General features: G+C 31.6%; 3 protein-coding genes across 4 annotated transcripts; 2 read left to right on the top strand and 1 right to left on the bottom strand.

The window, feature by feature from the left end:
• Positions 1 to 5,609: 5,609 nt before the first annotated feature.
• LOC143046087 (IQ domain-containing protein K-like) lies at positions 5,610 to 17,282 on the bottom strand. Its single transcript, XM_076219069.1, has 7 exons — positions 17,194 to 17,282; positions 15,135 to 15,389; positions 14,075 to 14,172; positions 10,543 to 10,595; positions 8,329 to 8,406; positions 7,699 to 7,783; positions 5,610 to 5,884 (listed from the first exon to the last, which is right to left on the bottom strand). Exons 1-7 carry the CDS (start codon positions 17,246 to 17,248, stop codon positions 5,675 to 5,677), a joined length of 834 nt encoding a protein of 277 aa, XP_076075184.1. The 5' UTR covers positions 17,249 to 17,282; the 3' UTR covers positions 5,610 to 5,674.
• A 274-nt stretch (positions 17,283 to 17,556) lies between these two features.
• Positions 17,557 to 53,555, top strand: LOC143046085 (85/88 kDa calcium-independent phospholipase A2-like). Its single transcript, XM_076219068.1, has 17 exons — positions 17,557 to 17,668; positions 23,668 to 23,828; positions 24,196 to 24,297; positions 24,971 to 25,186; positions 25,737 to 25,914; positions 27,585 to 27,775; positions 28,014 to 28,110; positions 28,487 to 28,669; positions 33,906 to 34,021; positions 39,037 to 39,185; positions 40,813 to 40,892; positions 41,935 to 42,088; positions 45,817 to 45,967; positions 46,396 to 46,529; positions 47,809 to 47,963; positions 49,286 to 49,453; positions 50,080 to 53,555. Exons 2-17 carry the CDS (start codon positions 23,725 to 23,727, stop codon positions 50,323 to 50,325), a joined length of 2,424 nt encoding a protein of 807 aa, XP_076075183.1. The 5' UTR covers positions 17,557 to 17,668; positions 23,668 to 23,724; the 3' UTR covers positions 50,326 to 53,555.
• Positions 53,556 to 55,037: 1,482 nt separating this feature from the next.
• On the top strand, positions 55,038 to 112,278 carry LOC143046084 (p53 and DNA damage-regulated protein 1-like). 2 transcript variants are annotated; one of them, XM_076219066.1, is made up of 4 exons: positions 55,038 to 55,174; positions 59,404 to 59,545; positions 61,921 to 62,021; positions 111,658 to 112,278. In XM_076219066.1, exons 2-4 carry the CDS (start codon positions 59,415 to 59,417, stop codon positions 111,813 to 111,815), a joined length of 390 nt encoding a protein of 129 aa, XP_076075181.1. In that variant the 5' UTR covers positions 55,038 to 55,174; positions 59,404 to 59,414; the 3' UTR covers positions 111,816 to 112,278. The 2 variants fall into 2 exon arrangements, with proteins under 2 accessions (XP_076075181.1, XP_076075182.1); XM_076219067.1 differs by having other exon boundaries at positions 55,042 to 55,132.
• Positions 112,279 to 124,392: the final 12,114 nt, after the last annotated feature.

Genomic DNA, 124,392 nt, shown 5'->3' with positions numbered 1-124,392 from the left:
TTTGAATAGTTTATATCAGCGATAAATGGTTATCTTATTTGGGAATCTACTATATAAATATTGTCACCAAGGTGACACTTTTTATTTTTTTTTATTTTACTTGGATACTTCCACGAAGGGCTTCAATGATGGTACATAAAAATATTCTGAACCCCAATTTGGTGGGAAAACAATCTGTGCAAGCAGAGGACAAAACAAATATCTGAATCCCGATTTTCCCCATACCGTATAGTGTTAAATTTTGAACCAAATAATTTGATCAATAGCGATAAAAAAAACTTAATAAATTAAATTTTAAGCGCTTAGTGCGATTTTTTTTTCTCACTTAAAAAAACAACCTTTGAAGTTAAATGGTTGCTCCCTTAGACAACGTTTGGACTGAGTGATGCTTGTAAAAAGTAATATATGCATTTATCATATACGTAGCTCCGGATGATTTGGGCTCTAAATCAACCTCTGTTTTTAAATAGCAAATAAAAGGAAAAGGTTTTTATTTTTTGTATCAAGGGATATCATTTTTCCGTATTTGTTATTTATGCATTTTTAAGTTATCGTACGATAATCAACTTTGATCAAAGTAAAAGAACACAGGTACGTCAAATCAGAATGGGACGTGTAAAGAGTGTGCCACGCTGTCAGTTGCATGATGGATATTTCCATTTTTGGCCATACACCAATGTTGCTCTCGAAAAACCAGTATATTGTAAAATGCTGAATTTCAAGTAAAGCATTCACCTACAGAACGCTGAAAACTACATATTTGAAAGTGAAGTATATATAAGAACCGAATCAATTGAAGAGGTGTTTCGCCAAAATGAAGTTGATCTGCATGATGTACAGTGGTTGTCGTCTGTTGATGTAGTTCATACGTGTTTCTCTTTTATCGTTTCGATATATATAAGACCGTTGGTTTTTCCTTTTGAATGGTTTAAACTAGTTATTTTTGGGGCCCTTTATAGCTTGCTGTTCGGTGTGAGCCAACGCTCCGTGTTGAAGGCCTTACCTTAACCTATAATGGTTTACTTATATAAATTGTTATTTGGATGTCGGGTGTCTCATTGGCACTCATACCACATCTTCCTATATCTATTAACATATCAAAATTCATCTATAAGGGCGACTTTGCCCGAGCAAGCTGAATCCTAAGTTTCTTTAAAATTTGTATGTGAAGAACCTATTTTGAATTATCGATGTTTGGTTGCCAGTAACAAATATTTCATGAATCATAGCAATAAATACAACAGGGAGGATTTGTGCTTGTTATTCATATGATGAAGACATTATCTTTCAATTAGTTTAATTGAGGTCTAGAGCTGACTTTATATATATATACCAGAACACACCCGTGATATCGCGGGTCCGTGACTGAATTAAAGTATATAACTATGCGCAAGCCTTATTTTAGTATGATTTTTTATCTGATAAAGTCATGCCCATTATAAGATACACAGTTTTCTCTGCTTTCAAATCTTTCTGTTTGAACCTGTCGAACTGGAACTTATCAATTATTGGTAATTTGAACCCGTCGAACTGGAACTTATCAATTATTGGTAATATAAATTATTTGGATAAAAAAGGTCCTGGAATGGAGTATTTTTTAATCAACAGCATTGTCCTATGTTAGTCATAAATAAATTTGAATTCTATGATTCACTGTTTTATGTCATGCCCGCTAACAAATTGAAAACGGTTCCTATATACACCTTATTTTTAGTTCAGATTTTTAGTATTCGTATTATTATCTTAGAAAGTCTTACTGATTAAAATACTACAATAGGTAACAATTTGACAATGATTGCATTTAGTAGTGTCAACCCTGTGATTATGATTCGTGTATATAACATAATCATAAATACACCGTTTGGTGGTGCACCTGTTAGATGCGGAACGTACAGAATCAGATAAGGTAATAGGTAACAGGTGAATATACTATTGGTATCGGTATCGGACTCGACCCGGAACTTCTTAATTATTGGCAATATTAATTACGTGGAAAACAAAAGGTCCTGGAGTGGTGTAATTTTTAATCTACACTTTTGTACTATATTAGTTATATATAAAGCTGAATTCTTTGATTCGTCATTTTTACGTGATGACGGCTGACAAATTGGACCTCGTAATTTTAGTATTATAGATATGGTAGTCCTTTGTTAAGTTATTATCGTTGTCATGTTGATTAGTTTCTTTTGTTTCCTATTCTGAGTTAGGACTTGTATTTCTTTTAAAGTGAGTTTAACTGTGAGAATGTTGGTTCATTCTACATTTGCTAGAGGTAGAGGGGGAGGGTTGTGATCTCACGAAACATGTTTAACCCTGTCACATTTGTGGGCCAGCATCTGTCCCAATTCAGGAGCCTCTGGCCTTTTTGATGCCGGTTTAAATAGGTTTGAATATTTTTTTTAATAGATGCACAATCTTATAATTCCAATACTGTTATTCCATGTGATGTTTAAAATGTTAAATTAAAAAAAAACGACTTCTTCTTTTAATTTGTATTTAAAAATGATTTGATATATTTCGTGCTATTTATTCCTAACTAAGAATGATTATAATCAGTGCCGTGTTTATATGTTTCCCTCTTTTCGCCCCTGTTCTATTTTTGATATTTTAATCAAAAATTCAAAATATCAAACTTTCAAAAAGTGAAATAATCAAAATTGCACGTTCATTTCAGTATTTTAAAAGTTTGATCAAATTTCTAAACTATCAAATTTAAGAACAATATTTAGAATTTTAATATTTTAATTATTTGGTTGAAATTTAAAAATTTCAAAACTTTTACACAATATGGAATTTTGATATTTTAAAACTTTGATCAAAATTCCAAAAATCTAAAATTTCAAAACTTTTTAAAACTTTGAATTGACAAGTATAACACGGACCTATAAGACTTTAACTCCACTTTAATGATGTTGTGACAAAATGAGTCTATCAGTTTGTATAGGTATATTATAGTCATTTCCATGGTGAAGGAACTGTCATTATTTTGAATTGCTATAAAAATGTCCAAACTAAGCTTTCATATAGTTTTTTTTCTAAAAGTATTCTATATTCATAAGAATCAGATATCAGTTTAAATAAAACATCATATATTCAGTAAAATATGTGTGAAATAACAATATACTCTTGATAAGTTTCCATGGGGAGATAACCTAAAATATTATTCTTTTGAATAAAGACTTTTTGAAAGAAAAAAATGATTATCTCCCCATGGACCCTTCCTACAAACATATTGCAATTTTACACATATTTTACTGAATATGAAATGTTTTAATTCACATAATGTCTGATTCTTATGAATATAGAATACTTTTAGAAAGAAAAACTATATGAAAGCTTAGTTTGGACATTTTTATAGCAATTCAAAATAATAACAGTTCCTTCAGCATGGAAATGACTATAATATACCTATACAAACTGATAAATTAATTTTGTCAAAACATCATTAAAGTGAAGTTAAAGTCTTATAGGATTGTAGAATAAAGATAAAAAAAAATAAAGTCTTATAGGATTGTAAGTATGTTTTATGTTATCACCTTGCACTTTCACTACTTGACTGTGGTTTTCTACTGCAAACAAATTGCAATTTGGTCAGAATTTTGGATAAGTTGCAATTGGTGGATAGCAACACTTACAGTCAAGTCACTGTAACAATAATCAATGAACTTGTAGTCAAGGTCATATTAATGCTGCCTGAAAGTAAACCTAACAATCATTCAATTTACCAAAATATAATCGACCTATTGCTTATAGTATCCAATAAACTGATTATACCACCAAAACTTAGCATTGGCCAATGAATCCTGCAAACGAGGACAAGGTCGTATGCAACCTGCCAGGCAGGAATATTTACCTTAAAATCATGCCATACATTAAATATAGCTGAGATGTTTATAGTATATGAGACAAGGACTTGAACATGAAAAAACCTTGATCACTGATCACGAGACAAGGACTTGAACATGAAAACTTAACCTCGATCACTGATCACGAGACAAGGTCTTGCACATGAAAACTTAACCTTGATCACTGATCACGAGACAAGGACTTGAACATGAAAACTTAACCTTGATCACTGATCATGAGACAAGGTCTTGAACATGAAAACTTAACCTTGATCACTGATCAAGAGACAAGGACTTGAACATGAAAACTTAACCTTGATCACTGATCATGAGACAAGCACTTGGACCTGAAAACTAAACCTTGATCACTGACCACGAGACAAAGGACTTGATCATGAAAACTTAACCTCGATCACTGATCATGAGACAAGGACTTGGACATGAAAGCTTAACCTTGATCACTGATCACGAGACAAGGACTTGAACATGAAAACTTAACCTTGATCACGAGACATTAGGACTTGAACATGAAAACTTAACCTTGATCACTGATCAATGAAATGAGTCATGGTCAGAGTACCCCTGTCTGACAGACATATGTAGACCATGCAAAAACCCTATATACCAAACATGGTTATATTATTACTCATGATAAGAGAGTATTTCACAGGACAAAAAAATGTTTTCAGTAGTCACTGAACCAGGAAAATGAGGTCAAGGACAATGGATCAGATAACTGCTCTAGTCATACCTCCACTTTTCTCATAATGGAATATTTTTTGCAAAGTACAAAATTCTATTTTTTGAAATAATAAACAGATTAAGCAAATATGAATCTAAAAAAAATAAAGTATGTGGGATTATACTGGGATATCCATCCATGACACAAAATAAGTTCATGCACAGCAGATTACACAAAACCAAAAGAGCAGTGCTTTTATTGCTGTTCTTGGGAGCACTATAGCTGGCCATCTCAAAGTCACAGTGAGGACAAACACTTAACCTCTTAGAAATTATTGTCCTTAAAGATAATTTTTTACTATTGAAAAATTCATTATCATTTATTGGATACTAAATTTCTGTGGATTTTGGTGAGTATATAGTAAATGTGATACTCTATTGGAATGTATGCAGACTTGGGCCACAAAATCAAATATCCACCAAAGTCCAAGTTTTCCTCAATCCGCAAAAAATAGGAATCAACAAAAATAAATTAAAGAAATTTTCCTTTTAATACTGCACTAATTTCAATCAAACTTTAGGGGAATCATTTTTAGGATATATAGAACAAAACAAGTTTTTATTCTATTCAGTCAAAAAATATGGCTGTTATAGCTAAATATAGAAGAAATGAATAAATTACATTGATTAATATCTTGAAAACTGTAATAGATTAAAAAACTTGAACAAAAATGCTCAGTAAGAGCTACTTTTTATTTTCCCTTGAATTATCAAATGACTCCTCAAAGACTACTGTTTTAAGTCTTTCATCTCAAGAACAATAGTTTAATTTTGACAAATCTTGCTTATTGTCATCTCCAAAAACTGTAATAGATCCTTAGAAATTGTTAACTGCAAAAATGATAAGCAAGCGAAGATCTACAGAAAAACCAATATGACAGGTAAACCAGTAAAAGAATCTTGATAGGAGTTATTGCCCAGTAATTATATCAAGTTATTTCATTAAGACAACTAACAGCTATCATTGCTTTGTCCTGTTTTTGACTATACTGATTAAATGGTTTTGAAAAAGAAAGTAACATGAACATTGATAATAAATATATTATATACAAAGATCACAGTCATTTATAACAACATCTAACAATAAATTATGTCTGTTGTGAAGGAGATTTAACAGTTATCGGAGCATTGCCTTCTTCTTTATTTAATTGGTCTTCAGATGCATTAGGTGTTGGTGTGTCCCATCCTGGCATTTTCTTATCCCAGAATTGGCTAACTTTATCCTGTATACCACCAGTTTCCTCCCGCCATTCTCTCTGCCACTGTCGTAATTCCTGAACTTCAGGATCTTTTCGTACCTGTAATTATAAAATATTAACCTGTAGACATAACCTATACTAGCTACCAAAAATAAATATTAAAAGATGATGCTCCAAAGTTTGCATCAATATAGTTCGGTAATCTTCAGATTAAGTAAACAGTTTTGTTGAAGTACAACTTGAAATGGTTGTGTTTTTAGACCCCCACTATAGTTATGACTTAATCCATTTTGATGGACAATTTATTGATGTCTTTTCATTTAAACTTAAAAAAATTAAGCATTAATTAAACAAACTGCACATAGTTAAGTATAATATCCCAATGACAGCTGTTCTAGGTTAATGTGGGGCAGATGAAAAATTCTATTACTAAAAAATTGTTCAATGTATTCAGATGAAAATACAGATCATGAACACATTTTACACCATTGTTTAATAATGACAAAGGAAAGACTACTCCACTTTTGATCATGAGGTAAGGGTAGTAAAAATGAATATGTTGGTTTTACATGAATTACTCCATTTTCAGTACACAACTGAAGACAACTGCCATTGTCTTTTCAATACAGAATAAAACAATTTTAACATAATCTGGATTTAAACTTTATATTATACAACTACAAAGTACTAAAAACAATTTTAAACTAATTTATTTTTCATTGAATTCCGATATTTATAAATAATCCTTATGCAACTACATTCCAAATGTTGACCAGCTAACAAGCTTTTAAAAAAAATATATATCTGTTTTTGGAAGACTTGAGAATTGTGAGTGAACTCACAAAAGCATTATACATAGGCATGCCACCACAGAACAATTTTGATTATCTCCCCTTAAACATATTCTTCCAGAATAAAAGTATACACATTCTACAACTTTGTAAAGCTTCATCATTTTAAATCAAGAATGACAGAAGTAGTGTAAATAAGACACATTCAGGGTGATTCTATATACAACCAAACATTTGTCGGAGGAAGTAAAAATAATAAAACAAGTGAAACTGCGAGCTACTGCTCACTGATGATAATTTTAATAGTGTAACAATATGCAAATGTTTGGTAAACAGGAAGTTGGTGAGTGATGAATCTGAAAACGCATTACACGGTATAGCTGACTTGTATAAATCCTGAAACCAAATTTCAGAAATCCTTGTATAGTAATTCCTGAGAAAAATGTGACGAAAATTTTCAACTTGGCTATCATATGTAAAATCATACAAATGTTCAGTAAACAGGAAGTTGTCGAGTGATGAATCTGAAAACGCATCACACAGTATTGCAGACTTATATAAACCCTGAAACCAAATTTCAGAAATCCTTGTATTGTAGTTCTTGAGAAAAATGTAACAAAAATTTTTAACTTGGTTATCAAGTGTAAAATAATACAAGTGTTCGATAAACAGGAAGTTGTCGAGTGATGAATCTGAAAACGCATCACACAGTATAGCTGACTTATATCAAGTCTGAAACCAAATATCAGAAATCCTGGTAGTGCAGTTCCTGAGAAAAATGTGACGAAAAATTTTCAACTTGGCAATCAGGTGTAAAAATGATACAAGTGTTCAGTAAACAGGAAGTTGTCGAGTGATGAATCTGAAAACGCATCACACAGTATAGCTGACTTATATCAAGCCTGAAACCAAATTTCAGAAATCCTGGTAGTGTAGTTCCTGAGAAAAATGTGACAAAAAATATTCATGGGACGGACGGACGGACTGACTGACAGACAGAGGAAAAAACAGTATACCCCCTTTTTTTCAAAATGGGGGTATAATGAGTAACAAAGATGGTTGAAGCCTTCTTTCTTACTATTTACATGTATTCTATTAAATATAAAGAAAAAAACTACATACCAGGAAACCTCTCCAGTAATTCTGTATTATTTGTGTTGCCTCATCCTCTGTCCAGATCAGGGACAATGGTAATGGTGGTCTAGGACTGAAAATACAAACATTTTACATTTTATTTCTGCCAGTGTGATAATATAATTATCTATAAATGTTTTTTTAGAATAAAAAAATTAAGCTAGAAAAAAAACCTAAAAAAACACAGCCTATCCATGAATCACCTGTCATAAATACCCAAAACATATGTGTGCTTGGTTCCTTATTCAAAAATTTAACTTTTGTTGGCATGGAATTTGCTTTTTATCAATAGATATTTATATTTAGTGGGTGTGATACCATTTTCACTAAATAACTATATAAAAAAGGCTTATTAGAAAAAAAAATGACTTTTCTATGTAATAACTAATAAAAGCATTTTATTACAAGCTTTTGGTAAAGTCACAGAAAAAAATAAATATTATTGAAAATAGCAGCCAAACATTAAAAGATCACCAACAGATAATATTGACATCGGATGATTTGGAATGGTATATTATAATCTTAAATATCAATATACTAAAAATGTAGTTTTAATCACAGTAATTCTCCAATTTTTGTTATTAAGCATGGCAAAATTTATACAAACTAAGAACTTACTGATCCTTCAACCATTCCTTGACAAATGGGATTTCTTCTAATGTTACATTTTCTCTGTCTTTGTGTAAAGGATTTTTTCTACAAAATAAAATAAACAAACTAAATTACAAGAAAAGAGATATAAAAATTTACAGGGCCGTAACTAGCCCCTTTTAATACTGAGGCAAAATATATTCGCCGAGCGTAGCAAGGCGAAAATATTTTTGCGAGGGGTCTGGGGGCCGCTTTAAGCCCCCAGAAGCTCTGAGCAAAATTGTGCATTCTGAGCGTTTCCCGGACTCTTTCTTACATAGAAATGCAAATCATTTTTAGCTATTTTTTCGACAATATTCTGGTCTCGAAGCAAAAACATAGATTCATTGTTATTTAAGACTTTAAAGTTTTAGGGAAATTCAAAACATTAAAAGACCGATATGTAGGATAAAGCAAAAATCGTAATTCTCATAATCATTAATACCGGACCTGTCTGTCTGTGCTTGTCTTGTATTGTGCTGACTTGAGATTTTTTATGACTAGATTTAAATATAGTGACAGTCATTAGTGCAGTTATATACGTTAAATACTATTACTGCTCAAGTCGACACTAGGGACCATATTGACCTTGTTTTACAGTATCTATGATTCTTTCATTATTGAAGACCCTCCAGCAACTATCAAGATGAAGAACAGGATTAAAAACTTTGACCATTGATCATTTGTATTTTTTCTATACATTGACATTGTGTGCGATTAGGTCCCTTGCACGTGTACTTTATATTCCTTTATTTTCTGTTAAAGGGTCTGAACACGACTTAATGCAAATTTAACCCTTGAATGTAAAAGGACATATGGCAATACATTGATGTTTTTTTCAACAAATGATTTGATACCGGGAAATTGGTGGTCTTACTTCAATTTAAACCATGTCAGCTATCTAGTTTTATCCACAGTCGCTTGGATATATGATAGTTATTTTTTTTAATTTATTTTTTGTTGATTAAGATATTCAATTTTCTATATTTATAAAACATATCTATCACTTCTGTGCAAATCTCACCTACAGAAAATACCTAATTTTGCAATCCATACTAAGAAAAATTGGGTATGGTTTTATTTACAAGAAAGGCAGTTTCGTATTCTTTGATATCAAGTTCAATTCTCCATGCAGAAACGACCACTTTTTTCTGTGTCCAGTAGCATCGTATATTCTTAAAATATTTTCTCGCATAATGCCTGGACATTGGTGGACATGCAACATTACACAGTGTGACACGTTTACAAATGAAAATCAACAATCAGACTAGTCATTAAGTAGGACAATAAATGAACAAAAGACAAACCCGGGACACAGAAGTACAAACAATAGACCATCAACTCTGAAAACCAAAAGTAAAATAGAAACATGGATTACGAAAAATTGCAGGGGCGACATCAGAGAGTGAAGAGAACCAATGCTTCATGCAAGACACTTTCAGTGAAAACAATTTGATATGAAGACAATCATATGAAGACAATCTTTTGTTTTAGTTTTTTTTTTTGAAATTTAAAACATGAGGCATTTGCCTCATTTGCCTCAATGTAGTTACGGCCCTGATTTACAACAAACTTAATTTTTAGTATTTTAAAAGGTGCTTTCTGGCTTTTTTGACCCGTTACATTCTATGTCTAATCCAATCTCTCCAGGACCAAAATAATATAATTGAAAACCATTGGTAGCAGGGTGTGTTTTCAAACAGAAATAACATAAAATGCCTTTTTCAAATGTATCATGGGCCATAACTCTTGAACACTAAATTAAAAATCGTCAAAATCTTACTAACTTCAATTTAGTCAATGGTATCAATATATTCAAATTTGAAATGCATTGGTTGAATGGTTAATAGTAAGTGTTCAGAAACTGTTGGCAACTTCCGACTGTTCTTTATAAATTTAATAACTGAGTTTTCAGAAAAATCAGATAATATGTGATTTTTCACCATTCCAATGATGGGTTTAAACCCAAACTAAATCATTTCAACTGTTACAGAGTACATTTTTAAAGTTAACTTGCATCATTGCTAACCAGTAATGTTTATGACTGCATGAAGGTCACTTGGTATCTTACAACTAAACTTCTGCATATCAAGGGAGGAATTTCCCAACAAGCTTATTAAATGCAATGTAACATTATAAAACAGAGTTGTGTGTGTGTGAAAATATCTATTTATCTATAATATAATACTATATAATACCTACTTATACAGTGTTTCTGTGAGATAATCTAATGCATTGAATTTTGTTCTTTTTCTCTGAAATAATAAAAAAATGCATTGAAAATATTGTAGTAAGCAACAGTTTTATTTTTTCTACAAATTTAAATGGGACACATAGTAATGTCTTTCAAAAGTTATTATCTGGAAACAATCTGTTTTCAGACGACGCTGAGGACGACATGATACCAATATACGACCATTTTTATGCCCCACCTACGATAGTAGAGGGGCATTATGTTTTCTGGTCTGTGCGTCCGTTCGTTCGTTCGTCCGTCCGTCTGTTCGTTCGTTCGTTCGTCCGTCTGTCCCGCTTCAGGTTAAAGTTTTTGGTCAAGGTAGTTTTTGATGAAGTTGAAGTCCAATCAACTTGAAACTTAGTACACATGTTCCTTATGATATGATCTTTCTAATTTTAAAGCCAAATTAAACTTTTGACCCCAATTTCACGGTCCACTGAACATAGAAAATGAAAGTGCATGTTTCAGGTTAAAGTTTTCAGGTTAAAGTTTTTGGTCAAGGTAGTTTTTGATGAAGTTGAAGTCCAATCAACTTGAAACTTAGTACACATGTTCCTTATGATATGATCTTTCTAATTTTAAAGCCAAATTAAACTTTTGACCCCAATTTCACGGTCCACTGAACATAGAAAATGAAAGTGCATGTTTCAGGTTAAAGTTTTTCAGGTTAAAGTTTTTGGTCAAGGTAGTTTTTGATGAAGTTGAAGTCCAATCAACTTGAAACTTAGTACACATGTTCCTTATGATATGATCTTTCTAATTTTAAAGCCAAATTAAACTTTTGACCCCAATTTCACGGTCCACTGAACATAGAAAATGAAAGTGCATGTTTCAGGTTAAAGTTTTTGGTCAAGGTAGTTTTTGATGAAGTTGAAGTCCAATCAACTTGAAACTTAGTACACATGTTCCCTATGATATTATCTTTCTAATTTTAATGCCTAATTATATTTTTTATCCAATTTCATGGTCCATTGAACATGGAAAATGATAGTGTGAGTGGGGCATCCGTGTACTTTGGACACATTCTTGTTTTTTAATTTTTGCCGTCGTATAAAAACTGAATCCATAAAATTGAGTAATGTCAATAGGAACACACTCACAGACTGAGATGCAAATGCATGTTATTTGGAATGGATGATGCAGTAGCTGTCACCCAATGAACTATACAAGAGGGGTAGGACAGGGGTAAGGGAGACAGGGAGAAAGGGGGTAGGAGAAAGGAGAGGAAGGCTGGGAGAAAGGAGAAAAAGTTGGAGAAAGGAGAAAAAATAAAATATCTCTCCTTTTAAAAAATTTTCTAATATTTCAAGAAACAAGAATGTGTCCACAGTACACGGATGCCCCACTCACACTATCATTTTCTATGTTTAAAGGACTGTGAAATTGGAATAAATTCTCTAATTTGGCATTAAAATTAGAATGATCTTATCAAAGGGAACATGTATACTAAGTTTCAAGTTGATTGGACTTCTACTTTATCAAAAACTACCTTGACCAAAAACTTTAACCTGAAATTTGCACTATCATTTTCTATGTTCAGTGAACCGTAAAATTGGGGTCAAAACTCTAATTTGGCATTTAAATTAGAAAGATCATATCATAGGGCACATGTATACTAAGTTTCAAGTTGATTGGACTTCAACTTCATCAAAAACTACCTTGACCAAAAACTTTAACCTGAAGCCAAAAACTTTAACCTGAAATTTGCACTATCATTTTCTATGTTCAGTGAACCGTAAAATTGGGGTCAAAACTCTAATTTGGCATTTAAATTAGAAAGATCATATCATAGGGCACATGTATACTAAGTTTCAAGTTGATTGGACTTCAACTTCATCAAAAACTACCTTGACCAAAAACTTTAACCTGAAATTTGCACTATCATTTTCTATGTTCAGTGAACCGTAAAATTGGGGTCAAAACTCTAATTTGGCATTTAAATTAGAAAGATCATATCATAGGGCACATGTATACTAAGTTTCAAGTTGATTGGACTTCAACTTCATCAAAAACTACCTTGACCAAAAACTTTAACCTGAAGCCAAAAACTTTAACCTGAAATTTGCACTATCATTTTCTATGTTCAGTGAACCGTAAAATTGGGGTCAAAACTCTAATTTGGCATTTAAATTAGAAAGATCATATCATAGGGCACATGTATACTAAGTTTCAAGTTGATTGGACTTCAACTTCATCAAAAACTACCTTGACCAAAAACTTTAACCTGAAGCCAAAAACTTTAACCTGAAATTTGCACTATCATTTTCTATCAGTGAACCGTAAAATTGGGGTCAAAACTCTAATTTGGCATTTAAATTAGATGGATCATATCATAAGGAACATGTGTACTAAGTTTCAAGTTGATTGGACTTCAACTTCATCAAAAACTACCTTGACCAAAAACTTTAACCTGAAGCGGGACAGACGGACGAACGAACAGACGAACGAACGAACGAACAGACGGACGAACGGACGCACAGACCAGAAAACATAATGCCCCTCTACTATCGTAGGTGGGGCATAAAAATATCTCAAAAGGAGATGTTTTATTCTAATGGGAGAAAGGAGAACGGGAGTGGGAGAAAGGAGAAGAGGGGTGGGAGAAGGGAGAAGGGTACCCCCCTGTCCTCCCCCTCATACAAACATGTTTGTATATCTGACCACAAGCAAGACAAAAATTGAAATTATACAAATCTTAACTATTCAAATGCTAATCTTTACTCCTCTGTTAATCTGGGTATTTTTAAATGTATATACTATATCAAGTAATGAATGATACTGTATCCATAATATTAATGTGTAGGCCAATAGAAGTATTACACACATGTGAATGCACTTTTATTGTTTTTAACTGACTGATACATAAAAAATATGTATAATAAAACTAGACGTGTCAAAGCAACACGAATGGCCCCGTCCCAAAAAGTTGAAAAATCTGTAATTTCAATATAATCACATGTGGACACAAACATGATGGTAGTCTCAAATATCAAAAATCAACTCAAAATCTGGAGGTGTATAGAAAAAAAATCTGTATAACTGTGATTTTCAATAATTTATCAGAGTCCAAAGCCTGTAATTTCAGCAAAAATTAGCAGAGCAGAACTAAACTTTAACTTGACCTGTAACTCATTATAGTTAACTCACATACCAAAAATCAGCGCAATATCTGAAGGTGTTTAGAAAAAAAGACCTTATAACTGTGATTTTAATCAATTTTTCAAAGTCCAAAGCCTGTAATTTCCGCAAAAATTAGTGGAGCGGAACTAAACTTAAACTTGATCTGTAACTCATCATGGTTAACTCGCATATCAAAAAGTAGCCCAATATCTGAAGTTTAGAAAAAAACTCTGTATAATGGTTTGTTGCGGAATGACGGAATTACGGAATATCGGAATTTCAGACAAGGGTAAAACTATATGGCACCGACAACTTCATGGCGGGGCCATAAAAAACATACCTACTGTTAATCCATTCATTTTGTATAAAAATACAAACCTCAAGACATTTTTCTTTTTTGGCTTGTCTTAGCATATCTTCTATGGCAGGTAATAACCATGGAAATATATAATGTTCTAAATATTCACGAGGACTACCTGTAATTCAACAAAAATATATCAGGTCTAGGAGTAGTAAATTCACTCTACTTTACTTACACCACAAATATTTTACAAGTTACAGAGTTTATTTGTCTGTTTCAAACATTCTAGTTTGATTAGAAAATTAACAGACAGCATTATTCCAACTTCAGCATGTTTTTCCTGTAATGTTTTATGATTTGGTATAATAACTGATTTTCATTAATCTGCAAAGTGTTCTCTCCATAATTTTAATTTTCAAATAGCACCATGGAAATTAACAAAGCCCTTATTTTCCAAAAACTATAGCACCATGGCCCCATACACTCTATAATTAAGTCATCCAAGATAACACCATGTCAGAAATAATAGCAACAGGATACCCTGGTGCATTTATGCCCTGGAGAGAAACTGAAACAATAAACATAAACAACTTAATATATCCACAACAGAAAATCTATAACACTCTCCAAAATTGACTGAGAGACATATTCATATACTTCATAATCTTTATTTTGTGTCAAACTTGTGTTGACAGACCTCCAGATTTCTCTTGGTTATTTGTGTCAATCCACATAGTGCACATACATACATGGCTAGTACATATTTAGCATTTTGTTAGTCATAAAGCATACATGGATCCCGCTAACATGTATAACCCCTCCACATTCTGTCACAAGTCAGGAGCCTGTATTTCAGTGGTTGCCGTTTGTTGATGTGTTACATATTTGTTTTTCATTTATTTTTTGTACAATAGTTAGGCAGTTAGTTTTCTAGTTTGAATTGTTTTACATTTGTGATTCCTTTTATAGCTGACTATGTGGTGTGGGATTTGCTCATTGTTGAAGGCTGTACAGTGACCTATAGTTGTTTATTTCTGTGTCGTTTGGTCTCTTGCGGAGAGAATCATACTTCATTTTCTTTTTTTATGTATAAATAAATAATACTTACACAGACACACCATATCATTAAGTACTTACATTTATCCTTATTTGGTGCATCTGGAGGAGGAGGGGGAGGGGAAGCTGGAGGTTTTTCTGTAAAGGCAAATCCTGCACAAGCTGGATGAGAAGTAGCTGGATCTATGTCCAGAACAGGGTCAGCATCAGCCAAAACTTTTTCATGCATTTTCCCATAGAATACAGGATTGTGTTTGGATGGATCAAAATCAACATATTCTGTTCTTACGGACTGTTCATCATCATCTCGAAATGGTGGACGTCTTGAATCAAAATCTAAATATTTCCATAAGTTAAGATTATGAATTAAGTTATAACAATATAGCCAATTGAAAATTAAAAGGACATACATTTACGATATCAAAAATGAAAGTTGGTAAGTCTTAAGACAGAGGGTATAACAGAGGATGAAGCCCTAATAACTGTAAGTGAATCAATAAACATTTACTAGTCAGTAGTGAATCCAAAGTTGTTTCATTTTTTTTAACAACTGACTCTGTTAACAAGTCATTCCATCCCAAGTAGATTCTGCCCCATTTAAAAAAATCTTTACAATGATAAAAATTATATGTAACTATCAATGAGTTTTGTGAACACATGCATATGTAAATGCATATATAGTTGGCTGATAATAAATTGTGCATTGGCTTTGCACATTCAAATAATATATTATTTTCGTTCTGGAGACTAATTTCTTAGATTATTCCAGTTACATACCATGAAAATCATGGAACATTTATTATAACGTTATGTCTGTACATTTATGAATTACAATAAATATATACAGAGGGTGGCCAAAAGTATTCGTCAAATATGGCGGATGAAATTCCACAATTATAATGACTTGACATTCAAAGTCAATTTTATCGATCTTTTGTCAACAACAAGGGAAAGTCCGGAATTTTAATTTTAAAATGGGTATTTTGTCACGTGACAGTATACGTCAGATGTACGTTTGTTATTGTTTTCGTGTGTAGAAGCCATGCAGGCAGGAAAGGGAAAGAATTATCACCGGACCTTAAACGAATTGCTGTAGATTTGTTTAGAAATGGAGATAAAATATCTGACATTGCAACAATATAACAAAAGCCCAGGTCTACAATATCTGGCATTATTAGAAGATTTCAAGACGCTGGAACAACAGAGAATCATCCGAGATCAGGGAGGCCAGACTTAGTGCAAAGTAAAACTGACCGAAAATTTAGCACTATGGTGTGGGGATGTATCTGCTATCAAGGTGTAGGGACACTTACGAAAGTTGAGGGATATTTAAATGCTGACAAGTATATCAGCATTCTGGACGATAATATTTGGCCCGTTATTGCAAGACATTTTCCTACAAATGACTATCTTTTCCAGGATGACAATGCTCCGGTGCATACGGCTCGTTCAACTCAAGCTTACATAGCGAGGACACATCTGAAAAATATGTGTTGGCCAGCACAATCACACGATTTGAACATTATTGAAAATGTATGGTTGTATATCAAAAGAAAACTTCAGGTTCGGGTGTATCACATAAATTCAAAAGATGAACTGTACAGGGAGATTTTTCGGATCTGGCAAAGTATTCCTTTCAATTACATTAGAAGTTTGTATGACTCAATTCCTATGAGAATTATTCATGTTATTAGATTAAAGGGACACCTTACTAAATATTAAAGGTACAGTTTTGTTTTATTTTTCTTTATTGACTTGAGTAAAATATGATTCACTTTATGAAGCAGTTGATTGTCAGTTCACATGGCAGCCATATTTGACGAATACATTTTGCCACCCTCTGTATATTATATCTTTATTTTTATTCCTTATAAATGTGTTTTTTTATTTGGGCCAGATCAACTTTAGATATGGGCCGGATTGATGTGGGCCGGAACGACTTGGGCCGGATTGACGTGGGGCCGGATGGACATGAAAGTGAAAAAAAGCTGAACAGAGAACAGGAGAGTCCGAAAGATTAATTAATCAGAGAACATACATTTCAATCTACAACCTGTCAAAATTTTTTAGTCAGTGAAAAATAATAAAAACACATTTGAGCATGCTTTGTACTCTATTTTTGACGTAATTTGCGTATCACCTTTGCATATTTCTGACCACAAATTTTTTTCTGGGACTTTCACGATGACAGCCATGTTGTTTACATTAATTTTCTACTTAAATATATAATGTAACGCCACTAAATAGTTCATAAAAAATATTGATAGATTTAAAAAAAAAATTGTCTTAGTTCCATAGGATTCCTATAAATGTTTTTAATATAATACTTGTGTTTAGAATAAGTTTTCCTTTAGTTTTTTAATGGTCAAATCTTTATTTTCAATGTAAACGCGCAGTGATTTCGTTGCTAGACATTAAATTTGGTTTCTCTTGATTTATCCACCTAAATGGGTAAAAATCAGAAACTAATTTCAAATTCCACTCTATGTGGTTCAAACGTTTATAATAACCTAGTTTTAACCTCTGTTTATATTCATTTATGGTACTTGAACAAAATAAAAGGTTAAAATTAAGCACGTTCCAGTGTCTATTTCCGCAGTGTAACTTATGATATAGTAAGTTATTTAAGAAATAATTCATGGGGGCTTGAATATATCGTTATTTTACCACGGGTTGGCCTTTTATGACAAATATTTTACCCTGAGCGATAGCGAGGGGTAAAATATCGGCATAAAGGGACAACCCGTGGTAAAATTTAGATATATTCAAGCCCCCATGAATTATTTCGATTCTGATAAGACAAATATAACAATTGTTTTGGTTCAAAGCGCACTAGATGGAGGCAAATATTTGCCGTTCCCATAAATTAACCCACTTTAAGATTGGCGGTAAAGAACGGAGCAAACAGATTTAGTGACATGCTCAAACTATTTACAATAATATATTTAGATAGATTTGGATGAATTTTAATGATAATTTACTTATATATCTTCTATGTATATAAAAAAGGGCTTATACCACATTTTAGTATTGTTTGTTTACGTTTCATTCTGGTGATGATTTTCGGTATCAGAAGCGTGTATTTTCCCGAAAAATGCTTAAACTATTACGTTATCATTCTATGACGTCGTGTACTCCATCCATAAACAATCATATGACGTGGGAGTACAATCAGAACAGCCCAACCAATATATTCATATTTTACCACGGGTGTGTACTCAAAGCGTTTGAAGGACGTCATGTTAGAATAAAATGTTATTTCCAGAAATCTTTTGCCATTTTAAACAAACAAACAAATATTTTATTTGCCAATCACGGCGCCTTTTAAACATATGTCTTGTATTGTCGAATTCTTTTCTATATCCTGATTCCAAAAGAACACATCTCATTTCTGATAATTACAGAAATACACCTTATCGCCATTTGTCTGCCATTACTGTATATCACAGAGGTTCCAGTAAAATTTAGATCATATAAAACAAAATATCTGATGCCACAATGGAAAAGTGATTGTTGTATGCGTCTAAAGTTCAAGCTGCCAGGTCAGCCGGGATTAGCGATAAGGTGTATTAAAAAAAGCAACATAGCAAGTCATGACACATCTTATCTGAACATAGAAAAAAAATACAATGACCATAAGAGCTATTGTTCAGCAAGGGTGGTAAAGGATTATTTTAATGCAACATGTTTTGTCACTTTTATTTCACATACAGTCGTGAAAAGGATTTGTTATTCACCGTGTTTAATGAAATCGTAAAAAGATCAACTTATAAGCAAATTTTGATAGTTCGTTCATTGTGAAATGGCAATTATATTTCACGTTTTTCTGTACAGCTGCACCCCCTTTACGCCCCTCTTCAGCATCTAATTCCATTAGAGGAAAGCAACCAAGACACGAGAGTAGAACTAGTTGCTATACACTTAATCATTATTCCCGGCTGACCTGAGAATCTCTTCCACTTGAACTATTGACGCCATACAACAATTACTATTCCATTTTGGGGGTCAGATATTTTGTATTATGACGTCAAAATTTTACGAGAACCTGTGTGATATCCAGTAATGGCAGACAAATAGTGATAAGGTGCATTTGACTACCCTAACAACCTCCCTGTACATTATATATGTAACACTCAGAAACGTGTCCTTCCCCCCAAACGTGTCCGATTCCCCCAAACATGTCTAGTTGAAAACTGCGCCAAAACGTGTCATTTGTATAAACGCCCAAACGTGTCCATTTCTCAACTAGCCCCCAAACGTGTCCAATCCCCAAAACGTGTCCATATCAAGCGTTATTTGGTTATTGCTATTTCATTAACGTATACTAATTTTACCATTTCATTAAAAATATACATAAGCACGTTAGTCCTTTTTCAAAACGGAAGAATTAAACTGTCTAAGAATGGGGGCGTCATTTCGGCTATTTCGTTTGTAAATTGTAAGCAAACATGTTGAGTTAAACAGTACAGTTAACAGGTCAAAGTGTCCCGTTCTCTGCGCGTTAAAACTTTAATGTTCTCTCTAATTATGCATGAAATACTGACAACTGGACAATTCGCAATCAACAGCCTAAAGTTAATTTATTCAGTAGAACTGAAAAAAACATTAAAACTTGTATGTTTTCTCTAATTTGCATGAAATACTTGCAACTGGACAATATGCAACCAGCAGTCTAGAGTTTATCTTAACAAAAGAACAGTAAAAACATTAAAACATGTATGTTAAAATGTAAAAAAAAAACAAAAAAAAAAACAGGTAGCCTATGTTCTCTCTAAATAGAACTGCAAAAACATTAAAACTTGTATGTTCTCTCTAAATATGCATGACATACTTGCAACTGGACAATACGCGATCATCAGTTTAAAGTTTAGTTTAAAGTAAATGTGTACAGTACAACTGTAAAAACATTAAAACTTGCAAAACTATTGTGCGCTCTAAATATGCATAACGTACTTGCAACTGGACAATACGTAATCAACATTCTAAAGTTTATTTATACACTACAACATAAATTTGCATTTAAAACCGGCGTTGATCACATAACAGTAATATTCATAAAAAAAAAGAATCTATAAAACTTATACATGAAATATTTGGCACTGGACGTTATGTTTCTTATTGTGTGTCTTTAGTGATGGTGGAAACCTAAAATTTATTAAAAACCCGGATAACAAGTTTATAATTTGATGGGCTTTTGAAATACACACAAACTATTGACAAAAGTAAAAAAAATACTGTTAAAACCCCGCCATGAAATATTCGGATAAATATAAAAGGCATCATCGGAGTTTATAAGTACAAAATAATTAACAAAGTTAACGATTAATTTAACTTCAGAACTATGTGTATGTTCGCTCTTGACGAATATGAAACACTTGCAACTGGACAATAAACAACTGCAGTTACTTAATAATAACAGATTAATTTTGCAATTATTATAATCATTAAAAACCTACATCGAACTAACTTAATCTGATAAATGACATCTTCATCACGTGTGTCTCCCATCATAAAATTGCTGTAAACGTTATCAGCGATTTTATTTAAGAGATACATGTAAAAGCGCTAAAAGACGTGTAACGTTTTGGCGTTAAATATTGGACACGTTTTGGCGAATAACAAATATCGGACACTTTTGGGGGTTATAAAATCGGACACGTTTGGGAAATATTGTACATTCCTGACACGTTTAGGGAGAAAAGACACGTTTGGGAGAATCGGACACGTTTGGGGGGAAGGACACGTTTGGGAGTGTTACATATACATTATTTGTAAAAGGTTGTTGTCATATGAAAAAATGCCATGATACTAGAAAGGAAAAATGAGTGTTGTAAAACGTCAATAGATCAAGTGTCACAGATTCCTATTTATAACCTTATCACGTTTTTTAGAAAATACCACACTGGAACTATTGATGTCATATACATGTAGCATCACTTTTGCATTATTGCATTTGGTACTTTCTCTTATTAAATTGTACATGAAAAATTTAAAGGAAATACTGTGAAGGCCAGAAATGGCTGACAAAATATAACAATAAGATGTATTGAGAAACTACCCTATTGATAATTTGATTTTTTTAAGGAAATTGATATTAATTTTGCAATGAATCAAAGATCTGTTTAGCATAAGTATCAACAACATGAAGAAATATAAGTTATGAACAATATTTTTTCTCCTGCAAATGTAACAAAAAATTTATTCTGCGGTGAACATGGCGAAAGCCAGAATTTGGCTGACAAATTATAACATAAGGTGTATTGTGAAACTACCCTTCAAACTTTTTTTTGTAATGTTCTGTAGTGCAAGATTTTTTTTTAAGGAAATGTATATTAAGGATTAATCAAAGATCTTTCTGTTTCTTACAATGTATCACAAAAATGGGGAAATTTAAGTTTATATGAGCAATATTTTTATTCCTGGCAAAAGTAACAAAAAAAAAATTGTTCTGCCGTGACATTTTTTTTTGTGCCAGAACTCATTTCATAGGAAATATGTAACATAATGCTCCAACAGAATTTAACTTTATATCACAGAAAATTTATAGTCGGAATATAAATTTATAAGGAAATATGTTTTTTAGGACTAAAATCTGTTCAAGAACTAATTTTTTGACCAAATGTGAAATAAGGTCTAGATCACAAATCACAGCTCCATGAATTTTTTCCAATATTAAAATTTAGAACAAAGTGAAATAAGTACCTGTGGTATAAGTTATGGGAGCATATTTCATAGAAATAATAAAAAAAAAAATACCACAGGAACCTATTTCCTGGGACTATTATACTAACAGTACTAACAGTATAATAGTCCCAGCTATTTTAGAGAAAATATATGTACCTTTGCATAACATATTCTCAGGTGACAATTTTCATGTAACACTGTTATTAAATAATAATGCCAGATGGATGCTGTACTGTGCATGGGGTACATTTGGAATTGAACTCTAGGAAGTAGAATAAAAATAAAAGCAAATCAGCGACTTTAATGTATCACAATCTTATTAAAAATAAGTTCACATCACTTGCTCCTTGATTTTTTATATTTTGCACACACGAAATATAAAAAATCGAGGAGCAAGTGATGTGAACTTATTTTGATAAGATTGAATGTATCATAGTTTGTATTTGTTTATGCTTTATGTGGTATTCCTCCTTGTTTCCTGTTAACTCATAACATTTTAGTCATACTACAATGTAAGGTAGACAACTTTCAAGTCAGTTGCAATAACCATATTATTCCAGCTCGATATTGTGTAGGGTTGGCAAAAACCCGGGTTTTATGAGTATTGCCCAGCCCAGTGGGAAATACTGGGAAAACCCGGGTTTTACTGGGTTTTACAGGGTCATACTGGGCAATACTGGGTAATATAAGATTCTGGCCTGAATTTCAAAGAGGATTCAGTAATCAAACACAAATGCAATATATTTAAGATATATATGTAAACCTATTTTTATTTATAGATAAGTTTACTTGTTTGAGAGTCTTATGATACATACATTTGTACATGTACAAAAGTACAAGTGTATACATCTGAGAAAAAATTATTCTAACAACTCTGATAAAAAAAAAATTTTCAAATATATAACTAGTATAAAGAATTTAAGGATTACATGTACATGCAAGAAAAAATACTTTGAAATAATTTATATATGTACAAATGTACAAAACTAATTAATAAGTAATTATTCAGATTAGAACACAGATACATTTATATAACAATAATCAGTCTTTTCATTTCTATAAGAGTTCATGACAAGACCCTGTAGGGTGTTTATTTAGCAATCATGATTGCGTATATAGCAATTTAATTTACAATTCACTTAAACACTGCAATAAAGTGTTAAGATTATTGAAACAATGCTTGGAAATTAACGAGGAATCCTAAATTGTGCAAATATTGTATTTTGCCTACATAGAATTTATGTGGAGAAGAGAATGAAATTGAATTTTTCATCTTCTAGAAATGACTCTCAATGGTTATCCGTATAAAATGTATATATTTAGCTATAATACTATGAAACTACAACAAGTCTTTACTATTTTGTGTTGAAATAAGCTTAAAAAATCATATTGCCCAGTATTGCCCTGTATTCCCCGTTTCAGGGAGTATTGCCCAGCCCGGGAAAACCCCGCCCAGTAAAACCCGGGCGGGTAATACTTTGCCAACCCTGATATTGTGTTAAATACTTGGGACTAAACATAGAAAAACTGATACAAAGTAAGATTATCAAAATCAGGTGTTTGCTAAGGCTATTCCGTACAATTTAATTCAAATCATCACAACACTTTATGAAACTAACAGTACATATCAAAAACATACATAATGATACAAAAATAGAATAACTTAAAGTGTGGAGGAAAATCATACAACAAAAATTGATCCAAAGTTCTCAAGATCGAAAGCATGTGTTGTGTTGATAAAGGGAGATAATCACATATAAAGTATCTTTGAAAAGCATGTAAAAATGTGCCCGAACACTGCATTATAATTGGTGTCTGAAACTTTTTATTCAAACCAATTTAACAAAATAATTGATTGAACAAACAATAATACATAATATAATAATCAGAATCAAATGTACCATTATTATGCATTTTTGTTTTCTTTCAGAAAGAATCATGATTTAAAAGCTACATAAAACCAAAATAAAAGCTGTGTGTGATCAAAATGTTAAAAAACCTAGTTGATGGATTCAAAGGTCTGGTTGAAGTAGCAGGAGCCAGCATCAATCCCTATACTGTTAACAGTGTTAAGCTTGAGAACTACAAAGAGTAAGCAATTAGTTGATTCATATAAAAGATAGAGTTGTCTTTTTTCACAACATAATGAGGTATTTGTTAACTCTTTCACACATGTGACATTTGTGGCTTTACTTTCAATATTTAATTTCTAATTTAGTACTTGACTAAGTACATATTCCTAAGTTTTTCATTTTTTTGTAAACATCAAGATATAGCAATTTTGTTCAGTATTGTAACATACATTTCTATAAGAGAAGCCAGAAGCTCTACAAGGAATTAAATCTTGAGATAAAAATACATATTTTGTATGATATCAATTAAAATTATATGTAAAATAAGTCTTCTGTTGATAGTTTTATTGTATTACTCTAACCAAATACTGTACAATATGTTTCAGTTATACTAAGCGTGCTGAAGAAGGCCACCTGATACTGTATAAAAAATATAGTTCCTACGATTGTATTGTTGTCAGTACAACTACTCCAAAATCAGTATGGAGGTATTTATAGTTTTTACCTGCCCTTATAAGTCAGTCCCAGTCCTTAACAGAAATATAGCTTCTACGATTGTATTGTTGTCAGTACTACTACTCCTAGATCAGTATGGAGGTATTTATAGTTTTTACCTGCCCTTATAAGTCAGTACCACTAATTTATCCTTTGAACAGGAAGCTGTATGTTTCATCAAGATGTGCTTTGGGTCTATTATACTCAATTATATGAGCACTTTTAAAGTCAAGCTTATCCTCATCACTTATTGTTATTTTACAGTTTTTCAGCCTTTGGACTCAAATTATATTGCATTGACCATAAAACTGACAGTTTTTATGAAATTTATAATTTGAAACATACATCCCAGACATACAAATGTTAATATTGATTTTATCCAGGAAAGTGCAATAGTAAATTTAAGTTTGATATCGTTTATTTTGCTTAAAAATATCATTTATATCCTTAAAGATCATTTTGGACAGATGTAAAAGGTATCTAAAAAAAGAAAGTAATTAAAATTGAAATCGACTAGGTAAATTATATGAGCACCTAAGATTTACACAAGGTTCATACCTGGACATGTGATTGCTTTGCTAAATAATGTAAGAGTTTGAAATAATCAAAATTTAATAAAGATAATTTAATAGAGCTCAGCTTATGATAACATTTCTTTTTTGGCAGCATATTTAGGTTAACCAATGACGGTGAAGCTTTTGCCCAGTTTGGTTTATTTGCATCTAAACTCAATGTTTTGATTGGTCAGAGCAGCTCCGTGTTTGTAGGTGACAATCTTCAGAAAATCACTGATGTGATTAAAGACCATTCATCATGGACTCCTATACATATAGCAGCATACCTAGGATTCTACGAATTCATTAGGCAGCCGGATATAATAAGGTATAAATAAATGTGGTAAATACAAATATTTCAGATTATGAATTTATTGGGCAGCCTGGATTTATTTAAGGTATAAATAAATGTGGTGAATACATGTATTCCAGATTATAAATTCATTAGGCAGCCGGATTATTATAATAAGGTATCAATAAATGTGGTAAATACATATATTTCAGATTATAAATTCATTGTGACTATTATTTTGAATACTGTTGTATTATTAGCATTAACAACAACCTAATATCACTTTGATTTGTTTGTCACACAGCATTTATGGTATTTTGATCATTTAGTGAAAAACATTTAAGTTATGCAATCTGTCTTTATATTTGTAATATCTGGAAGACCTTACAGTTTAAATTTTGCACATGCTAGTACATGTACATGAATTCACTGATTTTATGCAAAATAAAAACCACATGGTTTTGCAACACTCAATTTGTTTGTTGTCAAACAAGGTTGTAAACACACTTTATGCTTAAATCAATATACAATTATTGCAAAAATTAAATTAATTTGTGGAAAATTTATTTCTTACTCAAAATTTCAGAAAAATAAATGATAAGACGTCAACTTCCGAGGCCACACCTTTAATGACAGCAGTAATGGGTAAACAGTTCCAGTGCATAGAACAGTTATTACAATCTGGGGCAACTCTACATAGACAGGACAACAGTGGTGACAGTGCCTACCACTATGCTGTTAGATTTGAACCTAAGTGTATACCTGTAAGTCTAAATGGGAGGAGTTAAAAAACACTTATATAACTGTGGATTCTTTATTTGTGGGTTACTGCTTTGAAATTATTTGTATAATTACAAAATTAACAGTATATTCCACAATATCTGGACTATTGAATCACACATGCATAGAAATAATGCAGGACACAATTATAATCCAAAAAGATTTTACATGAGAAATATAATTGGTTATTATCATCATCGCTATTTTACCAAAGGATTAGGTCCAGTAAGGACCGATTTTGGCCTCAAATTTCAGGTTCATCTGACGAAAGATTTTGACCACTTTTTAAACACTTAAGTGTCTATTTTATTTGAATTAATTAGTTTATGTGAAAGATTTTAACAGATTTAGTCATTAAAAACGATCCGATTCAAGCTCAAATATGAAAAATCTACCTAATGTGCTGAAAAATGTCACTTTTCCGATGGTTTTTGGTAAAAATGAAAGTGGCCGCATCCGTGTTCATCCTCAACCTTTATATATGTTATGTATTATCATAAAATACAACTTACATTTCAATATTAAGGATGAACACGAATGGGGCCACTTTCGTTTTACACGAAAATTGTCTAAAATTTAACTAAAATGCTAGACTTATGAGGATTTCAGTAATTTAGCATGACTTAATGGTGCTAGTACCGGATATATGTGCATTGTATTGTCAAAAACAGCCCATATTTATGTAGCAGAAGCATTCTACTGTCCAATAAATAACTAAAGGTTTACATTTTAACAATTTTGTAAAACTGCTATATTTTGGAGCCAAAAAGGGGTCTTACTGAACCTACTCCTTTTCCTTTCTTCTCTCAGCATAGTAGAGTGATATGAAAAAATATCGCTAGAAACTAAGCGCACATGTGCTGTTGTCAATGAAATTAAGGGCATCTGATACAGTATTGATCCCATATTAACAGTTTGTTGACAATTTGCATATAGGCTAATTTTTGCCTGATTAAATCAAATACAATGTATGTAATAAAAAATATACCTTCATGTGCTACTTTTTGAGTAAAATGAGGTCGAAAATTTACATATTTGCTAAAAATTTGGATTTGTGGACGTATTTTTTCCTTTTGAGAGAAATACATAACTTTTTTGTTTTAAAAGATAAACACAAGCTGCTTTTTGTTAAATTATTTGTATATTCTGTTTTATAAAAATGTGGTTTAAATTTGTGCAATTTTGTTTTTTCAAATAACTCTCATTTATCAAATGTTCACAAATGTAAATAAAACATAATTATTAGCTGTATATTTATCTAATTTAAAAAATTTGCACACATTATCGTCTTACGTAATCAAACCAAATGATATTTTAAAAAAGAGGGGTCCATGAACTCGTTTTCAAGTTAAATAAGTTTGAATGATAAAAATCAGTCGAAAACTACATGTTTTCCCAATAAATCGTAGTTTGACGTCGCGAAAATAACAATTTACATTAGCAACGTCATTACTTCCCCTGTGACTGTATCGTATGCCCTTAACCACGTCGTCATAGGTAAAACAGCAAAAAACAGATTATCGTTGGTCATCTAAACTTCATTTTCGCAGTACCAGCTCAAGTGAGAAAATTAATCTGGTTGAGATGACCAACGATAATCTATAAATATTTGTAAACCATTTTATATAATATTTTTATTTGATTTTTATTATAGATCCTTTCCCAGTTTGATAAAGATGGTGTTAAAGACTTCTACAATAACAAGGGACAAACAGCACTATACTTGGCATGTGAAAAGGGCTTGCCTGATGCTGTCGAGGAACTTCTCAAGGCAGGGGTTAGGCCAGATATATCAGCTTGTGACATGTTGCCTATACATGTAGCTATGAAAACAAATAACATTAGGTAGTTAATTTGAATATGGTCGTTACGTGTAATTTTCGCTTATAAATGAATCCTTTTGATTGGTTTTAATCTTGCATATGAATGAAATATCAAGGTACAATGTACATACATATTACTTTTCTTGCAAATTGTTCATAACTATTTGAACATAATCTCCATATTTTGACTTTCAACTAGAACATGTATAACCAAATTTTGTATGGATGTCGTTTATGATGAGACTTTTCTTTTTGTATAGAAATTTAGAGCTTATATGTGAGAAGCATGTGGACCAATTATTTGCTAAAGATCATAAATATGGAGGGACACCTGCTCATTGGGTGAGAAAGAGAGAGGTAAGTAACATATATCTACCTTAATTCATGCAATTGGTACATGATGACTGATCATAGACTTGATTTACTTAAGCAGTTCAATGTTCAAGAGTTAGGCCACTGAAATGGTACAAAATAATAAAGCTAATTTCAAAACTAATATCTTTTGATGGAATTCAATGTATTTTATATATGCTATCAAAAATTTTGTAGTTCATAAAGTACTACATATGCATCATGTGTCTTGTCACTCTTTTAGCAGATTGAATACGAGGGGTGAATTGTAATTTGCACTTAATTTTTTCTTACATTGTGAAGTGGTCTCATACTTTTCAAAACCATAGATAATCTATAACCATGCCTGAATCTGAATCTTAAGGAAATATATAATTTGCAGGTTGCAGAAAGGTTGCTTAAACTAGGATGTGATGTGAACTTCATTAGTGACACAGGACATACTCCTTTACATGTAATGTTGAAAAAAGATAGGAGAGATTGTATTATGGAACTATTGGTCCATGGGGCTGACACAAGAGCTGGGGATGTGTACGGGAATACACCATTACATGTAGCTATTCAGGTAATGAATCATAGATACAGGTGAGTAGACAAAAAACTGGATATATGTATGGGATTACATCATTACACTTGAGTGTTGAACTGATTCAAATCCTTGGTTAATGAATATGTATACAAATGTTTAGGCATTAATTATTCCTATCTACATAAAAACAGGTTGATCATGTAATGCTTGTACATATAGCAGTTAAGAAAATGATCCAAGGGGAGAACATAGTTTATAACTTTAATGTAATTGATCTTTTAACTAGCATTCATTAATCGTGAGTACTCCTAGCTAGATTAGCATGTTGTGGCTTTTTGTAATTATTTATTTTGTCAAGTCAGGCCCTTTCCAACTGATTTTCTTATTTGGTGTTGCTACACCACTGTTCCAAATGTAGGTGGATGTTCAAGTGAAGGATTAAACCCTCACAAATATGTATAATATTCTTTACCTGCCTGTCCCAAGCCAGGCTAATGCTGTGATCTATTGGTTGTCCTATGTGCTGCCTGTCTAATTTGCTTTTCATGCATTGTTGTATTATATATCAGGTTGTTAGTTTTATCTTTTTAGCTCACCTGGCCCTAAGGGCCAAGTGAGCTTTTCCCACCACTTGGCGTCTGGCGTCCGGCGTCGTTGTCCGTCGTCGTCCTGCGTTAACTTTTACAAAAATCTTCTCCTCTGAAACTACTGGGCCAAATTAAACCAAACTTGGCCACAATCATCATTGGGATATCTAGTTTAAAAAATATGTCCGGTGACCCGGCCAACCAACCAAAATGGCTGCCATGGCTAAAAATAGAACATAGGGGTAAAATGCAGTTTTTGGCTTATAACTCAAAAACCAAAGCATTTAGAGCAAATCTGACGTGGGGTAAAATTGTTTATCAGGTCAAGATCTATCTGCCCTGAAATTTTCAGATGAATCGGATAACTCGTTGTTGGGTTCCTGCCCCTGAATTGGTAATTTTAAGGAAATTTTACTGTTTTTGGTTATTATCTTGAAAATTATTATAGATAGAAATAAACTGTAAACAGCAATAATGTTCAGCAAAGTAAGATTTACAAATAAGTCGGATAACCGAAATGGTCAGTTGACCCATATAGGAGTTATTGCCCTTTAGTCATTTTTTAACCTTTTTTGTAAATCTTAGTAATCTTTTACAAAAATCTTGTCCTCTGAAACTACTGGGCCAAATTTATCCAAACTTGGTCGCAATTATCTTTGGGGTATCTAGTTTAAAAAATCAACCAAGATGGCCGCCACGGCTAAAAATAGAACATAGGGGTAAAATGCAGTTTTTGGCTTATAACTTAAAAACCAAAGCATTTAGAGCAAATCTGACATTTGGTACAATTGTTTATCAGGTCAAGATCTATCTACCCTGAAATTTTCAGATGAATCTGACAACCAGTTGTTGGGTTGCTGCCCCTGAATTGGTAATATTAAGGAAATTTTGCTGTTTTTGCTGTTTTTGGTTATTATCTTGTATATTACTATAGATAGAGATAAACTGTAAACAGCCATTATGTTCAGCAAAGTAAGATTTACAAATAAGTCAACATCACCGAAATGGTCAGTTGACCCATATAGGAGTTATTGCCCTTTATAGTCAATTTTTAACCATTTTTCGTAAACTAAGTAATCTTTTACAAAAATCTTCTCCTCTGAAACTACTGGGCCAAATTAATCCAAACTTATCCACAATCATCTTTGGGGTATCTAGTTTAAAAAATGTGTCCGATTGAGCCGACCATTTAACCAAGATGGCCACCATGGCTAAAAATAGAACATAGGGGTAAAATGCAGTTTTTGGCTTATAACTCAAAAACCAAAGCGTTTAGAGCAAATCTGACAGGAGTTAATTTGTTTATCAGGTCAAGATCTATCTGCTCCGAAATTTTCAGATGAATCGGACAACCCCGTTGTTGGGTTGCTGCCCCTGAATTGGTAATTTTAAGGAAATTTTGCTGTTTTTGGTTATTGTCTTGAATATTATTATAGATAGAGATAAACTGTAAACAGCAATAATGTTCAGGAAAGTAAGATTTACAAATAAGTCAACATGACCGAAATGGTCAATTGACCTCCTAAGGAGTTATTTTCCTTTATAGTCAATTTTCTACAATTTTTATAAATTTTGTAAATTTTTACTAACATTTTCCACTGAAACTACTTGGCCAAGTTCATTATAGATAGAGATAATTGTAAGCAGCAAGGATGTTCAGTAAAGTAAGATGTACAAACACATCACCATCACCAAAATACAATTTTGTCATGAATCCATCTGCTTCCTTTGTTTAATAGTCACATAGACCAAGGTGAGCGACACAGGCTCTTTAGAGCCTCTAGTTTTTTTATTCTCATTTTTAATACCTTTTACAGCTAATATTAACCATATGGTATGGGTTTTGTTTATGATTGAAGACTGAACAGTGATCTGTAACAGTTCACATCTTTGTTCATTGGTATATATGGATTTTTATTATATACTTAGTAGTAAATACAGATAAATTGTATGTGTAATACAATCAATGGCAAGCGTGCTGTATCAGCCACCCATGATGATATCGATATCAGCACAGGTGCAAAAGCTTTATCACACCTTTAATCTGTATGACGTCACGTCATCGATTGCAGTCACTGTTGCAAAGTCTTTTTCAAAACCCTAATCTGTATGACATCATGTCAAACCTATAATCTGTATGACGTCATTTCAATCCTCCTTATCTGTATGATGTCATGTCACATAAAAAACATCTACTTGAGATATATGTATATAATAAAGTGTATATGATATGGCTTTTTATACGCCCGTCGTCTTTTAGACGGGACGTATTATGGTATACCGTTGTCCGTCCGTCCGTCTGTCCGTCCGTCCGTCCGTCCGTCCGTCCGTCCGTCGTCCACACTTCGGACAATAACTCAAAAACACTTTCACCAATTTCCATGAAACTTAAGTGAATTGTTTATATCTATTGACGTAAGCTCCCTTTTGTTTTTTTTTTAATTTCAGATTTTAAGTTTTGGATTTATGGGGCTTTATTCATAAAAAAGGGGGGATTTTCAACACTTCGGACAATAACTCAAAAAGGCTTTCACCAATGTCCATGAAAACTTTGGTGAATTGTTTATATCTTTTGATGTAAGCTCCCTTTCAATTTTTATAAATTTAAGATTTTAAGTTTTGGATTTAAGGGGCTTTATTCATAAAAAAAGGGGGATTTTCAACACTTCGGACAATAACTCAAAAAAGCTTTCACCAATGTCCATGAAACTTTGGTGAATTGTTTATATCTATTGATGTAAGCTCCCTTTCAATTTTTATAAATTTCAGATTTTAAGTTTTGGATTTATGGGGCTTTATTCATAAAAAAAGGGGGATTTTCAACACTTTGGACAATAACTCAAAAAGGCTTTCACCAATGTCCATAAAACTTTGGTGAATTGTTTATATCTATTGATGTAAGCTCCCTTTCAATTCTTATAAATTTCAGATTTTAAGTTTTGGATTTATGGGGCTTTATTCATAAAAAAAAGGGGGATTTTCAACACTTCGGACAATAACTCAAAAAGGCTTTCACCAATGTCCATGAAACTTTGGTGAATTGTTTATATCTATTGATGTAAGCTCCCTTTCAATTTTTATAAATTTCAGATTTTACATTTCCGTGTTATGAATTTTTATGCTTAAAAAAAGGGGGATTTTCCAATTTTGGGACAATAACTAACACTTTCACAAAATTTTATGCAACTTTGATAAATTGTTTATATCTATTGACATAAGCTCACTTTCCATTTTTATAAATTTTAGATTTTACGTTTTCTTAATTAATGAATTTTTATACTTAAGTTAAAAAAGGGGGATTTTATGAAACTTTGGTGAATATATTAATGTAACATCCCTTTTGATTTGTATATATATTTCTAGTTGATCATATAAATTCATTTAAAGCATAAAAGACAAGTTAAAAGAGCAACGGGCGTATCATGCGCTAAAGCGCAGCCCTTTATTCAATATCACACACTGTATCAACCCTCAACCAATATAATCCCTGGAGCAGAGCTCTTGGGATTATATTGGTGTCTCGGGTTGATACGGATGCGATATTGAAAAAGCCATATGATATTCTCTATTTATCTCATTGGCAAGCATACCACATATACTTATATTTATATGGGTTTACTAATGCATGACTTTGATACACAACAAATGCTATTGTGCATTGTGTGAAATAATGTTTTAGTATTTTTAAACTGTAAGAGGTAGATTTCTTAGAAAACATGCCTTAATTAGATAAATTTTAATTAGCGCTTAAACCAGTGTTCATAAAAGTTCATTTAGACATATTAGATGTGTAGCATTTGATGTAAACTGCTAAAATACTATGATTGCATTTAATGGTCATATTTACATTCAACCATTCAGATTTAGTCAATCTTTTATCACTAAATAATTCAAAATTTGGTGACTATGTCGAATGCATCTATCCCATTGAACTAGAGATAAAGGATACAACAGATACAGTTAAGTCGACCTCATATCTTGAATTATATCTAGAAATTGACAATGAGGGTCGATTCAAAAACAAAACTTATCGACAAAAGAGATGATTTCAGCTTTCCAATTGTGAACTTTCCATTTCTAAGTAGCAACATTCCACCAGCACCTGCATACGGTGTATATATCTCCCAATTGATACAATATTCTCGTGCTTGCATTTCCTATCATGATTTTCTTGATAGAGGGTTGTTGCTCACAAGGAAGCTATTAAATCAAGAGTTCCAAATGGTTAAGTTGAAATCATCTCTTCGTAAATTTTACGGATGCCATCACAAGTTGGTTGACTTTTATGTAATAACCGTTTCACAAATAATTTCGGATATGTTCCTTACGTCGTAACTACAGTCCCATTCCCTTTCATAAATGTAACCTACCGAATTAGACTATTTACCGTATTTGTTATCTCATAAGCAATACGACGGGTGCCACATGTGGAGCAGGATCTTTACCCTTCCGGAGCACCTGAGATCACCCCTAGTTTTTGGTGGGGTTCATGTTGTTTATTCTTTAGTTTTCTATGATGTATCACATGTACTATTGTTTGTCTGTTTGTCCTTTTCATTTTTAGCCATAGCGTTGTCAGTTTATTGCCGATTTATGAGTTTGACTGTCCCTCTGGTATCTTTCGTCCCTCTTTTATCAACTTCTGTGGGTGATAGCTAATTTATTGGTATATTTTTATCTTGCAGAATGATGATGTAGAATTTGTTCGGCTGTTTATAGTGTTTGGAGCTGATGTCAACATGAAAAACAAGGCAGGCCATACACCAAGACATTTAGCTTCTACTTCAAAAGAAAAGAATAAGTAAGATATCAGTAATACAGAAACAAATGATATGGTGCATTCCCTTATAGTCTAGGTTTTAAAAATATATATCTTATTGACATCAAGCAGATAAATGGTTGGTCAAGGATTCAAAGTTGCATCCAAATGATGAATGGGTCTTTTTCAGGAGCCCCCTTTTTGTCGAGTCTGCGACTTTTGTCGTAGAAAGCTCGATATAGGGATAGTGATCAGGCGGCGGCTACGACGGAGGCGGCGTAAGCTAACTGCTTAAAAGCTTTATATTTTAGAAGGTGGAAGACCTGGAGGCTTCATACTTTGTATATAGATGCCTCATGTTACGAAGTTTCGGTCAGTCACATGTCCAATGTCCTTGACCTCATTTTCATGGTTCAGTGACTACTTGAAAAAAAAGTTAAGATTTTTTTTAATTTTAAATTCTCTCTTATTATAAGAAAAAGGATAACTATATTTGGTATGTGTGTACCTTGCAAGGTCCTCATACCCGTCAGACAGTTTTCACTTGACCTTGAACTCATTTCATGGATCAGTGAACAAGGTTAAGTTTTGGTGGTCAAGTCCATATCTCAGATACTATAAGCAAAAGGTCTATTATATTGGGTGTATGGAAGGACTGTAAGGTGTACATGACCAACTGGCAGGTGTCATCTGACCTTGACCTCATTTTCATGTTCAGTGGTTATAGTTAAGTTTTTGTGTTTTGGTCTGTTTTTTCTTATTCTCTATGCAATAGGTCTACTGTATTTGGTGTATGGAATGATTGTAAGGTGTAGATGTCTAGCTGGTAGGTGACCTCATTTCATGGTTCAGTGGTCAAAGTTAATTTTTTAAGTTTTGGTCTCTTTTTCTAATACTTAATGCAATAGGTCAACTATATTTTATGTATGGAAATATTTTATGATCTATATGTCAGTCATGCAGGTTTTATTTGACCTTGACCTCATTTTCACGGTTTATTGCTCAGTGTTAAGTTTTTGTGTTTTGGTTTGTTTTTCTGTAAGCAAACTATAAGCAAAAGGTCAACTGTATTTGTTGTATGGAAGAATTGCTAGCTGTACATGTCTGCCTGGCATGGTTTATCTGACCTTGATCTCAATTTCATGGTTCATTAGTCAATGTTTAGTTTTCTTGGTTAATGTTAAGTTTATGTGACAGTTGTAATAACGTTTTATATTTAGGACTATCAACATAATATCAATGATTAGTAAAGAAGGCGAGACATTTCAGCGTGTGCACTCTTGTTAATTTAAGTATGTTTTATTTTTTTACTGAAAACCAGTGATTTAAAAAATCTTATTGATTCTTTGAAATTACAAATATGGACAGAATTGATATTGTTAAGTATTATTTAATACGCATGGGCTATGGACAAAGAATGAGTTGAAAGATTAAGCTGACTGTATTAAAGATCAGGTTCACCATCCAGTTGTTTGATATAATCTGTATGGAATAAGATAAAACATTATCTAAACATAAACTAAGTATCTAACAAATGAAGGGCCTGGATGGCCAAGGGGACTAAGTAGTTACTACTGTAATCACTAGCCAGTCAACACTGAGGTAGTGAGTCCGAACCACGTTCGTGCAGGTGCACTCGACTCCAATCTTAATTGACAAGGATTGTCAGTTTTCTTATCGAAGGTCGGTGGTTTTTATCAGGGCACTCCGACTTCCTCCACTAATAAAAACTGGCCGCCACTAAATAGCCTTAATGCGGTGCTTAAAAGTGGCGTTAAAACCCCAAAAAACATGAAATAAAATAAAATCTAACTAAACTTTTCCTTCTGAAAACATACAGTAAATCCTTCCATATTTTAGGACAATGTTGATTGAGATTTTTAAATTAATGAATTGTTTTATTGTCTTGCCTTCGAAGTAGTCCCAGAATGCAAAACAAAGGGAAGCTAATCCAGTGGCATTGTCATAAACAATTTGTATAAAACTTTATATTTCAGGAGTAGAAGACGGTAATGTGTAATGGGCAATCAATGGATCTGTACCTGAATAAATCAGGATTTCAAGTGTTAAATTCAATTTTTTCCACAGCCAGTTGTCCTATTTAAATCAATTAACACACTATTAAATACATACACAATGCAAAGTGTTCACCCAACACAATGCACATAAATCAAAATGCAAGGTGAAGTACCTCAGTCGCAATGCATAAACACAATGTTTCATAAAAGAATATATATACACTATGTCACTATGCAATCGCTATGCAACATATACTAGGCCTGATTGTTCACAATGTCACTAATAGATCACTATGCAACATGTACTAGGCCTGATTGTTCACAATGTCACTAATATATCACTATGCAACATGTATCAGGCACTTTATTACACAATGCCAACAAAGGATTACTTTTCAACATGCATCAGATAAATATCACACAAAACCTATGAACACATTAGCACATAAAATTATATACAACATCTATAGTTTAGTAATTGCTGGAAAAAATAGTATTATTAGTTTTTTACCTAATAATTTTCTCACTTAGGTAGCACACCACAGTTAGGTGTGGAGTTTCACATTTTGGCCCCTGTTGATTTTTCAAATATGAGAGCTAATGTGCAATAAAATTCATTTCTGGATAGCTGAAGATTGAAATAGCCTTCAAAGTGGGTTTATAGGAACACCAAGATTATGTAATGTATGAAATATGGGCGTTTTTCTGTATGACAGTCTGTATTTTCATATCCATATATACCAAAAATTGGTCCGTCAATTATTGTAATTTTTTTTTCCAATTATTTGCCGCACATACTTTGGCAAAAGACACTCATTTTTATGGCCCCTTAAGAAGTTGTCGGTGCCATATAGTTTTACCCTTGTCCGTCATTCCGTCATTCCGAAATTCTATCATTCCGAAATTCCTTAATTCTGTCATTCCGTCATTCCGCAACAAACCATTATACAGAGTTTTTTTCTAAATGCCTTCAGATATTGGACTGATTTTTGGTATGTTAACCATGATGAGTTATAGATAAAGTTTAAGTTTCGTTCCGCTCCACTAATTTTTGCCGACATTACAGGGTTTGGACTTTGAGAAATTGTTGAAAATCACAGTTATACAGACTTTTTTTCTAAACGCTTTCAGATATTGGGCTGATTTTTGGTATGTGAGTTAACCATGATGAGTTACAGATCAAGTGTAAGTTTCGTTCTGCTCCCCATATTTTTTGCCGAAATTACTGGCTTTGGACTTTGAGAAATTGTTGAAAATCACAGTTATACAGACTTTTTTTTCTAAATGCCTTCAAATATTTGGCTGATTTTTGGTATGTGAGTTATAGGTCAAGCTTAAGTTTCGTTCCACTCCCCTAATTTTCGCTGAAATTACGGGCTTTGGACTTTGATAAATTATTGAAAATCAGTTATACGGATTTTTTCTCTTTTCCCCTCCAGATTTTTAGCTGATTTTTGATATGTGAGACTACCATCATGTTTGTGTCCACATGTGTTTATATTGAAATTGCAGATTTTTTTTTTTTTTTTGGGACGGGGCCATTTGTGTCGCTTTGACACATCTAGTTTAGATGTTAGTAATAGGTCAATTTGTTTGGTGTCAAAGAAAGGATTTGTTTGGTGTATGAAAGGATTATGAGGTGTACATGTCTGTAAGGGTTCATTTGACCTTGATTAGGTCATTTTCTCAGAAACTATATGCAGTAGGTCAACTATATTGGGCTAATGTAATATTTGTAAATTGTACTTGGTTTTTCCCAAAAGGTTCATTTGACCTCACGGTTCATTGGTCAATGTTAGATTTCTTAGTTGATATGTCGATTTTTCATATACTATATAAGCAAAACGTCAACTATAGTTGGCATATGTATTGATTGCAAGGTGTACATTGGTATCTGGTAGGCAGAGGCGGATTTAGGGGGGGGGCCAGGGGGCCCGGGCCCCCCCTTTTTGGGAAAAAATTTGGTTGCTTATATAGGGAATCACTGTAGCGTGACTGGAGCGGGCCCCCTCTTGGGTCAGTCAGTGGGCCCCAACCTATGAAAATTTCTGGATCCGCCACTGTCCTACGTTCATTGCGAAATATCATTTATGTGATGCCCTTAGAAAATCTGTTTTCTTTTAGATTTTCTATTGTTGTGTAAAAGCAGTTACAGAATGATTTATCTAACATTTAGAAGGGGCGTTAAGTGAAAACCCACCTTTTAACCATATATTTCTTTTTTGACATATAAATATGAATTAAATGATATACAGGGGGGTCTAAAGGGGTCATCTCCCACCCCTGCCATTTCAGAGTTTCCAAAATTTTGTATTTTAGATTTCCACCTCTAAGCCATACATTTTATTATTCCTTATATCAAGATGGAGTCCCCAGAGGTCATCCATAACCCCCTGCCATTTAGCACTGGTCAAAATCTTGAAAATGGTTGAGACTTTAACCTCTGAACTATAACTATGTTTGTTCTTGTTCATCATATTAAATAAGAGTTCCCAGGGGTCATCCACATCCCTATCATTTGAGAATGTTCAAATGAGTAGCAATTTGTGAAGATTCCCATCCCTAAATTATATTTAAACATAAACAAATATTTTTCTTGTTGGACATGTACATGTGAAAATGAATTGAATGATGTAAAGGTGTCCCTGATTGGTATATATACAGTGTAACCTGCCTAATCCAACACATTGGGGACAAGAAAAAATGTCAGATTAAGCAGGGTGTTGGAATATGCAGGTTTAGTGTAACCTGCCTAATCCAACACATGGGGGGGACCAGAAAAAATGTCAGATTAAGCAGGGTGTTAGAATACACAGGTTTATTCTGCAAGGATAGGCATATTTTGGCCACGAGCATCACTGAAGAGACATGTATTGTCGAAATGCGCATCTGGTGCAAGAAAATTGATACCGTAAATTTTATTAGGACCATAAAAACTTGGTAACAGCATCCTTATACATTCTTTTCTTGCTGTTACATAATATATTAGCATGTTTTTGAGGTACTGTTTTGAGATAAGAACTATATACTTTATTTCAGGGACACAATACTATACATGTTACACATATGTGGTGCCAGACGATGTGGATACACAACTAAAGGCTGTTGTAAAGGCTGTGTAATGGAAGGCACACATGACGGCACTGTTGATGACGCAATGAAAACTGTGTTGGCAATTGACAGGGAAGGTAAGTACACAAACTCATCTGTGAAACCAATTGCATAATGCTATTCTCTTCCTTAATGAGGCCCAAAATAAAATATTATTGGTTTCCCCCTATCCCGACCGACCCTGCAAAAACGATGCTACTCATAAAATTTTATTGTCAAGACTTTAGTCAAATAATATTTTATTAATTTTAGATTTTTAGGCTTGCCAGATTGTCTGATATTTTTCAAGCTTTTTGAAAAAATAAAATTATTTCCTTACCTACCTACCCACAACTGTCTTGGCAGGGTCAGGATTGGGGAAACAAACAATATATTAATTTGGGCCTGATGTGTATATCTAACAATAGTTTAATTTTGGATGTACATGTAACACCTCTTTTGATTGGCTGACGTTGTTTTGTTTATCAGCTCATAGACATAATTTAGTCATGTGACCATGACGTCATCAATGTTTTTTCATGGTTTACTCCTGTGTAAAATGGAATTTAGAATTAAATCATAAGAAATAACTAACATTTTTTTTTGTCTGTTCGAAATAACATAAAAAATGGTGCACACTTAAAAAAAACCTGTGTGTGCACCACATTTTTGATATTATTTCTTCATAGATAGAAAAAATGTTACAGTCATTCCTTAATTATGTTTTCTTCAAACCTTCTCTATAAGGTACATTTTCAACAAATGTTGAGTAAACATTTATGATTTTTCACCTATTAGGACATTTGTTAGCTCACCTGGCTCGAAGGGCCAAGTGAGCTTTTCTCATCACTTGGCGTCTGTCGTCAGTCGTCGTCCGTCGTCCATCGTCGTTAACTTTTACAAAAATCTTCTCCTCTAAAACTACTGGGCTAAATTTAACCAAACTTGGCCACAATCATCATTGGGGTATCTAGTTTAAAAGTTTAAAAAGTGTATCCAGCCTGGCCAACCAACCAAGATGGCCACCATGGCTAAAAATAGAACATAGGGGTAAAATGCAGTTTTTGGTTTATAACTCAAAAACCAAAGCATTTAGACAAATCTGACAGGAAGTGAAATTGTTTATCAGGTAAAGATCTATCTGTCCTGGAATTTTCAGGTGAAACAGATAATCAATTGTTAGTTTGCTACCCCTGAATTGGTAATTTTAAGGAATTTTTTGCTGTTTTTGGTTATTACCTTGAATACTATAATAGATAGAGATAAACTGTAAACAGCAATAATGTACAGCAAAGTAAGGCCTAAAAATAAGTCACACGACCAAAATGGTCAATTGACCCCCTAAGGAGTTATTGCCCTTCATAGTCAATTTTTAACAATTTTCACTAACATTTTCCACCGAAACTACTGGGCCAAGTTCATTATAGATAGAGATAATTGTAAGCAGCAAGAATGTTAAGTAAAGTAAGATCTAAAAACACATCACCATCACCAAAACACAATTTTGTCATGAATCCATCTGTGTCCTTTGTTGACCAAGGTGAGCGACACAGGCTCTTTAGAGCCTCTAGTTAGAAATATTGCAATATAAAGTAAGTTTCATAGATATCTAATACATTTAATAACATTTTTAAACAAAGGAAATGAAATTTATATGGACAATGTTTTCTACCAATGTTTTGTAGCTATTGTAGACTGTTAATGTTTTATACACTTATTTTGTAGCTATTTTAGATGAAATGATGTCATCCTTTAAAGACCCTGACCAAGATGATGACACCACAAGTAGTTTAGTTAAACACAGGGTAGGTTTAAGACACCACAAGTAGTTTAAAAAAACACAGGGTAGGTTTAGATAAACACAAGGTAGGTTTAAGACATCACAAAAAGTTAAGATAATCAAGAAGTTTAGATAAACACAGGTTAGGTTTAAGACATCACAAGAAGTTAAGATAAACACAGGGTAGGTTTAAGACATCACAAAAAGTTTAGATAAGTTCATAAACAGAGGGTAAGTTTAACATCTTACAAAAAGATTAAGATAAACACAGGGTAGGTTCAAGACGTCACATGAAATTATAGATAAACACAGGGGTTCAAGACATCACACAAAAGTGTAGATAAACACAGGGTAGGTTTAAGACATCCCAAAAAGTTTAGATAAACACAGGGTAGGTTTAAGACATCACAAAAAGTTAAGATAAACACAGGGTAAATTTAAGACATCACAAAAAGTTAAGATAAACATAGGGTAGGTTTAAGACATCACAAAAAGTTAAGATAAACACAGGGTAAATTCAAGACATCACAAAAAGTTAAGATAAACATAGGGTAGGTTTAAGACATCACAAAAAGTTAAGATAAACACAGGGTAAATTTAAGACATCACAAAAAGTTAAGATAAACACAGGGTAAATTTAAGACATCACAAAAAGTTAAGATAAACACAGGGTAGGTTAAGACATCACAAAAAGTTTAGATAAACACATGTAAGTTTTATTTCTTACAAAAGTTGGCTCACAAACAGGTTAGCTTAATGAGTGTTCTCTATGGATTTAATTCATGTTTTGTTAATGGGCGTTCTTTTCTTGACGTGTCAATGAGTACATGGTGGTATGTTATATTTTATATTATGAGTGTTAGTTGGTTTGCTGTATGAAATATTATTTCATCTGCAAATGGGTGTACTATATTTATTTTTATTTTATGGTCATTGATTTTACACACCTTTAAAATTTCATTTTAAATTCAGGATTATTTTTGAAGAGAATTTTCTGTAAATCATGAATAAGTACATCATAGGCCTGTTTCTCCATTTAAGATTAATTGCATCTATTTCATTTGTAGGTATTGTGTCTAGATGGAGGAGGAATAAGGGGTATAATATTAATACAGCTATTAATAGCTATTGAGGATGCCGCAGGGATTCCCATAAAGGAGTGTTTTGATTGGATATCAGGAACAAGTACTGGTGCTTTACTGGCTTTAGGGATAGCAACAGGTTTGTGTTGTAATTTATATATCAACCAATATAATATGTATTTCTAAAATGTTTGCCCTCTAACGACAAAATTAGTAGGAATAAAAATGATATTTGTCTTTACATGAAACCTTACAGGTACTTGCTATATTCTTATTTGTATCTTTTATTATACCCCAATTCAATTTTTTTTCTAGGAGTTACGCCCCTTTGAACTTATTTACTTTAATGTACTACTGCAACAGTTTGTCATCGCAACTCCTCTCAAACCACACAATAGAATTTCACGAAACCTTTTCAGATAATAAGGACATACTATGAAGTTGTGCATATCGACAGGAAATTACGATTCAATTTTTTTTCTAGGAGTTACGCCCCTTTGAACTTATTTACTTTAATGTACTACTGCAACAGTTTGTCATCGCAACTCCTTTGAAACCACACAACAGAATTTCATGAAACTTTGTAGTTAATAAGGACATACTACGTAGATGTGCATATCGACAGGATATTATGATTCAATTTTTTTTCCAGGAGTTACACTCCTTTGAACTTATTTTCTTTAATGTACTACTGCAACAGTTCGTCATCGCAATTTCTCTAAAACCATACAATAGAATTTCATGAAACTTTGTAGATAATAAGGACATGCTATGTAGATGTGAATATTGATAGGAAATTACGATTTTTTTTTTCTTTCTAGGAGTGATGCTCCTTTGAACTTATTTGCTTCAATGTACTTCTGCAACAGTTTGTAATTGCAACTCCTCTGAAACCACACAACAGAATTTCATGAAACTTTGTAGATAATAAGGACATACTATGTAGATGTGCATATTAACAGAAAATTATGATTCATTTTTTTTTCTTATACAATTTTCTTTTCTTACACTTATTTCATTTCTCCAATGACAATGTGGGGACGGTGGGGTATGTGAGCGCGCTCACTAAGGTTCTTTAATGAAATCAGTAGTTGTAGATGAAATGACAGCTTGATGTTTTCTTTTTCAATTGTTTAAAAGGAATTTTTGTTTTACTGTTAATTTATTTGTTATTGAGGACTTGTGATTGCCATATTTCCATATTCATCCAGCTCATGGTCATGTTTTTGGGACCTACTGTGTCTTGCTATATATATTTTCATATTCACACAAACCATGGTAATTTTTTCAAACCAATTGTAAAGCTTGCCCTATTTCCATATTCTTACAGCCAATGGTCATGTGTTCGGACCTTTGGTGTCAAGCTTGTAATATCTCCATATTCATACAGCCCATAGTCATGTTTTTGGACCTTTTGTGTCCAGCTTACCTTATTTCCATATTCTTACAGCCAATGGTCATGTGTTCGAACCTTTTGTGTCAAGCTTGCAATATTTCCATATTCATACAGCCCATAGTCATGTTTTTGGACGTTTTGTGTCCAGCTTACCTTATTTCCATATTCTTACAGCCAATGGTCATGTGTTCAGACCTTTTGTGTCAAGCTTGCAATATTTCCATATTCTTACAGCCTATGGTCATGTGTTCGGACCTTTTGTGTCAAGCTTGCAATATTTCCATATTCTTACAGCCTATGGTCATGTGTTTGGACCTTTGGTGTCAAGCTTGCAATATTTCCATATTCACACAGCCTATGGTCATGTGTTTGGACCTTTGGTGTCAAGCTTGCAATATTTCCATATTCACACAGCCAATGGTCATGTTTTTTTACCTTTGGTTTCAAGCTCTTCATATCTCCAAATTCACACAGCCCATGGTCATGTTTTTGGACCTTTGGTGTCAAGCTTGTAATATCTCCATATTTATACAGCCCATGGTCATGTTTTTGGACCTTTGGTGTCAAGCTCGTCATATCTCCATATTTAAGTTATAAAAATATCAATAGACATTTTTAGCTCACCTGGCCCATAGGGCCAAGTGAGCTTTTCTCATCACTTTGCGTCCGGTGTCCGTCGTCCGTCGTCGTCCGGCGTTAGCTTTTACAAAAATCTTCTCCTCTGAAACTACTGGGCCAAATCAAACCAAACTTGGCCACAATCATCATTGGGGTATCTAATTTAAAAAATGTGTGGCGTGACCCGGTCAACCAACCAAGATGGCCGCCACGGCTAAAAATAGAACAAAGGGGTAAAATGCAGTTTTTGGCTTATAACTCAAAAACCAAAGCATTTTGAGGAAATCTGACGAGATAAAAATGTTTATCAGGTCAAGATCTATATGCCCTGAAATTTTCAGATGAATCGGTCAATCGGTTGTTGGGTTGCTGCCCCTGAATTGGTAATTTTGAGGAAATTTTGCTGTTTTTGGTTATTATCTTGAATATTATTATAGATAGAGATAAACTGTAAACAGCAATAATGTTCAGCAAAGTAAGATCTACAAATAAGTCAACATGACCAAAATGGTCAGTTGACCCGTTTAGGAGTTATTGCCCTTTATAGTCAATTTTTAACCATTTTTCGTAAATTAAAGTAATCTTTTACAAAAATCTTCTCCTCTGAAACTGCTGGGCCAAATTAATCCAAACTTGGCCACAATCATCTTTGGGGTATATAAGTTAAAAAATGTGTGGCGTGACCTGGTCAACCAACCAAGATGGCCGCCACCGCTAAAAAAAGAACATAGGGGTAAAATGCAGTTTTTGGCTTATAACTCAAAAACCAAAGCATTTTGAGGAAATCTGACTGGAATAAAAATGTTTATCAGGTCAAGATCTATCTGCCCTGAAATTTTCAGATGAATCGGTCAATCCGTTGTTGGGTTGCTGCCCCTGAATTGGTAATTTTGAGGAAATTTTGCTGTTTTTGGTTATTATCTTGAATATTATTATAGATAGAGATAAATTGTAAACAGCAATAATGTTCAGCAAAGTAAGATCTACAAATAAGTCAAATGACCAAAATGGTCAGTTGACCCCTTTAGGAGTTATTGCCCTTTATAGTCAATCTTTAACCATTTTTCATAAATCTAAGTAATCTTTTACAAAATCTCCACTGAAACTACTAGGCCACAATCATCTTTGGGGTATGTAGTTTGAAAAATGTGTCCGATGACCTGGCCATTCAACCAAGATGGCCGCCACGGCTAAAAATAGAACATAGGGGTAAAATGCAGTTTTTGGCTTATAACTATGAAACCAAAGCATCTAGAGCAAATCTGACAAGAAGTTAAATTGTTAATCAAGTCAATATCTATCTGCCCTGAATTTTTCAGATGAATTGGACAACTGGTTGTTGGGTTGCTGCCCTCCAATTGGTAATTTTTAAAGAAATTTTGCCGTTTTTGGTTATCTTGAATACTATTATAGATAGCGATAAACTGTAAACAGCAATAATGTTCAGCAAAGTAAGATCTACAAATAAGTCAACATGACCTAAATGGTCAATTGACCCCTTAAGGAGTTATTGCCCTTTATAGTCAATTTTTAACAATTTTCATTAATTTGGTAAATTTATGTAAATTTTTACCAAATATAGTTCTCTGTTACTAATGGGCAAAGTTCATTATAGATATAATTGTAAGAAGCAAAATCGTTCAGTAAAGTAAGAACTTCAAACACATCACCATCACCAAAATACAATTTTGTCATGAATCCATTTGTGTCCTTTGTTTAATATGCACATAGACCAAGGTGAGCGACACAGGCTCTTTAGAGCCTCTAGTTATACAAAGCTGCACTACACATTATTGTTTTTTCTTTTTTCCTTTTCAACCTATAAGAAATGCATATACTTGATTTACATTCAGGTAAACCACTGCCTTACATGAAAGGTTTATATGTCAGACTAAAGGATGAAGTATTTCAAGGTTCCAGACCGTATCCTGCTGACGCCTTTGAGAAAATGTTGAAAGAAGAACTAGGAGAAACTAAAGTTATGACAGATATTAAAGGACCAAAGTAAATTTATAATATGCTAAGCCACGTTACCCCATGAATTCTGTAGGAGTTCTACATCTATTTTTATTCGTTTTCTTAAGCATAATGTATTCTCTGTTCAAATGGATCAGCATCTTTCTTTTTATTTGAACAGAATATGCATTTATTTTTTTTTTCAGACTAAATATATGTGGATAAACCAACCAATTAAACAGCCTATCTCATATATTTCTGGCATTGGACAGGTCTGAGCACTCACACGAAACTTATCACTTTATTCAAATCATGGTCAGTTGCAGGAAACACATGTTTAAATTTGTAGTAAAGGTAAAAAGCAGTTTTGATATGTTAAAACAGGAAAAGCAGAAAGGCTAAAGTTTGCTTTCTTGTATCCAATGAAAGTTTTATAATCAAAAATCAAAACATTTTCCAACATTATATTCTTACAGGGTGCTAGTGACTGGAGTTTTAGCAGACAGACATCCTTCACAGTTTCATTTCTTCAGATCGTACCATCCTACTCTTCAGACATATGAAGATGACACACATCCTAAAGGAGTACTGAGACCACCACCTCCTCATGGTAAGAACAACTACTTACCCAGATAAGGTAAGACCACACATCCCCTCATGGTAAGAACAACTACTTACCCAGATAAGGTAAGACCACACACCCCTCATGGTAAGAACTAATACTTACCCAGATAAGGTAAGACCACACCCCCTCATGTTAAGAACAAATACTTACCCAGATAAGGTAAGACCACACCCCCCTCATGTTAAGAACAAATACTTACCCAGATAAGGTAAGACCACACCCCCCTCATGGTAAGAACTAATACTTACATACACAATCATGCCATCCTACTCTTCAGACGTATGAAGATGATACACATCCTAAAGGAGTACTGAGACCACCACCTCCTCATGGTAAGAACAAATACTTACCCAGATAAGGTAAGACCACACCCCCCTCATGTTAAGAACAAATACTTACCCAGATAAGGTAAGACCACACCCCCCTCATGTTAAGAACAAATACTTAGCCAGATAAGGTAAGACCACACCCCCCTAATGTTAAGAACTAATACTTACATACACAGATAAGGTAAGACTACCACTTCCTCATGGTATGAACAAATACTTACACAGATAAGTTTGAATATAAATGTTTTCATTGTTTAAATTATCATATTGTCTTGGGGTGTGAATTATTTGAATTTCCACTTAGATTTATGTTTTATGATGTAATAAACTATGCTATGTTTTAGTATTCAGACTCTTTCTGCATTGTTTCAAATTGCATTCATGAATTGCATGCTAACTATTGATATACTTTTTTTTTGTACTGGTAATGCCAATTTTAATGCAATTGTTTTGTATCTATGGTGATATCTGATTAGATGACAGTAAGCGTAAAACTCTCCATCTCCTTGTCTGTCACTAAAGAAGACGACATTTTGAATAGCAGAATGTATAGACATGTATTTTCTACAATAATAAGCAAAAAATTCACTTGTTGCAATTAAAAATCTTTTTTAAATTTTATTACATTCTGAAGCGGCCAAGAGGCCAAAAAATGCCGGTTTTTAGGTTTGATTCCGGAAGCATACTTATGCATCACCAAGTTTAGGGCCAAAGAATATAACATCTTTTCTCAGAATTTTGGTTAATGAGAATTTTACACTGAAATAATGATTGAAATTAAATAATGTACTTGTTTTGCATTAGAATAATTGTTTTATTGTCGCAAATCCCCTACACGTCAACAGGTAAACTAGATTTGCTACAGTTATCTCTTAAATACGTATAAACTGAATCACATGAAGTTAACATCACATGATGATAAAATGGTTTTTCAGAGCAGTTAGTATGGGAGGCAGCCAGATCTAGTGGTGCAGCTCCAACCTACTTCAAGAGTGCAAGAGCATTTGTAGATGGTGGTATGATATCAAATAATCCAACACTGGACACACTTACAGAGATCCATGAGTATAACTTTGGTCTCAAACTAAGAGTAAGTTATCAAATAATCCAACACTTGACACACTTACAGGGATCCATGAGTATAACTTTGGTCTCAAACTAAGAGTAAGTTATCAAATAATCCAACACTTGACACACTTACAGAGATCCATGAGTATAACTTTGGTCTCAAACTAAGTGTAAGTTATCAAATAATCCAACACTTGACACACTTACAGAGATCCATGAGTATAACTTTGGTCTCAAACTAAGTGTAAGTTATCAAATAATCCAACACTGGACACACCTACAGGGATCCATGAGTATAACTTTGGTCTCAAACTAAGAGTAAGTTATCAAATAATCCAACACTTGACACACTTACAGGGATCCATGAGTATAACTTTGGTCTTAAACTAAGAGTAAGTTATCAAATAATCCAACACTTGACACACTTACAGGGATCCATGAGTATAACTTTGGTCTCAAACTAAGAGTAAGTTCTTTATTCAAAAATATCCTGATTCAAGAAGGTTTTAATTTAAAAATATGAGTTAGTAGTTTTTTGGCTAGTAGAATTTTATCAGTACTAGTCCCTTTTCTTCTTTGGTAGCGGTCATGAAAATGCTTTATAGAAGGAATAATTTTCTTGACAATGGGATGATGATTTTATAAGTTCTAGGGGCAACTGTAAAACATTAATAGAAAAGGGGAGAAGTGGGCAATAGAAACCCTGATCAATGGTATATTTTGACATTGCAATACATCTAAAAATACTCATGGTCTTCAGCTGACCTGATTTCTTTTATCTTTAAAGTAGTAAGCATGCAAATATGATATATGAAAAAAACTTTGTGTTATAAATTTTTTTTGCATTTGAGCACAATTTTTTAATCCTCAGCATAAACTATCAGTTTGTTTCAATTTTGTTCAGTACTACTTAAGAAGAATTAGGACTTAACTTCAAAATTTCTTGAGTGGAATAAGAGTTGATTTAAGGTTAAATCATCAGATCCAATCTGTTTCAACTTAGCATTATATTGTTTTTAATACTGTAGATTCAGAAATTATTGTGTGCATTTATTATTGCGATTTTGTCATTTTAGACTGAAATGCGATTTTAATTTTTACGATTTTGAGAAAAGTCCTGTTTAATTCATATAAAATATTTAAAAATGCAAGTTTAAATTATTGCGTTCACAAGTTTCTCGCATTTTTAGCAATAATAAAAAACTTGCAATAATTTCTGAATTTACAGTACTTAATAATATCTTAAAAATCTAGTGAAACTGACCAGCTGTAGTTGAAAGTTGTTGGATACCATACTGCTGTGAAATCAGAATCTTACAAACAGATATTGTTTGTGTATTATAGAATGAAGGCCATCGTATCAAACCAATTGGATGTGTTGTATCCTTAGGCACAGGCAGGATACCAGTTATACCAGTAGAAAGTGTAGATGTTTTTAGACCTGAAGGGATATTTGATGTAAAACGGGTTGTTACTGGATTTACTGGTCTGGTTAATATGATGGTTGATCAGGTATAGTACAAATCTTTTAGTTAATTTTAAAAAAATGCTTTTTAATTGAAAGATTTATTCTGTCTCTGATATAAAAATTTATTAAAGCTTTCTAGTTGTAATTGTGTATTGTAGATGTTGGAAAATTAATTATAGATTATCAATGGTATTTCAAACATGAAGGTACAATCTCATTGAAGGGAAACCACCTTGAAGTTAGATGTAGCCGAGAAACATTCTCAACTTTGTTATTTGACTAAGCAAAATCAATGTCAAAGGCTCATGACGTTGACATTTGCTATCTATAGGACTGAGAGAAAAAAACATCACTCAAGTAGCATGATATGAAGTTATGAGCAATTATCACAAAAAAAGATGAAAGCAAAATCTGAGATAGAAATCTGCAATTTACAGAACAAATATTTCAATTTAACCTGATCAGAAATCATATTCATCCCCTACTTTTAAACTGGTAGGCTAGTGATACTTATATATAACACATATGACAAGAACACTGTATTTTAAAAGTGACTTGGTGACAATATTATTTAAAAAGAATTGATTTTCTGAGCTGTAACAAATATGTAACAGTATTTTGATATATATGTATTACTTAATTATTCATTTGATGAAAACTTATTTTTCAGGCGACATTATCAGAGGGACCACCTGTCAATAGATCTCGAGCCTGGTGTAGCACGTTAAACATTCCATTTTACCGATTTAGTCCCAGAATAAGTGAGGACTTTCCGTTAGACTGCCATGACAACAAGTCTATTATAACAATGATGTGGGAGACACAATGTTATATTGTAGCAAATAGGGAAAAGATTCAAAAGTTGGGAATCTTACTAAAAAACATACATGATGCCAAACAAAAATCTGGAAAGTAATTTGTAATTCTTGCACAATATTAAACAAACAGGAATAACTTTTCCTTCTTTTCTACCTCTTTTTCATTAACCCCTATATATACATCAACCTGATCACATAAATCATATAGGAAGTAAATATTGGCCCTTCTTACGAAATCACCTCAAGTTTTGTAGCTACATTTGTACATCAAAACTGTGAAAAAAAATTCCATTGGATACAGATTTCTACAGAAGGTAACATTCATCTCCTATAAAATAAAACCTTCATAAAACCAAGTTTATGAACAAAACCTTTCAAAAGGAAACAAACTTTTCTATTCCACTTTATATATTTTGATCATGACAACTTATGGTCTCACATTGGCCAACCTCAATCAGGTGTATCAAAGTTAGCTGTTCATGCTTTACTTAATTTGCAAGCTCTAAAAGTGTTTCACTGTATTGGGAATCAATGATTGAATTCTTATTTCTTATCTGCCACATTTGTAATCAAAGAACATTTTTATAATCAAAATTCCATGTGGATAAATGTTAAAAACTACTAAAGAGCAAAGAAAATCACATGCAATATTTTTCACAGTTATCGTTAATTTTTTTATAATTATTTTTAAGATTCCCAAACAGCATAGGGATCATTTCAGTTACTGGAATTTAAATTCTATGTTGTATGAAAACTGTTTTTAAGATGTTCAGATGCCACTGGCGTCTTTTATTTCATCTTATTTTTTTTTATAATTACACAGTAAATAATTCCCCTTTTGCATCTAAATGCTTTGTAAAAGAAGCCTGATCTGCCATGTAGTCAAGATAGAAAACAGAAGAACTGAAGAATGCCATGCACTGAAACTTTTTAGAAACTATTTTTGATTAGTACAGCATTATTAATTCTCACTGAAGTTGTGGTTAAGAAGTCGAATACAGAATAAAGATCCAGAAATCTACTAAAGGATTTGTATAATTATAACTGTATTACTGTATTACTGTATTACTGTATTCTTTCACAACTAATATTAAGTAGCTGCTGTGAAGTAAGGTAACTGCTGCAGAAAAAAATGAGTTACAAAAAGGATAAATGGCTGCAGTTAAAACAAAGATTTGATCAAACATTATTTTTTTTAGGAAAACATTTTGAAATTCATATACATTAAAATAAATTGCAAGCAAATGTGGTATATAGTTTGTGATTTGATGCTTTTTGTACCCATAGCTTTAATTTATCCTTCCGTCCTTATGAGTTATAGATCAAGTTAGTGTTTTGTTCTAGGGGACATTATTGCCCTTGAACAATTCAACATAGAAAGTTTCATTAGTATTGTTAGTGCTTCACTTTATTGTAATATTTCCAGATTTTTGGTATGTTATTGTTTATTTACAGATTAATTGTGTTTTGTTTTGGTTGGATGAAGTTTAATGGGCATTTGTGTTTGAGTTTTACATCTGTTGACTGATATTTTTACATTGGTTGACTAACCAGTGGGTCTCATTAATGTCTAATTGTGATGAGGGATTGCCGATTTTTTGTAAGCGTGACAAGTGAAAGTCAAATAATTATGCAGGGAAAACAGGAAATGACGTCTAGCGGGACACAGGAAATTACAAAAAAATGAGAATTGCTTTTGTACATAGTGTAAGCGGGATACAGGAATCTGACAAGTGGGATCAGGGATCAGAACCCCCAGTGAGACCCCCTAACTATTAACTGTAAAAAAAAATTTGTTGAATTTCTCAGTTTTGCCTAAAAATCAACTATAAACCAATCTTTTTAATGCACAAAAATGTATTCAATTTTTGGTACCAGATATTTAGATACAGGGTAAAAAATTGCACACTTAAGAATTGAGGAAAAAACCCTAAAAACAGACAACACAATATATATATATATATATTTTTAATTTAAGTACCGTTATTAGTTTAAGTGGTTTATTTCATTCTTATTATTTGCAATTAATTAATATTTTTATTCAATTGTACTGAATTGTTTTATTTTGTTAAAAGATTAATAGTTTTCAGTTAGTTTTCTTTTATGCACCTTATATTGATATTTTGTTGGACAAACATATATAGAATAGAATCATGGATTTAAGAAATTGAAACTATTCTTATGTACATGCGGGAATTTCTCGCTACATTGAAGACCTGTTGGTGACCTTCTGCTGTTGTTTTTTTTCTATGGTCGGGTTGTTGTCTCTTTGGCACATTCCCCATTTCCATTCTCAATTTTATGCATAATATTTATCCTCTCAGTGCAATATTATGTAGTTATTTGGTACAGGTTGTTCTTTCACAATTATAAGATTAACTTGCAATATTAAGTATGTTTATTAAATGGATTTTAATTGGTGCATCCATGAACTTAAAATAGAAAGTAAATAATCTTTGATTTTTTCTTATGAATTTTATGTAAATGGATAAATTTTCAAAACATAATTTGAGGTTCTTTCTTTTCTGTTTTTCATGAATTTTAACTAATTTTCTCAAAAAATTTTGTACTTTTGTATGGCTACTGTCATTTTTTGTTTTTTTTTCAAGATTTCATTATTTAATTGAAAACTACTGTTTTGATGTCACAATATTGTCCCAAAAAGAGTTCTTGTTGAAATTAGGAATTATGGAAAATGAAAACAAACCTATGAACATTCATAAGTTTGATGATAAAAATTTCATAAAAGATGGTTGAGAGACGAGTCAAAAGTATTTCTTTTAAAAAATTTACAAATTTGTATAGAATGATAAAGGGAAATATTGACAAGGGAATGAATTTGTTTAAATACTGTATATATGCTTGTACAAGACAATATTTAAGAGTCTGACACAAAGGATTGGTCTGATTTTTAGTTTTATCCTAATAATCCATAATTTGGCAATTTTTTTGACTTAACAACTAAATTATGATTTCCCAATAGCAAAGTTACCAAGTTTTTGTTTTTTAAATGTTAGACCGCCCAAGACAGACATAGAGATGAAAACAGTTGTTTTAAGAAAAGTCATTAAATGGTTGCAATCATTCAATAGGCTATTATAAAAACTTTTTGCAATATATTCTACCATTAAAATTTACTTCATATTAAAAATACTAATGTTGCATATAGTTTAAACACTATAATCAAATGTATTTTGTAATCTTGCTTCTTTAATTATTATGTATTGCCAAAATATATTAACACTACTTATGTATTTTTTTTGTTTCTAATGACTTGTTACATATATTTAAATTGTTGAATAGTGAATAAAATTAGTTTTTTACAGAAGTTGATTTTATCTTGCTATCCTCCCAGTTCTCATTCAGAAGATTCTATGAGTCCTTTGGACTAACAATTTCAAAACAGATTCAATGAGTTAATTTATATATAAATGTAAGGAGCTTTATTATGATTGCCAATAAGACAACTATCCACCAAAGTTCAAATGAAGTGGATGTAAGCATTTATAGGTATCTCTATGGCCTTCAATAATTAGAAAAACCCATACCGTATAGTCACCTATAAAAGGCATTGTCATAAAAAAAAAAAAAAAAATGGAACCTTTCAATTAAGAAAACAAACGGCCTAATTTATTACAAAACAATTTACAAAAATAAAAAAATATGACAGAAAATGAACCATAGACCTCCGCTGAACAAACATCATTATAGTACAAAACAAGAACATGTGTCAATAGAACACTATTCCCTTCATACTTTATCACTCTAAAGTTCTAAAGCCATTAGAAACACATACTTCCACAAATAATTTCTATTCAACTGTAGCTGAGCAGAAAAAGAAGTATCATAGACTGTTATAACCCCCTCAGTGGTCTCATATGTGTTCTCGAATGAGGAGGTTGTGGGTTAGAATCTATGACAGGTCAAAATAAAGACTTCACAATGGGTATTTACAGCTTGTCTGCTAAGCAAATAGCATTTTAAATAAGTAAAGAGCAAAGACTGGTCATCATGGAGTCAGAATAATGTGCAAAGTAGGGTGTCATGTCTTTATGCAACCATAACAACCATTGTGTTAGTCTAATACAAAGCAGGGTTAAAATTCATATTACATTACTACGTTTTACGTCCAGATTATGCATTTAATTTGCCACTCATCATTAGCATTAAGTTTGTTAGCCAGAAAAGAGCAACTCTTAACTGACCAAGTCAAAAAAGATCTCCAATTGAGTTTGATATCCTTTAAACTACTATTTATACAACAACTTCCCCTTTTTTCTTCTTTCTGTGCATCCTATACAATTCCAGACCTTTGTTGGCTGTTTCAGAAGTAGTTGCTTGCCCATTATAAGAATTCATGACGAGGACTGGCCTGATTAAAAATTCAACATTGAGACCTAAGGGATTGCTCTAATGGACTAAAAAGAAAATCACAATAACACTGGACACCGAGGAAAATTCAAAACGGAAAGTCCCTAATCAAATGGCAAAATCAAAATCTCAAACAAATAACAACATTCATATTCCTAACTTGGAACAGGCATTTTCTTTTGTAAAGAAGATTCTACTTATAATTCAACAAAAACATGTTAGGCACCCTTTATACCTTCACAAGTATACAACACTTGACTTGGAAACATTTAAGGTTTATTTAAATCAACAGTTGAACTACATAAATATGCAAAGAACTGGTAACTGGTATACATAAAACAATTCATTAAATATTTCTTATTGATGCAAAATCACTTAAAAAAAATTTCAACTACACTGATTGTAACATCAAGAGGGAATAACTCTAACTGTTTCTACTTAGAGTTATCTCCCATAGAAAATGGTAGCCTCCATGAACAGAATTTGTTCAGAGTAAAAATATGGTTCTTAGCAGTTTATAGACGTTTTTCAGAAGTAATACACACTAAACTTTGAGGAAACGACGACTGTTTTGCTGTAAATTGAATTGTTCATGTTACTATCTTATGACAATGTTTAGAATTAGTGTAAATTGACGATTTTCGGTTTTCTTTTACTGTTATATTTATGTACTTGTACTACATGTCTCTATGTGAATCTAAAATGATCTAAAATCCTTTTATTTATCAAATATTCTTTTTTGGCACTTTCAAAGGTTTCAAAATTTGTCTAATCTAAATCCCCAAAATTTATACATTTGGATGATAATTACTAATCATTGCTAATCATGCTAATGAAGATTTAGATTTCAATATATCCTGTTGGTCATTTATTTTAGTACAAAAAGTATTGTTTACTATTTAAAAGAAACAATGTTTTCATTAGGCATAAATTTTATATAGACAATAGACAATAGACATGTTTTCATTAGGCATAAATTTTATATAGACAATAGACAACAGACATGTTTTCATTAGGCATAAATTTTATATAGAAAATAGACAATATTTATTAGCACAAACACATTTACATTAAATGGTTATGGCATACAAAGTTAAGACAATAAATTGACAATAGTTAAATTGATTATAAATATAATATGAGGCAGGCATTACCTGTAAATGGGGACGAAGTCTGTATGAATTATTTTTTTGTAACTTAAAAATATTTGTTAAAAAAAAGAAACGGTAATACGGTAACGTTTCCGATTTTGGTTCTGTTGTTAGGGATTTTAGTTGTGACGTTATTTAAGTTATGACGTCATATGCAATGTAAACAAAGAAACGCTATCATCAGGTAACGTTTTTTTTTCATATCAAAGAATTATTAAAAATGAAATTGGAATTGTGTTCCTTCCTATTTTAAACTTTACTGATAAAATATATATTTTACTCGAAGTTTCATACAAACGACACCGGAAAAAGGAAGTACATTGTAGATATCTGCACAAATCCGGAAATTCAAAAACGTGACAAAAAAAAAATTGAACGATTTTGAGTTCATTAGTACAATGAAAATATCGGGAAAATTTTCCCGATTTGTTTTTTTTTTTTTTTTTTTATTGAATTTTCTACTGTTATTGGGGACTTCGTCCCCATATTAGAGTAACATTGGTATTCACAGTGAAGAAGAAAAAGACTGTAATATGTTGAATCCGTATTTTCTGGAACTGTATTGTCTTAACCATGATTGTTGTGATGATTACATGTATCAGCCTCTTTTGGCGTTTGAATCCAAAGTAAAAGGATCATAAATTGAAAGCTCTTCATTTTATTTACAATATATATATACTTGTCTTTAGTCCCCCAAACCTAAGTCAGGTATATGACATGGTGGAGAACCCTAAAGTCGAACAATTGATACCTGATATATACAAAATGAACATATGAAACATTAAAATGAAGATTTATAGTCAACAGTGCAAAACACGTGGTTTGACGTTACATGAGGGCAGAAATGGCTGTCGATGTGTACTTAGGAGAAAAGACCCCAGAGAGACATGACAGAAGTTTAAACAAGCAGGGCCGTATATTATTCACTGATTAGACAGTCGTCATCTTTATTTAATGCACCAGAAAACAAACAAAATTATTCCAGAACCAGTTCTCATTAATTGTTTACAGCCACAAAACACAATCTGGATCCAAGGAAATCAGTTAACACCACTGATATTTGCGTGCATTATTGAAGTCCAGACCACCTCCGTTTATACCGTAGGTTCATGTCTGTGAGATTTATCTCATGACAACGCAACATAAGAAGGATGTGTATAAAAAAATATTGCTCTGGGATTTATCTCATGCATGCCAGAAGGATCCAGAGGTTACAACATATTATTTATTATCATTGACCATCCAAAGTAAAAGGATCATAAATTGAAAGCTCTTCGTTTTATTTACAATATATATATACTTGTCTTTAGTCCCCCAAACCTAAGTCAGGTATATCACACAAAGGACAAACAGTATTAGAGATTAAGAGATTTATTTCTCTGGCTTGATACCCTGACAAGGGCTAACTGAACAAGTTTTTTAGTGAGATTTGAGGATAAGACAGGGTATGTTCGGACATCTCAGTATCTTCAGACAGTTGGTTTTCCATTATCTTTTAATGTTAATGATCATCCTATAAAAGATGTCAAACGTTTTTTTATAGCTTATTAAAAGAGGAATATTTTCCTGAAAACAATTGTTTATAAAATGACTGTTAAATTATTGTGTTGAAATAGTACATGTGATCCGTCATGTGACATAAACACCATTTTTCAAAATCTTAGAACATAAAACTTCCGATAGAGATCTTCAAATTTATCCAAAATACTAACTGTACCCAAGAAGCCATTACATGTATTATCATGATTATAAACAGTATCCTTTCCTAGCATTAAAGTCATGAAAGTAAAAAAAATGACTTTTTCAGTTTCCAAATATATCCTGCTTTAGATACATAAAGGGTTGGGTAAATTCAGTCACTTTGTTTTTTGGTATTAAAACACAGCGTTTGTACTCTAGAAAAGAGTGAAAATAAAAACTATGGCTTATTTGTATTTCAATGTATCACTGATATAAATAAATATATTTTGTTCTTGGGCATACTTTTCCTGAAAAAACCCCAACATAATATCTGAATGACAATTTATTTATTTTATTGAAAAGGAAAAGCAAAACATTAAACAATTATTGACTTTCGATGAGGTTGATACAAGAACTTATCAACCCAAGAGATATGACATTCACTGAGGCCAACGGCCCAGGTTGAATTTCATATCTCTGGGGTTGATAAAACATAGTTTCAACTGAAATAAAAATTTAACAATTGTTTTATTATATGACTTTTTATCCTTCACCAGTTTTCTAGTATTTGCTCAGATAATCACTACATTTAAAACTGATCCTTGATTTTTTATTAAATAATTATAGTAAATATATCATCTGCTTTAGCCAATTTTCTTAAGTTGAATATTTAATAAAATTACTTAAAAAATACACGAAATGATTATAATGTCGTAATCTAATTTCCTGCAGTAATAAAAAAAAATTAAAGGTATTTATATAAATACAAAACACTAAACTCTACAAAAGAGAGATAGGAATGTCAAATTTTACGCAGTTAAGAATTCTCAAAGTTGAAATTAATGAACTTTTTCTGAGGGAATGGTACTTTGAACAAGATCTTGATTATCTGTGATTGTTAATTATACAGCTAATTAACATAAATTCATATGCATTCCACCAGTTATATGGCAATATCTTGATGAGAAAAGTAAAGAAACATGTATCAAAAGTTTGGTGTTTCTTTCAAAAAGAATCAGCTGTTTAGTGTCAGACTCAGACAGAGAATACATAATAAAATTGAATGACCAAATAGTCCAATAAAACAAGTTAATAAGAATTTACAATTTATTTAAATACTTATACAATCAACCATTCATATAGAGGACTCATATAGACACAACATCGAATTATCTAACCTATATACTATATATAAGTTACAAATGGCTGAACTGGGTCCCTGTCAGAATCTTTAAATCCTTTGTCCCGTGCAGAAATTTTGTATCCCATGAAAGCAATAACTCTGTTTGCAATGACATTGTACATTAAATAACCCTCCATCATGTCCATCATCATGATCATATATTTATACTGACTGTTTTGATGCTAACATGGACAATATGTCACTAAATTGGGTAAGAATAACACTGTCCATGAATTAATGTTAAACTGTTTTAACACATTCTCAGAACTATAATATTGATGCATCATACTCATGACAAGAAATCAATTTTAGCCATAGTATAAATGTCTCAATTTTAAAACCATGATGAAAAAAACCCCAATACATTCAGGAATATTGGAGTGAAAAACCCGATTCAATCTTTGCCTGAGGGGAGAACTTGTACTGATGATGCAATAATATAAAAATTGAGGAGCAAAATTAAGTTGATGAGTCCTCGAATTAATATAAAATTCAAAAATAATGCCAATGAGACAACTCTCCACCAGATATCACATCAAATCTTTAGCAACTGTAGGTCATGGTACGGTCTTCAACAATGAACAAAACCTATACAGTTATAAAAAGCCCTGAATTGGCAAATGTAAAACAATTCAAACGAGAAACCAAAACCATGAATTTTTTAACAAAACGATAATGAAAAACAAACAGGAAAACCAATGGTCCATTCTACATTAAAACAAGAAACAAGAAACACTTCATTGGCCCCATTGTACCTCTGATTTCTACATATATATGATTTATTCTTGCAGATTAAGTTACAATGGATATTGCCTCAGACAAAGTTTTGCCATATTTAACACAAGTAGAACAGGTTGCAGAAGAAATTATAGCTGACAAACATCAGATGGTTGATTTGGATAGGAGACGACAAAAAACAAGGGAGGCTATTAGGTATTTTATACAAAAACTTTTATGACATTTTCAGGAGTTATAACTAGTGTCACGGTATGAAAATTCATCATTTTAATAACTTTTCCTTTTAACTTATTAGTGATTTTTCAAACATTTTTAGCGCACAAAAACTTTGTATAGTTTTTATATCCAGCCTACAATAGTATGAGGGAATAAGCTTTCTTGTCAGGGGACACATCTGTCTGTTCCTCCATCTGCTGGTCCATCCTGTATCAAGTTCAAGTTTTGTAAAGGTAGTTTACCCAGAAGCTGTGGTGACATCAAATTGTGAGTAACTGCACATGTTCATTATAAATTTATATAATATAGGCCAAATTAGGGTATTGACCTATACTGAAGGGTTCACTGATCATAGAAATGTCATGGCACAAGTGGGCATGTTTTCCTAAATTTCATTGCTGAAAAAAGAATAAAGTCTTGTTTAAATGAAAATTTGAGTAAGAATTGACTGAATTTATTTTTTTTGTATAAAGGTTACAATTATGAATATCTTTCATGATTACTTTGATAGATCAATTTACACTGACTAATTTTGGAATTTTTTTATAAGAAATGTTATTTTGAGATTTAAATCATGATTGATATAGTGATAAGTCTGATAATTAATTACCTCAAGGTCATTTTGTCTCTGATGGATAGTTGTCTCATTTGCAATCATACCATTTCTTGTTTTTTTATACGACTACAAATGTAGTTTCATGTAATTTGGAGAATGTGATGTTGATATAAACAGATTTTGTTAGTTTTTGGAAAGATTAGAACTTGTTCTAAATCTTTACTTAGACACCGGCCTCCCTAACAACAGGACAGGTTAGCTACTGTTACTAAATGTATTCACACTGAAATATAGTTCCCTATGGTTCTCATGTATGTGCACATACTACACATATAAACTGAAAAAAACTGGGTATATTATTGGAGCAGTTCATTCAAAAATGTATGTCATTAAGGTGTGTTGATGTGCAGGCTTTATAAAAAAAACATTTTGATTAGGTAATGGGTATTGATTCAACTAGTATGATTGACAACTGTCATTATCAGTAAACAATCAGAGACAAGGTGGACCTTAAATTACAATACCCCACCTCCTAAACTGCCAATCAAATTGACCACATTACCTATCAACCTCAGTCTAACATAATTATACAGAACACTCAATATACATATAATTCTTAATACACAAGTATTTGACCTCATAATTGAATAAACAAATGTGTATATTAGATGTTTGGTATTTATAAGGATGATAGATTTATTTATTGCCAATTACTTTTGATCTACATTACATAAAGTGATTCTGTAAATTATATCTGAAAGATAAATGATTAATGGATTAACAAGATCTTAAAAAAAAAGAAATATGAATATAAATATGAGTAAATGAAAGGTATTTAAGTAAGGCCTATAATTTACTTGATAAATTTCCAATAATCACCTGTAATTAATCAACAATTAAATTAGTACATTTTTTTTTATCAGGAATTGGCTTGAAACAGTTTAAAAATTTTAAAACTTTTAATTATAACAAACCATTGTTTATTAGTTTATTTTCCATCAATCATTAATTCTATTTTAGAAGTGACTATATATTTTTGCAATCAAGAAAGAATCCACATTTCAATAAGATAAGTTTTTCAATGCCCTGTGTTGAAAATACTTTAAAAATTGATCAATAGGCACTCTAAAACTTTTAATCTTCAATGCCATATAACCTCTGTTTCAACTTACAAAATACCCCAAAACAACATTTTTCAATTTTATTTTGTTGACACTTTAAAGTTTTAAGCTGTTGGTCCAGATTTATGTCTTACAAGGATAGTTGGTAACATTTACTATAAGAATTTTTGCATTTTTTGTTTTTTGAAACATGTTCAGAACCGGCAACATAATTTCGATAAGATATAAACTGCAGTTTAAATAAAATAGTGAAAATTAAGAGACCCATAGTATTTAATTTGAGCTCATTTTATCCTCATACTGGAAAAGCAAGTTTCCTTCTAAAGACCTGCTGTAAATGCAATTTTCAGCAACAGTGCTTTATAAATGTTCATTTTTCCCCACCATACCTTAATATGAAATAATTCAAACTACTCTTCTAATCTTTCCATGAGTGATATCCATCACTTTGATTGCTTCAGCGCTCTACAGCTTAACATACACTATAGACACGAGCTGTCTATTGTTGAAGACTGTTATGTCAACTTCATCGTGTTCAAAATTTTGTGACTAAGGCCTGTAACTAGATATCTTTTGACTTTTTTATGGTTTGCTGTCCCATTTATGTTTTTCACACCTATCCTTGTTTTTACATTTGTATATTACATTGAGAATGCATTGTATTTTTATTTTTGCAGGGTTCTACAGAAAGACAAAACCACAGAAAAGAATTGGGTTTGTTTTGGGAACCAGTTTATAAAGCTGCCAAAGAAAGATACAAAGAAGCTTTTAGATCAAGGTTGGTAAATTTATTTTGCTTCCTTGATGTTGATGGGCAATTCTATCATTTACTCAGAATTTGGTATTTTTGAAAAAAATCATTTAAAACATTTAACTTAACTTAGTATTTATAGGTCAGAATAAAAGATCAAGCCACTATGTTCTGTCGTTGTGACAGAAGTAACCACATTTCAAATTTTTGAATCACAATATGAGTTGAATCGAACAGTCATTATATTATTTAAAATGTTATGTTAAATTTTTAGATCTCTTTTAATATGCATTGCAGGAAAGCCTTTGAAATATTGTTTAATACTTTATTATACTGGGTGAATTTATTGATATTGTTTTTAAAAATATAATTTTACCATTCATAATTAATATTAAGTTTTTAAATGGTAAATACATTTTGCTCAATCATTTCAAATCCAGTGATGTGTAATGCTTTCATGATTTAATTGTCAAGAATTTCACTGAAATCAAGCTGAAAAATTTGAAGCAATGCAAATTCCTAAAACAAACAGGCTTCAGATATTTTTTTGTACATTAATTCACAACAGGACAGATCTATCCTTGTTAGTATTGAAGTTAGCAAATCCTGCAATGAAAACAGAATTACAAATCATTACTTTAGTGTTGTGTGGTTGTCTTTACAATGCAAATAATTTTGCTTCATATGCAATCAAAATAATTTAGCTTGTTTGATACACCCAGGGATAACATGACATGGAGCCAGGATGTTTTTATACTGCAATGGGCATAAAACTCATATCATTAAAATCTTAGATTGAACTCTGTTAAGGTGGTCTGTTGTATTTCCCCTTTGTGTCAACACAATATCTGTTTTTAACATCTTAAATGTTTTGTTTGGGTCCATGGAGGAGTAAGATCTCCCTTTAGTAAAGAATTAGAATCTCTTTACAGGAGTATGACAAGATGACATTTGTAGAAGTTATTTGTTATTACTATTTTCATTTTAATTTTTATGGAGCTACTAATAATATAATTAAAAAGAGGGCAGAATCAATTTGCGCCAATTACAGTTTTGAAAAGGTATTACAGTGCTTATCCAGTGACCTTTGGGGTATCAGATTAGCAAAGACTAAAACAGTTTACCAAATTGCAGTTAGATTTCTACCCTAACTAACTGATCAACTGGTAAAATATTTTAGCAGATTGCTCAAGTGAAATTTTGTTAGTAAGAAGTGAGTGCAGTAAAATAAAAAGTAATACTTACCATCCAGAACCATTTAGTTGATACCTTTGTCAATCATTTCTAACAAAAATAATATCTTACTATAGTATGAGTCACTGAATAAAAAGGTCTAATTTTGACATGGAAACTTCTATCATAAATAAATATTATAAATGAATAGTTCAAAACATTGTTTTGTAGGTGTATATTTTATAGCTTTGTCTTCTTAGAAAAAGTTATTGTGCAATTGTGATTCGAATAATATTTTCTAACAAATTACTGATCTGCTGGCAATAAAGGGAAATAATTTACATTACTGATAATCAGCAAAATTTTGTTCTGTCTGACAAATATCAAATTTCCCCCATTTAATTTGTTTGTAACATTATTTCTGTGATTATTCAACTTTTATCCTCTGTTCTGAAAAGAACCATGAAACTTATCTAATGATGAAAAACGATTTAAAATTTTGAAAAAAAGCTGTTAAAACCCTATTATTGAACACATTCAAAGTTCTATAAATCATTCAAATTCCCCTTTAAATTAAGAAGATAACACCAGCCCAGTAATCAGCAATTTCATTTTGACATGCATTTTTATTGATAGGGTAAAATTATAGATTAACAGTTGTTTTGCAAAATGTTGAATTGTTCAAAGTATAAAGGATTCTCTTCCAAGGAGCACAAGATAACTTATAAGCAGTATTTTGCAAAACCTTTCTAATCTGTGTCCTACATGCCCTTCAACTTCATACTAATTTTGGATTTCAATTTTGATGATTTTTTTGTAGGCAAAACCATAAGCCTGGTATCATTGATTAAATTTTTAGTGTACATTTGAACTCAATATAAATTATTTCCCTTTAATGCCAGCAGATCAGTAATTTGTATAGAAAATGTTATTCGAATCACAATTGCACAATAACTTTTTCTTAGAAGACAAAGCTATATAATATACACCTACAAAACAATGTTTTGAACTATTCATTTATAATATTTATTTATGATAGAAGTTTCCATGTCAAAATTAGACCTTTTTATTCAGTGACTCATACTATAGTAAGATATTATTTTTGTTAGAAATGATTGACAAAGGTATCAACTAAGTATTAGATAAAATACAAAGGTAACAAAGAAACAGGCCGGTAACAACCGTTGCCGGATAGTTTTTCTGCACGAGTAGTCAGGTCAAGGTCCGAGGCGATAGCCGAGGACCTTGACCTGACTACAAGTGCAGAAAAACTATTCGGCTGGTTGTTACCGGCCTCTTTCCTTTGTTACTTTTGTTTTTTATCTGACTTGTACGACGTTTCAAGAAAGTTATAATACATTTTGCAAGACTAAACATTTGAGATATTTAGATAGCCATAAAGCAGTAAATGTAAGTTATAGTATAAACATTTTTCATTTCCCTTCAACCGAGATTTTTTTTAAAGAATAAAAAAATCAGGAATCTATTTAGGTAATTATTTGATAAAAAAGAGCCATTTAAAGGAAAAGATGAATGTTGTACACATTTAAAACTTTTAAAAGGCAACTTCCAGGGGCGGATCCAGGATTTGGGAAAGTGGGGGCGAAGAAATAAATTTTTGGGGACCTTTTTTTTTTGCTAAAAAATATAAAATAAATGTAAAATGCATTTTAGTTAAAGTGTAGGGGCTGCACTTTTTTGGTGCCGTATTCTCTACATTGATTGTCTATTATAAAATGATTGAATGGATCCAAAGCTATGAACTATTTAATATATTTGAAGTGGAATTTATCAGTAAAAAATGGAAATGGGAAATTCCCGTTTGTTGTATGGTTAGTTAGCATAACTTTACAGATTTCTTGTTTTGAACAAGATATACGACTATTCAATGAAATTTACAATACGACCGACCAAAGGGAAAACAAACAAGAAATTTTTATCCAATGAAATGTTTGGTTGAAATGTTTCACCCAACAATGGAAGCGAGGGGTACAAATCAACCAAAAGGCTACGAATGAATCGGAAACGAAAATGAAGTTGTGAATAACGTTCGACACATGGTGTCATATAGGCCACACCCAGCAGGCCGGTTGACGTCGGGCTTTGAAAAAAAAATTCAGTATATCAGTTCGGCTTAACAGACCTTCCGGTCAGATATGGGATTCACATGCAATCCTCCTCCCCCCCCCCCCCCAAAAAAAAAATACGCCCAGTTTTTTTAGAGTGTAATAGAGTATAATTTTCTGTTGGGTGGAATTGTGATAAAGAAGTCAATACGTCCTTGCTCAATACTTTGAAGGCGTCATCCTTAGCCTGAACATGTGTTACTGTAATCTGAATTTCAAAATGACTGAGTGACGTTTTTTTTCGACGTACTTGTCAACTCCACCGTAGCGAATCACATAACTTTGACATAATCAATAATATATTAGTGAATACGAGTGAAAAATATCTTTATAAGTGGAGAACTGTCGCATTAAAATTAAAAATACACAGCAAAATTCACGAAGACTAGGCTGATTATTAATGATTTTATAAAAAAAAAAAAAAAAAAAAAAAAAAAAAAAATGCCAGCAAAGGGGGGGGGGGGGGCGTACACCCTATACGCCCCCCTCTGAATCCGCCACTGACTTCGTAAAAAAGTAATATACGTTTGATCTTTATGGATGACACGGAAAGCGGGGAAGAAGGGGGGGGGGGGGGGGCTAATTTATTTTAAGATAAACAGGCTGTAATCTTTATTTCTGATGAAAAATGCAGGATATGCCATTCCATCCCCCCATCCCCCCTTAAAAAAATACGTTTGTTGCCAAATTCATGAATTTAATATTCAGTGGTTGGGGGGGGGGGGTCCCGGGGGTTGGAACAGCCTTGTTTTGGATGATCAATGCATTTAAATGGGGACATAAAGTTGGACCCCCTGTTTTGTCCTGGATTTGGACCTGGATCCGCCACTGAAATAAATTCGATAACAATATAAATGTATCAAAAGAATGAATTTCCTACTTCATTAGTAAATGAAATGTTTATGAAAAAATGAATTTTGTCTTAATATTAAATATATTCAGGCATATACTCAATTTTTGCTCGTCTCTAGATCTGCAAGTGTTGATCGGGAATAAACACGTGTTACTATATGATCCAATCGCAGCTTACCGCCCAAAATTGATAACATAAGTTGAATGATTTTCTTTTAGATTTGCTGCTTATTTGGACGTGTATTACATGAACACTTTTTGTTTATAGGATCAATCGTGCATTGGTGAGTTGATAGGGATTTTATCTTTTGATAAGATTTGATTTTTATTTATTTATTTCCTGTCTTAATTTTATTGAAATATACACGTCAGTATCATCATTGCTTTACTTTGAGCATTGTCCAAAATACTATTCATATCCATATATTGAAGAAAACGTTTATTGACCGAATATTTTGCTTCATAAAGGGGGCGGTATGTTCTTTTTTTTTAGTACATTAATTACTAGTAACTATTTACTTTCAACGCCATCACCCAAATGTTTTTGTTTAAATTAGCACTATTTACGGTATTCGGAAATCAAGGAATCATGCAAAACATTAATTTGTCATCTGCTTGACCATAATAATTTTTTTGTGATAAAATTTGTGATCAAAATATCTTTTTTTAGGGAAAAACCATACCCCCCCCCCCTTTTGAAGTTAAATGTCTAATCCCTTAGTGTACTGATATGAATAGTATTTTAATGGAAATGTTTGGAAATAGATATTGATGCTAACGTTAATATTTTGTTCAATAAAAAGACAGGAAATAAGTCGGTGAACCAAAAAGTTCAAATCTAATTGAAAGTTAAAGTGCCCATGAACTCACTGATCATGCACGAGTGATTCTATTCATAAAAAGTGTCCGTGTAACAACTAAAAAGAGTCCGTGTATCATCTAAAAAGAGTCCGTGTAACACCCGTTAATGTACTGTTTTTCTATAGCTCTGCGGGGGGCAAAGTCGTACAAATGGTTCTGGATGGTAAGTATTACTTTTTATTTTACAGCACTCACATCTTACTAACAACATTTCACTTGAGCAATCTGCTAAAATAATTTACCAGTTGATCAGTTAGTTGGAGTAGAAATCTAACTGCAATTTGGTAAACTGTTTTAGTCTTTGCTAATGTGATACCCCAAAGGTCACTGGATAAGCACTGTAATTGCATCACTCTATATTTTTCTGGTGGTATAAATTGTGCCAATAATTGGAATCAAACTATGCCACATCTACCTGTATATTTTTACCTATATCATACATGTAACATGTACTATAATTGACCTACTTTAGATTGAACTGAACACTGTCTCATCAATATTAAGACAGTTGTTCAGTAACAAAATAGTTTTTCAGATGTAAAGATGTCTGATGTATTGTTCAAGAAAATATAAAATGATAAAGGAAAACCTGTCATTATTATCAAAGAGCACACATTTCATCAGTCATTTGTTAGAAAATAGAGAAATAAGATTGAGATGAACAGCTAGGTCCTTTGTTAGAAAATAGAGAAATAAGATGGAGATGAACAGCTAGGTCCTTTGTTAGAAAATAGAAAAATAAGATGGAAATTAACAGCTAGGTCCTTTGTTATAAAATAGAGAAATGAGATGGAGATGAACAGTTAGGTTGAGTTTTACTAGGTGTTAAGATTATTTACATGAAACTACATTGTAATAATAAAAAATAGAAAGAATGATTTTGAGTACAGTATGCAAACAAAAAGCAACTGATATATTATCTTAGCGACCTTTCAATAATGAGTTAAGAGCTCTTCAAAATTTACGAAGAACATCTAGATAAGAAAGTAAGGAAAGAGTTGGAGCGAGGAGAGAGGTCAATCATTTAGTTGATATACATAAGTAAAAATAAATATATTCATATTTTTTTAATGGCACAAATAATACCTATTCATTTTAAATTGAAGTGGCCCAGTAAAGTAGCATTGGCGCAAATTAATTTTCGCGCAAATGAGTTCATTTTTGGCGCAATGAGTTAAAACAACATGCCATATCAGTTCCTAAGTGGAGAAAATTCAATCTCCCTTGAATCATATATATCTTGTATAGGGATATTGATATAGTTCAAAGGTGAGAGTCTACCAACTTACGGGTAGGAGAAAAAAGTAGTGCCCCACTTTATTAATAATATGGTATCCATTTTTGATCAAATTAATGTCTTTATCAAAATATAAATCAAACCAATAGTTCATCCTAACTCACTTTGCTTTGATGGATTTTAAGAAAACTAGTAACTGTATTATAAAGTTTTTATTTAAATAAAGTTGTTCTGATCAGATAAGTTTAAATGCAGTTAATTGACACAGCTGAAAACTGCTTTAAAAGAGAAAAAACGAATGATATTCAAAGTAAATTTTTCATTGTTTAACTTGACAGCAGAGGAAAAAAATAAGATGAAATCTGACTGCTGTTTCTATAAAGAAATATTCTTCCATGTTTGAAACTCATCTCTTCGTGTAAAGCTTATCTGGTGTGCCATTAACCGAGAAATTTATACATCATATTCTAAAGTACTTGTGATTAAAACATATTATTGGTTCTCTATATAATCTCATTAAGCATATAGTTTTGAATATTGATAATGTTTGCTGGAAATAATAAACCGTGGAGATATAATTTTCTTGATGTCTTTAAGCAGACAGTAAATACAATTGGGACATGTTACATGATAGCTTATGTGTTAACTTTATAGTTCTAACAAGACTAATTCTGAACATGGGAATCATGATATTACTCAAAATTAATGTCATAAGTCAAAACATGTACTGATGATAATGAAAAGTAAATTAAAATAAAGAATTCCAAAGAAACCCTTGGGGAAAATGATAGGACATTTCTAGATGAAATTCTTAAAAGCTTGTATGTTAAAAGTTCACTGTACCAAGTTGCAATTAATATCTTATACCACTAAAATTTTACTTCGATAATGAAAATTGTATGTTCAATAAGTCTCAATGAAGTTAATGACATTTTCTTAAACACAGCAATCGAAAAATGAAGATGACACATCTCTAAAAAATGAATTAACCATGATAGGTGTCCAGTCTTTTTCCTTTTGCTAAATCTTTGAGTATCTTTATATTGGTGAATAAAGAATAATAAAGCAAAGTATTTCTGCTTGATATTTAAATAAAATTACCTGATTGAGAATTATTTTAAAATCTCAATTTTACATTTTTGGAAAGTCATCTTTCCCCCTTTTTTTTTTTAAACTTTTTGATTTTGATTATACAAATGTCAACTTCATATAATTACTTTCATAATTGTGGTAGAATCTTGACACTTGTATATTTGAAAGATAGTAATCTGCAATTTTACAACAACAAAAAAAGAAAAAAAAAATCTAATGCTCTTTCAATACACCATGTATATCATTGTTCATCTCTAGTTTACCTACCAAACTCAAACTTAAGGTGGTAAAATCTTATTTTAAAAAGGAAGTTTAAAGTCATAAGAAACCTCAAATTAAAAAAAAATCATGCATATGTTTTTTATAACTAAATGGATAGTTTTCATTTTACAACTTATGTACATATACTTTTTTCTGAGGAAAATTCTTTAATTTGTCCACATTTAGAAGAAGTTTATTTGTTTTTGATTTCTTGCTTCCAGGAAGCAATTCGCCGACATATTTTCCGTATGCATAGTGACCTGAGCGTAACCCTCCTCGTAAAAATCCAGCGATCGCAATACGCATGGATCTGTCATTAAAATAAACAATTATCTGATTGTACATGTTAAACACATGCTCAATACTCATGCTTTTTGTTATTTATTTACTATAAGGTGACAATTGGTAAACTTCGGCTTTAAAACACGGCATTTAATGAGTAGCCATATTTGTTAAATCATAACAGACAGAGAGAAAAAAAAATTGACGATTATACGATATATTTGCGTAAAAAAATGACAAAATCGTGCACAGAGTTCTAAGTTTATGATATATACATGCATTGGTTCAAGAATTGGATAAACATTATTTTTCACCACTCACTGGTTTCATATGACTTAAATTAAAAAAAGATTGGAGGGTTTATTTGTTTTCTCTGTTTGAAATTCATCAGATTATAGAACAAATAAAGGGCATGTCTTGGTCAGCTTAACTGATTTTCATTTGCTGAATTAAATGTATTTATTTTGTTAAAATGCAATTTTTACTAGATGCTTTTTATTTGATCTTTTTCTAGATTAATGTCAATGCTTTCTGAATAGGTTGTATTACTCAAAGGGGTTTAAAATCTCCTTTTGGCCTCTAATTGGATGACAAATGTGTTCTTCAATATTTTATTGCAACTAAATGCTGAAGGTTGCCTAGTGTCACATGTTATACAAAAAAGAGAAAAAAAACTATTGGAAATACTCTCACAGATATATATTGGTTACTCACATGTCCATATATACAACACTTATAATAGTTGAGCCTACATAGAAAGCCAGTAATAGCTGAAAGTAATGATTACAAGGGTCAATTTAAATGTTATTTCCTTACTATGGAGATTGCTACCTTGTGGTCTCTTGTGTCAAATGAAATAATAAGTTGTTATACTCCAAAATGTTCCTGCTCATTAGATTTGTACAAATACCTTAATGAAGATGTATTGAAGATTTCAATTTCATTACAAACTAATATTTATAGAATTCTCTGGTGATGTAATTAACAAGTTTCATCATCAATGGTGGCTTTCACACTAAAGTCATAACATGTTATTTCTTTTCATGAACTTTTCAAGAATCTGTTATAGAATGTTAACTTTGCACAGTACATTAATTTCAAATTAGAATTATCAGAGCAACATGCATGTTTTCTATAAATAAACAGTAAAAGAACCAATCCTCAAAAGTACATTTGAGTAAAATAGTCTAAAGGCACAATTTTCAGACAAAGACTCAGATAGGCAAATCTTCCATTTCTGCTATTAACCAGACATAGTGGGATGAGACTAATTATAATCATTTAATTATTTAATTTACATTAATGTAAGTAAAATATCCACTTTAGTTAAAATCAGTTAAATTTACTCCCCAATTAATATCAGAGAGTGCATCCTTAAGTTATCTGAGTTCCATTTCATAGAAAGTTTATCCAAACCCATGAAAGGAAAACAGAAGTTGTCTTAAGGTATGTCAGTAGATGTTGTCATAAAGTATGTCAGTAGAAGTTGTCCTAAGGCATGTCAGTAGAAATTGTCATAAGGTATGTCAGTAGAAGTTGTTGTCATAAGGTATGTCAGTAAAAGTTGTCCTAAGGTATGTCAGGGGAGTTGTCTTAACGTATGTCAGTAGAAGTTGTCATAAGGTATGTCAGTAGAAGTTGTCATAAAGTATATCAGTAGAAGTTGTCATAAGGTATGTCAGTAGAAGTTGTCATAAGGTATGTCAGTAGAAATTGTTGTCATAAGGTATGTCAGTAGAGGTGTTGTCATAAGGTATGTCAGTAGAAGTTGTCTTAAGATATGTCAGTAGAAGTTGTCATAAGGTATGTCAGTAGAAGTTGTCTTAAGGTATGTCAGTAGAAGTTGTCATAAGGTATGTCAGTAGAAGTTGTCATAAAGTATATCAGTAGAAGTTGTCTTAAGGTATGTCAGTAGAAGTTGTCCTAAGGTATGTCAGGGGAGTTGTCTTAACGTATGTCAGTAGAAGTTGTCATAAGGTATGTCAGTAGATGTTGTCATAAAGTATATCAGTAGAAGTTGTCTTAAGGTATGTCAATAGAAGTTGTCATAAGGTATGTCAGTAGAAGTTGTCATAAGGTATGTCAGTAGAAATTGTTGTCATAAGGTATGTCAGTAGAGGTTGTTGTCATAAGGTATGTCAGTAGAAGTTGTCTTAAGGTATGTCAGTAGAAGTTGTCATAAGGTATGTCAGTAGAAGTTGTCTTAAGGTATGTCAGTAGTTGTCATAAGGTATGTCAGTAGAAGTTGTCATACGGTATGTCAGTAGAATTTGTTGTCATAAGGTATGTCAGGAGGAGTTGTCTTAAGGTATGTCAGTAGAAGTTGTCCTAAGGTATGTCAGTAGAAGTTGTCCTAAGATAGTCAGTAGAAGTTATCTTAAGGTATTTCAGTAGAAGTTGTCATAAGGTATGTCAGTAGAAGTTGTCCTAAGATATGTCAGTTGAAGTTGTCGTAAGATATGTTAGTAGAAGTTGTCCTAAGATATGTCAGTAGAAGTTGTCCTAAGGTATGTCAGTTGATGTTGTCCTCAAGCATGTCAGTAGAAAATGTCCTAAGGTATTTCAGTAGAAGTTGTCCTAAGGCATGTCAGTAGAAGTTGTCATAAGGTATGTCAGTAGAAGTTGTTGTCATAAGGTATATCAGTAGAAGTTGTCTTAAGGTATGTCAGTAGGAGTTGTCTTAACATATGTCAGTAGAAGTTGTTGTCATAAGGTATGTCAGTAGAAGTTGTCATAAGGTATGTCAGTAGAATTTGTTGTCATAAGATATGTCAGTAGAAGTTGTCCTAAAGTATGTCAGTTGAAGTTGTCATAAGGTATGTCAGTTGATGTTGTCCTCAAACATGTCAGTAGATATTGTCCTAAAGCATGTCAGTTGATGTTGTCCTCAAGCATGTCAGTAGAAGTTGTCCTAAGATATGTCAGTTGATGTTGTCCTAAGATATGTCAGTTGATGTTGTCCTAAGATTATATGTCAGTTGATGTTGTCCTAAAGCATGTCAGTTGATGTTGTCCTAAGATATGTCAGTTGATGTTGTCCTAAGGCATGTCAGTTGATGTCCTAAGAATATATGCCAGTTGATATTGTCCTAAAGCATGTCAGTTGATGTTGTGATAAAGCATGTCAGTAGAAATTGTCATAAGGCATGTAAGAAGAAGTTGTCCTAAGATATGTCAGTTGATGTTGTTCTAAGATATGTCAGTTGATGTTGTCCTAAAGCATGCCAGTTGATGTTGTCCTAAAGCATGTCAGTAGAAATTGTTCTAAGATATGTCAGTTGATGTTGTCATAAATCATGTCAGTTGATGTTGTCCTAAAGCATGTCAGTAGAAGTTGTCCTAAGGTATGTCAGGGGGGAGTTGTCCTAAGATATGTCAGTTGATGTTGTCCTAAGATATGTCAGTTGATGTTGTCCTAAGATATGTCAGTTGATGTTGTCCTAAGCATGTCAGTTTGATGTTGTCATAAAGCATGTCAGAAGAAGTTGTCCTAAAGCATATCAGTACAAATTGTCCTAAAGCATGTCAATATATAATTATTACATAGCTAAAAGAGTGATAGAAAAGATTGGTACCCTGAGAAAATATTGTCCACTGTGGCGAAGCCATGGGGTACCAATCTGCTCTATCACCCTCTCAGCTATGTGTTATTTAATTTATTATACTGAATGTGTTTTCATTATTGTCATTTACAGATGAATTTTATTTAAAAGTATTTTCTATTATGTCACGTACATATCAACTTTACAGGTATTAGAAAAATTAACAGAAGTGAGGCAAGATGTTTTATTTTTTTTTATTTTGACAGTCAAATAATAGAATCTTAGCCAAAACGTAGAACTTCAGCATTATCTTTAATAACTTGATAGAAATTAAATTCATTGTCCTTTAAATTTATAATTCTAGATTTTTGATTGGTTTGGACGAGAAGGTGACATTCAAAAAAAATGTCACCCGATCAGCCATGTGATAGAGTAAATTAACACCCTTGTATTAGCCAATCAAAATATGGTGTTTTAACATGAAGTATAATAATAGAAATTGTCATAAGGCATGTCAGTAGAAATTGTTCTTAAGCATGTCAGTAGAAATTGTTATTAAGCATGTCGGTAGAAATTGTCATAAAGCATGTTTGAAAAAGTTGTCATTAGGCATGTCAGAAAAGGTATCCAAAGGCAATTAATTGTAAGTGGAAGTTGTAATGTAAGAGATGTCAGAAAAAGTTGTCTAACATTAGACATGCCAGTAGGACATGTCATTTAAGGCATGTCAGGAGAAGTTGTCCTAAGGCATGTCTGTACTTGTTCTTAGCATTGTCAGTAGTAGTTGTTCTCAGCGATGTCGGACCTGTTAGTAATTGTTTCAATCAATGTCAGTAGAAGTTGTCCTAAGGCATGTTAGTTACAGCATTGTCATTCAGTTGAAAATTAAAATAGGCAGTCAGGAGAAAGTTTTATTGTGTGTTGTTTTTTCTTTATATTAATTTAGCTTGTTTATTTTTTAGTTTAATCAAATTGTTTCATCAGATGTTTCCCTTGTGAAGAACAAATTAATATATATATATTGTTGAATTTGGAGAAAATGTGACATCAGCACAATTAAAACTTGATATCATTCATCAAACTTTTGTTTTCCAGTTAGTAAATTATTCCCTGTTGTCAGATAAATCATTTTGACAAGACTTGAATTTAATAGAGATGTTCATATTAATGACATTGATTTATTTTATTATTCAATTGTTGAACTAAATCAGACATATATTTGTTTAACTGGTATACTTGAATAACATTGATACAACAAAAATTAGTTTTATTTCAAATGAGTTTCTGGAATTATTTCCCATGGTATCTCTATGCATTGAAAACATGTAATTTGACATCCATATTTGATCTGTCATTATTTGGTCTGAGGCACATGCTTCTTGTAATCAATATATGCACACAGACATGGCATTTATTAATTAGACTGTAGTTCTTTATAAAAAAAACAAAGCAAAACAAAACTGAGTGCAAAGGGAGTGTGTGAAAAATAAGTTCAATTTCTATTTCATATTTCAATGTAACACATTAGGAATTCCCATATTTGTGCTGTCCTTTGTCCATCGTGGTTGTCCTCTGTTATCCTCCATCTTCGTCGTTGTCTTATTACATTTTTAACTTCCTTCTAGAGAACCACTGAATGAAATGAAACCAAACATGTTATGAATGTTCCTTATGAGGTGCTGACAAAGTGTTGTTACTTTGTATAGGTGATCCATCATCCAAGATAGCCGCCAGCTGGGACCTTCGTTTATTATAGGAGCCTATGGACAATACATACAAATATGTTCCATTCTCAATTTTAAATGTTTTCTTTTAAAGAACTACTAAATGGATTAAAATAAAACATGATTAAAAAGGAATGTTCCTTATAAGGTGCTGACTAAGTTTTAATATTTTAAAGCCGATCCATCATCCAAGATGGCGACAAGCTGGAGGACTTAGAATAGCATGACCCTATGGACAAAACATTCAAATTTTATTTTATTTTATTTTATTTATTTTTTTTTTTTATTTTTTTTATTTTTATTTTATTTTAAATGTCTTCTTTTAGAGAACCACAGAATTGAATGAAACCAAACATGTTATGTATGTTCCTTATAAGGTGCTGACCAAGTGTTAATACTTTGTATAGGTGATCCATTATCCAAGATGGCCACCAGAGAGGGACTTAGTTTGATAAAGGACGTCACATACAATGTCTTCTTTTAGTGAGCCTCTAAATGGAAGAATTGTGATTGGTGTTATCCCATTGAGATTTGCACTATATCTTGTTATGTACATGTATTCATGAGTGAGTATTGAGTTGGTCTTTGTTATTGATGCATAGAAAAGAAAAAAAACTAGCATGGGCAGTGTCATACCCAGGAGGGTTTGGGGGTTGGACACCCCCTCCCCATTTTTTTTTGACAAGGACAAATAGTTGAAACCTCCCCATTAAAAATGGCTGGATTACACTCCACCCCTGTTTGAGTGCATTGAAGACAACTAGGGCTTGTCAATTAACTTTTTTTTAAATTAAATAACAAACACCTTGGGAAAATATTTGGAATCAACATTTCATTTGAAATATTATAGGATTAAACACATTTTTTCTAGAGGTTATTGATGTGTAAACCGGGGCGATTAACTCACAAACTGAATAAAAGTCCGAAGGACTTTTATGTTGAGTTTGTGAGTAAGAGCCCCGGTTTACACATCAATAACCTCTAGAAAAAATGTGTTTAATCCTTATAATTCTTCAGCCAAACATTTTTTTTTTGTTGATGGCTACTATGTATATCTACCATCAAAAGCACAATGGCAAGTCGTAACTAATGAGTACGCCGCCATCTTGACTTTCTAAAAACCATAAGTCCGATAAATACAACGGAATCTTAAATGAAACAGCACCTACCCCAAAAACTTCATTTTAATTAAATTTTATCCGAATTTGAAGCGTACACGTAACGAAATAATCTTTACCTTGAAAATTTCCATTCGTATGACGTCGTGTTTTGCCATGACGTAAATTCCCTAAATCCTTCATGAAATTTCGCGGAATTTTATTAAATTTAATTTTTGTACATTTTCGAAGCTTTAGTGCAATAAATTTATTTCTTTTTTTGTTATATATGCACTAGAATAGTCACAACTGTTATCCAATTGTTTTTTAATCTCAATTTGCTGAAAATCCCGGGATCACTGCAAGCTTGTGTATCGCACATGAATAGATTACAAAAGTAGTTTCGGAAACATGGTTTATCGAAGTGTAAACTTAGAGAAAAATTCTAATTGACCAATCCAATTCAAGTATTTATAGATATGCAAATCATATAAGAATTATACAAATATACAGTAGAGTTTTATAATACATGTACTAGTATATATTTGAAGGACATCTGTGTCCTATATACTTTTTTTTGTTGGCTATAATTACATTTGTCATCTGACGGCAGTATGTGTTGAAACCAATTCTATGTACTTTGATTCAATTTGAAGTAATTTTGTTTGCCAACATTAAACAAAACTGAGCTATTATGAAAAGTGTCAGATAATGAATTAGATATCAATTTTAGTTTTATATTGTGTACACATTTACATGTTATTTATTATTACAATCAGTAATGCCACAAAGGGAGATATACTCAGTACAATCTGCTATCCCAGGTTTTGACTAACATGCATGAGTATGCTCTGACAAATAATTAGTTATTGGGGGATAATAATGGGGTACTTTTGACCTTTGAAATGTATGATGACAATATATCTTCGGCTAATCTTCTGTTTGCTAAAATGAGAGAATCGGTTTGTTATTCATCGTGAAATTTTTGAAAACCTTGTTTTTCATTCGATTCTCATGAATTTTGCTTTTGTAAGAATTAACCTAACCTGCACATACTCTTCATATCTAACAAACTCATTAACAATTTTTTTGACATTCATGTGAGGCAGAATGAAAAAGCAAACAGACATTATATGAAGTGAAATTACAAATTTGACAATTAATAGAATATTGAATTATTTTGTTTGTATAGTTTAATACCATTCAGGTGTTGATTGAATCGTTTGGTAAAAACAGATTAAACTTTTTACGTTTAATTCTAGTTATTTCTATACTATAATTTATTTCTCTGTTCAAAGAGTTTGAAGAGATTAAATTTCTCATTAAAAGTAAAACAATTAAATGTAGCGGAAAATAGGTTATAATAAAAAATATTGTAGATTATTTCCAATATTCTGCTTCAGGAATGATGTAATGATGTTGCTTAATCAGAAATTAAATGCCAAATTACCAGGCTGATGATGCTAAGCAACATATCTTCTAAGGTTAAAAGGTGAATGGTGGATAGTTGTCTGACAATCATACCATGTCTGTCTATTTTATATTATATGTTTTTCTTAAAGTCATATGAAACTTCAAATTATAAAAATATGATGCATATGTTTTTTACAACTAAATGGCTAGTATTATAAAACTTTTGTACATATATTTTTTTCTCAAGAAAATTCTATAATTTGTTAAAATTTAGAAGAAATTTACTTTTTTCTCAAGAAAATTCTTTAATTTGTAAAAATATAGAAGAAATTTACTTTTTATGAAGTGTTTGCTTCCAGTAAACAATTTGCCGATAGGTTTTCCGCATTCCATGAACTCAGCTTGACCCTTCTCCTAAAAATTGGGTGATCACAATACCCATGAATCTGTCACTGAAATAAACTATTATCTGATTGTACATGTTATACACATGCTCAATATCCATGCTTCTTTGTTGATTGTTTACTATAAAGGTGACAATCAGTAAACTATTGGCTTCAAAACAGGACAATTAATTAGCTGCCATATTTTCTCGTCATAACAGACCAAAAGAATATTTTTTTGACAATTATACAATATAGATGTGAAAAAAATTATAAAATTGTGCACAGAAGTCAAGTATATGATATATACATGCATCTGTTCGAGAATTGGATAAACATTATTTTTCACCAGTCACTCATTTCATATGACTTTAACATTATCATACATCCTACTAAATACCTTGTGTATTTTGTTATTCCACTGAGTATTTTGAAAAAGAAGGGGGAGGGGGGAGTTTAAGTGTTGGATAATATTTATTAGATTAATTGTTCCACATGTTGATATGTCTGTTAAAGTCAGGTTTTAATATGTTGTTGCTGATGTCAAAGTGGATGTCAAGTTCAATATTGACAATTTTCGTGTTGTCTGAATGAACTAAGAGCACTGCAAAGTATCACTCCAATGTTTGTCAGCCACTAGAAAACAATCCTTTATTGAAATCTTGGGAATATGTTTTTAGATGATGGTTGTTTTTAAAATTTGCATGTCACAATATTTTACTGACAAGATATTACAAATTTTCTTCATCCTTTTTAATTTTTGACAGTTTGACAAGTTTCAGATATGTTCATTTGTTTTTTATACAATATCTGTCTGAAAGGCTTCAAGTTATCATAAATAGTTAAAGACTTCAATCAAAAGACCTTTTTAAATTTTGTGTGAATTTATGCATCAATTTGATTGATTTGAGAATTGTGACATATATGTATTGAATTTGTTTAATGAGCTTCTATATTTGGTAGGTTTAATTGTTTTTATGTTTTTGTAGATGTAATATAATTGATTTCAGTATTGACAAAGTCTTCAGGGTATCCTCAGCCCTCAAATCTTTGTTCATAATTATACTATCTGTCAAAAAAATAAATGATTGATTTTCATTGTATAGACTAATGCAATTTGTTGACTATTCAAACTTTATTTTTCATATATTTGAGGGGGAAATAGTTTGAGATATTTTGAGAATAATATTTGTGATCAGAAATTGACAATTATTTTCCAAAGTTTCTTATATTATATGACAACTTTTATATTACTTCTAAAAACTTATCACTTTAAGAAAGATTTTTTCTCACAATCCAAAAATGATATATGAATTTTGATAGGTTTTGTCAAGCTTTTGACAAATGTCACAGAATGCAAGATATTGTGGTAAAGGCTGTTCTCTGACACTATTATTAGTAAATCAACTGAATTAGGTGTATGGAATGATTGTAAGGTGTTCATGTTCAAATTTGACCTTATTTTAAAGTTCATTGGTTAGATTTAATTTTTATTCAGATTTCCTAGGGGGAGGTACTGCTGGCAGGAATCTAGACTCAGACGGACTGGTGGCTGCCAAACAGTGTTCCTGCATTTACTCATGAACCATTTTCAACTTTTGATATGTTGTTACTGATGACAAAATGGAGGTTAAGTTCAATATTGATGATTTTCACTTTCACAGTTCATGAGTTATGGTTCTTGAAAGTTTGAAAAATGCTCTTTTCAGTCGTGTCCGGGTCTTAACCCAAGGACCTTTGTATTTGAATTCGTCTAAAGTGTATCATGACTATTGATACACAATTTCCTTTCTCTTCCATCATGTAGATTCACTGCAACAATTATATGTCTGTCTGGCATAGTAAAGACATCACATTACTCAAGCCAATCAATGACTGAGGCATTGTCTTTTAATGTCTTTGTTTTATTGTGTTGTAGGGTTGCTTTGGCAGATATATCTTTTGGTAGAGGTTGTTAACATTAACTATAAAAATATGAAGATGTGGTTTGATTGCCAATGAGACAACTGTCCACAAGAGACCAAATGACACAGACGTAATCAACTGAGGGTAACCTTTAGGCCTTCTACAATGATCAAAACCCATGCCACATTGTCAGCTATAAAAGGCCCCAAAATGACAATTGTAAAACAATTCAAACAAGAAAAATAATTCTTGATTTCTATAGTAACTATAACAGGATCTGCTTACCCCTTCCGGAGCACCTGAGTTCACCCCCAGTTTTTGGTGGGGTTCGTGTTGTTTATTCTTTAGTTTTCTATGTTGTGTATTGTGTTCTATTATTTGTCTGCTTGTCTTTTTTTTTTTAGCCATGGCATTGTCAGTTTATTTTCGATCTATGAGTTTGACTGTCCCTCTGGCATTGATCTATGAGTTTGACTGTCCCTCTGGCATCGATCTATGAGTTTGACTGTCCCTCTGGTATCTTTCTACTTGAAATGTGCAAATTGTATGTTGTGTTGTCTCTGATTTTTGAACAATAAATATTATGACACTTACACATATATTATTTAGAATATATCATTTATGACTTTAGCAGGTGCTCTAACTCTAACACATCAACAGACATGATAAAAGTACCATGATTAACTTAAAATTGTCTAGTGATGTTTATTTTGGGAAATTAGACAAAATCTACTAGGAATTTTATGTTAACACAATATCTACCAAAGGAATTACTATTACGCAGTTTCCATAAATATGTGGTCTTTGTATATGGTAGTTGTATTGTAATCAGCATTAAAGTTGATAGCAGATCACATAGAGATATTTCCATTGCTATCAATATACTCTGTTGGATTACAATAATTTAATTTACAAAAATACAATCTGTCTCCATCTTAATGAACTTGTCTCACTTTTCTACCTCCTGTGATTTCCAGCCATGTTATATATAGTAGCCAGTGCTTCTGTACAGAAATTATTCAGAAATTATTCAGAAATTAAGTTTACAACTCCCTGAGACAAAGTTCAGCTCTGATGGATTTGACTACTTTTTGGTTCCTTTTGGTCTTATATTTCCTCAAGTATTTGTAGTCCATAGTCTTAGATTTTGGGTTTTGTAGTGTTCCTGATAATGGTAAATCCAGAATAATACTTCAGACAAACCACATTTATAGTTTTATTTGCATTAACCATTACTTGTAAAAATCAATGTGTTTTCTGTCTTCTTGGATTGTAAAATGGCAGATAAAAAATTGGTCTATGTCTTTAAAGAAATAGGCAAAAATAGGCAACAGGGGTATTTAGTGTTACCATTGACCTTTTGTCTCATTGTCCTTCTGTCCATGTATGTCTGTCAGGTCTTTGTTAGTGCACTCACATGTACAATTCTTGGTAAATTTTAGGTAATATAGGTGTATATCAGCATAATCTTGCCCAAGATTGAAAATCAATGCTGATCAACAGTTTTAAAGAGTTATGTCCCTTGGAAATATGATGTATATGGAAAATTGCATTTTAAGCGCTCTCAAATATACAATTTTTGCAAAATTTTTGTAAAGTTAACATCAGCAATATCTAGGACAATTTAAAAAAATATTGCTTTTGAATGTTTTTAAACAGCTATGCCCCTTGCAAATAAAACTTTAACTCAAAATTGCACTGCGTTAGCTCTCAATGGTTCAGTTCTCCAAGATAATTAGATTATTTAAAATATTATTAAGTTTTTTTTAGTTATTGCCTTTGCAATAAATATGTGCTGAACTGTGGACATTGGAACTATGTTCTTTTATTCATTTGGGGTCTTTTATAACTTACTACCTGTATAAGGTATGAATTTTTCTTATTGTTTAAGGCTATATGATCATCTTACATTTACTTCATTCGGTAGATAGTTGTCTCATTGGCAGTAATATTTCACATCTCCTGGTTTTTACAATAGTTATAATTCCACAATCCCTATGAGTAATAGGTCAGCTATATTAGGTTTTTGGAAGCATTGTAAGCCAGGTTTGTCATTGTCAATATGTTATTAATTAATAATCAATTTAAAGTCGGTGAGCAGCATGTGCACTCTGTCATAATTACATGATCTATGAGTAATAACTTTATTTGGTCTGTAGAAATATTGTATGGTGTACGTGTTCTCAGAACAGGCACATATTACCGTGACTTCTGCATATTTAGCTTTTTAATTGGCGGGTAAAATTAATAAGGACTCATAGTAATGTTAATCCTCATATTCTTATGGTTGACTTTTTACATATAGAGTTATCTCAATGGTACTCCTACCACATTTCCATATTTCTATTCATAAGATTTATCATTCAATTAGATATATACCGTCTTATAATAAAGATTATTCTTACTGATTTTTTTAGTAAACAAATACAATTAATGCAATTTGAAATGTACCATCTTTCATCTGAAAAACCATGAAGAAACCAACATCTCTAATGAAATCATATTGATATCAAAACAATACCACTAAAGTTCAGAGATTGTGTTTTATAAATATCTAGAGAATGTCGATTGTGTTCATTGATGCTGTATTGTTTGTTTCCCCACTATAATCATTGTCCCGAGGCAGATTACGTGTTGTTTTCATCAGTAGATTGCCGTCATGTTTAGAAGGATAAAATATTAACAAACAAATTAAATGATAAATTGATGAAAACATTATATAGATATTGGTGTTATGATGTTATAGTAATGTGTGCTGATTGTTTGATGTTAATAATATTATTATCAATAATGAAATAGTCAGATCAAATGGAGCCAAAGTATCTTTCTTTTTCTATTTTTGGATTTTAAAATTATACAGTTTTAACAAACAAGGAATTTGGGAATCACCATGTCTATTTCTGTTTTTTTTATGTGATAAATGTTACCATTAGAGTAAATACAATGTCTGATAGAGTCAAGTCACTTGAACTTTATACAATTTTTACTTATAATCGAAAATCAGGAGTCAAAGTTAAAGTTCAGACCCTAAGGTGGTTAATCAGAAGACTTTGTTCTTTCAAGTTCAGTATACTTTTTCCTAAAAAGTTTACCACTATTGCAGTATAAATAAATTTGGTGTATACTGTCTTCTGATTGGTTAAAAGAATTAGCTTTATTTTCAATGTTATCAATTTTTATGGTGACACGCCCACCCTTACGTTGTGTATTCATATGCAAACATTTGTGTACGTTGTTATTCGTATTAATATACATCTTTGAGCTTATTTTTGATCGAAATTTATTTATAATGAATGGCAATAATTTATTTTGAATTTATTGAACCATAAAATTAATTTTTGACTCTTCACATTTATCATAATCCACTTTGCAGATTATTCAATGTGAAGAGTCAAAAATTAATTTAATTCAAAATAGATAACAGCCATTCATAAATTGAAAAACGCTGTACACAATGATCCACTTGTAAAGTTTTTCAGCTCATTGCTTTAGTACAGTGTGAAATGTTGTTAGTGTGCAGTGAAACAAAAATAATGCCTAGTGACAAACCCAAATTCAGTTGTTCTATTCTGTGATATTTATATGAAATTGATCTAAAAAAAAAAACAACACCAACTATATCATAAGTATTGCTGTTTTAAAAAGGTTTGACTTTGATATGAAAAATTCTATCCGAAAGAAAATTTATAAGTAAGAAGATCTAAACATTGTTTTGTTGGTCAATAAGTTCTTGCTTTGGTTTTGTAATATAAGATGGTATTGTGTAATTTTAATTTAGATATTTTATATTTATAGCAGTTATTGATCTGCTAATATTTAAGTTACATAATTTACGTATTTATAATCAGCAAAATCTTTATGTTCTGTCCTTTTATCAATTTCCTTCATATTGCCATTTTATAAATAATTTGTTCTAATTTAACATTGTTTCCCTGATTATTTGACTGTTATATATAGAACACTGAAATTTCTTTGTTAGATAAGAGAAATTTTAGAAAAACTGTAGTGAACATGATATTAAAAGGACATAATTAGAGTTGTGTAAGTCATAAAGATTCTTCTGAACATAAAACGAAATGACTGAATGTAAATTATTTCACTTTAATACCAGCTGACATCAGTAATTGCTATAGAAAAATTATCTAAATTAAAATTACACAATAAGATCTTTAAGCATTCTGGATATTAATCTTTCATTATCAACTCTTTCTATAGTTTTCAAAAACCAAAGACCTTAAAATTTGTGTTATATAAAAATATGGAAATGGAACATGATTCCCACTGCTACAACTATCCACATTAGACTAAGGACAGGGATGTGAATAATTCAGGTATTTGTACACAAAGAGAGGATGTACAATTCTGTTTAAGCTATCATCTTGGAAAATTAAGTTTTACTTTGTTTTCCTTATTTGTACAATAGCAAATATCACCTTTTGGTACGCACATTCAAACAGAATAATCTGTTAAGCATATCAAATATTAGGTCTTTGATCCATTATTGCATAAAACTTAATACTACACAGTCAGTTGAATTTTTATTTCATGTTACATATATTTTTAGTGGAAACCTTTAATTATCACAATAAAAATTACTTTCATGTTATTGAATTGCAATCTAGTTCATTTGGATGAAACAAAATTAATAATTTCTTTCAAACTGATCAGACATAGCAATCACTTAAATATACAATACTTGATCAATGTCAGAAATATGTCAACTTTTTTCGTATTGTACATGTAATATAGGTTTATAAACTACCCAGGAGCAAGATTTACTGAGCCCTTGAACAGAAGTGCACATGGCACTTTTTTGAATATGTAGAAAATGGAGACGACCTGTGACCCGCTCTTCTTAGTTCTGCTACTGAAATTTCTGGTGGACCAAATAAACATTCTTAAAATAAGAAAGTACAGTTAAACAAGTAAGAGCTTTTGAAAAAAACACAAAAATATATCTCTATGATATTTTTGTTTCTGACATATCATTTCAATTACCTGAAAAACTCTTTTACTGTTTGCTGGGACTTTATTTGAATGTTTTATGGGCAAACTAGATCCCTGCAGCTTGAGTTCATTGTTTTCTCTAGACATTTTGAAGAATCCCTATGTAATACATTGGACACTATTCAACCCTACATACAGAAACGTACTACTTATATATGTTTCAGATTTATCTAAGCACTTATATAGTAATAATTCCAAATCAAATATTCTTCCCTTTCCTTGAAATTCTGACATAGATTTTATGCCAAGCAAATGCATGTATATGGCGTAATATAATATTGTCTGAAACCAAAGACTTTGACAAAAGATAACGACTGGAAACTAGCCTTTTAATATAACATTTGCATTAATAAATTCTGGAATTGCTTGATTTGTTGTACGTAAATGTGAGAATGATTGTATTTAGTATTGCTAAAGTTACATCTATAAAGGATATGGTAAACAGAGATCTGATGGTGAAATTAAAAACTAATGATTTGTATACTGGAAATGGCTTTAATTTCTGTTTGTTTAATTGTTGTGTTCTGTGATATAGTGTCAGCTCCAAAGAACCATGTTAGCTTGTATCACTTTATCAAGAAGTCATTATGGTATCAATGTCAATTATAAACATGTTTTCCAATAAAACATAATTATATGGAACCAATTTTAAAATGAATATTGATTCCATGGTAGATCTAGTGAAAACTGAGTTTTGTTTTTATTTCAAAAAGTTTTGATACTTTTTATGGGGTTAATTTATCTAGAGGTTAGGCAAGCGACTATCAAATAATTTGATGGTGTTATTAATTACTCATTATCTGTATGAAATATTTTGCTCTCGTATTCCTCTTTTATTAAGAATCATGACTGAATATAGAGGCTGATTTTTTTTACTTGAAATAGGAAGTTTTTCAAACAAATCAATATTGTTTCCTATAAAATCATGAAAGGACAAATTTACACCAAACTTGAGTTGAATAATGCATTATGTAATCCTGTTTAATAATTATAGTTGATTACTCCAGCCTCTTTCCTACATAGTTTTTATTAAAGGTTGAAAACTCATCTGAATAATTAGATGAAACTGACATTGAAAAATGTCTATCACTGTTACAAAAACATAACCTCAAACCATGACCTAATATAAATAAATTGCAAACAAACATTTCCTCTCCCCTATTTGTCAAATATACTTAAAAACCTCAGCTCCCATCAAACATGGCCTCTACTATTTTGGAAAATAGTCGTTTGATTGTAACACTAATAGCTGCCTCCAATGCCAAAGTATGAATTCCTTTTTTAAATTGATTACATAAGTATGAATGAGGGTAGGTATGAGTTTATTTACATGTTGGAGAAGAGATAACTGTCTCCTTAAATACATAAAAGAAGATGTAGTATGAGTGCCAATGAGACAACTCTCCATCCAAGTCACAATTTTTAAAGGTAAACCCTTATAGGTTAATACGTCTTTAACACAGAGCATCGGCTCACACCGAACAGCAAGTTATAGCAGGCCTTAAAAAAATTTACATGGAAAAACTATTCAAATGGGAAAGCCAACGGTCATATCTATATAAAAAAACAAGAAACACTTATAAAACACATCAACAAACAACAGCTACTAAACATCAGATTCCTGACTTAGGGTTTTAATGTTTTAATGGTACCAAACCTTCACCCTTATTGGAAACAATAGTGTAACATTACAATATAGAAAGACTCACTATAAAATATCAATTGAAATGGCTTAACTCTATCAAAAGACATATTAACACAAGCGGATATACACTGAATGAGGAAATTTGATCTATGATACAATGTAAATACAAATCAATAAAATAAGGGGTGAATAATGAAAGTACCAGTAACAGTATTATAATGCTGTGAAATGTGAAACAATTTCAGAAAAACAAAAAATAAGCTTGTGTTCCTGTAAGTATTACACAGATATTATCAATCTTCTGATGATAATGATTTGGTTGTGAAATTTTTTCCAAAGATTTGAATTCAGTATAAAGGTCTTCTAAGGCAGAATAACCCTTCTGTGTCAGAATTTTTCAGAGTTACTTCCCTTTAATTAACATACATCATTATCTTCTTCATCACAGGATTTTCTTTCAAATAAGTTCTCTGTGGCAATCATATTTTTTTGCAAGTTACCAGTAGTTCATTTTATCATTCTCTTCAGAAAAAAATGTCAAACTACCAAATACTTTGTCATATTCAGGTTGGATCAGAACTTTGATATGATATATATATTTATGAAATTTAAGACTAAATTGTTAAGTCTTTGTCCAGTACCATGAGAAGGGGACATAATTATGTATTCAAATAAAGTGACAGATCTTACTACCATGAACATTTTCTAATTCATTTCATACTATTTAATATAGTCATCAAATTCTGATTTTTCACATGTATTTGTATTTTTTCAGAAAGTATGATGTAATTATTAAGATTCTGGAATCTATAGACCTATTGAATTACATAATTAACCAATTCAGTCCTTTATACAATTTTATGATTTCCCTGAAGATGTAAAAACTATGAGACATTATGTAACTAATGCTATTTATAATGGATGATGGGTTAGTATCTTGTCTCCTGTGTAATGACATATGATTGAACTAACATCTGTTTCACTAAAATATACCTTTAATTTTCTCTCATTTCAATATTATATGATCATCTTTAGTTATCCTATGGATTTTTTAGAACATCAGTCCACAAATGGTATATTAATGAAACAAGTAGCTAAGATTCTCTCAAAAAAGAAAAACAAGATCACTGACTGGATTTGTTGATTTTTTTTATGCTCTTGGTTTGATATAATTGACAGTGAATAAGTTGATAATGATGTAGAAACACCTTAAATTGATAATATGTAATTTATAAATTGCGTGTAGATTCTTGCAAATGTCAATAAAAATTAAGCACTGTTGGATTTTAGTTGGAAAATAGAAAAGGATATACAGCTACCATTTGCATAAACTTTTTAATGAATCGCTGTTTTATTGGGGAAGACGGCTTCAAGCCGTCAATCCCCAATGGGGTTGACCAGAGTGACATTCCCTCACATCATTCATTTTGTTTTTATAGCTTGGAAAACCCCCCAACAAATCTTACTGAGAATGATGAGATGGGGAGACACAAATGAATAAATTGACTTTAAACACTTTTTTACACATTTCCCTTTTGTTTCTCTCGAAATTATCGTATATTGAGCTCTCCTTTACACTATTTACGTTTCTTTTACAATCCGGAAAAATCAGTATGACGAGATATTCTAAATATATCCAACCTACATTATATTTTATAGTGACGTCATTGTTGGAATGCCACACTACGCATAAGCAGGGATATCCTTCACTGGTTATTTAAATCATTCTCAAAGATTGTGCACTTATTAAAAAATAGTATTTGTTAGATTTAAACATAATGATGTTTGCTGTAGTATAGATGATTCAAACATCAACATGCAAAACTTTAATTTGTAGGTCAACAACTTTCAAAGTAAACAGGAAGTCCGAGGGGCTACATGAGATGGGGGAGAGAAACGATCTTTTCCATTTTTTTCTGTAAATCTCTGTTTTGAGAATCTTCCTCCAATTCAGGAGCACCTCAATTTTTGAGCTAATTATCCACTAAAATAAATACTTAAAATGTGACATTTAGTATATGATAAGTAGTCTTCCATTAAAACTAAATTTTGTGTACCAACATAATCATTGTAATAGTTACAAAAAAAATTACAAATGTTGCATTTTGTAGTTTAAACCTCTTTATTCATGAAATTTTACAAATATTTCAAAATGTAGGATTTGGAAACAAGCTTCACACAGTTTACATCAATCATATTGTTATTTTTATTAGTACCTGTATCCCTGTGATGAGATATGTAACTGGGAACTTTATCAATGGAAATTTAAAACTGAATAGATTTTTCAGTCCTAACTTTTCTTAAGAAAAAAATTTAAAATCTTAAGAGTACTGTCACAAAAAATGGAAAATGGCCCTAGCCTGCAGTTCAGTCGAATATTATTAAGATTTCAAAAATAATTGTAGTTGTTGTTAAATGACAGAATTCAACTAGTTGGATTTTAGATACTGAACTATCAACTTTAATTGAATGTTTAGATTTAGAAGATGCAGATCTCTTCCATTGGTCTAAATTGAATCCTAAACTAAAGAAACGAAATTACATTAAACAACAATTGATTCCAATAGTGTCAACCTTCCACATGTTCTAGCTGTTCTTTTTTTTCATTCTTTATATGAAGACTATCAAAAGATAACCCCCCCCCCCCAAAAAAAAAAAAAAAAATGAAATAGAAACAAGGGCCGTCTTTCCCCTCAGAGCTATTCAGCTCTTTGATTTAATCTTATCACTTGGTGTTGTTTATAATTTTGTTCTCCTTTTTTTAATATACAATTGAAACCCTAGATCTGTGAACAATGAATAATTTATAGGCAGAACCCTTATGACAACTCGTTGAGGGGTCTGAATGTGGCTTTTTTCAAGGCAAAATTCTGTTCTCTTTAAATATACCTTCATTTTCCAGGTCAATATTCATTTATTTGTGCTTGTCGGGGGAATGTTCTGAAATATTAATTATGTTTTTTTAGAGATGAAAGGTGTACTTAAAATACTAGATAATAGAAACCATGCATTTTTTTGTCATTCAGTACAGTTTAGATACATATCTCTTTATGTGCATCCCTGGTAAATGAATAAATACACTGTAAAATCCTGTGGGACATGATATAAACAATAGAAACACTGAAATAACAGTACTCTTAGTTACTGAAAGCTAGTTCAATGCCAATAACAAGTAATAAAGTAATCAAACATTATGAAATATATTTTATTAATAATATATTTAGTTTCAGTTAAAACTTGATAATATTGATGATTTAGGTTTTTAATTGAACTTCTGTTAGTATCTATTAGTACCACATGTTAAAAGCCTGGAATCGTTTGGCCATAAGTGCTCTAACTTGTTCATATGTAGTTGTCACTACCTATCAACTATATCATTGGGTGCTTAAACTCTGATGTGTCAATGTGTGTTTGACTTGGATCTTAATTGTGAAGGATTTGCCAGTTGATGTTTGAGATTGGACTGGCTGATATAATAAAACTACAGGCACTGAAAGTAAAAAGTAGATTGAGGGGGGGGGGGTTGGGGGAGGGGGTCTAATCTAGAAACAATAGAATTGTTTGTAACTTTGCCAAAATGAAGTCTATAACATGCTACTTTCAAAAATATAGTAAATAGTTTTGGTCAAGAAGCTTTTTTTCAGTGATCAAGGTTTAAGATACGTGATTAGGTCTGTTTCACAGATACTATTAGCAGTAGGTCAACTATATGTGGTATATGGAATGATTGTAAGGGGTACATATCAGTCTGGCAGGTGTCATACGACCTTGACCTCATTTTCATGGTTCACAGGTCAATGTTACATTTTTGTGTTTTAGTCTGTTTTTCAAGTACTGTAAGCAATAGGTGAACTATATTTAGTGTTTGGGACAATTGTAAGGTACACTTGTCTGTCTAACATGTATTATCTGACCTTGACCTCATTTTTATGGTTCATTGATCAATGATATGTTTTTTTGTTATTTTGTCAGGTAATCAGATACTATAAACTATATTTGGTGTATAGGAAACACTTGATGAGAGACAATGAATAATAAGTTATCATGAAATATGACTTAATAATTACAGTATAGAATAGTTAAAAATAAACTGCATGGTATAATATTTGCAATTCATTAAAAGGGGAAATAGGCTATGTACTATATCTCTTTGAAGCAGGAAATTCCAAATAAAGTATACACCTTTTTTTCAACTGTAAATTCAAGTGTTAGTTTCATTGTTTCTTTGATTTATACTAATTGTAGAGGAAACTCCACAATGAAATTGTAGTATTATATTTGAAGAATGAAATGTTACATCCTGAGTTAATGTCCATGTGATATAATCTGTCTGAGGATGCTTGTATTACAGAATACTATGACAACTCATCAGCAGTACAAAACATTTATTGGTCAAAAACAACAAAAATGAGATCAAAACAAAAATATCACAAATAGTCATTACAGAATAATATCAACAAAATCCATTACTCAACTCACAGAAAAATATCAAAAATACTTAGATTCATAATAATAAGGAGGTAGTCATTACTTATGACTCCTTTCCTTATTAGAATATTAAATGTAGTAATAACAAAAATTCTTGTCTCCCTTAAATATATAAGACAGCTGTATTGAAAACTGACCACAATAGCCATGCAGTGTTTGATTAATATATTAGCAATTGAGGAGGAGTTTTAAACAGATTAACTGCTATGGATTCAATATTTTTTCAGAGGTACCAATTTTAAAAGGAATATGAGGTGAAGTGGTATTTTCTTGGAAATTTGATTTAATGGTTTTATCAAGAAAGGTTACAAGCCTTTAGAAAATTTGTACTTTGTTGAACTTTTAAATTCGTAACCTTGACCCATAAATCCCACAGAAATTGGTTTTCCAGAAGAAAAAAATTATTCCACAGTAGTTTATTTTGTATGGAGTCTTTAATGCATGATTTTTATTAACTATTTTATAATATAAGATATTAATTGTAACATGGGTTTACAATTTGTAGTCTGCAGTTTATCATTTTTCAAATTATGCATAAAAAAACATTTATCTCTTTGAAAACCACTCAATCTTGAAAAACTTTCATAAACCATTTTGGAATACATTTCTATTTGATAAATAGTTTGGAAAAGTATAGAAAAGGTAAATGTTGATTTTGTTATGTAAACTTTAAAGAGTGCTCTGTGAATACTTACTTTCAAAGGCAAAATTTCTGTTGTCATTCAATATACCTTCATTTTTCAGGTCAAAATTCATTTATTTGTTCCTGTCCTGAACATGAATGAAATGATTACCACTGTATGTTCAAGGGTTATTGTAAAATAAACATGCATGAAATATTTGCCACTGGGTGTTTAAGGATTATTGTATAATTTTAATTATGTTTTTTTAGCGATGAAAGGTGTATTTAAAATTCTAGATAATTGAAACCATGCATTTTTTTTTAAATTCACTACAGTTTGATACTTATCTCTTGATGTGCATCCCTGGTAACTGGATTCACTGTAAATACCTGTGGGACATGATATAAACAGTAGAAACACTGAAATATGAGTACTCTCAGTTACTGACAGCTTAAGTTCAAAGCCAATGACAACTAATAAAGTAATCAAACATTATGAAATATATTTTATTAATAATATATTTAGTTTCAGCTGGGAATAGTATACTTGATTTTCCAGTTTTCAGTTAAATTGTTTTTAATTTAACTTCTGTTAGTATCTATCAGCAACACATGATAAAAACCAGGAACCTTTTGTAAGTGGTTTTCATTAGGTTTATATAGCGGCCTAATTGGCCAAGTGCTCTAACTTGTTCATATGTAGTTATCACTGCCTATCAACTCTATCATTGGGTGCTTAATCTCTGATGTGTCAATGTGTGTTCGACTCGGATCTTAATTGTGAAGGATTGCCAGTTGATGCATGAGATTCCCTGTAGGCATTCTGGCTTCCTCTTACAATGGAAACTGGCTGGTATGATAAAACCAAGGGCTCTGAAAGTAAAAAGTAGATTGAGGGGTCTAAACTATAAAACAATAGATATTGTTCGTAACTTTGCCAAAATGAAGTTTATAACATGCTACTTTCAAAAATATAGTGAAAAGTATTTGTGAGGCGATTAAGGTTAAAGCTTCATGATTAGGTCTGTTTCACAGATACTATTAGCAGTAGGTCAACTATATGTGGTGTATGGAATGATTGTAAAGGGTACATATCAGTCTGGCAGGTGTCATACGACCTTGACTTCATTTTCATGGTTTACAGGTCAATGTTACGTTTTTATACGACTGCAAAAATTTTAATTTTTTAGTCGTATATTGCTATCACGTCGGCGTCGTCGTCGTCGTCGTCGTCGTCCGAATACTTTTAGTTTTCGGACTCTAACTTTAGTAAAAGAGAATAGAAATCAATGAAATTTCAACACAAGGTTTATGACCACAAAAGGAAGGTTGGGATTGATTTTTGGAGTTGAGGTCACAACAGTTTATGAATTAGGGGCCAAAAAGGGGCCCAAATAAGCATTATTTTTGGTTTTTGCACCATAACTTTAGTATAAGTAAATAGAAATCTATGAAATTTAAACACAAGGTTTATGACCATAAAAGGAAGGTTGGGTTTGATTTTTGGAGTTTTGGTCCTAACAGTTTAGGAATAAGGGGCCCAAAGGGTCCAAAATTGAACTTTGTGTGATTTCATCAAAAATTGAATAATTGGGGTTCTTTGATATGCCGAATCTAACTGTGTATGTAGATTCTTAATTTTTGGTCCCGTTTTCAAATTGGTCTACATTAAGGTCCAAAGGGTCCAAAATTAAACTTAGTTTGATTTTAACAAAAATTGAATCCTTGGGGTTCTTTGATATGCTGAATTTAAAAATGTACTTAGATTTTTAATTATTGGCCTAGTTTTCAAGTTGGTCCAAATGGGGGTCCAAAATTAAACTTTGTTTGATTTCATCAAAAATTGAATAAATGGGTTCTTTGATATGCCAAATCTAACAGTGTATGTAGAGTTCTTAATTTTTGGTCCAGTTTTCAAATTGGTCTACATTAAGGTCCAAAGGGTCCAAAATTAAACTAAGTTTGATTTTAACAAAAATTAAATTCTTGGGTTTATTTGATATGCTTTATCTAAATATGTACTTTGATTTTTGATTATGGGCCCAGTTTTCAAGTTGGTCCAAATCAGGATTCCATATCAAGTATTGTGCAATAGCAAGAAATTTTCAATTGCACAGTATTGCACAATAGCAAGAAATATCTAATTGCACAATATTGTGCAATAGCAATTAATTTTCAATTGGAGTTATCTTTCTTTGTATAGAATAGTAGTTGATAATATATGTTGGAAATTTGCCAGACATGACTATGATGTCATTTTCTATTTTTATTTGCCAATAACTTTATGTAAATAACTTCATTGGAAATTTGCCAATATAAAATGTTGCTGATGAAGCTTTTTTTCCTTATCTTATCTAAAATGTTTTAAGATAATGTATGTTGGACATTTGCCAGACATGACTATGATGTCATTTTCTATTTTTATTTGCCAATAACTTTATGTAAATAACTTCATTGAAAATTTGCCAATATAAAATGTTGCTGATGAAGTTTTTTTTATTGTTTTATACAATAAACAATGTATATTCACTTTTACTACCAACCAATCTTTACCATTCAGTGATAACAAGCACTTTATTTTACATTTTAATATTTTATGATGTATTTAAAAGAGTAGTTATTGTTGCAAACTCCATTAGAAATTTGAATTGATATCAGTTTTGGAAAAAGGGAAACGGGGATGTGAAAAAAAAGGGGGGGGGGGGGGGGGTTAAATTTTTCTCATTTCAGATTTCATAAATAAAAAGAAAATTTCTTCAAACATTTTTTTGAGAGGATTAATATTCAACAGCATAGTGAATTGCTCAAAGGCAAAAAAAACCTTTTAAGTTCATTAGACCACATTCATTCTGTGTCAGAAACCTATGCTGTGTCAACTATTTAATTTTAGATTTAAAAAGTTTGAAGAAGAAATCTTTAATTGATTTGTAAAATCTTGACATTTGTTTTGTGTAAAAAAAACCATGTAATGTCAAAAATTTGATCACAATCCAAATTCAGAGCTGTATCACGCTTGAATGTTTTGTCCATACTTGCCCCAACTGTTCAGGGTTCGACCTCTGCGGTCGTATAAAGCTGCGCCCTGCGGAGCACCTGGTTGTTATTTTGTCAGGTAATCAAGCAACAGGTCAACTATATTTGGTGTATTGAATGATAATGTTGAATTTATGTTCTACTTGTATTAAACCCTCATGTTAATGACCACTTTCAACATAAATAAGTAAGACAGGGGAGACACATTTCAACGTGCACACTCGTTTATTTCATATAATATATGATGACCTCTACATGTTTCTGTTTATTCATTTGTTTTGTTTGATTGCTGTCTCATTGATATTTTTACTTTTATTCTCATCTTTACATTAATAGATTTCTCATTTACATGAAAACAGTATTTCTACGTTAAGTAATCAACAATCAATCAATCAGTATTTGAGTTCTGATAATTTTATTATAAATAAGAATTTTTGTTTACATTTAGGAAAATTGTTTTTTTTTTATGTTAATTAGAACTAGATTACCTTTGTTAACATTATTTGATTAAAACCTTGCTTTGCTTGTTTAATAATTAGATTATGCACAACACTTTATGTGTTATGACCTAATAAAGAGATGAATGATTGATTGTGGTAAAGATTTAAACAATTTGGTTTTTATACTCCAAATCAATACCCAATTTGTCTTCTTATACAAATATTGTGAAAAACAATTTGTGCAGTTTATCCATATAAATAGCAACAGAGTTCATGTGTTACTAGATGTAGTCCTGCATTTAGATGCAACAGTCAATATTTGTTAATGAAATTATGTCAGAGCTTTCTTTTGGCTGAAATAGAGCATACTTTCCAACAGTATAGATACTTGTTTGGTACTGAATTTTGTTTTGTTAAAACATTCATTGTTAATTATATCTTCAAAATTGTGAAGTAGAGGCTTATTTGAGCTAGTAACTATCATCATGCAGCCATGTTTATTTCAGTTTAGGAATATCCTTACTATTAAGTAAACTGAAAAAAAAGTCTTTTCCTATAGTACTGATTTTATTATTTAATATGTGTCATGTGTGGAGCAGGATCTTAGTGACTTACCATAGACCATGTAAGCTTTTCTCATCACTTGGTGTCTGTCGTTGTCATCTTTTAACAGAGTGTTAAAGAAACTGCAGTGACAAATTTAATAAACCTTGGCCACAATCATCTTTGCTGTATCTATTTTAAAAAATGTGCCCAATAACCCTGTCAGCCACCATCAAGGTCAACATGACTAAAATATAACATAGGGGTAAGAAACAAGATTTTATCAATTATTTTGAAAACCTCTACCAAAACACAAAATCCGACAGGGCCAAAATGTTCAAAAAGTTGAGATCACTGGCTCTTTAGAGACTCTAGTTATAACAGATTCTGTGGATAAAGATATTGAAACTTGAATGACTTTGTCAAACCTCCATGCAATTTTACAAACTTTGGGAAGTAAGCTTGTTTATAATCAAGAGATTACTTTCCTTATTATGCCCCACCTACGATAGTAGAGGGGCATTATGTTTTCTGGTCTGTGCCTCCGTTCGTCCGTCCGGTTAAAGTTTTTGGTCGAGGTAGTTTTTGATGAAGCTGAAGTCCAATCAACTTGAAACTTAATACACATGTTCCCCATGATATGATCTTTCTAATTTTAATGCCAAATTATAGTTTTGACCCCAATTTCATGGTCCACTGAACATAGAAAATGATAGTGCAAAGTTCAGGTTAAAGTTTTTGGTCAAGGTAGTTTTTGATGAAGTAAAAGTTACATCAACTTGAAAATTAGTACACATGTTCCCTATGATATGATCTTTCTAATTTTAATTCCAAATTAAAGTTTTGACCCCAATTTCATGGTCCACTGAACATAGAAAATGATAGTGGGAGTGGGGCATCCGTGTACTATGGACACATTCTTGTCTTTTATTCTATATTTTACTGATTAAAAGACTTTTCAGCATAACCCTATATGTGTTTTCCATACTGGCATAGGCTCCAATGGTCCTGAAAATGCATGAAATATTTGCCACTGGATGCTGAGCAACAAACAATCAATCAATCCATTGTGTAGTATCTGCCTCCTGTATTGATTTATTTGTAGATGTGCACCATCATATAACACAAAGTACCATTCAAAATAATCTATCTTTGGTTTCAATCGAGTATGTGCATTGAATTAAGCTGTTCTGGAGAAAAAATGACAGTAGACTCGTGTCTGCTTTTAGAACTCAGATTAATGATTTTTGGTTTAACCATCCTTAGAATCTCATTTACATTAGCAGTTTGTGAAAAAAGTTCCAACACTTGATGAGAGACAATGAATGATAAGTTATTATGAAATATGACTTAATAATTACAGTATAGAATAGTTAAAAATAAACTGCATGGTATAATATTTGTAATTCATTAAAAGAGGAAATAGTGCAATATACTATATCTCTTTGAAGCAGGAAAATTCAAATAAAGTATACACCTTTTTTATTGATTTTCCAACTGTAAATTCAAGTGTTACTTTCATTGTTTCTTTTATCTATACTTATTGTAGAGGAAACTCCATAATGAAATTGTAGTATTATATTTGAAGAATGAAATGTTACATCCTGAGTTAATTTCCATGTGATATAATCTGTCTGAGGATGCTTGTATTAGAGAATACTATGACAACTCATCAGCAGTACAAAACATTTATTGGTCAAAAACAACAAAAATGAGATCAAAACAAAAATATCACAAATATTCATTACAGAATAATATCAACAAAATCCATTACTTAACTTACAGAAAAATATCAAAAATAGTTAGATTCATAAAAATAAGAAGGTAGTCATTACTTATGACTCCTTTCTTTATTAGAATATTCAATGTTGTAAAAACAGAAATTCTTATCTCAGTTAAAATATATAAGATGGCTGCATTATGGTCATTCATATTGAAAGCTGATCCCAATTAGAGATTAACTACTGTGGAGTTATTTATTTTCCTAGGTACCAATTTTAGTGGTTTGAGGAAAAAAAGTTTTTTTTATGGAAATTTGATTTCAGGGTTTTGCCAAAGTCTATTACATTTAGAAAATTTGTACTTTGCTGAACTTTTAAATTGGTAAACCCTTTTCTCAATAATTCCACTAAAACTGGTATCCCCAGAAAAAAAAAAAACAATTATTCCACAGTCGTTAATTTGGTTGGAATCTTAAATGGGTGAATTTTTAAAAACTATTTTGTAATATATAAGATATTAATTGCCACATGGCTGTACAATTTGTAAAAGCCATTCGTTAATGTCAGTTTATCATTTTTCTGATTAAGCATACAAAAAGAATTATCTCTTGGAAAACCACTCAATCCTGAAAAACTTGCATACACCATTTTTTAATATATTTCTATTTGATAAAAAAGTTTTAAAAAGTATGTGAATTTTATGAAAATAATGGGAGTATAAATGTTGATTTTGTTATGTAAACTTTAAAGAGTTTATCATTTATCGGTGTTTAATTTTAAAGAATAATCATATTCCTTAGCATAAGAAAACTTTTAAGTTTTATAAAACTAAGGATAGTCGTTTACAAGAATGTGTAAAGGTAAATAGATGTAGTGGTTTTTAGAGATAAGAAAAGAGTTGTACCACATTTATACAGCTGTCATCCAGGTAAAATATTACCTGCATAAAATATGATAAAAACTTATATAAAAACAAAGTTGTCAATCCTACAGAATGCACTTTTCAAAATCACAGTCTTATAAGTCCTTTAGCACCTGGTATTTTCAGCCCATGGCTTGAATATTTTTACTGTTGACAAGCTTTGATAGAATTAAAAGTTTAATATATAAATAATGACATTAAAAACTGATTATCCGAGTGACATGATTTCTGTGGAATCAATTTGTAATTCCTTATGAAGTTTCTTACGACAAATTATACTTATTACAATTTGCAGTAACTTTTTACAATGTCTTCTAAATCTAGCATCTCCAACATAATATACAAATATGTTAACAACATTATTAACAAAATAAGATCTGAACAAAAGTGGTAATGTTCCAAGTACGATTGGACTAGGTGGGAAAATATCTCCCCGGATAAATGTTGTGATAGCATTTAATGTTAAATGTGGAATGTAACTAATAACATATGCAACAGTTATCGATAAGAAAATCTTTGTCACTGTATGTTTAGTTCTTTTCTTACCGTTATTACCATTCTCAATTTTTAGAAGACGATTCATTCTGAAATGGTCCCGTAATTCCCAAATTATTTTCGCATACAGGTATATTAGAATTCCAAAAATCAGCACAAAAATAAAAAATAATAATGTTGCTTGAATGAACGGATATTTGGTGTTTCTAACATCATCATCTGTAGAACAGTCATAACCTGTTATATTTCCTGGAAAATTTTTGACCTTTTGTCCTTGGATTATTGCAGTAGGCCATGATAGCAGTATTGAAAATGAGATTGCAAAGAAACAACACATTTTTGCCATTTTAAGAGACATTTCTTCACTGAATGGAAAACAAATTCTCCTATATCTCCCAGCAGCCATCACTGTCAGAACAAACGCTGATCCTAATTTAGCAACATCTCCAGTGAAACGAGAAAATTTACAAAATCCTTCACTATAGTACATGTATGGGAAAGCATTGTCAACTATTTCTGATGGGATAGAAATACAACATGCTGTTAAATCTAATACAGCCAAACACAGTATATAACATCTAAAGTTTGTAGGTTTGTATCTACATCCATAAACTAATAATATGATACTGTTACCCAGTATACCAACGGTTACCAGTATAGATAGGTATATCACTGTCGGTAATCTTTGTTTAGCTTCAGCATCATTCAGTTCTTGCAAAGTTCTTAAAAAAGTCTCATTTGAATTGTTAACTTTGATCATAATGAAATAGTACTGCACCTATAAACACAACATGGATGTCCTTGTTATTTATTCCTGACGTAAGTTAAGTCTGTAAAAAACGATTTCCTCTTGTTCAGTAGTTACATGTATGTGAACCTGACCTTGTACATTTTGGTGCGCCAGGTTATCAGGATAAAATCACTCTGGTGAGATAAAGTACTTTTAGGTTGACTCTTTTATCAGATAACACATGTTTAATCTACTGTAAAGAAAACACAATTCTCAATTTCACAATTATATTTTTTTATCAAATTATGATACACTTTGTGATTCCACTTTTATGGTAAAATTTATAGTAAGTTAATTATTATTCTAATTGAAAAGTATTTACGAGGTTATTTATCCATATAAGTCAAATAACGATATAACCTTTAACACTCTCTTGTCTTATTCTAGTTAACCACTTCATACTTCAATAAGTTCTATGTGCTATTGTTCCTCACTATTATATAATGAATGAATGAAGAATTTCAGAACATGTCGCAGGTAGTCGTCACAGTATCTAATTACATATAACTTATTCCACTTTTATAGATTAAGGACTATACAGATCCACTGATCGTAATGTCGGAGGTAATAGTCACAGTATCTAATTACATATAACTTATTCCACTTTTATAGATTAAGGACTATACAGATCCACTGATCGTAATGTCGGAGGTAATAGTCACAGTATCTAATTACATATAACTTATTCCACTTTTATAGCATTAGGACTAAAAAGATCCACCGTTATAGCATTAGGAGTATATAGATCCACTGATTGTAGTATCGGAGTATAGTATTTTATCAATAATACCTAGTGGTATGATAAATTATCTCCCACACGGCTATCGTAACAGTAAACAGGACTCTTATAATAGGTACACAGGATCACTGTCATAACAAGGTGGGCAGGATGTTTGTTAACAAGTATAGTTGTTGTTGTGAAGTATCAACCTTTATTTAAATAAAATATCAGTCTGCAAATATGATTTTAAGGCTGATTATTTTCATGCAGACCTTATAATTTAATGATTATAGAATTACTAGCAGCTTAAGTATTCCCAGATGCTATTTGATTATTTTTGAATATTTTTGGAGAAATTTCTTCTTGATTACAACTATAATAATTATTACATGCATGATTATTAGAGACCAATGCCATGCAAGTTTCCCAAAAAAAAAAATCACAGACAAGGTATAAGGTTTAAAGTGAACAAGAGAAAAATTTATAAAACTGAATTGTTAGTTTTAGAATGACGGGTGAATGTAGGAGGATATTTGCAGTCTAAATTTACATTTTAACATTTTACTTTGCAGGCACAAAATATTTTTCCTCTCAATTTTTAAACAATCATTTCCTGCATTTTTGTTGGACATGTTAATTATTCTATCCAGTCTTAATATATATATATATGGATTTTGTGCAAGTTTTTTATTATATATTTCAGTTCTTTCAAGTCCAGGATATTTGGTTGGTAAAATGTTTTCTTGAAGGTAGCATAAAGAATATCATGATAAACTTTGCACCTGATTTTGTTTACAAATAATATAAAAGCTCCAAGTAATGTTTAGATTGATTCATTTGTCTGAAGGGTTTGCACTTGTGTCGTCACATAAAACACATGTGTTATGCATTTTGTTGAAATTCTGTTGGGAAAATAATAGTAAACTGTTATCTAGAAGCAGGCTGGATTATTATTGAATATTAGATTGTATTGAAAGCGAACACAATTTTATTTGGTTTGCAAATCCTTAGCATTTTTAACCGGATTTTTGTGACAAAAATGTCGGTTATTGATTTGGGGATGTACGGCGGGCGGGCGGGCTGTTGGGCGGGCGGGCGGCAATCAAATGTTGTCCGTGCATTAACTCATGAACCATTCAACCAAAGCTTTTAAAATTTTAATATGTTATTACTGACAACTATACGAAGGTCAAGTTCAATAATGGCGATTTTGACTTTTACCGTTCAGGAGTTATGGTTCTTGAAAGATTGAAAAATGGAGTTTCCAGTCGTGTCCGTGCATTTACGCATGAACTGTTCTACCAAAGCTTCCCAAATTTTAATATGTTGTTACGAATGACAGAATGGAGGTCAAGTTCAATAATGACGAATTTGTCTTTTACCGTTCAGGAGTTATGGTTCTTGAAAGATTGAAAAATGGAGTTTCCAGTCGTGTCCGTGCATTTACGCATGAACTGTTCTACCAAAGCTTCCCAAATTTTAATATGTTGTTACTAATGACAGAATGGAGGTCAAGTTCAATAATGATGAATTTGACTTTTACCGTTCAGGAGTTATGGTTCTTGAAATATTGAAAAATGGAGTTTCCAGTCGTGTCCGTGCATTTATGCATGAAGTGTTCTACCAAAGCTTCTGAAATTTTAATATGCTGTTACTAATGACAAAATGGAGGTCAAGTTCAATAATGACGATTTTGAGTTTTACCGTTCAGGAGTTATGGTTCTTGAAAGATTGAAAAATGGTGTTTCCCGTCGTGTCCGTGCATTTTCTCATGAACCATTCAACCAAAGCTTTTGAAATTTTAATATGTTGTTACTGATGACAAAATAGAGGTCAAGTTCAATAATGACGATTTTGACTCTTACCGTTCAGGAGTTATGGTTCTTGAAAGATCGTAAAATGGCGTTTCCATACACGTTGTTACATTTACTCATGAACCATTCAATCTAAGGGACGACATCAAAAGATCAATGTAAGATAAAAAACTTAATTCAAATAGTTTGGGGGTGGGGGGGTTGAACGGCTGCAAGATTTGGTTATCTGACATTGATTTTTACATATATCCATATGGGTCAATCAGTTTTTCCCAAATTAAGTTAAGAGAGGGGTGGGGGGGGGGGGGGGGGGGTCAATGAAAAAACTATGTGAATTAAGTTTTTTATCCTTCATTGAACTTTTGATGTCGTCCCTAAGCTTTTCAAATTTTAATATATTGATACTGATGACAAAATGGAGGTCAAATTTGATATTGACGATTTTCACTTTCACCATTCATCAGTAATGGTTCTTGTGATATTGCCAGGACACAAATAAATGTTAATAAATCCGGTTTGCTGTTGTTGTGACAGCCTCTTGTACTCACTTATGTATTCAATTTTGTTGACATAAAAAATTACAATAAAGACAAGTAGAAAGTTACTAGATACAACTACATAGGTAAAATATTTTTGATTTGAAAAAAAATCTGAGGATGGTCAGTAATAATTAATTTTAGACTGGAAAAATAATTATGCATATATATTTAGCTAATAGTTTTGCAACGGCTTCTAACATTGAGGTTGAATTGATATCAATATTTTAAGCTTTTTAGAAGTGCCTTAGAATTCAATATCTTAAGAGTAAACAATAAAGTTCTTCAATGACACAATCTCAATGTCTTAAATCAGACTAATAGCCATGATACCTCATAGAAGGTTGTTGGTCAGTTAGGACAATCTGACTTGGAGTACTGCAGTCAAACATCAGTATTAATCTTTTCTTTACAGCAAAATGCCTTGAGTGTGTAGTTAAAGGTTATATCTCTGGTTGGCTTGCTTGATAGCTGAGTGTGAAATCATTATATGGTTAGACAGGCTACCCTCATTTCGGAGTAGTCTAGTCCTACAAACAGATAGATTAAAGGTTAATAATGACTTCACGGTCTAAATAGCAAGAAAGCTTACCAAAGATTTTACCTTTACCTGCACATTCAAGGCATTTTGCTGTAATAAGATTTTTTTTTCATAAAGAGACCACAAACCCCCTGAACCTCCATCCCAGGCTACAGGTGTGAATACTGAAGTGCTTGAAGAGTGATGCACTCCCAATGTGGTAACTATAGAGAAGTACTTGAAAGTCAGACAAAGGTGCTTAGTTAGATTGGTTATAGCCACATAAAAATTGTACAGAAATTCATTTGTGTGAAACAATTTAAATATCTACAACTAGAAACCTAGATAATTGATACTGTTTGTATTAACTTTTAATGCACATGACAATCGTGCTCACGTCAATCAGTTCATGAAAAATTCATTTCTAAGTATCAATTATATAATTATCTACAACTAAAAAACTAAAGGTAAAATGATATCTTTGATATAAATAGAACAAAAGTCTATACTAGCTCAGTACATTGTTCAATTTTTAAATGGTAACTTGATCAAGTTTTAAGTGTATCAAGGTTTTTTAAATTATTGAACAACCTTAAAAACTTTTATATAGAATAATTCTGACAAAGGCCAAAAATATTGAGAATGATGTGATGTACCAAATGTTGTTAAGAGGACTAATCCAGGCACGGATCCAGGGGAGGGGGGTCTGGGGGTTGGAACCCCCCTTTTTTGGACAATCAATGCATTTGAATGGGGACATGTAGTTGGAACCCCCCCTTTTGTCCTGGCTTAGGAACCCCCCTTTTTTTAAATGGCTGGATCCACCCCTGTAATAAGTCGTTTTCCTGAGAATAGCAATTTTACAAAATTGTTTGTGATTTTGGCCATTTGTGATAAAATTATAAATATATCAAATATATCAAGAGAAACTATATACAGCAAAAATGATTAGCAGGACAAGATTTGATAATAATGAGTCAACTTGACAGAAATAGGCAGGTGACTCCTTGTAGAAGTTATTGCCCTAGAAACATATTTTTTTACCTTTTTTTTAATTTTACTGTCGCAAAAAGTTATTACAGAAAAAGTGCTAGTAGCAATGATCTTCAGGACAAGGTCTGTGAATAAGTCATCATGGTTTGAAATAGTCAGTTGACTCATTATAGAAGTTATTGCCTTTGAATTACAATTTTATCAATGTTTAAGTTTAGTTTTTTGCAGAACGGTTAGAAGCTTGATAGTACTAGAACTGTTAAATAATCAAACTATCTACAAACAAAATCTATAAATAAGTCAAGCAGTCAAAGAAATTGTCAGTTAATAACACCTTTTATGAATTGTTGCCTGAAATTAACAGTTTTTTTACCTTCTCTTTTTTTATGTTTCTCCAGAAACTAAAGGAGATAGACAGAAACTTTAAAAAAAAAAATAAAAAATGTTCAAATAGAAAAGATCTTCAAATAAGTCATGTTCCAACCCCTGGACCCTCCCCCCGCCCTGGATCTGCCACTGAACCCTACAATACCAGACAGATTATCAAACCATTAACAAATATTACTGAACATTTTTTGAAATACTCACTTTATGTAACATCATTGCTTTATTGACAGTATCGGTACATAAGAAATACTCACTTTATGTAACATCATTACTTTATTGACAGTATCGGTACATAAGAAATACTCACTTTATGTAACATCATTACTTTATTGACAGTATCGGTACATAAGAAATACTCACTTTATGTATCATCATTACTTTATTGACAGTATCGGTACATAAGAAGTACTCACTTTATGTAACATCATTGCTTTATTGACAGTATCGATACATAAGAAATACTCACTTTATGTAACATCATTGCTTTATTGACAGTATCGGTACATAAGAAGTACTCACTTTATGTAACATCATTACTTTATTGACAGTATCGGTACATAAGAAATACTCACTTTATGTATCATCATTACTTTATTGACAGTATCGGTACATAAGAAATACTCACTTTATGTATCATCATTACTTTATTGACAGTATCGGTACATAAGAAGTACTCACTTTATGTAACATCATTGCTTTATTGACAGTATCGGTACATAAGAAATACTCACTTTATGTAACATCATTGCTTTATTGACAGTATCGGTACATAAGAAATACTCACTTTATGTAACATCATTACTTTATTGACAGTATCGGTACATAAGAAATACTCACTTTATGTAACATCATTACTTTATTGACAGTATCGGTACATAAGAAATACTCACTTTATGTAACATCATTACTTTATTGACAGTAACGGTACATAAGAAATACTCACTTTATGTATCATCATTACTTTATTGACAGTATCGGTACATAAGAAATACTCACTTTATGTAACATCATTGCTTTATTGACAGTATCGGTACATAAGAAATACTCACTTTATGTAACATCATTGCTTTATTGACAGTATCGGTACATAAGAAATACTCACTTTATGTAACATCATTTCTTTATTGACAGTATCGGTACATAAGAAATACTCACTTTATGTAACATCATTGCTTTATTGACAGTATCGGTACATAAGAAATACTCACTTTATGTAACATCATTACTTTATTGACAGTATCGGTACATAAGAAATACTCACTTTATGTAACATCATTGCTTTATTGACAGTATCGGTACATAAGAAATACTCACTTTATGTATCATCATTACTTTATTGACAGTATCGGTACCTAAGAAATACTCACTTTATGTAACATCATTGCTTTATTGACAGTATTGGTACATAAGAAAAATGATAAGATATATACTAATCTATAATTGGATCTTTAGTTTTATTTTCATAGAGAATTTGACTATAATGAACATATATAAAATCATGTTAATTTTATAATGTTTATTATGACATAAAAAAAAACATATCTAGTGGTAACAGATGTTATTATGAATCAATGGGCTTTTAGATATTATTTACCTATTATCTTAGGTGTTCAAATAAGGTAAAAATTGGTACCTGAGGTCCTTTGACAACGGAATTGTGAAAACTGCCATGAGTTATATATCTCTAATATTTTTGTACTTTTGTAACAACTAACATTTGACTTTGTTTTGACTGATTTCATTATGAAAATTGATTTTTTTACCAGTCATTGTGTATGTATATATAAATTTCTGTGGGAATTATGATTGAAATATGATCATGATAAATGTCTATTTGACAAGAACATTTTTCGATTGAGGTCCTTCGAACAGGTCTTCAGTTATGTTTAAATTTATTGCAATATGTCATAGGCAATATAAAATAATTTTGGTAGGCAGATGTATCGTTTTATAATATACTATTTTATTATTATTTTACCAGGCACTGCATTGATTTAATAATGTAAATCATTATATTAGAAAATCATTTCATAATTTTTAGAAAATAAATTAGCTTATGGTGATTGATGTACTTGTTTTTATCAACTTTATTGTGATGATGGTGCTAGAAAATATTAATCATAAACACTATATCATGAAATATAAATTAATAAATAAAAAGATAATATGTCTGAAATAGAAAATATTGAACCTGCCATTTTGCAATTGCTGTGATATGGCTTATCTGAAATGGGAAGTGAGAAAATAAGCATCTTTACAAAAAATTCCCATAAAATGTTTTTTTTGAGAAACACAGTAAAAAGTCAGTTTTGAATTGAACTTTTTATCTTTACTGATGTTCAATATCAAATGCGACATAAATAATTAATTAATTAGTAATTAATGTTCAGTTTATCATTTGATTGTCAATGCATAAAGAGTGCTTTAATAATATTTGTCAATATATTAAGATAGGTTCTATCTAGAAAAATTTTAAGGCATGTCCATAACTATTTAAAGATTGTTTGTCAGGGAAAAACACCTGAATAGGATAATTTCATATTATAGATTCTTTTGCCAAGGGAAAGAACTCCTTAAGTAGAATAAAGTGTATCCCTAGCAGTAAACCTTTGATTAAAGAAAAAAGAAATATATATGTATAATTTTTTATGGAATAATTTTTTTACAGAATTATCCATTAAAGGAAAATACTTAATTCACTGTTAACTATAATTTTGTTGGAATCTGATGTCAATTCATCACTCAATAAATCTGTAATCATTCAAAGTGTCAAAATACCTTTTTGTGCAAACTTTGGAATTTGTAAGTTCAAAATTTAGAAATTTTCTATGACGTGCTATTGAATGTTTAGTTTTAAACTATTCTTTTAGTGATGCAAGTAATCAGCTTAATTAATCACTGTTACTTTAAGTAGGAATAACAGTTAGAATCCAATTATTTGTTAATCATTTCTTCTGCAATAAAGCAATATTTTAAAGCATCAGTTTTGGAAGATTTATCCCCCCTTGATGTTTTTGTAAAGAATCTTTCATACATCACCTGTTGTTGTTGCATTGATATATTTTTTTAAACCTGCCTGCTTGAATAATTGATTGGAAACATTTTCTACTATTTAGATTAGAAATTTTCAAGCTAGGAGAATTTTACCATAAGTTTAGAATTACTTAAAACAGGCTATTATTTGAACTTGGAATTATTTTTAATTATGGAATTTGCATAATTTCTTGTGTTGGAAATTTTTAATAAATTCCATGATTATTTGGTAAAAAAATGTATTATAATGTTTTGAGAGGATCATAACACTTTCCATACAATGTATTTTGTATAGATAGTGTTGTGCGCAGCACAGTACATTCTATTGAAAATGTAACTATCTTCTTTGTAATAGAAAGTGTTGTGCGCAGCACAGAACATTTGTGTACTGAATAAACATGGAATTTAGTAAAAATTTCCACCACAAGAAATTATGCAAATTCCATAATTAAAAGTAATTCCAAGTTCAAATAACATAAAACTACCTGAAGAGCTTTATAAAGGTTAAAAGAACATTGAATAATTACATTCCATGTCTTTGAGATATTAGTTCTCAGTAATTTATTTTATCCACAAAAAGGAAATGAAAATGCTGAAAGTAACAGAGTCGAAAGTTGACCATGTTCTTGATTGGGTTTAAATGGATTTACCAATAACAGACGTATTAATTAAGATTGATTGACTTGCACTTTTAATTAGATTGTACGCGGAATTGGGGTTATATAGAAAATAACAAAACACTGTTGTGAAGTAGAATTGTGGGTGTCTCTGATATTATCTGTTTTGTAATTAGAGGTTGTTATATCCTTTATCTTGTCGGTTAATATCGTCATCAGTTCGTTAACTCATCTTCAGTGCCTATCACAAAAGGTTAATGAATTTTTTTTTCAAGATTTAAAAGAATTTTCAAAGGGTGTTGAAGTGCAGTTAAGGTGTTATATTCAATTTGCTGCACCCTCATGACTGTATATCAGAAATTATATCAGAGGGCATTAACAACATCTACTATAGTCTAAAAGAATAGTTTCAGGAAATTAGGTTCAAGCAATTTCTGGCAAAAAAGGAAGACATTGACTCTTTATACTCACACTGAAATAGTGGGAGGCATATAGTTTCAGGACTGTATGTCCATCTGTCTGTTTCTTGGTTCAGTATCAGGTTAAAGTTTTGGCTATGGGTACCTGTAGATGCAAAGCAGCTGTGCTCTCATCAATTTCACATGCTCTTAATGATGCAATGTTTTCTAAATATATGCCAAATTAGGGTTTGAGCCCTTATAAAACATGTAATTGGAAACTGTAAAATTATTATACATTCTAAGGTAATAGTTTTGGTGAAAATTAGGTTACCATGCAGTATTGGTCATAACAACTTGAAACAAAGAGCACATGAAACATTCTGAAATATTTATGTCAAATAAGGTTTTGAGTCTTTTGATTATTGGTGTCCACATATTCTTGTTGTTTATGCAACATTTATTTTAGGGGTGCTTTCCCCCTTACAAAAGAAAAAAAGTGTAATAAAGGTACAGCCAGTTTTGTGTCAAAATAAGGTCTTCTAATTCCTATATCTCAAAAAGAATATACCACCCCAACCCCTCACATTCTTTATTTGTGCCTGTTGTTTGGAAGTTGTTGCGTCTGGCATACTAAATTATAATCCTGGTACTTTTGATAACTTTTTACACCACTGGGTCGATGCCACTGCTGGTGGACGTTTCGTCCCCGAGTGTATCACCAGCCCAGTAGTCAACACTCTGGTGTTGACATGAATATCAATAACATGGTCATTTTTATAAATTTCCTGTTAAGAAAACTTTGAATTTTTCGAAAAACTAAGAATTTTCTTATCCCAGGCATAGATTACCTTAGCCATATTTGGCACCACATTTTGGAATTTTTGGTCTTCAATGCTCTTCAACTTTGTACTTGTTTGGCTTTATAAATATTTTGATATGAGCGTTGCTGATGAGTCTTATGTAGACGAAACGCGCGTCTGGCGTACTAAATTATAATCCTGGTACTTTTGATAACTTTTTGGAACCATAATTTAAAAAAAAAACATTAAAAAATTCTGTTAACAACGTTGAACAATCAATCATACATACATACATACATACATACAGCTAGTTAATGTATTAAAAAGTATTTTACCTTCCCTCTCATGGAGTTGTTTACTGTAAAAAACAATGTTTAAAATATTGATGATGCAAAGCTGCATGTTGTTTTAATGAACTTGATACATTTTCAGCATATTTGGTTTCAAGTAATTAACTACCCAGAATCGTACGATGTTCAATTAATTCATTATTAGAAAGTTGAGAATAATTCGTAAAACCCATTTGGTCCTATCTGGAAACAACATGCACAAAATTTATAGTCATTGAAAATCCTTTCTGGTTGTTAGGATCACTCCTGAGTAAACTTCTCACACATAATTGAAATCTAATGCTATTATGACCAAAAGGGAAATCTCTCGTTGTTAAATGTCATGATCGCTGCTCAGAAACAGGGAAGTTACAGCATGTATGTCATTAATCAACAGTACCAGGAGTAATACCTTTTGTTTTAAGTAGTTTTATATTGAATTTAATTACATGAAGTATTTCTATTTTTTATCATCAGGATTATTTCATATGATATTCTGCTTTTAGTTAATAAGAATTGATTGTGAAGTTTTATAAGAATAACTTTCATTCAGTTACATCAGGTAATATGATAGAATAGTGAAATGATTTCATATTACACCTGGAAATTTCTGTCTCTAGATACAATATTACATTTTATTCAGAGGTGAATTTATGCTATCAAAAGTGGTATGCATTTGGCAGACTGATATTATTTTATGTATAATATATATATTTCTTTCCCCTATAAAATCTTTGAAATCATTTGTCAAACATTCACAAAACTAAGCTTGAAAATGCCCCTTAGAAAAACTTGGGCGTCAGTGTACATTTTTTCTGCTAGGGACATTTTTTCAAGACATAAACAAGATCTTTACCAATCTTTGGTCAAATGTCTTAAAGACCCATTATTGACTTTTGGTTACTTATTTAAAGATCTTAGGGTTAATATGTCCTGAAGATGCTTGCCATATATGCAACTGGACTTTAAGCAACCAACAATCATCAATCTTAAGAATTATCAGCAGCAGAAATTCCCCATGAAAAAGTAAAGATAAGGGCACTCCCTATGAACTTGAACATATTAGGACTCTTGTTTGGGAACAATTTGCAAGAATTAAGGTTTCTTCAATGTATTTGAAGCCTTATAATTGACCTATGTTACCAGTTTCCCTCACCAATTACATGAAATGCTTTCATGTAAATTGTTGTGACTGTTTTTGATTGTTGTGTTTATTAAATGAAGGAATATGAACCAGAGTATTCATCCCATAAAAAAAAGCTGTCATAGTTATTATATAGTTATGTTCTAGTATAGCAGTGCTCATAATTCAATGTCAAAAGCAGAAAAAACAGTAATCACCATATTCTGTTCATTATCATCGACATATTTAAAAACCAATCCAGAGAGTTGGAAAACAAACAAAAAACTTAAACACAACTGAAACTGTATATAATATATAAGCCTAATATTTTCTTTAGTATATGTATTATAATTTGATTTAATATGGTAGTTATCAGCCAGATGATGTACATATTTTCCTAAATCTTATGCAAGATTGATGGTTATATATATATAGGAGTATATTTATATAAAATTTCTTAATATTCCCATCACATTCTGGCAGACAATTTCCATCACAAATTTCCAATTATTGTGGCCATTAGCTATGTTTAGCAAACTGTAACACACTTTTAGTGTAAGAATCAGTTCACTTTTAAAAAAGATAAAAGCTGACCATATACTTAATTGTATTTGATAAGGAATATTGACAGCAAAATTCTATAACATTTCTGATCAGCTGTATATTCAGACATCTAATAGTTCAAAGTAAAAGCAATAGAACAAAGACAGATAACAATTTCGTTTCTCTTTTCAGATTTTGAAGAACTTGACAATCAAATAAATGATTTAAGAAGAGAATTGAAGCCTAAAGTCAGTAAATTACGTGATATGGAGAAAAAGGAGGATATAAAAGGATTTAACCTCAATCCATTGTCAAAGGAGGAAATGAGAGCAGTAGAAGAACTTATTTGATCAATTGGAATAGAGCATGTGTACTAATTCTTAGGAAATTTGAAGTTACAAGTTAATGGAAATTTCAAAAAGAGGTGGACAGAGTGAACAAAAACATGTATGGTTCAATGATTGGCGCTCCATCAAATGATAATTACTCACTCGGAAACAAATCTGTCTGTCTTACAGCCATAATCAGTTATATATCTTTTTTTCCAATTTTTTCCTGTCAATTGATGGGTTGTAAAGGGACTTGTTTAGCTAAATACAATTCCATATATACCATTTATCTGATAGATTTCCAACATTCATTGAAATTGATTAAACTACTGAACTGACTAGGCCATCTTCATTGTGATATGGGATTACCAGTAATTAAATGATAATGGTAGCCCGTTGAACTGTGACAAAAATTGATGAATGTTTGTTATTTTATTTCATTATTTATTGGTTTGTTAGGAAAATTAAAGATAATGAAAAGCTATTTTATGTGTTTATGTTCTGCTTAGTGTTAATGAAAAGCAAACTTTCTATTGGTAAGTCAACATTTTATCAATCAAAGGTCAATACAACACTTTATAAACCCTAAAATATAACACAAACCAAATCAAATGATTTCTTATGGACAAGAGAAAAAGATCAAACAAATTTCTTATACAGGTCTAGGCAGTAAAATACATATTAATTTTAAAGAAACAATCTTCTTGTTTGGGATACATTCTATAACATCATAAATGACATGATCTGATTTGGAATTACTAGGACTAGACAATGTCATAAAACAACATCTTACGAGACCACATTTGGAAATCACAAGGATTAGTTTATATAATCCATAACCAAGAACATAGTGCCATTAAACAAAATGTAGCATAAAGTGCAAATCAATACAAAATGTAGCATAAAGTGCAAATCAATACAAGATGAAGCACAAAGTGCAAAGCAAAACCAAATGTAGCACAAAGTGCAAAGCAATAAAAGATGTAACACATAGTGCAAATCAATACAAGATGTAGCACAAAGTGCAAAGCAATACAAAATGTAGCACAAAGTGCAAAGCAATACAAAATGTAGCACACAGTGCAAAGCAATACAAAATGTAGCACACAGTGCAAAGCAATACAAAATGTAGCACAAAGTGCAAAGCAATACAAAATGTAGCACAAAGTGCAAAGCAATACAAAATGTAGCACACAGTGCAAAGCAATACAAAATGTAGCATACAGTGCAAAGCAATACAAAATGTAGCACAAAGTTCAAAGCAATAAAAGATGTAAAACATAGTGCAAAGCAATACAAAATGTAGCACACAGTGCAAAGCACAATAAATGTAGCACAAAGTGCAAAGCAATACAAAATGTAGCACAAAGTGCAAATCAATAAAAGATGTAAAACATAGTGCAAAGCAATACAAAATGTAGCACACAGTGCAAAGCACAATAAATGTAGCACAAAGTGCAAAGCAATACAAAATGTAGCACAAAGTTCAAAGCAATAAAAGATGTAAAACATAGTGCAAAGCAATACAAAATGTAGCACACAGTGCAAAGCACAATAAATGTAGCACAAAGTGCAAAGCAATACAACATGTAGCAATAAGTGTAATGCAATTCAAAATGTAGCACAATAAATGTAGCACAAAGTGCAAAGCAATACAAAATGTAGCTCAAATTGCAAAGCAATACAAAATGTAGCACAAAGTGCAATGCAATACAAAATGTAGCACAAAGGGCAAACAATACAAGATGTAGCACAAAGGGCAATGCAATACAAGATGCAAAACATAGTGCAAATCAATACAAGATGTAGCGCAAAGTGCAAAGCAATACAAGATGTAAAACATAGTGCACAACAATACAGGATGTATGACAAAGTGCTATGCAATACAAAATGTAGCACAAAGTGCAAAGCAAAACGAGATGTAGCACAAAGTGCAATGCAATACAAAATGTAGCACAAAGTGCAAAGCAATACAAAATGTAGCATACAGTTCGAAACAATACAAAATGTAGCACAAAGTGCAAAGCAAAATAAAATGTATCATACAGAGCGAAACAATACAAAATGTAGCACAAAGTGCAAAGTATTACAAGATGTAAAATAAAGTGCAAAGCAATACAATATGTAAAACATAGATGGTTCTTCAATTGAAAGATATTCTTTCTCCATTATTGTCAACGGTGGCAATGGTCATGAAAAGTACAAATCTGGTTCGGTAGTCGGCCATTAACAAGGACAGAACGACATGATTGTCGCAGTAACCATATAGTAAAGCACTGTGTCAAGCGCTGCTGGATATTCGGACTAAAACAAAATCGGGCTATCACAAAATCGGACTATAACAAACTCAGACTATCACAAACTCGGCCTACCATTACTTATATGCAAAAATATATTGAACAAACTCACTTTTTAAATTTCAAATTAAGTATTGATAATCAATTTCAAATATAGAAAGCAACACCAAACATCATTCTTATATTCTTCTAGTAGTCCGAGTTTGTTATAGTCCGATTTTGTAAGGCCGATTATGTAATAGGCCGAGTGTGTTATGTGTGTTATAGTTCAATTTTATTATAGGCCGAGATATCATGGATTCTTATCAAGTAATGTTAATGCAATTGTCGAATATAGTGTAAGACAATACATGTACCAATATATCACTTGTAGATTAAATACTTCTCATTTAATAGTATATTCTAGATTTTCAGTTTCCTAACATGAATTATGCAATGAGACTTTCTGGCCAAGGTTCTATAGTTTTTTTTGCAGATTATTGTGTTTCTTTTCTTTGTCATAGCCTTGATGATGTCTGTCCCACGATTGTGACTTGTGATCCCACTTGGGGTTGTCAGTTGTCATAATACATCCCATGATGTGTATCACTTTATTTAGTTTTGAATTTAAAATCCAGAATGAAATCGAGTATTTTGTATGCCATTTATGCCATACATTGCTTTTAATAAGACAACAATAAAACTATATCTAAATTTACATGTTTGTCCATCACATCACTTTAAGAGTTTCTTTTTGATATATTGCATTTGGAATAGTTATATTTACTCGGAAGCTATAATGCCCATCAGCGTTGCCACAGGCATCCCCTGCCAATTATAACAGACCTTTGACATATAACAGAGCCATTATGAAAACACCAATGAAGTAATCATATAATATAAAATGTACACTGTTATCAGAAATTGGCGTTGGAAATGCCATTTGGTCTCTATTGAATGGATTTGAAAAACTTGCCTAAAGTCTTAATTGAAACAAAACAAATCTGCATTATCAATAATGACCTGCTTATCAAATAAAATGGGTTAAAAAGTATTTTGTTTACAAAAATAAAGAAACAAAAGCCATATTATATGCTCCTAATCATAATTAGAATGCTGACGAACATCTGCGTTGAGGAAACATGCAGTAATTACGGTTCAGAGAACTAATAAACCATGCCCACATCTTATTTGTTAGCTATCAGAACATTTACTACAGAGACTTGTAATGTCACTGACAGAATCAACAAATCCGAACTTAATGAGTACTAAGTAGTTAAATGCATCTAGAACTTTTTCCACCTACACTTTTGATTTACGCATCTCATCTGCGTATTTAAAATTAACAATGACATTTGCTCCGAGTCTTTTACAAGGACATCAGCTGTCAAATTCATGATCACCAATTTGACTCAAATTCTCTTATTTGATATATAACATACTAAAACGTATATATCCATAGGCGGATCCAAGAGGGGTTGGGGGGTTGAAACACAGATTTCTAGCTACTCCCCTTTCGTGGGAAAAATGTGGTTGATTATATAGGAAATCATTGAAGCATGACTGGAGCGGGGCCCCCTTCGGTCAGTCAGCGGGCATCCCTTTAGGAAAAGTTCTGGATCCGCCACTGATATCCAAAATACAAAAAAAGTCCAAAAAGATAAAAACTTACAATATATGAACTCATTATACAGTATAAGTATTTCGTGTGATTTTTTTCAGTAGAAACCATCTAATTAACCATGGATACGACATCGAAACATGTTTCATTTGTAACTCACAGAAAATGTTCTACGTCCTGCTTGTAACAACTACATCAATTCAGCTGAACTTTTTCATAAATAATTTTAGACTCTAGACCAGTTTGACAATGCAAATTTTATTTTAAATCTGACTATAGTTTGTACAAAAAAGTCAGCTGTGTGGCAAACTGCAAACCAAACGCTTCCGTTTTTAACAAATTCTGTGCTGCAACCTACCGGCAATATAGTACCATGTTAATGAAGGTTGAGGATATGAAAGTCTGAAAAAGTTTTCATGGATTTGTAGCTTAATTTTATGACAAATGGGAGAATTGCAATTACGAGAATTCTTAAAGAGGGCGTAAAGTTTATGCGTACCTTGATAGTATAAAAATAAGGAAATGTGATATGATTATCAATGAGACAGCTATCAACCAAAGTTCAAATGGAGTGGATGTAAGCAGTTATAGCACCAGTATAAGACTGTTGTTTGTCAAGCTTTTAAATCGCCTCAAGTCGTAAACAAGTTTCGAATAAATGAAACAAAAATTATTAAAGATATGTCATCTCATTAATTCTTCAAATAACAAAAACATTCAGATATGACATAGGTTAACAACGGACGAGATTCCCGCCTTGGTAAACGCACGTGCATTACGAATAGATTAAACCTGTTGTATTTTTAGATCTCAACTCTCCCCCTTTTCATCGCGATCAGCGGACTAAAATAAGGTACACAACAAAAATTGAGAACCTAGGATATTACAAAAAAAAAACCAAACAAAAAACAACTGCATTGTCCCTTATTTTGGTTGCTGTTATCTGTAAAACTTGTATGACAAAAATATCGAACATTAAGGGCGAAGCCAAAATAATTAAAGCCAAGGAGGTAAAATAACCGAAACAGGGAAAGAGCTTCATTATCAAAAAGGGCATTAAAATAGCAAAATCCATCTAAGGCCAATTTTGCCTGGGAGATTTGCAAACTTAGTTTTTTTATGATTTTAAAATTAATGAACGGATAATTTTAGAAAGGTTTAATACACATCATGTTACTACCGAAGTGCTGAAATTGATCTTCACTGAATATTGAAAAAATTTGACAACGCAAGTTTTATGATTTCGAAATTCATGAACGGATAATTTTAGAAAGGTTTAATACACATCATGTTACTACCGAAGTGCTGAAATTGATCTTCACTGAATATTGAAAAATTTTGACAACGCAAGTTTTATTTCAAATCTATCCCCAGTTCTTAAAAATAGTCATACTTCTAGCGAACACTACCATAATGGTAATTTGTGCATGGCAATCTTTCGGACATATTTTATCAATTCAACATGGTGTTTGTGGAAGAGAAATTACGAAATTTTAAATAGCTTATAAAGTTTTCATTGAACTTTCCAGGATAACTGTGTCGAAATCTTATGAAATGGGTTACCTTATTTTAATTATTACGATGATGTTATTTTAGAGCTCTTAAAATAAAATACGATACTTTTAGATTACTTTAAATATTCTCATTCTTGAAGATGTTCAAATTTGCATTAACATTTTTGCATATTTCTTGACAAAGTATTCTATAAAGGCAACAGTAGTATACAGATGTATACAGATGTTCAACTCATAAATCGATAGAAAAAAAAAACAAATCCGGGTCACAAACCAAAACCGAGGGAAACGAATTAAATATAAGAGAATTACGACACAACATTAAAATTTAACACACACAGAAACGAACTAAGTATTAGACAAAATCCGATGAGATAACAAATATAACATCAAGACTAAATACATGATTTGGGATAGAAAAGTACCCTGATATAATATACAATAATTGCAGAATTTAAAAGTAAGAAAATAACCCCAAGTGGAATCTTAGTTGTACGTGTACCTTATCAGTAGTGGTGGTTAGTATGGCAAATCTGTGATATCTGTGATATCGGCATATCATAATATTTGTATTCAAATCTTCTTTATCAAATCTCTGAATATTTAACCTAACTAACAGTTGAAAATGTATTATCTCAGCAAAACTATTAAGAAGGACGGGAAATTGGTTGCGTGAAAAAAGTCATTTATATTAGTAAGCACAAAATTAAAGGGACTTATTTTGTGATTGTGACAATTTAAGATTGTGATGATTAAGTTTATCTGATAATTATGTTCATTTAATCACACATATTCAGATAGACTAGTAATCGATCAAATAAAGTTTATGATAGAGGGCTGCTGCTCACAAGAAAGCTATTAAACCAAGAGTTCCAAATGGTGAAGTTGAAATCATCCTTTCGTACATTTTACAGACGCCATCACGAGTTGGTTAACCGTTATGGAATAACCGATTCACACATGATATCGGATATGTTCCTTACGTCGTAACTACAATCCCTTTCATGAATGTGACTTACCGAATTAGACTGTTTGCCGGATTTGTTATCATATAAGCAGCACGACGGGTCCACATGTGGAGCAGGATCTGCTTACCCTTCCGGAGCACCTGAGATCGCCTCTAGTTTTTGGTGGGGTTCGTGTTGTTTATTCTACAAATGGTTTTCTATGTTGTGTCGTATGTGCTGTTGTTTGTCTGTTTGTCTTTTTCATGTTTAGCCATGGTGTTGTCAGTTTTTTTTTTAGATTTATGAGTTTGACTGTCCCTTTGGTATCTTTCGTCCCTCTTTTATGTCAATAGAACAAACTCTCGCACTTAATTCGAATAGTATGCAGCGTCAATATATGACTTATACTAACGCCAATTTCAACAACTCATTATTTCTATTGACCATTTGGTGCATACTGAAAGTACGCTGCAAGTCATTGATATTTTGACTGATTTAAAGAATATTGTATGTATGAACTGAGACTTGAAGAATACGTCCGTGTAACACCCCAAAGACACGAATAATGAAAAATACATTGAGGGAATGATACTGTTATATAATATGTTATGCTCCTAAATGCCTAAAGTCGTAAACAAGTTTCGAATAAATGAAAAAAAAAATCATTAAAGATATGTCATCCCATTAATTCTTCAAATAACAAAAACATTCTGATATGACATAGGTTAACAACTGCACGTGCATTGCGACAGAGTTAAACCAGTTGTATTTTAAGATTCCGACCTTCCCCCTTTTCATCTCGATCAGCGGACTAAAATAAGGTAATAACTGAAAATAAAAATTAAGGATTTAACTACAAAACAACAACTGCATTGTCCAATTTTGTTTGCGATTATTTGTAAAACTTGTATACCAAAAATACCGAAATCTTAAGAAATGTGTTAACGCATCCTAATTTAACGGTGATGTTGTTTTAGAGCTCTTAAATAAGATACAATCCTTTTAGATTTATCATTTACTCATTCTTGAAGATGTTCAAATTTGCATGACAATTTTTGAATATTACCTGACAAAGTATTCTATAATACACAAGAATTGTAAAAGTTGGCTTTGCCATCGTATGTCATATCTGTGATATCTTTGATAACCACATATCATAATATTTGCATAAATGAATATTTAACCAAACTAACAGTTGAAAATGTTTTATCTCATCAAGACGATTTAGAAGAACGGTGAAATGGTCATGCAAACAAGCCATTTATATTTAAAGCACAAAGTAAAAGGACTTATTTAAAATTGTGACAATTTAAGATTGTAATGATGAAGATTATCTGACAATTCTGTATTTAAACACACATATTCAGATAGACAATATTATAGTTATCGGTCAAATACAGTTTAGGTCAACAGCACAATCTTTAACACTTAATTCGAATATGCATTGTCAATAAAATTAACGGTACCAATTTTCTTGCACCATATGCGCATTTCAACAATACATGTCTCTTCAGTGATGCTCGTAGCCAAAATATTAGAAATCCAAAGCTTATATAAAAGATGAAGAGCTATAATCCAAAAGGTCCAAAAAGTATAGCCAAATCAATATGTGACTTATACTAACGCCAATTTCAACAACTCGTTATTTCTATTGACCATTTGGTGTATACTGAACATATGCTGCAAGTCACTGATATGTTGACTGATTTAAAGAATATTGTAGAAACTGAGGTATGGAGAATACATCCATGTAACAACCCAAAGACACGAACAATGAAAAACACCTTCAAGTTGAGGGAATTATACAGTCATGTATTATGTCAAGCTCCTAATCGCCTCAAGTCGTAAACAAGTTTTGAATAAATGAAACAAAAATCATTAAAGATATGTCATCTCATTAATTCTTCAATTAACAAAAACATTCAGAGATGAAATAGGTTAACAAATGACGAGATTCCTGCCTTGGTAAATGCACGTGCATTGCAACAGGGTCTCGACCCTTCCTTTCTTAAACTCGAACACCTCACTAACTTTAGGTACCTTACTATAAATGAGAATGATCCAGGGATATTACTAAAACAACACTGCTCAGTTGTCCCTTTTTTGTTTGCAGTTATCTGTAAAAATTACATAACAAAAATACCGAACTCCAAGAGGGAAGTCCATAAAAACTTGCGCATAGGTAATCATTAACCATTTATAACACTATTTGGTGTAGGTATAGATATATTAGAAGATGTGGTATGAGTGTCAATGAGACAACGCTCCGTCCAATTCACAATTTATAATAAAAGAGGGGTGAAAGTTACCAGAGGGAAAGTCAAATTTATAGATAATAAGTAAACCATTTTCAGTCAAAGTACGATCTTCAATATAGATATAAAAAAGAAGATGTGTTATGATTGCTAATGAGACAACTCTCCACATTAGACCAAAATGACACAGAAATTGGCTCACGCCCAACAGCAAGATATAAAGGGCACCAAAAACGATAAGTGTAAAACCATTCAAACAGGTAACGGTAACCAACAGTCTATATACACACACAAAAAGAGAAACACTTGTGAACTACATCAACAAATGACAACTACTGTCCATTAGGTTTCCTGAGGATAGGTGCATGCAAATGCAGCGGATTTAAAATATCAATCAAAATGAATAAACTCAATCAAAAGACATATTAACAAACACGTGAACATAAACCGAACGAATTGTGTTCATATATAATTATGTATACTATAAACAGCAAGGAGATTGCAGAGAAGAAAATGATACAATGTCTTGTCTGCTCAATTTATTGTTCGTATATATTTTCATAATTTTATACTTCACTATATTAAATTAAACAATTCAAGCAGCATACTTATTACCAAGATACGTCAGTGCGAAATGTTAAGAAATTTATGTGCAAGGAATCAAATGTCAGTCATACGCGTAAGGGATTTATCACTGACTGATTAATCGGATAAAGGGCTGGATTAAGGTGTCAAAATGTCCAGTCATGTTTTTCCACATATCTTCAGCAAGTTCATCCTATCTCAAAGTCAAACAAACAGTGATTTAATTATTAACCAGATTCCGTTTAAGTCAATGTTTTTGGTACGAAGGAGTTTGATTGCCAACCTCATTTTGTTTTATCCAAGTTAGTATATGTGATTCGTTCATAACAGTCACTTTCGTAGTCAGTTCTGTTCAAGCATTACAGACATCTTGTATGTTTTCTATGTGTATTTTGGAGAAGCAGTTTATTTCATTCTATTTTTCAGAATAAGTCAGGGACTAACCACAGCTATTAGTTTGATAAATGATTCTTCTTATCCAAGTTACTTGTAATTTTAATCCTTTAGCATATTGTTTTAAGTTTAACATGTTCATCCAATTCATATATTTGAAAAAAAAATTTTTTTTTTTTATTTTGTCAGGTTTACCATCCCCAATAAAAGTAAACATATTATTAACAAAATTCGTTAAGTTACCCATTGTTTGGATTTGGTAACGTTAAAAATAGGTGATCCAGCTTTTATCATAGCTATTTTCCAAGAAGGGATAACTATTTCTTTGACCAACTCTTCATTTTTCATCTAAAGATTCTTGTGAAACATTTCAAGTATTAAGTGTGGTGTCATCAGAATATTTTCAGTCTTCACTGTCAATACCTTTACTGTTTTCCTGTTTTTCTCTGAATTGTAAAAAATAAATCTGAAAGATAATAATTCTCTGCTATCGCTGATTTGATATTTGTTCAAAAAGTTTACATCATGTGTTTAACGGAATTTCTAAAGTTTAACAAAACTGTCCCATAAAAATCAAAGAGATGAAATCAAAAGCTTTTTTCTAATTCAGTGAGGATAAAAAAAAATCAGTTTATTGAGTAATTAATGTACCATTCTACTTTTCCCGAATAAATCTACCAGGTATAAATCCTGTCTGGTCATTATTGATTAAAATTGATAAAAAAGGTCTCATTCTTTATGCATTGCAACTAAATGTTGATTTATAAACAGTGTTTACAAAACTGATTGGACTCCAATTTTTCATTTGGCTTAAGTTTGTAAATCCAGGAATTCATGTACCTTGTTTTTGTATAATAGACATTCCACCTTGTTATACTAGTAATCATTACTTATATATCTATACACACATACACAAATGTATATCTATTCATTTTTGCCATTAGGTTGTCAGTTTTAATGTTCCTTTGGTATTTTTTTGCCTCTCAATTGGACGAAACGCGCGTCTAAGGTACAAAATTACAAAACTGTTATCTTGCATTATTTTGTTGTTTTGTTGCTGTCTAGAAGCACTATTGAGGACTCATGTGCTTAAGTCGTTTAGATCTCTCATAAAAAGAACAAAATTTTTTACCTATAAATGTCACCAATAATGTTGGCTTGAAAAGTAAAAATCGAGTTCGGCAATACGTCACAAACAGGGATACAAGGTCAAATCTCTTTATTATATGATGTCCGATAAAAGAGGGACGAAAGATACTAGAGGGACAGTCAAACTCATAAATCAAAAATAAAATGACAACGCCATGGCTAAAAATGAAAAGGACAAACGGACAAACAATAGTACACATGACACAACATAGTAAACTAAAGAATAAACAACACGAACCCCACCAAAAACTAGGGGTGATCGCAATTCTTGATGAAGCAACAAAATCTGTCAAGAAAATTCGATATTTTCAAAGCTCGTGTTTCTTAAAATGAATACCGTAATAGAAATATATTTGAAAGATGTAACTGGTCAAAAGATATGTTAATGTTACTTAGAAACTTTCGCACTTCTCAGTACAACTTGATTAATCGATATATAAAACTTGTCATACATATCGTCTATTTGTCACATTCTTCCTCTCTCTCAGTTCATGACTTATCGCAATATAAAAACTGTCATATTGAGGGGCGTTACTAGTGGAATTCACAGGGATAATCCTTCAGGAAAACCTCCGTTCTCTCAGGTTTTAATTGAGTCCGTGTATTCAAGTCTTTTAATTAATGGAAATATCTCGAAACTATATTGTCTGTTTCTTTTCCATATTTTCCCCTGCTCATGATGTAATCTGTCCGTCGATTAGACTTTATTACCTCACTTCATATCTTACTACTTTTCTTTTCAAATTTGTAGTCAGATATAAACATAATACGTGCAATATGTTCACACAGTAAGTTTGTTTTTTAGATGTTGGTTTTGCAAAGGGTCTTATTACTAAAGTCTATAAGATTAATTTGTAACCGTTGTTTTAAAAGTCAAATGGAAACAAAACGGGTAAGTATATCAATTATTTCACCATATAAGATGGTTTGATAGGAAGTTTATACAAAAACAAAAACAAAAGCCTTATTTTATGGTTATATTTACGAGAATAGAAGGCTCACATATAGAGAAACTGCAATATTTCAGATTCTTTAGATAACCAGATGATTTATAAGATAATAAAGTGTTCCTACCTGTCATTTGTTAGATTTAACATACTAGTAATTGCTCCAAAACTTGTTATGGCGTTATTGGACCTAAGCAATTCTAAAATTAATGACTTAATTTGGATTGTTTTCCTTAAACAAAAACTGCACAATAGAGTTATGTGGAAGAACGACTGAAATCGACACGGTTATTTTACATATGGTTCATATTTCTAATAGTGGCATTTTGACAAAGTGTGGATTCGAATGGTGTATTAATATAAAAGAGAAGATGTGGTATTATTGCCAATAAGACAACTCTCCACAATGACACAGACATAAACAACTCAAGGTCATCGTACGGCCTTCATCAACGAGCGAAGCCAATAAAGCATACATAGCAAGAGGCGATAACCTGGTCTCGCTTCTTTCGGAATTCGTTTGATTTTCTCAGTTTTTGTCTCTTACCTTGATGCTTTCTTAATCCATTTATTTGTTACATATGTTTAATTGTTTAATAGTGATTCAGATTATTTCACAAGGTTGACCACTTTACCACCATTTTTGACATTTTTACCTGTTATGTCTGTTTTTTGTTCACACATCGTAGTTAATACAATAGAATTTTATGCAACTGTCATACAAGTGAGAGGTTTAGCTAGCTATACAACCAAGTTGAATCCCCATTTACTACATAAAGAAAACGCCTGTATCAGGAATATAACACGTTTGATGTGTTCGATACGTTTGATGTGTTTCAGCTTTTCGGTTTCGCCATTTGATTAAGGACTTTTCGTTTTGAATATTCCTCAGAATTCGGTAGTTTTGTGAT

This window comes from Mytilus galloprovincialis, chromosome 9 (assembly GCF_965363235.1).
Source record: "Mytilus galloprovincialis chromosome 9, xbMytGall1.hap1.1, whole genome shotgun sequence".
NCBI classification, from domain to species: Eukaryota; Metazoa; Mollusca; class Bivalvia; order Mytilida; family Mytilidae; genus Mytilus; species Mytilus galloprovincialis.
This window is presented reverse-complemented; position numbering and strand designations above follow the sequence as displayed.

Bases quoted from the DNA above. Each gene is read 5' to 3' on its own strand.
- LOC143046085 (XM_076219068.1), top strand. From the start codon at position 23,725: ATGTTAAAAAACCTAGTTGATGGATTCAAAGGTCTGGTTGAAGTAGCA. The intron at 27,776-28,013 runs GTAGTTAATTTG...CTTTTTGTATAG, and splicing joins ATGAAAACAAATAACATTAG to AAATTTAGAGCTTATATGTG. The intron at 40,893-41,934 runs GTAGGTTTAAGA...TTTCATTTGTAG, and splicing joins GTAGTTTAGTTAAACACAGG to GTATTGTGTCTAGATGGAGG.
- LOC143046087 (XM_076219069.1), bottom strand. From the start codon at position 17,248: ATGGCTGTCATCGTGAAAGTCCCAGAAAAAAATTTGTGGTCAGAAATA. The intron at 8,407-10,542 runs GTAGGTATTATA...TTTATTTTGTAG, and splicing joins CTCACAGAAACACTGTATAA to AAAAAATCCTTTACACAAAG. The intron at 7,784-8,328 runs GTAAGTTCTTAG...TTGTATTTTCAG, and splicing joins AAGGAATGGTTGAAGGATCA to TCCTAGACCACCATTACCAT.
- LOC143046084 (XM_076219066.1), top strand. From the start codon at position 59,415: ATGGATATTGCCTCAGACAAAGTTTTGCCATATTTAACACAAGTAGAA. The intron at 59,546-61,920 runs GTATTTTATACA...TTATTTTTGCAG, and splicing joins AAAACAAGGGAGGCTATTAG to GGTTCTACAGAAAGACAAAA. The intron at 62,022-111,657 runs GTTGGTAAATTT...TTCTCTTTTCAG, and splicing joins AAAGAAGCTTTTAGATCAAG to ATTTTGAAGAACTTGACAAT.